General features: G+C 40.2%; 1 protein-coding gene across 1 annotated transcript; it reads left to right on the forward strand.

Moving 5' to 3' along the window:
- The first annotated feature begins 63347 nt into the window (after nt 1–63347).
- Nucleotides 63348–110157, forward strand: LOC146000048 (hemocyanin-like). Its single transcript, XM_083137373.1, has 11 exons — nt 63348–63474; nt 71128–71466; nt 75734–75939; nt 77462–77690; nt 79013–79177; nt 81335–81463; nt 83472–83627; nt 93393–93573; nt 100773–100909; nt 103124–103231; nt 109826–110157. Exons 2-11 carry the CDS (start codon nt 71176–71178, stop codon nt 110012–110014), a joined length of 1791 nt encoding a protein of 596 aa, XP_082993499.1. The 5' UTR covers nt 63348–63474; nt 71128–71175; the 3' UTR covers nt 110015–110157.
- The last annotated feature ends 11739 nt before the right edge of the window (nt 110158–121896 follow it).

Consider the following 121896-nt stretch of genomic DNA (forward strand, 5'->3'; position numbering starts at 1 on the left):
CCCACAGCTCTACAGCACCTTGAAGGGCCTTGGCTTACCTACCGACTGCTGGTCTCCCTCCCACACTGTTCCGCCGTCACCTTGTTGGAGCGTGGAGTTCTTAGACCAGTAAAGGGGGACGGGTGATCAGCCCGACGAACCCCCAGCCGTTTACTGTAGGTCTTCTCGACCGGGTTACGCTCACTCACTCGGAGCTTCCCAATTTCCTCACGATGGTGGGTTGCCACCGGCCCTATACGTAGGCCGAAATAAATTCCGACCAGAGCCGGATTCGAACCTACGCCGTCCCGCAGCGAACGATCTCAAGACGAGTGAACGCCTTAACCCGCTCGACTACGGAGGAGGACTACAGCTACCATTACTTAAAAAATAACATGTCAAAGTTGGCTGGGTTCATTTTACAGGAACGCAACAACAATAAAATTTTAAATGAAATAAATGTTCGACTTGTACCCAAATGTACCACAAAAATTTTCATTTGTACACCCAACGGCAAAAGAAACAGTAGGCGAATTGTCCATCATTATTTTCATTTGATCTGTATTACACAATGTGATGATAATGAATTGATATAATGACGTCAATAAGCAGAGGGCAATGCCTGCTTCGAACCAACATAGTTTCATTCCTTAAAACAACATAGAATGTAGAATAAAAAAGTAATGAAAGTAGCAGTGGACAATTTGCCTATCATTATCTTTGACGTTAACTGTACCAATCTCCGAATGGATTGATTCGTTTGGTTTCTTTCGCTTCGCTTTTCTGGAACTTGTGGCTAATCGTGAAGATGAGGATGCGTGATGATATGATGAAATTGATTTGACCCATTCTCGTATTGTCCCAAACGAGTCCCTTCTCTCGTTCTCGTCCCGAGCCTGTCTCCTGTTCTAAACGCAACTACGTGCCAAAGGGCCAGGGCTTTTTGCTGGGTGACACGAGGTCAGCGCTTCGAGTCCCATCGCCGCTGTTTTCTGGCTTTCGAGACCGGAACCCGCTACTTCTCTCTTCAAGTACCTCCCCTTTAATCCTCACGATGCTGGGTCAACGCAGAAATTTTGGCGACTGCAACTGGGAATCGAACCCGGGACCTCTCGCAGTAAAAGTCTACGAGGGAACCCTGTCTCTTGGTTTCATTCTCGTTCTCGTCTTAGTCTCGAGAGGAAATTCTCGATCTGATCTAGGTAAATAAACGTAAAACATGCTAAAAGAAAAGAAGTTCCTACACAAAAAACAACACAAATGATGTGAGCTCTGCGTTTTGATTTAGGCAAAATTTTCATTCATCCAGCTTTCTAATTTATAGCGAGTCTCTATTTGACAGACGTGTGCCCAGATCTCTGTCACATATCTCCAAGTCTCGAAGAGTTTGGCCTCGTTCTCATCTAAACTTTTAATCAGTGGAATGAAGTCGGAAGTTTGTGACGAGGTTTGAGATTGTTACGTTCCTAGTAACTTTCCTCACCCCTTACTCCTGTAGTCGGGAGCATTGAGGCTCTAAGGGTCTACACGTAAACCTATCTTCAGGGTAGGTGTAGAACAAATCCAACTGAAGTCGTTGAGTTTTAATCAAATGTTTATTTGCCGCTTGAGTATTTACAGCCAGTGGTTAGGCAACTCGTAACTGGAACTTGGAGATCAATTGTTAGTAGATAATTCAAAACTTACTAGAAAGGTCAAACTAGGGTGGCCCAAGCCTAGGTTTTACAGAAGAGCGGCATTCACCTGTTTACTTCTTCCTAGATTAGACCGTTCCTATTTGGCCAGTCTAGGTTTTACAGAAGAGTGGCATACACCTATTCACTTCTTCCTAGACTGACACCAGAACAGACCACCTTATGGACCAAACTACTTCGTATTTATACCCAAAGTTCCAGCCTCCAACACCTGCCTTTAGGTAATTTCTTATTACAATATTCCAAATTATAACAGAAGGATATTTGAAAAATACATAGTTTGACTATTTACAAAGAAAGTTTACATATTCATTTGAGTTAACAATTATTTCTTTAACGTTGATAAAATCTTACAATTAGGAAATATACAAATTTAAATGTTCCGCCATTATTTAATTACAATTAGGTTAGTTCATCAAACATTGATAATCTTTGATTGGCGAATCTATATCTTAATCATAATAAATGCCCGTTGTCTTATGCGAACTGACTTCATTAGATTGCTACAGAAAGGTTAATACATTACTTCAACAACGCCTTGATTGGCGCGTTCATATTTGCGTCACAACCAGAGCTATACAACATGTAGTATCATAGACATTAACAAGAACTCGAGGTAACACTATATCAATTTTTATTTTAACATGGAATTGCAAAGTTACAAAATAAGTAAGGTCGTAACAAGATGAAATCTCGTTTTTACTCGTCGCTACCGGTTGGGTACGGTAACGTGGATGGGATCCCATTATAGAATATATGATTGACTGCAGCAACATATTAAACTGCAAAAACTGCTAACGATGCACTTAGCGCATCAAAATGTACATTGATATGATTCAGATCATACACGATCTTTTCAAGAAACCAAATTAGTTGATGCTACAAAGTGCATCAACTTTAATTATATGCATTTCGAGTTTTGTATGTAGAGAGACATAGAAAGACTGTGAAGAGTGAATGAAGGAGAGAATGATAGAGAGGAGAAGGGAATGAAAACGAAACACACCAAAACTGGAGACGGAGAAAGAGAGCGAGACAGGACAGTGTGAGAAGGAAGAGAGAAAGAGAACAAGATGAAGGCAGGTACAGAGAAGGATGGAATGAGAAAGATCGGGAAAGCGAGAGAGACAGAGAGAAAAGTGGGAAGAGAAAAGAGCGAAATAGAGAAGTGGTAAGAGAGAAGAAGAGAGGCAAGTGGAAGTGAGAAAAACAACAATAAAGAGAGAGAGAGAGGGAGGTGAAAAGCGATAAAAGCAGCGGGAAAGAGAGAGAGAGAGAGAGAGAGAGAGAGGTGGAAATGGAAAAACTGCGAGAAAGGGATACCAGAGAGAGAGAGAGAGAGAGAGAGAGAGAGAAAGTGCGAGAGAGAGATAAATTTAAAGAGAAATACGGCTAGAAAGAGAGAAAGGGAGAGAGAGAGAAACAGAGTGGTTCATGGTTCGCAAACCTAGCCAAAAAGATCTACTTTCAAACGAGTCCCAGAGATACCTTAGAACTAGTTATATTTTAAAATATTGGTGGTCAGATTGACAGAGGATTAATTCATAAATATTATGAAAACATTGTTTAAAAAAAGGAATGTAGCGTATTTAGAACGCTTGATACTCGTTATGCCGGAGAAAATCGGGGTTTTGACAGGGTCATCTTATTATTATTATTAATATTATTTCTATTACTGTAGGATATTTTATGTCGCTTTTCTAGATCTTGGATTAATCGCGACGATGAGGATCAATGATGAACTGCGTCTCACGGAGGATTCGAACCTGGGACCTCTGACTTTGTAGCGCGTCACCACAAATAAATAAAAGGTCCATTATTGCAACATGCCGTGATATGGGGCGGGATGTGGAGCTGATGTCATCAGCACCACGCTCCGGCCCCCTTCATAACAAATAACATAAAATTCGTTTTTCTTACTGTGCATAAAAGCTTGTGGACTTTTCGAAATATATTCTTATTACTTGAGTAGATTGAAAGTTTACGAAATGTTTTCATTACAACGCACGAAGCTTCATGCATTGTACTTCTACTGAATCTGCAGGCAAGAACGTGAGAAATGTTTATTTTATATTTTCATTTTTAATAGTAATCTTGTTAATAATTTATATAATACTTAGTATATTAAGTACATTTGACTTTCAATCTAAAATATTATAAAAGTATAAAGTAAATAATTAGTATAATTAGAGCTTTACGATTTCAAAATTGGGAGTTAAGATTGACAAAAATCGTAATTTTACATGATTTATTCTTAGTACAAGTCTTTTGAAGTTATTGCGTGGGAATTGAAAGTTACATAATGACTCCTCCCTCACATTCTCTCTCGCACGCTTTGACTGCATTGTTCGATTTGTTTCTCGAGATTTTAAATATATACCGAGGAAGATATCTTCTTCAGCGCAACTCAACTGTAGCTGAACTAGCCAACTGAAATAAAGTTTACATTCCAAATTAACATTTCAGGGCAAGATTATGATTGTAAGGTTAGTACTTGCTGCGTCCATCTGTCGACTAAATTCAGGGCTGCCAGTGTTGCTAATCAACATTATATGCCACTAAAATGCCATTTCTTTTGCTCATAAGATCGCTATTCGAAAATCACAGAATAGTATAGCGCCATTTGCAAAACTTGGAATATATGATCCTTCAATAATTTGGTATTAACCTTTCTCTCCAGAAATTGCAATTATGGAGAAAATTACTCCGATTCAAGTCATTCCTTCCTTGTTAGAACACCCTGTATGGCGTAAACTGGTAACCAAAGATATCTTAACAGAACCCAATGGACAAGGCTCCATAGCCAGAAGATCCGACGTAAATATCTCTCCCAGTTTTCATAAACACTATGCGCGCATTATTCAATTAGAGCTAGTTTCGGAACAAGAGGCTAGGGACAGTTTAGTAACTTGGAAAATATACTGTCAAGAGTGAATGACGTCACGCACTTGTCTGGTGTGCAAGCTACGGTAACAGCACTAAACCCAGAGGCGTCTCGTGAACGCATGCGGTGCATGCTGCGCATGCGTCAATTGTGGGGAAAAAGGACAGCTTGCTCTGCGACGACATTAATGAGCATTTCTACATTCTAATTTCTTCATATTGGAGAAGTATTTATTTTACAATTGAGCGCTCAACTAAGCTTATATTACATTTATTCGATCTGATGTGCCGCATGCGTCAATTGTGGGAAAATAATTATTACTTTCTTTCACTTCATCCAAGAAATGTAATATAAGCTTAGTTGAGCGCTCTCGTGTAAAATAAATAATTCTCCTATATGAAGAAATTAGAATGTAGAAATGCTCATTAATGTCGTCGCAGAGCAAGCTTTCCTTTTCCCCACAATTGACAGATGCGCAGCATGCACCACATGCGTTCAGGAGACGCCTCTGACTAAACCTAAGCTGCCTAACCTTCTTGTCTGCTATTACATGTATACTTGATTAGGTTGCTATAGCTGTCGCTAGCAGTCGTAGTCCACAGCTATAGCAACTTGGAGACATATACTCACACCATCACTTCACCTGCCTAACCTAGTGACGTATGCTTTAATAGCAGAAATAAACTCGTCATTAGGTTAGGTAGTGCTTTTAGCATATTTAGCACAGCAGATAATAAATACATGACGTCATAACAGAAACTGCTGACAATATTTAGCTTCAATTTGCTAAAGCTGCCACTAACCGTTCGTATACTCTATCCCCGGTATCTGTGGACCAAGGCTGCGCAAAGCAGCAGAGAAGGGGGGATAGTGGGCGGAGCGAAGCAGTACCGCTTTTCCCCCTCCACTTAACCCCTTTCCTCTCACGTGATAATTCCGTGTCATGTCACTACTTGCGTAGAGACGTGTTTTTGATCTTGCTCCAGACATACCCGAAACAGAGTATAGTTTCGAGTAGCCCAACCTTTCGACAAACGCCCTGTTGACAGTTGAGGTCAGACAAGCTGAAAACCCACGGCAATTTACCCTGTACAAAGCAGCCCACCAAATTTCATATTTGTAGCTGTATTAGTTCCAGATATCTACCGATCAGTTGCCAGCTATACCCTGTCCAACTCATCTCTGGAGCAATGATGCGCATAGCGGCAGAAAATGGGGGTAATCGAATGTGCAGAGCGAAGCAGTACGTGCTGCTGGAAGGCTGGTAACTGCAGTTGCTTCCCCTCCACGCAATCCTGTTCCTCTCACTTGTTCATTGGTGGAGCCGTCTCGCGTCACTGATTGCGCAGAGACTTGTTTCCGTTCGCCTGCTCCCGAGATACTTGGGACAGAGTGTAGTAAGGAAATATATATGAACTCAAATGCATTTTAATGATGTAGCTATTGAATTTGACGCTAAAGAAACGTCCTACGTTCTTTTATGTCTTGAACTGGTTTATGTACACAACTCGTATCAATTTCAAGTCGGAATTACGTATTCACTTTACTCGCAATTCGCGCCAAATGCATTCTGTTTCGATCTCGCCCTGTTAAATGCGTAATGGCAACGAGTTGAAAACCGTATCCCGATCCAGGTGGCGCTGGGTACACGTGTTTTCCTGTTCGGCCAACGACCTCTACCGGGGAGTCACTTTAGAAGCGAATCGATAAGCAAAGAGTTGTCAACATCCTCGCTGTCTGGAGGCCAAAACATGCATCAAAGGCTTTTCTTCCTTTTTAAAAAAGAAATGAAAGTGTGAGAGAGAAAATACAGGAAGTAGAGCTTCCAGAGTCTGCAGTTGCACGTTTTCAGACCCATCTTCCTCAACTGTTTATGTCAAACAGTAGCAAAACTCCTGGTTGCCACGTGGACAGGACATAGACGTGGGTAGGGATTTCTCAAACTTACCAACCCAGGCACGTACTTAGAAATTTATTGCGGGAAGGGTCCGATCCAAGTATCTCAAAAATAATAATAATAATAATATAAACGCTTAAATTAAAATAATTGTTATAATTATATTCAATGAAAATAATATTAATTAAAATATATATATTCATATTGTATTGTTATTATTACATGAATAGGTAAAATAACTGCATAAGAATAGGGATATACAATGATTGTATTCAGTATCTAGCGTACGTGTAGTTAAGATCGCTAAACTTTTATATGAAATGCCAACATAGATAAAAAATTGAAAATTTATTTAACAACAAGAGAGAATGTTATATTCAGTTGACGAAAGTTCAAGTTTCAGATTAATATCTTTGGTACTGCCATTCAAAGATTGGCGGAAATAAATATCCCTTGATTATACAGCAAATGCTAAACAAGTATATTTTCATTATTTAGTACTTGGTAATTCTTTCGGGGGTTAGGGTCCGGACCCCTCCCTAAATACGTCCTTGCAACAACTCCATAAATTGTTCCAACAACTAACGAAGTACTGTTTGTAACTTGAGGGGTGTAAGGGGACCCTTTCCAAACACACTGAAATGTCAACCTCACTTCTACGTAGGACACCCTGGTATCTGCCAATGAAGCTCTGGCATCTGGACCTACAAGGAGCCTATATTCGAGGCTCGAAAGGCTACCTGCGAAGCCTGAAGCCTAGAAAGTAAAATACTGAAGAAAAATCAGTACGAAACTGTGAATTAACCTGATAAAACAAAAAGATAATGGCGATTCTGAAGTTGGCAACCTGAATTCTTTGGAGTTGGCAACCTGATTTCTTTGGAGTTGGCAACCTGAATTCTCTCGAGTTGGCAACCAGAATTCTCTCGAGTTGGCAACCAGAATTCTCTCGAGTTGGCAACCAGAATTCTTTCGAGTTGGCAACCTGAATTCTTTCGAGTTGGCAACCTGAATTCTTTCGAGTTGGCAACCTGAATTCTTTGGAGATGGCATCCTGAATTCTTTGGAGATGGAAACCTGAATTCTCTCGAGTTGGCAAACTGAATTCTTTGGAGTTGGCAACCAGAACTCTTTCGAGTTGGCAACCTGAATTCTTTCGAGTTGACAACTTGAATTCTTTGGAGATGGCAACCTGAATTCTTTGGAGATGGCAACCTGAATTCTTTGGAGATTGCAACCTGAATTCTTTGGAGATGGCAACCTGAATTCTTTGGAGATTGCAACCTGAATTCTTTCGAGTTGGCAACCTGAATTGCTTCGAGTTGGCAACCTGAATTCTTTCCAGTTCGCAACCTGAATTCTTTCCAGTTCGCAACCTGAATTATTTTGTGTTGGCAACCTGAATTCTTTGGAGTTGGCAACCTGAATTCATTGAAGTTGGCAACTTGAATTCTTTGGAGTTGGCAACCTGAATTCTTTGGAGTTGGCAACCTGAATTCTTAGAAGTTGGCAACCTGACTACCGTTGTGATAGCAACGTAACTTCTTTGAAGATGTCAAGAATGAGCCTAGTTTTCTCCCTTCGTTCATAGCCTAGGACCAGGTGTAGTGTCCAGGTCTTTGACTCAGCATAGGCCACTGGGACCTACAGCCAGTATAATCATCAGTAGAGCTGTTTGTGTGTTGTCCTGAGTTTTGTCCTTACATGTGCTGAGTGCCTCAGCCTCAGTTTTTAAATCAGGGATAGTTTCGCCCAAAAACACCTGCTCAATTTAGCTATATAATGTGATGGGTGCAAAATAGCCTAAGTGCTGACGCATCCACATTTTTCAATTCACTCAATCACGTCCTCATCCTCATTTCGCGATTAACCGAAACTGGCAGAAAAGCGAAGTAAAATAAACCAAATCAATCAATCAATATTTTGTAACTTGAGAAGATTCGTGCTGAATAAACACAAGATATTATTAATAAGATTACATTGTGAAATAAAATTCAAATTTTAAATATGCGCAACACAACGATAGAAAGTGTATATTTCGTGCCGCTACGAAAGCTTTAATACTTATCACTAGATAGCAGGGTTCTCATATTTCAATGTTCCTTATTTAATTCAAGGCGAAAATAGGCTCATTTAGGTATTTTTGAACACAATATTCTTGTTTTTGTATATTTTAATAAAATAATAGTTAATATAATGTTAATTAGAACACACGCCAAAGGTAACTATCCTCAATTCAAACTCATTAAATAAATATTTCTTTCAATTAAACTATATATCCCATATTCTACACTTGCTTATATTTATTTTCCTAGCATTCTAATTGCTGTGAGGGCCTCCCCGATGGCGCAGTGGTAGCGTCGTCGCCTTGTAATCAAGGTGTCCCGGGTTCGATACCCGGTGGAGGCACAAGTGGTTCGGATCCCACTTTAAACTGTAGGTCCAGTCCCGATTAGCCTTACTGTGCATAAAGTGGACTTAAAACACCAATTCAACAACATTCAACATTCTAATTGCTGTGACCACAATTCTGTTAAAAACCATCAGACATTTATACAAAAGGGTGATAATATAGCAGGGGAGACATGGTGGCTATTTGTCTAATATTGCCTTATACCGTGCGTCCATTTCGATCTGGAGCCGAGAGATCGGGAGAAGCGTGGCGGGCGGCACCGACGGAGATGCCGACATTTGCGGCCTGAAATGCCCGCTTATTTTTATGGACATATGCAGACATTTATATAAATATTGCAAAACGAGCACTAACCTGTGTTATAAGAGTATGGTTTTAATTTTAGTAGCTTAGTGACTGTATGTGCCGATGATTTTGACACGCCCACCTCTTGTGAAACACGGCGTAGAGGTTTGTTTGGAGAACGTTCTAAAGCTGCACCAATATCATCGAGTTTTGCTTCGGTTAGAATCCGTCGTTTTTGCTTAGGTGTTTTAAAATTTAACGATACAGTTTCTCGTAATTTAAGGACAAGATGTCTAACCGTATCTCTGTGTGGAGTTGAAACGCATGGGAATTTCTGTACAAATTACCTACACACGTCTCGACACGAGTTTGTTTTCACGTAGGTACGTGTCATACATAAAAAAATCTTTGTTCTAACGTGAATCTTGCGGCTGGCATTCCAATCGTCTCACTGACACGTCACACATACACACTACAATAACACAAACAAGTAACTGCAAGTAACCAAGAATAACACTCTTGCGCACAGTACGAAATTAACACGCTCTTGGTTTACATTGCTCGCCACCATATTTACAACTCTGTCTTCATCTAGTCGCGAAGGAACAAAAAACTCGAGCTCGGAGATTTCGGATTGCAAGGAAGCTCACGAACACTATTGACTTTTAACGGTTTCTTCTACAGCGTAATCTTGATACAGTGTTGCACATTCAAAACCTCCAAACGATCCCCATCGGCACAAAACTCTTTCAAGGATATAAACTTAAGCAGGACGTTACTGGTCAAAACTATGATTAAAATGTTTTATTATCTGTGGCTCTTAACATCGTTTCTAAAGCGTATTTTTTTGTGTATATAAGAGCAGAACTTGGATGAATTACAGAAGAACTTTTGCGTGTTATAACACAGGTTAGTGATCGTTTTGCAATAGTAGACCCAAATGGACAGTTCAACGCCCGAAAGTGGGGCTCGGTGGGGCTCGCCTTAATGGTTTGCTCTTGTAAGGCATAAGCCCCATTTTCTCGCAGTGTTGCCAACACCTTACTCGAAAAAGTCACCAAGGTTTTTTTCTTGGTCTAACCTAACCTAAAGCAAGGAGCTGGCAACCTTGCTTGAGGCTTGCCTTACAGTGCATAAAGCAATTTTTGCCAACCTACTGGCACCCTTGCCATAGCCTTTTACAAAAAAGAGAGAGGAGAGAGAGAGAGAGGGGGAAGAGTTAAACAACCGACAATGCTGCCAACACCTACCTACAGCCTTTTTTTTCTTCCTACTTAGCAAAAGCTACTACCTTTTTTTTGAGGCTTAGCCAATTTATATACTGGCGTAACATACACACACTGGGCAAGGAGAGCCGGCAACAAACACATACTGCCGTAAAAGAGAGAGAGATGGATGGATGGCAACACAGTATGTGTGTGCGTGTGTGTGTATAATATGTAGCATTATTAACTAGAGAGTGTTGGCAACCCACCTACAACTAAAAAAAAAGATAGAGATGCCAACGTTGCTGTAAGATGAAGAGAGAGGGAGACCTATAGCTGGCAACAGTGGTGAGCGAATGCACCTTATCGTAAATTTTTTCCAAGTCCCGGGGGCCAATGTTTATATATATCGTGACCTTTGTAAACCTCTCTCGGGGGAACGATGTGCCACACACGCGCACGCGCGTGCCTCTTATTATTTCCGTATTGTGACGCAAACAAACAAATAATAATTGTTGTTTTTTAGGATTCCTGGCCCCTATAACCTCGCCAGGGTGCGTGGTGCCCAACCAAAAAAAAGTAAAAGGTTTTCTAGCGGCTGCGGTTCCGTACGGCCTTCGAACGTAGAATTGATTGACGTGGGGGCGAATCTCTTCCGGAATGTCTTTCAATTCATACATCTGACCATACATGCTGTTCATCATCAATTTAGCCGTATTCTGTTTGGCGTCCATTTCGAGCAGTTTGCCCGGCGGTAAAGTTTTGTTGTTTTTAAATTCTTTGATTTTTTTACGCAAGGCCATGATCTTGCGGATGCACGTGGCGCGTTGAGCGTGTCCCGTGAGAAATACACGTGAAGATCAGCTTCCGTGCATCCTGTTGGATTCGTAACGCCGCGATAAACATCAACTTCCGTGCCGGGCGGAACGGACGTTCCGGTGTGGAATTCGCGCCACTCCCCAAGTTCACGTTGAAAGGGGGGGAGGCCGGCTGCAACTATGTGATGCTCGGGTAGAGTGACGTAAAATCTAGTACCAAAATAATCTCGTCCTCCGTCCTGTTCTTGAGCGCTACGTTCATGTGTGGGTTACGGTATACGTAACCCCCAATTAGCTTGTGATGATACTCGAGATGTTGCCGTGGGAAACACAAACATCGCTTGTTCTGCAACGCTTCGCTGAAATAGTAATGCGAGAGATGCAAGTTGAGTTTGTGCCCTCGAACCTGGTTCGCGAGCAGCACGCTCTGGCAACACGTTGAGACGATCGTTTGCACGAGTCCGTTTTTCAGAAACACGTCCCTCACAAGCATCGAATCCTGTACGTTATACTGCAACAGATCGTCTATCATGTTTTTCTCGTAGAGCGTCTGTACGGTTTCGCCCTCGGGCATCATCTTCTCTCCCAGGTTGAAGTACAACGAGACGTACTTCAGCGTGTACGAGGAGAGGTTCCCGAAAAGGTAACGCACCACTTCGATGCCGTCCAGTTCGAGTTTCGGGCGACCAGAAAATCAGAGGCAACATTGATACGGCCTAGTGAGTTGGCAACATTGACACGACCTAGTTTGCTTATATTGTAATCGCAATCGGATGTGACGACGGGGGTGGGGGAGAGATGACTTTTGTTCTGTGGTGTCGATGTAGGTCAGATCAAACACAGTAATGTGAAAGCTTCTGCACAGAAGAGTAACGTTTTTACAACTGTATGCGATTATACTACCGTTTTGTGTGTGTTAAATTGCTAGCAGCTTTTTTGTAGGTAAGTTTTGTTTCTTGTTATTTTTCTTGCATGTGTGTGTGTTAATAATAATAATTGCGAGTTGTGTTAGTGAACACGAAGTGGTGTTTTGATTAAACAACGAAATTACGCTAAACAAAAAAAAAATAAGCATACATAACGTGCGCTTGAAAAACTATTCTTCATCGCGAATAACATAAAAGCAAGGTAACAATCGGAGGGAGGGGAGGGACGATGATTATGATCATGTTAGTTTACTCATGGTGGATGGTATTGACGCGTGTACTCTGGGTTGGATTTTTTTTTTAAGTCTACTTTATGCACAGTAAGGCTAATCGAAACTGGACCTACAGTGGGATCCAAACCACCTCCGCCGGGTATCGAACTTGGAGTTTAAAATTATACAAGTGTACAGGGGTAACTTTATCTTTTTGAATTTGTTGATACTCTGGGTTGGATTTGTTGTTTTAAATCTACTTTATGCACAGTAAGGCTAATCGAAACTGGACCTACAGTGGGATTCGAATTATACATGTACACAGAGGGAAACTTTATTTTTTTTGTCTGTGAAGGTTCTAAGGTTTTGCGAACATGTTGGAAAAGCACTAGTATATACATAGAGCAAAGTTACAAGGTTCTACGTCCCATAAGAGTCCTATTGGAAACATAATGATTAGTGCTTAAACAAGAACATTTTCATAGTTTCACACCTCTACTAGAATGGAAGAAAAATATACTAGTAGGCAATAAAATCTGAAGAAGATTCGTGTCTAGCAAAAATAAGCTAAATAGAATTACACATGCATACAATATTTATTGTGCTTTTTCTATCTACAATCATATTTTTCTTATATATTTTTTTATTTTTTTATAGGGTTGATTAAAGCACATATTTGAGGAAGACAACACCACCCATATATAAATAAACCCCTCAAACTAACACTAATTAGAATTAGCTTACAAAATTTTTCTCATAAGGCATTTTTTGTTTTGTAAACACACTACCACCAACAGATCACATATAAATAAACATACCCCGAAAAATAAAAAAAAATGCGCTCCATGAAAAGTTGCCATGTTTGCAAAAGAACCATATCAAGCAAACATTTTGCAAGACATTGTCGCACCTGCGTGCCAGGCAAGCATTTGGCTGCCACCGAACTATGTTCCGGATGCAATAAATATATCACAATTGCGTATGCCAAGAAGCATAAGCTTACTTGTCTAAGCGAAAGTACATCTGGGGCTCAGCCTTCGACCTCCACCAAGAGGAAGGCAGAAGCAGCCTCCATCAATGCACCACCCACCAAACGCGTCAAGCCTGCGATGAAAGCAGACCGGTCTGCTTTCGGAGGAATATTAGAAGATTACGTCCGATTGTCGGACGGTTCTTGCGATGTTCGTAGCTTTTTAGAGGAGAAGCGAGCAGAGATAGTTTCTATTCTTAGTAATGCACTGGCTACGCACTCCTCCACTAAATTCTACGGTACGCTATGTTGCACATACAAGAAACCGAACGATGAAAGATACACTTTCTTTCATGCAACGAAAGCAAAAACGCTGCATCTGGCGGATGGTGACAGCATTGGGGAAATTTACGACAAGTTTGCCGAAGAGCTGCTTGTTAAACAAGAGGAGCACGAGGCCACAGGCTCGGGCGGTTCCCTGTGTGGAGAACCCCATAAATTGTGTGTTACTTTTAATCAGTTTGCACCAATGTCCGGGTCTAGTTACGTCCCTCTACCACCAGATGTTGCAGCAAAGAAGGCTGTTCTGAATATTCAGAACAGGGATAACAAGTGCTTCGTCTGGTCGGTGTTGGCAGCATTACACACCGTCGACTGGAAAAATCACCCGCATCGCGTTGGCCACTACGAGCAGTACGAGTCGGAGTTGGAGGATGCAATGGTGGGAATCGACTACCCGGTGGCGCTTTCGAATGTTGGCAAGTTTGAGGCACGTGCTCGCAACTTACAATTAGCCATAAACGTTTACGGTCTCACCGAGAACAAAAATGAGGTCCACCCCATCCGGGTGAGCAACGTGAGCAACAACAACGAGGTACGAGAAATCAACCTCCTGCCCATCAAGGACGAGACACAACACCACTACACCCTCATTCGCTCGCTCTCCCGGTTGGTGTCGAGTCAAAAAAGCAAGCATGATGGTAGCATAGAAATTTGTCGAAGGTGTCTGACCACTTTTGACAACCGACAACAAAAACACCAGAGCTTACAAGGAGAAAACATCGCTGCCGAAAAGCTCGCTCGCCACATGCGTTACTGCATTACCAACAAACCTGCACGAACTATTCTACCCAATCCTGATGCGACAGAAAAATTTAGCATGCACAGCGCCATGGCAAAGCATCCTGCCATCATTGTAGCGGACTTCGAAGCCTTCCTCGAACCCCTCTCCATCTGCTATCCCGATCCCGAAATTTCTTCCACCACCCCTTACCAACTCCACGAGGCCTCGAGTTACGCCTACGTTGTGGTGCGGCGAGACCAACGTGTTGCCCCCGAGCCGTATGTCTATCGCGGTCCCGACCCGGTCAAGCACTTCTTGCAGAGGATGGTAGAGGAGGCCCAAAAGATAGGAAAGGTGTTGCTGTCCCCCAAGCACATGCGACGACTTTCTCCTAAGAATAAGCGTAGGCACGAGGAGGCAACCAACTGCCCTGTTTGCAACTTGGTCTTCACCGACGATAACAGAAAAGTGCACCACCACGACCATTATGGTACTGGTAGCTACATCGGTCCGTGGTGCAACACGTGCAACTTAAAAGCTAGGGACCCGCGCTTTATTTCCATCTTCTTTCACAACGGCTCGGGATACGATTTTCATCACTTGGTACCCCATCTCGGCTACGATGATAGTCGTATCAGGGTCTTAGCACAGAGCGAGGAGCACTACATTAGCGTGAGTAAGTGGGTGTCTATCCCCGAATTGGAAGCAACTATCGAGCTTCGGTTTCTTGACTCGCTGCGTTTCCTCCATGCAAGCCTTGATGCTCTTGCAGGCAAGCTTAGGGACGAGCAGCTGACTATCACTGCAGCTAGTTTTCCAAACCTTGGATGTTTGGGGCTCATCAGACGTAAGGGGGTCTACCCCTACGAGTACGTAACAGACCCCGACAAGTTCGAGGAAACATCGCTCCCTCCACAGGATAAATTCTACAGTCGGCTGAGAGGCTCTAGCATAACAGATGAGGAATACCAGCACGCCCAGTCCATGTGGAAAGAGTTAGGTTGTCGAAATTTTGGAGATTATCACGACGCATATTTAAAGCTTGACGTGACGCTTCTCGCGGACGTTTTGCAGGCGTTTCGCGCGACAGCAATAAACATCTACCACCTAGACCCTGCCTACTTCTACAGCCTCCCCGGACTGGCATGGTCGGCCATGCTGCTCATGACCAGGATTAAACTCCAGCTTCTTAACGATGTGGAAAAGTTACTTTTTTTTGGAACGAGGCATCCGAGGCGGTATGGTCCAGGTGACGCAACGCTATGCACGTGCTAACAATCAATACATGGCCACCGGTTACGATCCCTCTAAAACAACAAGCTACATCCTCCACACAGATGTAAACAACCTGTATGGATTCTCCATGATGCAGAAACTTCCGTACAAGGGATTCGAGTGGGTTAATCCTTCGGATTTCGACGTGAAAAATTTCGAAGATTGTACATACGGATTTTTTGCCGAGGTGGATATTAAATTCCCCGAGAAGCTCCATGATGTATTCAGCGAGTTACCACCTGCTCCAGAATTTAAGCGTTTACCTAACTCGAATCAACCCAAGCTCATCATGGATGTTGAGCCCAAAGAGAGGTATGTGCTACATTACCTGAATCTTGCTTGGTTGATGAGGCAAGGTGTTACAATTGGTAAAATTCATCGCATCCTCAGGTTCGAGCACGGTAACTGGTTAGTACCCTACATCAAAGCCAATACCGAACACCGCATCGCTGCAACCTCGGAGCTTGACAAAAACTTCTTCAAGCTGATGAACAATGCTGTGTTCGGTAAAACGATGGAGAACGTGAGAAATCGCGTGGACGTTAGGCTGGTTACCAATGCGAAGCGATGTCGTAAGCTGATTGCAAGCCCGTTGTTTAAATCGAGGACCATTTATAATGAGCAGTTGGCTCTGGTCCACATGGATAAACCTGTGGTGCACCTGACAAAGCCAATTTATGTTGGTGCCACGATTCTGGACTTGAGCAAGTTGCATATGTTTGAGACACATTATGGTATACTGTCCAAACATTTCGAGCAGTTTGCCCGGCGGTAAAGTTTTGTTGTTTTTAAATTCTTTGATTTTTTTACGCAAGGCCATGATCTTGCGGATGCACGTGGCGCGTTGAGCGTGTCCCGTGAGAAATACACGTGAAGATCAGCTTCCGTGCATCCTGTTGGATTCGTAACGCCGCGATAAACATCAACTTCCGTGCCGGGCGGAACGGACGTTCCGGTGTGGAATTCGCGCCACTCCCCAAGTTCACGTTGAAAGGGGGGGGAGGCCGGCTGCAACTATGTGATGCTCGGGTAGAGTGACGTAAAATCTAGTACCAAAATAATCTCGTCCTCCGTCCTGTTCTTGAGCGCTACGTTCATGTGTGGGTTACGGTATACGTAACCCCCAATTAGCTTGTGATGATACTCGAGATGTTGCCGTGGGAAACACAAACATCGCTTGTTCTGCAACGCTTCGCTGAAATAGTAATGCGAGAGATGCAAGTTGAGTTTGTGCCCTCGAACCTGGTTCGCGAGCAGCACGCTCTGGCAACACGTTGAGACGATCGTTTGCACGAGTCCGTTTTTCAGAAACACGTCCCTCACAAGCATCGAATCCTGTACGTTATACTGCAACAGATCGTCTATCATGTTTTTCTCGTAGAGCGTCTGTACGGTTTCGCCCTCGGGCATCATCTTCTCTCCCAGGTTGAAGTACAACGAGACGTACTTCAGCGTGTACGAGGAGAGGTTCCCGAAAAGGTAACGCACCACTTCGATGCCGTCCAGTTCGAGTTTCGGGCGACCAGAAAATCAGAGGCAACATTGATACGGCCTAGTGAGTTGGCAACATTGACACGACCTAGTTTGCTTATATTGTAATCGCAATCGGATGTGACGACGGGGGTGGGGGAGAGATGACTTTTGTTCTGTGGTGTCGATGTAGGTCAGATCAAACACAGTAATGTGAAAGCTTCTGCACAGAAGAGTAACGTTTTTACAACTGTATGCGATTATACTACCGTTTTGTGTGTGTTAAATTGCTAGCAGCTTTTTTGTAGGTAAGTTTTGTTTCTTGTTATTTTTCTTGCATGTGTGTGTGTTAATAATAATAATTGCGAGTTGTGTTAGTGAACACGAAGTGGTGTTTTGATTAAACAACGAAATTACGCTAAACAAAAAAAAAATAAGCATACATAACGTGCGCTTGAAAAACTATTCTTCATCGCGAATAACATAAAAGCAAGGTAACAATCGGAGGGAGGGGAGGGACGATGATTATGATCATGTTAGTTTACTCATGGTGGATGGTATTGACGCGTGTACTCTGGGTTGGATTTTTTTTTTAAGTCTACTTTATGCACAGTAAGGCTAATCGAAACTGGACCTACAGTGGGATCCAAACCACCTCCGCCGGGTATCGAACTTGGAGTTTAAAATTATACAAGTGTACAGGGGTAACTTTATCTTTTTGAATTTGTTGATACTCTGGGTTGGATTTGTTGTTTTAAATCTACTTTATGCACAGTAAGGCTAATCGAAACTGGACCTACAGTGGGATTCGAATTATACATGTACACAGAGGGAAACTTTATTTTTTTTGTCTGTGAAGGTTCTAAGGTTTTGTGAACATGTTGGAAAAGCACTAGTATATACATAGAGCAAAGTTACAAGGTTCTACGTCCCATAAGAGTCCTATTGGAAACATAATGATTAGTGCTTAAACAAGAACATTTTCATAGTTTCACACCTCTACTAGAATGGAAGAAAAATATACTAGTAGGCAATAAAATCTGAAGAAGATTCGTGTCTAGCAAAAATAAGCTAAATAGAATTACACATGCATACAATATTTATTGTGCTTTTTCTATCTACAATCATATTTTTCTTATATATTTTTTTATTTTTTTATAGGGTTGATTAAAGCACATATTTGAGGAAGACAACACCACCCATATATAAATAAACCCCTCAAACTAACACTAATTAGAATTAGCTTACAAAATTTTTCTCATAAGGCATTTTTTGTTTTGTAAACACACTACCACCAACAGATCACATATAAATAAACATACCCCGAAAAATAAAAAAAAATGCGCTCCATGAAAAGTTGCCATGTTTGCAAAAGAACCATATCAAGCAAACATTTTGCAAGACATTGTCGCACCTGCGTGCCAGGCAAGCATTTGGCTGCCACCGAACTATGTTCCGGATGCAATAAATATATCACAATTGCGTATGCCAAGAAGCATAAGCTTACTTGTCTAAGCGAAAGTACATCTGGGGCTCAGCCTTCGACCTCCACCAAGAGGAAGGCAGAAGCAGCCTCCATCAATGCACCACCCACCAAACGCGTCAAGCCTGCGATGAAAGCAGACCGGTCTGCTTTCGGAGGAATATTAGAAGATTACGTCCGATTGTCGGACGGTTCTTGCGATGTTCGTAGCTTTTTAGAGGAGAAGCGAGCAGAGATAGTTTCTATTCTTAGTAATGCACTGGCTACGCACTCCTCCACTAAATTCTACGGTACGCTATGTTGCACATACAAGAAACCGAACGATGAAAGATACACTTTCTTTCATGCAACGAAAGCAAAAACGCTGCATCTGGCGGATGGTGACAGCATTGGGGAAATTTACGACAAGTTTGCCGAAGAGCTGCTTGTTAAACAAGAGGAGCACGAGGCCACAGGCTCGGGCGGTTCCCTGTGTGGAGAACCCCATAAATTGTGTGTTACTTTTAATCAGTTTGCACCAATGTCCGGGTCTAGTTACGTCCCTCTACCACCAGATGTTGCAGCAAAGAAGGCTGTTCTGAATATTCAGAACAGGGATAACAAGTGCTTCGTCTGGTCGGTGTTGGCAGCATTACACACCGTCGACTGGAAAAATCACCCGCATCGCGTTGGCCACTACGAGCAGTACGAGTCGGAGTTGGAGGATGCAATGGTGGGAATCGACTACCCGGTGGCGCTTTCGAATGTTGGCAAGTTTGAGGCACGTGCTCGCAACTTACAATTAGCCATAAACGTTTACGGTCTCACCGAGAACAAAAATGAGGTCCACCCCATCCGGGTGAGCAACGTGAGCAACAACAACGAGGTACGAGAAATCAACCTCCTGCCCATCAAGGACGAGACACAACACCACTACACCCTCATTCGCTCGCTCTCCCGGTTGGTGTCGAGTCAAAAAAGCAAGCATGATGGTAGCATAGAAATTTGTCGAAGGTGTCTGACCACTTTTGACAACCGACAACAAAAACACCAGAGCTTACAAGGAGAAAACATCGCTGCCGAAAAGCTCGCTCGCCACATGCGTTACTGCAGTACCAACAAACCTGCACGAACTATTCTACCCAATCCTGATGCGACAGAAAAATTTAGCATGCACAGCGCCATGGCAAAGCATCCTGCCATCATTGTAGCGGACTTCGAAGCCTTCCTCGAACCCCTCTCCATCTGCTATCCCGATCCCGAAATTTCTTCCACCACCCCTTACCAACTCCACGAGGCCTCGAGTTACGCCTACGTTGTGGTGCGGCGAGACCAACGTGTTGCCCCCGAGCCGTATGTCTATCGCGGTCCCGACCCGGTCAAGCACTTCTTGCAGAGGATGGTAGAGGAGGCCCAAAAGATAGGAAAGGTGTTGCTGTCCCCCAAGCGCATGCGACGACTTTCTCCTAAGAATAAGCGTAGGCACGAGGAGGCAACCAACTGCCCTGTTTGCAACTTGGTCTTCACCGACGATAACAGAAAAGTGCACCACCACGACCATTATGGTACTGGTAGCTACATCGGTCCGTGGTGCAACACGTGCAACTTAAAAGCTAGGGACCCGCGCTTTATTTCCATCTTCTTTCACAACGGCTCGGGATACGATTTTCATCACTTGGTACCCCATCTCGGCTACGATGATAGTCGTATCAGGGTCTTAGCACAGAGCGAGGAGCACTACATTAGCGTGAGTAAGTGGGTGTCTATCCCCGAATTGGAAGCAACTATCGAGCTTCGGTTTCTTGACTCGCTGCGTTTCCTCCATGCAAGCCTTGATGCTCTTGCAGGCAAGCTTAGGGACGAGCAGCTGACTATCACTGCAGCTAGTTTTCCAAACCTTGGATGTTTGGGGCTCATCAGACGTAAGGGGGTCTACCCCTACGAGTACGTAACAGACCCCGACAAGTTCGAGGAAACATCGCTCCCTCCACAGGATAAATTCTACAGTCGGCTGAGAGGCTCTAGCATAACAGATGAGGAATACCAGCACGCCCAGTCCATGTGGAAAGAGTTAGGTTGTCGAAATTTTGGAGATTATCACGACGCATATTTAAAGCTTGACGTGACGCTTCTCGCGGACGTTTTGCAGGCGTTTCGCGCGACAGCAATAAACATCTACCACCTAGACCCTGCCTACTTCTACAGCCTCCCCGGACTGGCATGGTCGGCCATGCTGCTCATGACCAGGATTAAACTCCAGCTTCTTAACGATGTGGAAAAGTTACTTTTTTTTGGAACGAGGCATCCGAGGCGGTATGGTCCAGGTGACGCAACGCTATGCACGTGCTAACAATCAATACATGGCCACCGGTTACGATCCCTCTAAAACAACAAGCTACATCCTCCACACAGATGTAAACAACCTGTATGGATTCTCCATGATGCAGAAACTTCCGTACAAGGGATTCGAGTGGGTTAATCCTTCGGATTTCGACGTGAAAAATTTCGAAGATTGTACATACGGATTTTTTGCCGAGGTGGATATTAAATTCCCCGAGAAGCTCCATGATGTATTCAGCGAGTTACCACCTGCTCCAGAATTTAAGCGTTTACCTAACTCGAATCAACCCAAGCTCATCATGGATGTTGAGCCCAAAGAGAGGTATGTGCTACATTACCTGAATCTTGCTTGGTTGATGAGGCAAGGTGTTACAATTGGTAAAATTCATCGCATCCTCAGGTTCGAGCACGGTAACTGGTTAGTACCCTACATCAAAGCCAATACCGAACACCGCATCGCTGCAACCTCGGAGCTTGACAAAAACTTCTTCAAGCTGATGAACAATGCTGTGTTCGGTAAAACGATGGAGAACGTGAGAAATCGCGTGGACGTTAGGCTGGTTACCAATGCGAAGCGATGTCGTAAGCTGATTGCAAGCCCGTTGTTTAAATCGAGGACCATTTATAATGAGCAGTTGGCTCTGGTCCACATGGATAAACCTGTGGTGCACCTGACAAAGCCAATTTATGTTGGTGCCACGATTCTGGACTTGAGCAAGTTGCATATGTTTGAGACACATTATGGTATACTGTCCAAACATTATGATCGTGGCATTTCTCTTTTATATACAGATACGGACAGCTTGGTCTACCATGTTCGCACAGTTGATGCATATAAGGATATAGCGACGATTCCAGCTTTCATCGAGCTTTTCGACACATCAGGCTATCCCCAGCCGAACCAGTACGGCATCCTGGCCCGTAACAAGAAGGTGCCCGGTAAACTCAAGGACGAGAAGGACGGGGGTGTTATTCTTGAGTTTGCTGGACTTCGGGCCAAAGCCTATGCAATTCGGGCCGAGGGGTCTGTCACCAAGAAGGCCAAGGGTGTAGGTAGGCAGGTTGTACAAAAGCATCTCGCATTCGAGGATTATGTTGAATGCCTGAAAACTCGCTCACCTGTTCTACGAAAAGAGTATCGAATCCAGAGCGTCAACCATAAATTGACAACCAACATTGTCAGGAAGATTGCTTTGGATGCGCACGATGATAAGAGGTGCATCCTGAAGTGTGGAATTCACACACTGCCGTGGGGGCACTATCGCTTAGCAGAAAGCAAAACCTGCAACATATGCCCATCTTCAACAGAAGATTCATAAAAAAAATAAAAAAAAAAACTTTGACTGTATTCTTAAATAACTAGCATGTCTATGAATTTGTTCGGTTTCAAAAAACAGACTATCATGGAAACTGCACCACCAAATTCCAATAACCTCTTACCTTCCGTGTTATCTAAACTCAACGGTCTGTTGATCATTCACCTCAACAGCATTTGGACAAAATTGGATGATGAAATCGGTAAGATGTTTTACGTCTTCAATAACAATTTACATTTTTACGAAATTCCGATCGACGGGAAACTTCAAATCACCGTGAATCCGGAAAACGTAGGCGAAATCAAAATATCTACCGGCAAGAATATTTTTCGAATCAAGCACGACAAGGTACTTTCTAACATTACGTACGATGTTTCCGCAGGAGATTACCTGTACGTGGAACTCCTCGGAGATTATGACAAACTCATTCCTCTCTTCGTAGAATTACGAATCGTGTATCCTATTATAAATAACCATTAACCAAAATGCCTAACGACATTTTCGGCCACACTAAGCGTGTAGACCACGCAGAAGAGATTCTCATGTTGGATGTCCGAATTAAAAAGTTGAGGAGCGATTTGATCGCTTTGCAGGAGACCTTAAACAAAAGTTTAGAGTCGGAGATCGCTACGCTCCAAACGCAATGTCTCGACCCCATTCTGAAAATCGATTCCGAACTGAAAACGCTCATAAAAAATTATGTTGACGTACCTTCTTACGACAGCGTTCAAAATATACAGTTGAGCGTGGATTCGCTTCAAAATGATTTGGCCAAATTACAGCAATTTCAATCGAAAAATGAAGATTTGGAAAAATTGAAACTCGAAATCGAAGAACGAACTTCCGCAATCGAAAAGAATTTCTCTGAACTTCAAACCGTCGTGAACGATATTGATGCGGAACGCTTGCACGTCGTCGTTTCCAAATTACAAGAAGAATTCACCAGCACGTTGGAAGAAATTAAATCCAAGTTACAGACTTTGGAAGATACAATGACGAACCTACCATCGTCAGATGAACTGCAGGTCATCGGCAAGAGCGTCGCGAACATAAAAATTCAATTGGAGGCTTATCGAGATTTCGAACACATTCAAACCACCATCGCTACGCTTCAGGCGTCTCTGGAGTTGATCAACGAAGAAATTAAAAATATTCACGCTGAAGCGAGCGCGTTGACGAGCATTCAAGACACGTTAAGCACGGTTCAGCAGAAGATCGAATATTTGGAAAATTTGAACGTCGAAACGAATCTTGCTCATTTTCATCACGTGCTGGACAACATACAGGGTGACTTGGAATCGTTACGGACAAGCGTGCCTTCGAGCGAAGATTTGGAAAAATTGAAAACGGCGGTGACGGCACTATCCGAATCGAGCGACATCAAAAGTTCGTTGAGCGATCTCGAGAGTAGGGTGGCCAATCTACCCACCTCCAAAGAATTGCACCTTTTGAAAAGGAACATATCTCGAATGCTGAAACGACTGGAAACGGAAACGGCGAACGTGGAACAGATTCGAGACGAAATCAGTTCGCTGGTGTCGACGTTGCCCACTTCGCAGAGCGTCGCCGATCTTCACACGCAGTTTACAGAGATGCGAAGCATCGTGAACGATCTTACCGAGAAGAGCTCGAAATTGAATCAAGTCGAGAACCTTCAGAGTATTGTCGTCAACATTAGGGATCAAGTTGGAGTGCTGGAATCCACGCAGGAATCGACGCTGGCCTCTTTCGGTGCCAAGTTACAAGAACTCAACGAAAACTACAAGCAGTTGAACGTGGAAGTGAAAATCAAACCGTCATTTTCTACAGTAACGGATACCATAGTCGAATATTTGTTGCCCGTACAAAATACACTGGGACAGCTTCACAGCAACCTCGTTAGCGTCGATACTAAATTCGCCAAACTGCATTCTCTGCAAGCCATCGAAATCAACAGCGTACCCAATCAACAGAGAATCTCCACGTTCGTCGAAGGTAACAAACTGTACATGTTACATCCTTATCATCCGTACTACAAGTTTCTCCTCGATGGCACGATTCAGATAAACGAATTTTCGTACTGGTCTCACGGCAGAAAAGCTAGCGTTCCCACCATGACCTTGATATCGAATCGTGGTGTCCAGAAAGCAGGAAACATTCCTCTGGCACGTTGGAACGAAACGCGCAACGTATATGAAATACACGAAGACGAAGATCTTACCGTTTTCGACGTGAGTGCCGGCGATAAGCTGATCATTCAAAACACAGGTGAGGTGCCACCCTCTTTGAATCCCATCACGCTCGTGCTTCTTTTCAAACGTAATCTCTAAAAAAAAAAATGTCTAGGCAAGCCATCGTCCAAGAATTGCATAAACCTGCACGGCGCAACTACGAACGTTTGGCGGTGGTGACCAAGGGCATCGATGACCTCTGGCAAAGTGACCTCGTGGAGATGAGCAGCGGGAAGTTAAAAAACGTACATAAATTGAACAAGGGCAACAAGTACCTCCTCACCGTCATAGACACGTTTTCGAAATTCGCATGGGCTCTACCTTTGAAAGCCAAAACGGGAACATGCGTCACGGAAGCATTCAAGACAATTTTTCGCGAAAGCAACAGACGACCACGGTTTTTGCAAACAGACAACGATAAAGAATTTTACAACGCCGTATTCCAAAAGTTTATTCAAAAACATGACATTCGACATTATTCGACTTTCAGTCACATCAAAGCCAGCATCGTGGAAAGATTTAATCGAACCTTGAAAACACACATGTGGAAACGATTCACGCTTCGGGGAAATTACAAATGGGTCGACATCCTGCCGGAACTTGTCGACACCTATAATGATACGGTACACAGAACGATAGGCATGAAGCCAGCTGACGTTTCGAAATCTGACGAGCAGCGTTTAATTTCTACAGTTTACTGTCCAAAGTACACTCCCACGACTACCAAGAAATCAAAATTCAAAATTGGAGACCAGGTGAGAATCAGCAAATTCAAACGCACCTTCGAGAAGGGATTCACAAAAAATTGGAGCACGGAACTTTTTACGGTGATTCGAGTTTTACCCGGAAACCGACACACGTATATAATAAAAGATAGTAGCGGCGAGATTTTGAAAGGAAGATTTTACGAAGAGGAACTCTCTAAAACGAAACATCCTGACACATACCTCATCGAGAAAGTATTGCGTAGGAAAGGTGACAAACTGTTTGTCAAATGGCTGGGACTTCCGGAAAAGAGTTGGATCGACGCGAACGAAGTGATCTTGTGAGTACGTGGAACGTGGTGAAGCGTCTACCGGATTCGGAAAGTCAAACAAAAAAAAAGAACGGCGGGTTACTTCCCGACAGCATCCGCTGTCTAATCGTAGGTCCTTCGGGGTGTGGGAAAACAACACTGCTCTTGGACAATTTTCTCCTCGCACCGAATTGGTTAGATTGGAAGAACAGGCACCTGTACGTGTTCTCGAAAAGTTTGGAGCAATCCAAATACCAGCAACTGATGAAACTGTACGATGGTCTGGACATTGCAACGTTCGCATCTGAAATCATTCCACTCGACGATTGCCGTGAAAATTCAGTCGTTGTGTTCGACGACGTCATCCTGGAAAATCAAAATGAAATTCGCAACTTTTTCACGCAAGGTCGTCACAAAGGAATGGATTGCTTTTACCTAGCTCAAACGTTTTCCAAAATTCCAAAACAGTTAGTACGCGACAACGCTAATTTCATATGTTTGTTTCGTCAAGATCACACCAACCTCAAGCACGCGTACGATGACTACGTAGGCGGAGACATGAACTACAATCAATTTTCGGAATGCTGCTCCCACTGTTGGAACAGTGACGATTTCGGATTCGCGACGATCGACATGACGAGGAAACCCAACGACGGAAAATACAGAAACAAAATCAACGACTTTCTAAACGTTGCAACGTTGTGAGAAACGACGTGTATAAATAACGTTATGACGAAACGAAAAATCGAAGACGAAAATCTCAAGCTTCGCGATTACCTCGCGAAACGCTTCAAAGGTTGGAAATCCGAGAATCGCGGATTCTACGAAGAGAAGAAACGTCAAGATCAACCTGTGATCGATGCCATCAGCGATATAGGTAAAGAAATTAAAGGTGTCACGGAACAAAATAAAAATTTGATCAACGAACTCGTACCACTTGCAGCTAAAAGTTACACCGTACCCACGCCCATTTCGAGCATTCCTTCGACGCCGTTCGAACTGAAGGACGTACCACGACGTCGAGCCATAAGCAGCACTTCTTCGGATAAAATCGAGTTGGGACCTTTGGCACGAGACTACCTGAGCACGGGGAAATTCGACAAGGATGAAGTGTTCGGATTGTATCCGAGCATGGAAACCAACGAGGGTGTGGTGTGGAAGATTGGGAAATCGAAGGTGACCTTCGAAGGCAACGACATTAAAGTCAATTTAGGCGATAAGAATAGCTGGAACAGGTATCCGGGTACGGTGGGACTGTGGGAACTCGTTGCCAAAAAGCAGCCGAAGGATTACACCGACGAAGATTACCAGAGTTACAAGGAAATTTTGATCATGACGGATGCCTTGTACCAAAACAACGACGCCTCGCAGAATAGGGTGAAATCGAGCAGCGGCGAGAAGTACAGGAATCTCATCAAACCGATATGGAACCAGGTCAAAACAGGCAGCGGCGTCAAACTCTACAACACGTTACCCAAAGAATTCGTTTGGGTGGACGACGTGCGCAAGCTCATAGACAGGTTGTTGGTTATTGCAGGAGAGGAGAATGCAGGCAATCGTAATTTCTACAACGAGAAGGTTGGCATCGTGGACATGATCAGCACCAAACTTTCCAACTTCATCGTGAACGACGACAAGGGCATAGGTTACCTCATCAAAATTATCAACACGCTGCCTCCGAGATTCTGGAACGTGGCCGAAGGAAAGGGACTCGTGAACGACATCATCAACAAGTTACCTTTCGAGATGCATTTACCTGGCTACCAGTACTGCGGACCGGGTACGAAACTCGAGAAAAGATTGGAGAGAGGAGACAAGGGTGTGAATCCGTTGGACGCCGCATGCAAAGATCACGACATCGCCTACAACACCACGCAGACGGATCTGGATGCACGTCACGAAGCAGACAGAAAGTTAGAGCATGCCGCTTTCGAAAGATTCGTCAGCAGAGACGCATCGTTGGGAGAAAGAGTTGCAGCACTGGGCACCACCATCGCCATGAACACGAAACAAAAATTTGGGTGGGGTGTATAAATAAATAACATACAGTAAAAAAAAAAATAATAACAACAACATGTCTTGTATAACCGACTTACCACCCGAACTGCTATGTAAAATATTCAAACACGCTTGCGAGGTTGTAGGGAAACTTTTACACGTAGCAAGAACAACTCCGAAATTTCGTATCCCTTGTGAAATGCTTATCAAGGACCATCTTCGGGAGATCAGTGGAATGAGGTGTGGTGATCTCGACACTCTTCTTTCGGCTGCAGGGGAAAAATTAAACAAGAGAATGGACGAACTGCACGAGGCGAGGCAGGGAAGAAGACGATATACTGATGATTGGCGTAAGTCCAAACAGGAAACTGAAGAAATCATCACGCACATCATCGCGTTTTCCGAAGCACGAACTTTCTTCCTCTGTTAAAAAAATCTTCGATACAAATCGTGAAAAAAAAAATATATAAATAACACACATCGTGAAAAAAAATAATCTTCGGTATATATAAATAACACACATCGTGAAAAAAAAATTAAATTTCTCTAACACACACACTGAAAATTTCTCTCCTTCGATATGACGACTGAAAAAATGAGTGACCTCCAAGCATTAAAACAAATGCTAAATTTGTCAGTAGAGTATGTAAAAATTCAGGAATTGGAAGTCGGCAAACCTTACACGATAACTTCCGGTTCAATTGTTTCTACCCAGTATGGTCCCAGGGTGCGTCTGTTGCTCAACGCACAATACAGTCTATTTTTACCAGATCGATATGCTAACATGTTATCCGACCAGAAGCTATCTATCTTAATCGAGAACAAAACTCGAATCGTGTACAAGGGGACAAAGGAACTTCTTGGTAAGAAAACGAAGCACGTAATAGAATTTGTGTAACGGCTGTGCGGAGTATATATAAAATAACATCCCTTGAAAAAAAAATTACACGAGAGAGGGAAAAAAAATCTCGGAACATACATATATATAAATAACATACCTTGAAAAAAAAAATTACACAAAACAAAAAAATCTCGGAACATATATATATATAAATAATATACCTTGAAAAAAAAAGTTACACGAGAGGGAAACAAAAAAATCTCGGAACATTTATATATATAAATAACATACCGTGAAAAAAAAATATATAGAGAGCATCAACATGAAGCCCAAGGGTGTCGTGTACCAGATACCATACTCCAATCTAAAAAATCTAGGTGCCCTCGATGGGTTACTCACCAAGAAACAACGCGAGAAGAAACGTTCTTGCTTGACGAAAGGACACGGAATGAAATTGCTTCTCAGCACTCCACAATTGAGACGCTTGCAGCGTTCGCGGAAACAGCAAAAGATCGGAGGTTTCATATTCAGCATCCCGGCCATCCTGGCAGCATTGGGGGCCGTTGGAAGTTTGGCCGGCGGTAGCGCCGCCATCGCGAAAACCGTCATCGACTCGAAGAAGAACAAGGCCGAATTGGAAGAACAGAAACGTCACAACCTGGCCATGGAGAAGAAAGGGAAGGGCGTGATGAAAAAGTTTAAAAAAAAGAAACAACGGCACTCACCAACCGAGACATTGAATCTCTGATCGAGCCGTTACAAATCAAAAACTTCAGAGGAGTTTTCATGTCCGACTCGTTACCTTCAACCGTTAAAGGTAGAGAATGTGGAGTAGTCAACTTGGACAGTCAAGAAAATCCAGGCACGCATTGGATATGTTACCACAAAAACGATGACAATAACAAAGCATTCGTTTTCGATTCTTTCGGAGGCGTTCCACCTACAAATTTAGTCCATTATCTGAAAACGAACAAAACTTCTATATACTACAACGACGAACGCATTCAAAATTTCGGAGACGAGAACTGCGGTCATCTCTGTCTCTCCATGCTCGCGTTTCTCTCTAAAATAAATAAGCCTACGATCGAAGATTTCTAGAAAGCATTGTGGAACCTGAAACACGATGGGCGTGTTCCATCTCACGAGCGAATCTTCGATCTTGAAACTCACGCTGCACGACGACATCGTCTATCCTAAATCCGTAGCTCTGCGTGCATTCTACAGCATGTACCTCATACCTAACGTCACGCAGCACAACAACAAAATTAGCGTCGGAAGCGAACACATCATCGTCACGCCAGGCCAATACAATCTTTCCACTTTGCAAGCTCAGTTACCCAAAGGCATGCACCTTTCTCAAAATTCGGTCACTCACAGAGTGGAAATCGTGTCGGCGACGGAGACCGTGGACCTGGGCACCATGGGAGAACTTTTAGGTTTCGAGAACGACACAAAACTCGAAGCTGGCATCAAGCACGTAGCAACCAACATTCCTAAATTTCTAGCCATAGAGACTCTGAACGTACACTGCAACGTGGCCGAAGGCATGATCACGAAATCCTCGGACGGATTGTTAGGAAGTCACAAGCAGACGGGAATCATAGCCACTTTCAAACCAAGTTCCGAATTCATGGAACCGATCATCTACACACCCTCTTCGCCGATCTATTTTCCAGTATGTCGCAACCGCATAGACGACATAGAGTTGGTGGTGACAAACGAGAAAGGAGAGGTGGTGGATTTCGCAGGTGCAACGACCACTGCCATCGTGGAGATCAACGTATAATAAATAACACGCATAGTGAAAATGGAGCAAATCGAAAGTTACGAATTGCAATCTTTCCCTCCGAACCGTCGCACGTTCGCCAATCTCAACGAAGCGAACAGGGAGATCGAATACGACGTGGACGTAGGGGATGGGTTCGTTCATCCTCACAGAGCGGACCTCTACCTTCAATTCGACGTGGTGAAGAAGGAAAGCGGAGAAGCGTTTCCGCCCAATGCCAATTTGAAACTCGTGGACAACTTCGTGCCTCACCTGTTCTCGCAGGTGGAGGTGAGGAAACACGGTACCGTCATCGACAGAATAGATTATCCAGGCATCACGTCGACGGCAGTGGGAACATTGAAATTATCCAAAACGGACGCGGCATACTATCAGGCGGGAGGATTCGAAGCCGGGACCAAAATATCGACGAGAAGTCACACGGTGCTCTTTCCCATGCGTCTGCTGCCGGGATTCTTCTCGGACTACAAGGAGATCATGTGGAAGGGAGGACTGAGGGTCACGTTTCGAAGAGCGGCCAACGACAACGACGCACTGATGCGATACACCAACTTGAACGCCGACGGCACGCCGATAGCCAACACTTTACCCGAAGCGGCGAAATGCGTCATCCGGAGCATGGAATTGAGAATGCCGATCGTGGAATACGAAACGAACTACGCCCTCAAGTACAAAGCGGAGATCTTGAAAAGTCCGCAGGTGGCGATTCACTTTCACGGTTACCAGTGCGTACAGAAGGTGGCGTCGGGAAGTCACATGGAATTCGACGTGACGACGCAGTTCAACAACATACAGTTCGACATGCCAGATTTCGTCGTAGTGCTCTTTCAGACCGGGCGCGATAAGAATCAGGAAAAAGATTCCAGCAAATTCGACGACTGCAAAATCAAGAACGTTTATCTCAAGAATGGACGCAACGAAGTGTTCCCGCGCGAGAATTACAACCTCGACATGACCAAAGACGATTACCTCAAACTTTACGAAGCTTACACCTCTTTCAAACGCGTGACCGAGGGAAGCGTGGACATGTACTACACGCCCAGCGAATTCAAAATCCGCAGGCCGATGTTCGTCATCAACACATCTAAGAGAAAGCAGGTTGTGGTCAACGATCGCACCAACATCAAGGTCGTCTGCGAGTTCCACGACGCGCTGCCTGCCGATACTCTATGCAGCGTCATCCTGATTGCAGAGAAGTCCTTCGTCCACGACGTGAAGAACGAGAGGGTGACGGAACAGTTTTAACATGTTTAACATCTTTTCTTGCACAAATAAGAAATTTTTTGTACTAGCACAATCAGTTACAATGGCACAATACGAATTTCACTAGTTCAGATCAGTTACAAATGTCAATTTCATTAGTTATCAGTTACATTATCTTTTTTTTGCACTATAGCACGAGATACAAATCAGAAAATTTGCACAAAAAAAATTTGTTGTTGTTTTTACACAAGAAAATTAACAATAAAATTCTTTCTTTTTTTTATCGTTTCAGATGCTGTCGAAACATCAAAAACACATACACACACACTAGAAAAAAAAAGCATGCAACTTTATTTGTAACACACACACATACATTCTCCATCTTCATCAAGAAAATATTATAATAAACATAATTATTTTTATCTATATCTCACAATAAAACTCTATATCCAAAAATATTACAACATCAAAATAACACTAGAGTCGTTAGTACACGTTGCATGCATTACGGAGGTCCTCTGTAGAGTTTCATAGAAGTTTGAGAAAAAAAAAAAACACGTGAAACTCTACAGAGGTGTGGTTATCTAGAACCGCAGCCGTTAGAAAACCTTTTACTTTTTTTGGTTGGGCACCACGCACCCTGGCGAGGTTATAGGGGCCAGGAATCCTAAAAAACAACAATTATTATTTGTTTGTTTGCGTCACAATACGGAAATAATAAGAGGCACGCGCGTGCGCGTGTGTGGCACATCGTTCCCCCGAGAGAGGTTTACAAAGGTCACGATATATATAAACATTGGCCCCCGGGACTTGGAAAAAATTTACGATAAGGTGCATTCGCTCACCACTGTTGCCAGCTATAGGTCTCCCTCTCTCTTCATCTTACAGCAACGTTGGCATCTCTATCTTTTTTTTTTAGTTGTAGGTGGGTTGCCAACACTCTCTAGTTAATAATGCTACATATTATACACACACACGCACACACATACTGTGTTGCCATCCATCCATCTCTCTCTCTTTTACGGCAGTATGTGTTTGTTGCCGGCTCTCCTTGCCCAGTGTGTGTATGTTACGCCAGTATATAAATTGGCTAAGCCTCAAAAAAAAGGTAGTAGCTTTTGCTAAGTAGGAAGAAAAAAAAGGCTGTAGGTAGGTGTTGGCAGCATTGTCGGTTGTTTAACTCTTCCCCCTCTCTCTCTCTCTCCTCTCTCTTTTTTGTAAAAGGCTATGGCAAGGGTGCCAGTAGGTTGGCAAAAATTGCTTTATGCACTGTAAGGCAAGCCTCAAGCAAGGTTGCCAGCTCCTTGCTTTAGGTTAGGTTAGACCAAGAAAAAAACCTTGGTAACTTTTTCGAGTAAGGTGTTGGCAACACTGCGAGAAAATGGGGCTTATGCCTTACAAGAGCAAACCATTAAGGCGAGCCCCACCGAGCCCCACTTTCGGGCGTTGAACTGTCCATTTGGGTCTACTTGCAATATTTATATAAATGTCTGCATATGTCTATAAAAATAAGCGGGCATTACAGGCCGCAAATGTCGGCATCTCCGTCAGCGCCGCCCGCCACGCTTCTCCCGATCTCTCGGCTGCAGATCGAAATGAACGCACGGTATATATAAAATTATTATCGATAATAATTACCATAGCGAGGTGTAAGAATGTCAAAATGTAAAGCATGGAAAAAATGTGTACACCATTCTTTAGGGATGGTGACGGTGGTAAAATTATTCCTGGCAGGAAATGAATTTGTTTCTTTTGTCAAGAATGCTGTCATCTAGTGAGGATAAATCGTTTATTTTCCACTCATTATTTAGTTCCTCGAACTTTAAGATCGCACCTCTACTATGAAAAATGGAATAAGGTAATTCAGCTTGTCTTCAGATAGATAGATAATCTTGCAACAAAAACAAAAAATGCGTGACGCAACTCTAAAAAATCCCGGAAGTTTACTATCCAATCACAAACTGCAATCTGCGTAATTAAAGAAGCTAACTTGGGATTTGCTCCAGATTTTAAGCAACTCCGTCCGTAATCGAATTGTGGACTTCTCCCATTAATTGGCCTCTCTCCTCTTCAGCCTTTCAACACAGATCGCCTACGAGCATTGGATTAGCTCGTCTTTGACAGTGTTGCCAACTTCTACAGGTAAAATGTTGCCAGATCATGGGGGATATGAAAGCCTGAAAAATTGCCTTTGCGTAAGTGAAGTTGACGGCGATAGCGTTACCAAACACTCCATTAAACTTGCACTGAAGAGCAAGGGCGCTGTTATTTTTAAACGCCCCAAAATAGCGGGTACTACAGGGTGATTCATATAAAATAGACACATTTCATTATCATTGTATGCAAACAAGAATAAAGCTAGCAAGAAGTTTTTGCATCTGAAATGTAGCATAGATGTAGGAGTTTAATAACCTTTACATTGCATGCTGACATGTTATTGTATGCTCCTGGCCATTCTTTGGAGTATGATGTCAATACCGGCGATTTTGTTTCAAATGTTCTCCAGTAGTTCGTCCAATGTCCGAGGGAGAGTACTCCCACAGAAAGAAGTATCCTGTACATTCCCAATTATCTCCCATACCGTTCATTTGCGCATCCATGTTTACACACACTTTTATGGTTCTACTAGTGCATACTTTTCACCCTGTCAGGGGCGCAGACTTATCAAAATTATTGGGGGGGGGGCTCTGATCACTGAAATAAATGAATGAATGACTGACTCACTCCCTCCCTTTTTTAAAAATAAAAATTACGTCTTTGTATAGCAATTTTTAAGCAGCTATTATATTCTTCATGCAAATGAAATGTAACATGAAAAACGTGTGTCTGCTCATTTGTTTTTTTTTATATAACAATTAACATTTTTATTTAAATGTAGGCTATGTATTTACATTAAGAGGCCAACATGACAGTTTTATGCCGGGTGGTTTTCTCAACTCGCATTGATCCTGAGGTCTCGGATTCGAGTCCCGGCGAGGGCATGGGTGTGTTTTAATGTCCGCAACAGACTTGTAAAGAAAGGACATGTGACGGGTGCAAAGAACCTTAGTGTTGACGTACCCATAAAAATAGCGAATATTTACAATATTTAACAGTTTTATTTAAATATTTACATAAATACTAACACAAATCGCAGGCAAATAGTTTTACCTTTTTGTTCTTGCTACAATATTTTACTTTTTAAATTTAATTTTGCAATAATAAATAAACACATAGCACGCCGTGCTTTAGCAATTATGCCTTTGATCATAGCCGTTCCCGCTTTCGCAATACAAACTTTTCATAAGCTTTCCTTGCGTACTTTACTGCAAGCCAGTGTTAAATAAACTCAAAGACTTTAGAATTATTTTCCCCTTATTCTTTCGACTAGGGGAAGAGATTTCGAGGATATCTAAATATCGTACATATCAATATTGCCTGAAAGTCGTGTTTACGACCTCAAATTGTTCAGAATTCACTAAACAACATACTGGTACATATCACCTCGTTATTTTGAAACTCTTTAGTAGAAATGTTAACAATACTCATAATTATATACTTAGTATATAGTAATAAGTCATGTGTTTTGCTGTCTCCTTTCATAGCCCCCCAAATTTGATGGTCTAGAACATTTCAAATGTGTACTTAAAGTTAAGATCATGTGGCACAATTCAAAGTAAACTTTACAAGAGAAGCAAAATAATACATTAGATCCTCTTAAGCAAAATTATTTGAGGGGCTCTGCCCCCACATCATTAACATTGGGAGGGGCTCGAGCCCGCCAAGCCTCATGGAGTCGGCGCCTATGCATCCTGTATATTTACTTACACAAAAGCAATAGAAATCAGGATTCCAAAAATAATTTTTCAGTACTGTAGAACTGCAGTTATATTTTACCCCAAGGCAAATGGAAAACGTTTTGCCACAGGGGATATTTAGTAGAAAAAACACTTTCAGGTATTGCAACAATGCCGGTGACGTCAGGTTTCAATTTGCCAAATTAATGTCCGCTGCACTTTCGATGATGAACTCTAGTGATTATGAAAGACATTCCTGCTGCGGTTGTGTGAATTGACAACGTGTGCAGCAGCTTTGGAGCCGGCTCTGTGCGTTCAGTTCTTTTACTTGCGTTTCAAAATTCTGAATGAGCTGACAAAGAGAAGGTGTTTCCGTGTATGTCTCTGAAAACCAGAATATGCCGTAAGCAGGGCTCGACAAGGAAATTTTCACGAAGCAGAACGCTTTATTTTCGTCACCATGGTGTTGTATTTTGTTGTCTCCAATTACTACAGTGACGAGATTAACGACTAGTGTGACGTGCTGTATTGAAATTAATTGGAATATTTACATAAACATTAAATAATAACAAAAATACATTGGGCACAAGTATTCTGGAATTTTCATCCCTTTTTTAAAATGTACGAGGAGCGTTTTAAAAAAAGGCCCGATTGATTATATCAAACAAGAAAATAAGTGTACATATCCACTTCATTTTTCAACATAGTCACCATTATTTTCCAAGCCCTTTTGGGACCGTGGAACAAGTTTTATCATACCCTCTGCATATTAGTTGAGCCAATCCAGCACTGCCGTTTTCAACATTTCAGTTTCTTCAAATCGTTGAGCTGCAGGAAGACGTGATAATCACCAGGAGCAAGGTCCGGACTATACGGAGGGTGATCGGAACCTCTGAATCGTCTGGAGAATGAGGGCAACAGCGTGTGGTCTAGCGTTGTCATGGATAAGAACAGTTTCTGATGCAAGCATTGCACGTCTTAGTTTTGATCTGCAACGTGATCGCTTTCCTTAGTTCTATCAAAATCACGCCTTCCTGGTCGCAGAAAACAGTTTCCCTGACTTTTCGTGCAGATGGAGCTTGCTTGAACTTTTTCGCATTTGCTGGGAGCGGCGATTAGGAGGGGCGACGGGGCACTTGCCCTCTACTTTTCACCACTTTTGCCCCCGCACTACACTAAACCTTATCTAAAAAGGGAAACATACCGTCTTTGCACCCCCAGTTTTAGCACCTTGCCCCCCCCCCCCCCCGGTTTTGGAACCCAATCGCGGCCACTGGCTGGGTGTGAACGAACTACACCATTGCCGGACTTCTCCCTCATCCATTACACTCGGACATGCACTTCACACAATTCTCGATGAAATTCGGTAGCATTATGACTTTTCGCGTTAAGAAATCGAATCACAGACAGTACTTCTCAACTGGGATTGTTTAATTGCGCAGCCATTTTAACACGCCCTAATTCAAATGATAACCAACAGCTGACTATGGCCGCTGGGTTGCCAATAGACCAGTTGATGTTACTGCGCAGGCGCAATTCGAACGCTGTTGCCAGTCACTTTTCATAAACAATCGACCCTTTCTTTAGAAATCCGCAAGTTACGCAATGAGAACTCTGGTGTGGTAGTCAGCTCGCCGAACAGGGAAAACATTTTGAATTAGATGTACAGTCACAGGCAATAAAAATGGGACACCTAGATCCTGAAATACTGCAAGGCGTCATGCGTGTTGCCTAACTTTACGGCAGAGGCGATTCCTCCATGTAGGAAGTGAGGAACTTCCTACAGTTTATTTATACTTATTTCGAGTGCTCTGCTTTTTAGGAGTTTAATGCGCGTTATAACATTATGAGCATATTGTACGTACAATTGACTAGATTAGCTACTGTCAAGAGTTGCCAGCTGTCGCTCGCTCCAGCGAGGACGGAGGAACCAACAAGAGTTTCCTCAATCAGCGATGCCAACCCCAGCAAAATGGTACTAAATCAAGCACAGTTTGATCTTTGTTGGAACTTGGCAGCCTGCTTTTGGCAAAACGGATAAAAATCTAGCATAATCTGCAAACGCCAGTCCCTGGGAGAGAGAAATCGAATTCAAAAGAATATGTTTTCAGGAAATGAAAAAAAAATTATGTCCAAATCTAATTCCTATTATATGGTAGGGAATCGGTAGAAAGTTATTACATAACTATTAAAAATAAGTAACGCATGTTCAAAACTCTAGAAAAGTAGATGCAGAATTATAGTTATCTGAAAAAAATAAATGATTAACAATAAATCCTACCATAATTTAAAAGCATTTACCATAATTTTAGTTTACGTAGCACTTTTTATTGTCGTCAAGTCACGCTACGACAAGGAGGAGAAAGAAAATCGAAATTATGAAATATTGTCAATGTTATTTTCATCGGCGAGGAGCAAGGACCCCTTGCCATACCTTGAGCGTAGCTAACATTCTAAATGCAATGGATAGTACCGTCACTGACACTTCTGGGTTGTAACAATTGTATTGACTTTCAACGGGATCGTTACAACCCAGAAGTGACCGTGACTGTACAAGCAATACGCTTGAATATAATTTAAAACATTTTTCAAATCTTCCTCGGATTATTATAACTTCTTCCTACACTCCGAAAAAGCCACTTGTCGCCACTGCTCTACCCCGATAAGAACAGAGCATTCCCTGAAATTCGCTACGAGACTCGGCGGAAAGCGGCCCGGCAGCAGCGCTTGTCTCTCCCGGTGAACGGGGTCCGCGACAGTCGCTAGAGTCGGCTATTAAAATTACAGTTTTCATATTGTGTACTAATCTTGACTACAGAAGGTGTTGACAATGATGTTCCTCTGCTGCAACATATACGTGCAAGTTCGTCTACTGTAATTCTCCCGATTTCTCGTACAATGCTCTCTCTTTTAACTCACGGATGGTGTGCGGATTGTCTTTGTATATTTTATTTTTTAGATTTCCCCATTTTTCTTTCCACTTTTATTCAGAACTGACCCTGTTACTGTTTTACGAGGTTTAATATAGTGGTCCTATGTGGAACGGGAAAAACGTCGTCGCACTTCTCCACAATGCCTCTTTCCGAAGTAACACTCGACAAGATAAATCCTTTGTTGTAATGTAAACTTTTGTGGTGCCATATTAAGCCACAATCTTCAACACACGGACACAACACAACTTCCGAGGGAGGATTATACTGGCGTCAGTCTGCAACGTCAACAGAAAGGGAAAGAGAGCGAAGGCAGGGAGAGCGAAAAAAAAAACAGTGTAGCGTGCGACTGTCGCGGTCCCGTTCATCGGGAAAGACAATCGCTGACGCCGGGCCGCTTGCCGCCGACTCTCGTAGCGAATGTCAGGGAATGCTCTGTAGATCTTAATAGCAAATTTTCAATGGCAATTCTACCTCCGCCGTATAGTTAGGCAACACACACAACACCTTGCAAGGACGAGAGTATTTCAGGATCTAGGTGTCTCATTTTTATTGACGATCACTGTACATATCCTCAATACTGTGTGTTAATAATATTTAAAAAATCAATTTGTAAATTAAATACACAGCGTGAGCACAAAAACACTCCCTGATTTTGAAAGGGTATAACTTTAATACCAAAAGTAGTATTCTACAGAAATGTTCACAGTAGTTGTAAAAACTCATAAAGTTTTCGTGGTGTTCATTGGAATTACAAATGCTCAATGTGCGTGCCACCTGTTACGCAGGAAACATCGAGACGATAATCAGCTCCAACCACACCTTCTCAAGCGTATCCGGTGTGATGAAGTTGACAGCTGTACTGATGCGTTCCTCAAGATGATTCAAGGTTGTGGGTAGAGGGGGTACATAGACCTGGTCCTTCATGAACTCCCAAAGGAAAAAGTCACAAACTGTCATGTCCGGTGATCGTCGGGGCCACTTGCATAGATTTTGATCATTTGGTCCAGCTCGTCCTATCCAACGGTGTGAGAGGTTGTCATTCAGAAAGCTGCGTACAGATTGATGCCAGTGTGGGGGCGCTCCATCTTGTTGTAGAATGTAGTCAGTCACCTCTCTCTGCAGCAAGTTGAGGAATTAACCAGTCACGTAGCATTGTTAAGTAGATTTCACCTGTGATTGTTGGCCCCTCAAAGAAGAACGGACCGACGCTCTGACACTGCACAAAAAACATTCACCTTGGGTGAGTCACGTTCCACAGCAAGAATGGCATGCGGATGCTCGCTTCCCCAGATCCTAACATTATGCTTGTTCACTTTTCCACTCAAGTGGAAGGTCGCCTCATCACTAAAAATGATCTTTGTCAGAAAGGTTTCATCGTCCTCCATTAAAGTGTGGATAGTCTCGCAAAACTCACGTCGCTTTACCTTATCTTGTGGATATAACTTTTGAACTAATTGCAGCCGGTACCGGTGAAAATGCAAACGCTTCCGTAAAATCTTGCTTACGGTAGTTTGTGGCACCTGCAACTGCCTGCTGACTTGACGTGTTGATTTTCTGGGACTGCGTTCAAAGGCTTCTCGCACAATTTCCTCAGAGATGGACGGTCGGCCAGAATGTTCTTTTCTTTGATCACAAATGCATCCTCTCTCAACAAATGTTTTATGCCACTGCAGAATGGATTTGCGTGTAGGTGGATCAACATTAAACTTCCGTTTAAATGCACGCTGCACTCTCACAACACTGCTTGATTTGGCAAATTCTAACACGCACCAGCTTCTTTGCTGCGGAGTGAACGCCATTTTCGATGTTACTGCCCTCTAGCTACCGAATTCACAACTAGCGATTCTGAAAAGAAAGATATCAAAATATTTTGAGTTAACTGAGCTTTGGATATCAATTTTATCAAAATATTCAAGTAACTATTAATTTTATGACATCTTGAAACCAGGGAGTGTTTTTGTGCTCACGCTTGTAATTTTGCGTTATGATCAAGGACTGGATTTATTGTTTGACTTGAAATGTTACTTTTTGGTTAATCGGGGCAAAGAAGAAAGGACGACAGAAAAGCACCGAAAAAGGGGAAATTCAAGGGGAAAAAAGGAACCCGAATTTGTGTAAATATCTTGTGCAGGAGGATACCTCTGTCAGAAGAATCTGCAAAAGCTCTGATTGTGACAGGCCCGCCATTTTACTTTTATTTGATTGTGTTTGAAACCATGGAAGTCAGAGCGGAGAAGTCAATCATGGTTTCGTGAGTACCTTGTCCTTCATTACTGCATTTCTCAAATAACCTCTACTGATTCTGTGAGTAGAGACTGCTGGCCAGGAGTTCAAGGAGTAAACGAGATGGAATTTGTGTTGTTTTTTTTTATCTAGCGTTGCCTTTCTGCCCCTTTTGGCCAATCGCGGCAACGAGGATAAGTGGTGATTAGACGAAATTAATAAAAGGAGACTCACAAAAATCAGGCTTAGGTCGGAACTCGAACGCGGGAACTTCGATGACGAGATCGAAATCGACCACTTAAAGCGCTCGGGTATTCAACCTACGAACCTATGAAAACAACCAACGAAGACTATGAAGAGTTACATACTTATTTATTTTATATATTTATGTACATATTTCGCAGGTATATAAATATCCAGGCATTAAACACAGCCCTTGAACACAACATGTAACACTACTGTTGGAATAATTATTATTATGCTACTTACAATAATAACTAACTAACTCTCTAGCCTTCTTAAACCCGAAGGTTCATGGCTGCAGCAACACAGGCCTTCCATCTTTCCCTATCTCGAGCAAGATCTATATACTCTTTTCCATCCCTACCGATTTCCCTTAGGTCCGTCCATCTCAACGTTGTCCCTCCATCTTCGTCTTGGCCTTCCTACAGGTCTCTTACCATCAGGTTTCCCAACAAGAATCCTGCAAACTCCTCTTTCCTCTCCCAGTCGTACCACATGGTCTGCCCACCTAAGTCTTCTTGATTTTATCATTCTAATAGTATCTGGACATGAATACAAATTATGTACTTCTAAATTATGTAACCTTCTCCACTCACCTGTCTCCTCATCCCTTTTAGGTCCAAATATTTTTCTAAGGATCTTATTTTCAAATACTCTCAATGTATGTTCCTCTTTCAATGTTAGGGACCAAGTTTCGCATCCATATAATACTACAGGTAAAATTACTGTTTTGTATATTTTAACTTTTAGTTTCTTACATATTAAAGGAGAAGACAAAAGATTATGAAGAGAAAAATAACATGCGAATCTCTGTTTGGGCATGGGTATCAGTATCCCTTCAGCTGTTTCATATCATCACTCATCATCTTCGCGATGAGCCAAAAAGTGGCAGAAAAAGCGAAGTAAAATGAACCAAATCAATCGATAAACTAATACAATATGTTTGTAACTATGTTCTTCATCGTTTTGATACTCTTCAAACTAAGTTTTGCTCAAAAGCCTTCTGAATTTAATTTTTTTTGTGCATCGACGTCTATATTACAACTATTACATGTGAGCAGTGCTATCCCAACGATAATGTCAAGGAGAGTGTTGCCCTCTATTACATAAAATTTAAATAATATCGGTCTTAATGTTGGAGTGATATCCTCATTTATGTGGTGCGTTTGCATGTTCTATGGAGGGTAAAAAGTGATAGAATTTGAGTGAGAAAAATGAGAGAAGTGATAGATAGATAGAGTGATAAAGAACACAAGAAAAAATGAAACAAACAGATGAATAAAAGAAAGGGAGGGGATAAGCAAACAGATGAACTCAGAGAATAAAGAGGAATGAATGAGAGGAAGAAGGAAAGAAAGAGAAAAAACAACAAAAGAAAGAAGTGTACGAGAGAGAAATAGAAGTTAGAAAAGAGTAAAGAACAAAGAGAAAGGTAGAGATAAACAGAGGAAGACAGATTAGGAAGAAATGAAAGAGGGAAATGAGAGATACATGAAGGAAAGACAGAGATAGGCAAAGACGATGAACGAAGAGAATGAAGAAAAGAGAGAGAGAAACAGGAAAGGAAACAGAAAGAAGTGTACGAGAGAGGCAAAGAGTGAAATGCAGGAAAAAAGACAAATAACGAACGATGGAAGAGAAGGGTAGATATAATAAGAGGAAGAACGAGAGGGAAAGAGTAAATGAAAGAAAAGTGGTGAGAGTGAGAAAGGGAGAAACCACCAAAAATATAACTGCCGAAATAAATTAAGGAATTCAGTGCAAATACAATGACAAAATTTGGTCCATCGACAGATTTATTATAAACTAATCTCATTGGTCAGTTAGTTCAAGGATCTGAGAAATAAAATATCCATTAACAGTTGACAGTTGGCACATCTAAAACGCTTCCGGATCTCCGAAACAATTCGAACTAGAAATATGACATTTGGTCGGTTGAAAGAGCTGTGAATTTTCTACAAGATGCAATCTCCATCTTCTCCTTCTGCCTATCTATAGGTCTGTTTTAGACAACAAGAAATACCTATCGATTTTTCAGAAAAAAGTAAAGACAGAAATGTAAAATTCGGTGAACAGAAACATCTACCTAATATGAACCTAATGTGATGTGAATGATCTAATTTCTGTCTGTCAATGGCAATCTCTAACAATTTATATGTGTTTAAATATGTCAGAACTAAATAAAGCTACAAACATTGAATTTGGCGCATCTCAATATACAGGGTGAACATAAAGTCCCAGCCCATTTTGCAGAAATAATTAATGCATGGTTTTTATATTTCAGGTGAATGATACTCCGAGGAGATGCTAACAACAGAAGAACGAATTGTGATTGTAACGGCACGTTTGCTTGGTCAGACATTCGAGGAGGTCAGGGAGACGTTTCGTAGAAAATGTGGACGAGAGGCTCCAACACCAGGTAATATCAGAAAACTGGTGAACAAATTTATGCGCACCGGATCTGTACTCGATGAGCAACGTACAGGTCGACCATCGATGTCGGGTGATACATTAGCACGTATCCGTGAAGCCATTGAGCGTAGTCCCACTGCATCAACTCGTCGCCTCAGTCGAGAACTGGTGATACCTCAATCATCGGTGTGGAAAGTGTTGCACTACACCTTAAAAAGGAAAGCGTACCACGTCCAGGTTGTCCACAAACTGGAACCGGAGGATTACGCTGTACGGAAAGACGTGTGGTACGAACTCTGCGCGGCTGCAGCACAGGATGGATTAATGGAGAACATCCTTTTCAGTGATGAGGCGACATTCCACACCTGTGGAACTGTGAACCGTCATAACTGTCGTATCTGGGCTTCTGAACACCCGAATGTTACTATCGAATGGGGACGGAATACACCCAAGGTGAACGTATGGCTTGGTTTCACAAAACAAAAACTCTATGGGCCATCCATGTTTGCAGAAAACACCATCACAGCAGACACCTATCTCGAAATGTTGCAACTGTCCCTCCAGCCACAGCTACAGGATGATGGGATTCTTGATTCCGTGATCTTCCAACAAGACGGCGCACCACCGCACTTCGCCTTGACTGTGCGGGAATACCTCAACAACATGTTTCCAGACAGATGGATAGGAAGAGGATCCACACGTGTTTGGCCATCGCGGTCCCCCGACCTTACACCATTGGATTTTTTTGCATGGTTTTTTTTCAAGGAACAGGTCTACAAGAGTAAGGTTGCAAATGTGGCAGTCCTCAAACAACGCATAAGGCACGCATGCGAACTCATCACCGGGGCGATGTTGGACACAGTGTTTCGAGCAACACTGACTCGTTGGGAAACGTGTTTTGAAATTGATGGACATCACGTTGAACAGCACTGATATGCTGTATACTAATGTTGTAATATCACATTCATGAGTACATTATTTCTGCAAAATGGGCTGGGACTTTATGTTTATGATGTAAGATATCAACATATTTCTAGAAACTTATTTCCGATTAGTCTGCTCATTTGATATATCGGTATATGTATTTGTTGCTCGGGAACTTTTGCATATACAAAGATGTTCGTGAACTGAAATAATTCAAGGTGCTGGAATAGTGGAATATTTACTATCTCGAACGATCTATCCTGTGTGTCAATGGAGTCAAAATTTCACAACAATCGGCGTTATATCGTCCTTTCAGTAAGAGTAGACATATTTGTGGTTAAAATGCCGAAAAGATATATAAACATTTATATATATTTAAACGTTGGTTATATCGATTTCGCTGTGGAAGAAATTCTAAATGCTGCAAAAGATAAAATTTTGTATAATGAATTCTGATTCAATTCCTAATTTTTATGGTATAAATTATCCTCAATAGGCTAGTTATTCGGTAAATATTTATTAGCAATAAACCGGTACGTATGGCAATGCACTGCTTGCTATACCCATAGAACGTAGTAAATGTTACATCAACTTGTTTTCAATATTAATTTGCATCCTTGTAAATAAAAATAATCGTCTGAACAATTTCCAAAAATAGAAAATGCTTGGTTGATTCAGCCTATTTTCTCTCTTGGTAACTATTTTTAAAACTTTGATTTCTTTTTACATATTCTGCTTGTCTATTTAATAAACATCAATACCTGAACTTCCTGGAATTAATGAATTTAAGCCTCGTTGTGTTAGCTATGTGTTCACTCGTATACTCAAGTTTATTGATAACTGTAAAACATACAAAATTATTTTCGAAGTTGTATAAATAACCAGTTAATAATATTAGATTTTTCTGTACACACAGAAAACTAAATGCATCATATCGATTAATGCACCAGAATGCATCGATCGATGCACTAAAGTGTGTTTTATTACTTCTTCAAAGACTCAGATTCACATTTGATGCATTTGGGTGCATTTTTGTATGTCGTGAAAGAAACACCAATGTGCATAATTTCATTCAAGTGAGGATTTCTTTTTGGATGATGCACTTAAACGTTTGGTCTGAGCTACAGAGTTTATGTAGCTCAGACGAAACGTTTAAGTGCAGCATAAAAAAAGATGCATTCTGGTGCATCAAAACGCATCAGGGTGCATTAAAACGCATCAACTGATGCATTGAAGTGCATTTCGACTGATAGTAATCCTCACTTGAATCAAATGATGCACTTTGGTGTTTCTTTCACGACATACAAATATGCACCCAAATGCATCAACTGTGAATCTGATTATTTGAAGAAGCCATAAAACACACTTCAGTGCATCAATCGATATGATGCATTTAGTTCTCTGAGTGTACTTTGCTGTATGTTTTGCGAAAGTGCCAGCCATAACTAATACCAGTAGTTTTCGTTGGAAAGAAATTAGAGCCGATCTCCGTGGCATAGTGGTTAGAACAGAGAGCTACGACGATGGAAGGCAATTGAATAGCGTGTAAGACGTTGATCATTAATATTATTGTTGTCAATAGAAGTAGTAATTAATATGTTTCCAAGTTTAATTAATTCAATTGCATTAACACAGATGATTACTAAAATTAACTTTTTTTTTAACTTAATTTATTTTTGTCCAAATTATTTTGTTCATAACAATAATTTCGAATTAGAAACGCATCTCTAAACATATACATTAACTGATATTCTTCTGATTTTCCAGTGGAAAGTTTAAGTGAACTGCTGCCATCTATACTTCATTTTGTCAGAGAGGTTTTTCAAATTCTGTTGAGATGCAAATCCAGATAGCGCGGCAAGCAACGACTCTCAACCGCTGCACACGGTTCGTAAGATGGAATAGAAACGTAGGGGAAGCTTGTCTAGGAATGAGGCGTTTCCCGTTCTAACAGTTCGAGTATAAAACCGAATTCCCAGACGCCCCTGCGCTACGATTTGTCGTCCATTCTGTCCGAGTAGCTGCAGCAATGAAGATAGCAGCTTCTTTCCTGACGATCTGCGCATGCGTGGCGCTGGCCACTGCGTCTGAAAAGGGTAAGTTGTAATTCCTCTTCTATTTGGGACGTTTTTTTCGTATTCAAAGGTCGATCGAACGGCCGTAAATGACTCTCATGCTGTTTGTGGGAGAATTAATCGTCCGTGGGAAGTTTAGTCCCTCTTTTACCCTGATAAATAATGAGATCGGAACATCTTTTGACGTGACTTCTGCGTTCTTCGTCGAACTTCGAGGCAGGGATTTGAAGCTGCATAATTATTATTTTGTTTCCAGCTGGAATGCGCCATAGACAATGACGGTTAACTACCATTTCCATAGCTTTGTTCTATTACTGTCATTTAACATAGTCTCTCCGTCTCTTGTATTAATCGCGACGGTGAGGATCAATGATGAACTTATGATCGTCCTGCGCAGAGATATCTATAACTAAACAATAAGTCGTTATTATATAAAACGTAAAGTTCTCCTCTGAACCTTTCACCGTGTAATGAAGGTACATAGAGATGTGGAAGTAGGTTCTCGCCTCACACGTTCTCAATTTCGATCGTAAGTGATGTGAACAGCATCATGCTCCAGCTGGTTTGCACCCCTTTGGTTGGTTGATTTGTTGTTTTAAGTCCACTTTATGTACAGTAAGGCTAATTGGGACTGGGCCTACAGTTTAAAGTGGGATCCGAACCACTTGAGCCTCCACCGGGTATCGAACCCAGGACCCCTTGATTACAAAGAGAAGACGCTACCACTGCGCCATCGGGGAGGCCCTCACCCCTTTGCCACCAACGACTAGAAATCATCTCACAACCAGAGTGTCAAACCTAAGATCACCCAGCCAGGACTCGAATGCGGGTCTCCTGGTGGTTGTAGGACACCCTTAAACTGAACCACCGTTATTATATGGTAATGCGATTTATGAACAGCTGTAAGGAGCTTTAAAATAAGACCAAAATCGCATTTGTAGGACTACCAATGCTGAGAAAAAGTTGTTTCACAACCTTTTTTGGCCGATTAAAAAAAACTTTAAAATTAAGAATTGTAAAACGTTTCTACCTGCACTGTATTTCAATTTCATTACGATCGGACCACAAGTTTTCTATTTATAGAATTTCAAACAGAGCGGCCTTTTGGAAAACAAAATAAAAACAGCAGTTTTTCTGTTCTCGGGACGATAAAACTTTTCTCGGAAAAAAATTGGTTATCATTATCATGTATTAACGCAAAAATTGAATAAGCTAAATTTTGGTGTAACATATTTTTATGTAGGTCTACATACAATTTCTAATTGGAGTCCAAACTCGAGTACCCATAATTCTTAATCCGAATGTAAAGGGCGTTTCATAAAGTGCGCAGGTTTTAAATCGCTTGCCATTTTTTTGTTTGAAGGTTGGCAACACTGTTCTTATCATTTTCGTTATCTCTTATCATTCCCATTATTAATTGAGCAATTGTTGTTTCTCTTCAGATGTTCAGTTGAGTTGCCATGCAGCGGTTCAGTATCGAGCAACGTGTCGTTATTTTGAAAATGCATTACAGAAACTTGCTCAATTAATAAGAACAGTGTTGCTAACCTTCAAACAAAAAAATGACAAGCGATTTAAAACCTGCGCACTTTATGAAACGCTTTATTTCTCCCGCGTTTGTCGACTCATTTCTGTTCTCTCTCTCTCTCTCGGTTTCTTTATTTCTTTTTCCCTCTGTCTCTTGCTTTTAAAACATTTCTATTCAAATACATATTTCTCTTTTATTTGGGCTCCACTTAGATAATAAATGGGCCTCATGGATCGTTCACTCCATTTTTATAAAAGTAAGTGATGAGACATGAAAATAATAAATTGTTAATAAATTTAAGGGTAAATGGCAACCTCCTGACACCTAAAATTGAACGATTCCTACGAGAGACCAGCTCTACCACAAATCATAATCATTGACCCTAGCATGGGACAGCTAATAATAATTAATCCCCTCACCTATACGCCTTCATGGCGTGGTGGTATGCACAGGGGAACACTTTACCTTTTTTTTACCTTTACCATGAGGGGGAATCGTTAATGGGAGTACTCAATGGCTTACCAACGATTAAAACCTAGGACCTCGTATACTGCCTTCGTTGCGCGTTACGCTAACCACTCCGCCACGAAAAGGGCGACTTTTGCACATTAGCCTCGTCGTCTTTAAGTTCACTTTATATTCAGAAAGGCTAATCACGGCTGATCCTACAGTTCAACGAGGATTGTGGACCACTATGTTCCTCCACGGGGTTTCGAACCCGGGACCACTTGATTATAAGTCGACGACGTCACCATTACGTCATCGGGGAAGCCATTTGCACCTTAGCAAAATTTAGTATTGTTCATTAAATAACGTCTATTGATATCGTGTGCCTGAATTGGGTATTGGTTAGTGTTTCTTTCATACAGCGTTAACACTCTGTAACACCCTCTAACTTTGTTTTAAGTTCGCTTTATGCACAGATAGGCCAATCGGGACTGGATTGAACCTGCAATTTCAATTTGGATCCAAAGCACAATTAGAGGGCTGCATAGTCTGGCTTTTGCCTACCCACTGCCCGCTTGCCCGCGAGAACAGGTATACCTGCTCACCTGCCCACGGCAACGAGTCGACTTGCGTCTTTACACGGGTTCTTCGTCTTCAAGGCGCTCTGCGCTTACAAGGTAACTGGGCATTCAACAAGACTCGGGCCTCTGCAAAACCTGCTGGAAGGAAACAGCCCTCCGGCAGCGTGTCGCTCCAGGTGTTTCATCACCACGTGGACAGCTACAGCCAGTGTTGCCTACTTACGTAGCTCCTAAATCCTACGAAGTCCTAGGAGGAGCTCTCTGCTCCAAGGAGAATTTATATACTTAGCGATTTCAGTTCAGCGTAAGCAGTTTTTATCTTATTGCCAGAAAATGCACGCAATATTACAGCTTCATTTAACTAAATGAATGATCGAGCAAACAAAAATCTCCTTACTGAAAACTAATTGTTTTTCATTGCATGGTGCCTTAACCAGGCCGCAGTGGCGCAACCAGAGGGAGGCATGGGGCATTGCTCACAACCTTGGACGGAAATTAAGTCTAGCGGAGGGGCCAGGGTGGGGGTAAAACATTAAAGCACAAGAAAAACCAGGCTAGCAGAATTTAAGAGTAGCAGGGCTAAAGGATACTCAAGATGAAATTAATTTTCATATCGTTCTTGCATTTTCCTTCCAGACGGCCAAGGGCAGCTGCAGAGTGGGAACGGAGGGGCAATTGCAACCCCTTGATTTCAAATTTTATGAAAGTAGAAATATATTATAATATACTATACAGACTCATCAAGTTCAATGCCGTAGCAAGGGGGTAGCGGAAGTCAGCCCTGGGCGCCGAACGATCTAAGTGAGAAAAGTTTAAAAACAGAGAATGCTATGGCGGCCCGTGATATTATTTGCTATTAATGTTGGTTTGTTATGAGTTGGATGAATTGATTATGTAATGTATTTAAATAATATATATGCTTTAATGAAACTTTGAATATGTACACAATTTTGTGTTAGCATATGTATTTCTTATCTTACGTCGTTCCATGTGAAGAGAAAATATTGCAGATGGAAATTTACATGCCATATGTATGTACGTTCGGAATGCATTTATCATGCACTTTCTTTCTTTCAAAAATAGTTTGTGTGCTTGTTTTCCATTATTAGCTAATGTGAAATTGACGCGTTGAAAAAAAATATTTATAACCCTCTGTTTCAACATAAATGCGTGAGAACCGACTTCTACCCCCCTTTTTGCATGATTTATGAGGATAATAATGCCTTTCATGGTACTTTATTACTATTATTGTTGTTGTTGGCACGTTTATCCAGGTACTTGCTCCCCCAAACGAGGGTAACGGCAATGCCCCTGGCCTCTGGCTGGCTATGGCCGTAGTGTTCGCAGTGTGTTGTTCGACTCGCGACCTCAGCGTCGAACGTGACATGTTTCAGTCCTGCCTTATATCCCTATATATATATATATATATATATATATATATATATATATATATATATATATATATATATATATATATATATATATATATATATATATATAGGTTGTTTACGACATATACTTATGGATCCTGTGCCACGGAAAACCTATTTCAATGTGTGTGTGTTAACGGGGGATTAGCAACATTCGTAAATCTCATTTCATTGGCGATGTGGCTTACTAAGCTTCGAGTTCCCTTTTTTAAATAGTGAAAATCTATTGCAGTTGGCAACACTGCAGGCAGGTGTGCGCCCGGTGCAGTTTCTGCTCGAAGCAACTACGTCATGCAGAGGGAGGGGCGTGCAGTTGATTGAATGAACGCACTGAGACCTACTAGGTATCTTACGACTGCGGGTACCCGGCGGGTTTTCAATACCTGCCAAGAACGATCTGGGCAGATGGTCAGGCAAGGTGCTCAAGCGAGGGTGTTGCGCAGGTTGCATGGCATTTCAGGAGCGATGTCTCGCAAACGGGTCTGCTCCAGGTCTTGTGCAGGCCTCTGAGCACAATGTACCTCCACGGGGAATGGAACCCGGGACTGATTACAAGGCGACAGAGTTACCACACGCACGCACCCATACGCAAGAAGAAGCTGCAGTGGTGTAGTCGGTATGGAGTCTGTCACGGGAGACCCGGGTTCGATTCCAGGGTGTGATCCAAGGTGGGAATATTTCGCCTTTGTGCCTGCATAAATCAGCCGTGAGATTCACCCAGCCTGAATAAAGGGGTTCTTTGAGGGCAAAGGCGGCCGGAGTGTGGTGCTCACCACATCCAAAAATGGCCGAGATAGAAAATGCGTGGAACCCTACCTCCACATCTCCCTAATGTGTGTCATAGCACGGTGCAATGTGCGTGGAGAACGTTACCTTACTTTACCTGCACACACACACACACACACGTAGACAGAGCAAAGGCAAAGATAATTTACCGTTGGATATATTCATCTGCAGGGAGAGGGGAGTTATAAAATTTGGGCCCATCTGGTATCCTCTGTTTTGAACCCTGCCGATATTATTATTATATTGTTAACAGTTTTGTTATCATGGTATTTCACATCCACTAATTGCATACTCTGTATTAACACCTAGGTAACACTTGTAAACTTTAAAATGACAACGTCTCAAACTGTGGTTCAAATTTCGGGGTTTCGATCGGCGGACCTGTTACAGTTGAAGCTGAAGGAGGCTACAGAAACAGACGGATTTCCTTTAGACACACTTTCAGAACAGAAAAATGAATTTACTAGTAGATACTTTGTTTAGAATTTCCGAAATATACTTTTCTATTTTCACTTCACGTTTATAAGTGTCATTTACACTATGCATTTCACCACGCAACACTAATACCGCACACGTATCAATGGAAATGAAACCGACACCACATTACGGTAGCCACACTGGCTGGGAAATCTTCGAGCTTCCTTTGCAGGCCACACAGACTTACATTCCAGTTAAAATACAGTACTGAAGTTATGTAATCGCTCGAAATTCCTCTTCTCCACGTTCTCTCCTGAAATAAGTAAGTAAAAGGATTTATCATGTTGTTTTATTTTTTTATTATCACAATATTAAGGAATTTTAATAATCGATTGTAGTTGTCAATTCTGCCACTTCAGCGTCTCATTTTTGGCCCCCCTCCCCCCCACTGGACCTGCGGCATCTAAGCTATAGCCCAGTGGTTCCCAAAGTATGCGCCGTTGCTGGTTTACAGTGGCGCCGCGAAGTGTTTCAATATTTTCACTGAAATTACCCTTTACTAGACCTCGTATTCTAGGTTTTTACCTATTTTTTCCTTTGCAGGTATGTAAGAAATAATAAGTTATGTCAGCGTTTCGTTAAAAAAAAACGCAACGACTGATGAAGTTTTATAGCGCTTAAAAAACACTATTTTGCTCGTTAGAACCTATTTTAGGTTTATGCGCCTAAATCAAGCCTTTTTTTAGGTTTTTATATATTTTTAAAGGTTTTACAGGATTTGTATGTCACACAGAGCCTTTGCTTTGTTTAGGCACGAAAAAGTTCAATGACGAAGTGTTTGGAACATACTCTCTGTCGATTTCCCTTCCTCCAAGTCCATGGTGATCTTTCAAAGCTCCAAACAAAGCAAAATGTCTGGTGCCACTGTTACCTGTACAATCCAAAGTGGTCTCATCTGTGTGGTCTTGCTCACTTTTGCGTCACTTCGGTGCTTTGTGGAATTCACGTCTTGGAAACTAACATTTCAGCATTGAAGTTTGCACCACTGACTATGTTTTTGTTGAAAGATTATTTTCAGCATACAAGATGATCGTCAGAGACATAATTGCGGAGTTTGACTGTGGATAACACGAAAAAAGATTGTTGCCTAGCTATACGGCGAAGAGTGGATTTTAATAGCAAATTTCCTATGTTAAGTTCTGCCATCGCCGTAGGGTTAGGCAACACACATAACGTTATGCAAGATAGTCCGTATTTCAGGATATAGGTGTCCCATTTTCATTGTTCTTTTAGTGTCCCATTTTCAAGTTCTTTTGAATCTACTTCAAGATTTTTCGATCCTAGGTGAAGATTTTTAAGACCTATTTTAGGATTTTTAGGACCTATATTAGTTTTTTCGAACCTATTTTAGGATTTTAGGACCTATTTTAGAATTTTTAGGACCTATTTTAGGATTTTTAGAACCTATTTTAGGATTTTTGAGCCTATTTTAGGATATTTAGAACCTATTTTAGATTTTTTCGAACCTATTTTAGTATTTCTAGGACCTATTTTAGGATTTTTAGGACCTATTTTAGGATTTTTGAGCCTATTTTAGGATTTTTAGGACCTATTTTAGGATTTTTGAGCTTATTTTAGGTTTTTGGAACCTATTTTAGGATTTTTAGGACCTATTTTAGGATTTTTCGAACCTATTTTAGGATTTTTAGGACCTATTTTAGGATTTTTAGAACCTATTTTAGGATTTTTGAACCTATTTTAGGTTTTTCCGAACCTATTTTAGGATTTTTAGGACCTATTTTAGGATTTTTGAGCCTATTTTAGGATTTTAGGACCTATTTTAGGATTTTTGAGCTTATTTTAGGTTTTTCGAAACTATTTTAGGATTTTTGAGCCTATTTTAGGATTTTAGGACCTATTTTAGTTTTTTCGAACCTATTTCAGGATTTTTAGGACCTATTTTAGGATATTTAGATCCTATTTTAGATTTTTTCGAACCTATTTTAGGATATTTAGGACCTATTTTAGGATTTTTAGAACCTATTTGAGGGTTTTACGAACCTATTTAAGGATTTTTAGAGCCTATTTTAGGACCTAAAAATCCGAGGTCTACTTATTGCACACATGTGCTTACTTAGTACTTTTTACATATAAAATGTTTCTGACTTCGAAATATGTTTTTATTTCTTAACATACGGAAGCACCCTAACCACACTAACTGAGCATTTCAAGAGTTAGATAGGCCTCCATTGTAACTTGGGCGCCGCGGAAAAAATCTTGAAACACTAAGGGGGGGGGGTCCGTGAAACGAAAACGTTTGGGAAGCCTATACCCTGTCCCAACTATCTCTGGAGCAAGGACGCGCATAGCGGCAGAAGTGGTGGAAACGAGTGGGCAGAGCGAAGCAGTACACGCTGCTGCGAACTGCAATTGCTTCCCCCTCCACGCAATCCCATTCCCCTCACGTGTTCATTGGTGGACCCTGTTTCGCGTCACTAATTATTTTCGTTCGCTTGCTCCAGAGATATTGAGAGTGTAGTGGCAAATTCTCCGCTGTTCATCGCCACAACGTCATGCCTCTGAACGCAGCTGAATTGAACACAGATCACCGTAAGAGAATTTGGAGAGGAGGCAAGATCGGCATAAACAATACTTTATATATGTAAATAAATATACATAAAATGTGTTGTTTTCCTCTCGCTAGATTCTTCTTTCTCTCTCATTTTTTCTCTTTCGCAAGTTGTTGTTTTGTTTTACTTTACCTATATTTTTTCTTTAAATCTCTCTCTCCCTCTCCTTTTTATCTGTCCTTTTTATCTATCTTAATCTCTATCTCACTCCCATTTTATCGTCTCTCTCTCTCTCTCTATCTATCTTTCACCCTCTTTTATTTCCTCCATCCCTCTTTATTTATCTGTCTTTTCTATCTCATTTAATCTCACATTCCCTTTTCCATCTTCTCTCTCGTCTCTCTCTCTCTCTTTCTTTCTACTTCTTTGTCTCATATGTTTTTCTTCCTTTTTCTCTGTTTCTCTTTTCTTATCTTTCTCTTCTTCTCTTTCATCTCTCTCTCTCCTCTCGCTCTCTTTCTTCTCTCTTCTTTCTTCTCTCTCTCTCTCTTTCCTGTATTCTCTTAAAAAGTCTCATAAACATGAAGTCAGGCGCGGTTGTCACACTTTGGAAGATACCTTTTTGATTTTAACCCCCTCCCCACCTAGAAAATATTCTGGAGCCACAGTGCCCATGTAAATATCGAAACGTGAAACTATCCTCTAGACCAATGGTTCTCAAAGTGTGGTACGCGTACCCCCAGGGATATATGAACGACTTGAAGGGGGTACGCGACCAGCTCAAAAGAGAAATGTCGAGAATAACCACACGGCAACATTTTTGCTGCAGGTGTGTAGAGCAGATTTCATTGTTTCAGACTTAATAAATTTAACGCTCGACAGGAAAATAAGGTTGACTTTGTCACTCACACTCTTTCTTATCATTGTTTCATATTTTCTGAAACAAAATACTGGTTCGAAATAATAGATAACACCATTACGCCTTGTTTCCATGATATGAAAAACTCAATATGCTGACCAAGGCAGAAATTTGTTTTATTATAAAACATAAACTAAACGTAACGTTTTAACCTTCTAGCAAGGTCTTCTTCAGACTCTGCACCAAGTACAAATGTAACAAGGTACAAAACAGGACGATATATTATATACACAAACATTACTACCCTCCAGACTATTAGAAAGTTGTTCTGGAACTTTCTAGCAGGTGGCTTTCCCTTGTCAACTGAACTTTCACCTAAAAGGCTAAACATATTTACTTCCATCTAGAATGTGGTTGCACTCTTTATCTCACACTCTTTTGCCTTCATTCTTCTTCCATCTTCTCTCCTCCTTCTCTCTTGTCCTTTCCACTCTTTCTAACACCTTCTTCCATTCTTTGTTTATCTTCAGTCCTCCATTCCATTTCATTGTGTCTTCTTCACCATTCTTCTCTATTTCCTTGGCCTCCTTCCATTTTCTCACTAGCATTCTCTTCTCCCTTCCTATCTGCTTAGCCTCATCCCACTCTATGTCATGTCCTGTTTCTCTCGTGTGTTTAAATATCGCATTTCTCTCTCTCTTAAGTCGTACATCATCCCTATGTTGTTTCAACCTGTCTTTCAGCCTCTTTTTCGTTTCTCCTATGTACACACTCTGACATTCTTTACATTTCACTTCGTAGATAAAACCCTTCCTCTTCTCTGTTTTCCTTTTTCTTGTTTGCATTCTTCGCTATTCTTAAGATGCTTCTCCCTCCCTTACTCCTGGAGGGGTGTAATGTTTGTGTATATATATCGTCCTGTTTTGTACCTTGTTACATTTGTACTTGGTGCAGAGTCTGAAGAAGATCTTGCTAGAAGGTTGAAACGTTACGTTTAGTTTATATTTTATAATAAAATACATTTCTGCCTTGGTCATCATATTGAGTTTTTATACCTAGGTATAATAGACTAAATTTGGAGCTGAATCTCCGCTTGAAAGTTTTATGTGTACAACCAGACATCAAGAAACTGTGTCAGGCTCTGCGGGCACATCCTTCTTACCAGAAACTCTGAAGATTTAGAATAAAAAACTCCAAAATCGTGCTTGACAGTTTGTTTACAAACTTATTTTTGTTCGTACTTCTTTTGCAATAACTCTGGAAAAATATATGATAATTAAAGTTTGTTACATACTTCTTAGCATATATGTGTTTCACATATTTATTCTTGTAACTAATCACAAAGATTTTAATATACGTAGGATTCGAATGTCTATTTGTTTACCATCTTTCCGCATACAGCCCGAATGCCATTTTGCTCTGTTGCAGATACACGCCTAAAACATATACAAAACACGCCCCAGCAATCAGGCAGCCAAAAACTCCCCCAAAACCCACTATTCGGAGAAAACCTATAGTGGGACTACATTAGACATTTATTTACGACTAAAGGGTACAATGAGAAAAAAGTTTGAGAACAACTGCTCTAGATCAAGGATCTTTTGGACATGTTTTCAGTTGCTAACGTAAATTTTGGTGGAATGTTAAACATACCAAATTGCAATTCGAAGAGACCTTAATGTAGGGTGACCAGACGTCCTTTTTTATCCGGACATGTCCTCCTTTTTAGGTGTCTGTCCGGCGTCCGGGCGTATTTTTTAGAAATCGATAAATGTCCTTCTTTTTTGGAAAGAGTACAGCATCGACCATAGCACATGTGCTACATAGAGAATACTCCCATATCACTTGGGTTAACTAACTAACTAACTCTCTAGCCTTCTTAAACCCGAAGGTTCATGGCTGCAGCAACACAGGCCTTCCATCTTTCCCTATCTTGAGCAAGATCTATGTACTCTTTTCCATCCCTACCGATTTCCTTTAGGTCCATCTCAACGTTGTCCTCCATCTTCGTCTTGGCCTTCCTACAGGTCTCTTACCATCAGGTTTCCCAACAAGAATCCTGTAAACTCCTCTTTCCTCTCCCATTCGTGCCACATGGCCTGCCCACCTAAGTCTTCTTGATTTAATTATTCTAATAATATCTGGACATGAATACAAATTATGTAGTTCTAAATTATGTAACCTTCTCCACTCATCTGTCTCCTCATCCCTTTTAGGTCCAAATATTTTCCTAAGGATCTTATTTTCAAATACTCTCAATTTATGTTCCTCTTTCAATGTAAGGGACCAAGTTTCACATCCATATAATACTACAGGCAAAATTACAGTTTTGTATATTTTAACTTTTAGTTTCTTAGATATTAAACGAGAAGACAAAAGTTTATGAAGAGAGAAGTAACATGCATTTCCTGAATTAAGCCTACTTTTTATTTCCTCTTTAATACAATTTTCATTTGTTAATATTACTCCTAGTATTTGAATTTGGAAACTGGTTCAAACGAGTTGTTATCACTAATTTGATTTTGATTATTACCTAACACTTGGTTTCGGCCTGTAAGCATATATTTAGTTTTCTCTTTGTTAACTTCCAAACCTATCTCTTTAGCAGTTTTGAAAAATATTTTAGCATTATTCTTAATTGTATTCACATCATCCCCCAGTAAGTCTACATCATCTGCATATGCTAACAACCGAGTCACACCATTTAATTTAATCCTTCTTTAGTTTCTTTTACCTTCCTAACAGCAAATTCTAAGACAAAATTAAAGAGCAATGGAGATAATGCATCTCCTTGTTTTAACCCATCATGAATTGTAAATTTGTCAGACATTTTAATACCCACACGAATTTTACTTTCTGTTTCACTGGTGCATATTTTTATGATACTAACAAGCTTCTTAGGTATTCCTAACTCTACTAATATATTATATAATTTATCTCTTTTGACCGAATCATATGCTTTTTTGAAATCAATGAATAGCTGATGGACATTTTGATTATATCCCCTCTTCTTTTCAAGTGTCTGTCTGATGTGAAAATTTGATCTGTAGTTGATCAAATCTATTTGACAGTTTAATTTGGTAGTCTTTCTTAATTCTTTCATCAGTAAACTTACACAAGTTAAGTATTCGAGAAATGCTCACCTAGCATCTGCGAACTGAACACGATCACTTTCCCGGCTGAGTCATTAGTAGGGTGCGGATTTATAGGCACTAAAAACCTCTCAAATAGGCACAAAAATGATGAAAATAGGCACTTAAAAGGATACTATATACTAAAAAAAGCACGAAAATAGACACTAAAATTTTTAAAAAAATTAAAAGGGTAATGAATGTGAACTTATTTCAATTTTATTTTTAAACTATACAGTTATACTGCATTAGCACTTCAGTTTATACATAAAAGTGCGCTAACAATTAACAAACTATTAATACTCTTTTGATCGAAATTCACGTTTGTGGGGAATCGTCGTTAAATTAATTCTCACATAAAGAGTTTGTGCTAACGACTGTGCGGATTTGAACAAATGATGCAAAAAAATTGCATCATTGTGACAAATAAATGTACACAGTGTTCCAATTGATTCCCTCAAATCTGGCGAATACCAGATAACATCTACAAAGCCTTCTTCAATGTAGCGAAAGCCAAAGGCACGTAATAAACACCTGAAGTATGCAAAAATTGCAGAATAGCAATTTTTTGGCACGATTAAGCGAAATAGACTCTAACACTCGAAATAGGCATTTATAGGCACTATAAAAATTCGTTTTCGGACTAGAAACACCATGAAACGAACTTTAAACATTAAAGCCTATGTTTTACTACAAATAAATAAAATAGGCAAAATTCCACACCCTGGTCATTAGTATTATTCTAACTCGTTACTTCGTCCTTTGAGACTGCAGAAACGCACGTAGTCTGTAAAAGTAAAGTGCTCCCCTGTGCTTTGCATCACGCCATGAAGGCGTATAGGGTGTGTGGAGTTAGGGCCCCACACTTCCTTGATCGCGGCCGAAGGTGGTGATGATGTGATCAGCACCAAGCCCCTGGCCGCCTTTACCCCCCAGAGTTTCCTCCAGGTATCCACTGAGCGTCGGAGTCGCTTGAACAGGTAGAAAAAATCCCGGATCTCCCCCGCCGGGGATCGAATCTCTCTCGCATGGTAGTCCGATACCTTAACCACTGACTCTGTTCAGTTCCTTTGCGGTTGATTGATTTGGTTTATTTTACTTCGCTTTTCTGCCACTTTTGGCTAATCGCGAAGATGGGTATGAGCTATGATATGACGATTTTGATGAAGGGACACTCACACAGAACACCCATACCAGGCCCAGGATTAGAAACCGGGACCCCTGGCGTTATGGCGCGGTGCGCTAACCACTCCGCCACAAAGATCCATTTCGAGTTATACATAGACGATACAGAAACATGCAGTGAGAATTTTGATTATTAAGTAATATTTACTCTCATGAAATAACGAAGCGAAAGTGTAAATTCAACAATTATCTTGCAAGAAAATATATGGCTTTTAAAAGGATGGAAGAAACGAATATGAACGTGGCTGTTACTTTCCCCTGCAGTTGAAAGAGTGCTAGAAATGTTCCTGGCATTAAAATCATAATTCTCTACCCAATCCTTTTTATGACTCTGTCCTCTTTTTTGAATGCATGTATCTGGTCACCCTAGGTTAATGTGCTTCTATCGACATATGCAATGGGTAAAAATCTCAAGTATCTAGGTAAAGTTTAAAAATTTTATAAAGATCCTGCGAGTTTAACGCGACACAAGTTGCTTCGATTATCTCGTCATTCCGTCAATTTAAAATAATTCATTTCACTGCATCTTAAAACATTTACGGACCAAATGTTTGTCATAAAAATTCAATCCATTTTTGGTTAAGTTGCCATGAATTCTTATCACTGTATAAGTGGACACTAGCTCCATCTCTTGAAGTGTTTGGCGATCTCAAAGGTTCAATCAGAACCTTTCTGAACCTACTCGAATCTCCGGAATTAGCAAAGGAGTAGAAACAATGGTTCTCCATTATCGCACAACGCTAGGACAACCTTGGGTTCTGACGTCACCAGGGAATTAATTTATTATTAGGCTAAATGCCTAAGTTGTTAGGTTAGGCTAAAAAGTAAACGCCACGAAAACTGTTCAGTCAAGGTTACGCCATCCACGTACAGTGTTGCCAATAAGCAACAATTTCAACTTTCAATAAATATTCCGAAAAAAATGTTAGAAAATAGTACTTAACGTAAAGGACATTATGAGGTATTTTTTACACTAAAATACTTCATTGGCAATTTAGAAAAAATAAAAACATGTTTCCGTGAAATTTACGAGGAAATTATTATTTTTTACTTCAAACTAAAAAATAATGGAAGCAGTGACAGAAGAGGGTTGGAAAAAATAGCGAAGCATTCTTAAGGTTCATAGATGCCTACAGTATATATTTCATACACAAAATGTATAAGCATGTGAAGTAAAAAAGTAAAATGTTCAAAGATTCGCAAAAATTTTTGCGTTATGTAATGTGAAATATTATCGCTGGATAACTGGCGTTCTATTTGATCACGTAAAAACTTTCAGCTAGAAAGTGTGTAATGAAACATTGAAATTAATTTTAAGAACAAATACAGCGTCTTTAGAATGACATGTCAAGTGTATTTTATGTTTTATTTGAACGGATTTTGCCGCGCATCGATCTTGCTCTCTTCTGAGCGCTGCCTGTGACGTGTGCCCTGCTACATTTACTTATTGGGGGAACAAAATATTTCCCGTAAGTCTCCATATATTTGTACTTCGTCCACAGTAAGAATCATCACTATCTCCCTCTATAAGTGTGGCGGCATCAGGGGTGCTGGGGGGAATGCAGAATCAAATTAAGGGGTTGCGATCTTGAAAATTAAAACATGAAACAAACATGTACGGATGTTAACACCAATCAACTTTTAGAAGGTTTCCATAAAAATATGCCATTAAAAGTGAATTCTATCATAGCAATTGTCTTAATTTTTGTGTGTTTGTGTAATTTAGCACCGATTTTCTGTCATCTTTGATTAATCGTGACGATGAGGATGAAGGATTGGATACTTACAAAGAACTCAAGGCAGGGACTCTAACCAGTGAACTTCAGTGGCGAGAGAAAAATTCGGCCACTTATTGAACTGTGCCACCGATGCGGTGTTTCATTCTTGCAAGATTTTAAAATAGCCAACAACCACATGTTTTCTAATTTGAAACGAACAAGGCTTGTTCAAGGAAGGCCAATGGCATACTATATTACGTTTCACTTCAAGAAAGTGGTTGTAATATGTAAACCGAAAAAGACAAACGGGCAGACTGAATAAACAAAAGGGGAAATAATTCTTAACAACAATGCAGGCGAAATAGAGACAGCAGCCTCTGATCTTTGTAGAGACCGCCATTACTGCATCAAAGCAAATGTTAAAATCGTCCATTTGAGCGCTTTTGAGTTCCTGTTTGTAACTCTTTGTTTGTGACTGGAAGACAACGTCCACACCCCGAGTCTGTGCAGATATTAAAGTACTGCTGATACGTTCTACAGACTTTTCAGAAACCCCACAAGCTTCCGCCGTCAGTTTTTGTATTTGCGCTAAGTTGATGTTCTTCTTTGCTTCTTCGTTATAGGCAAGATTTCTGAAAAAGTTGTAAACGTTTCCAATAATTACCTTACTTAATGTCCGTTCGGCAGGCACGTGCAGTACCATCACATCCACCTGCTATTGCACCGCACGTAGGACGCTGCTCCTTAATGTCATTCATAATGAATGCAAAATAAAATAATCCGTACACAATACACCACGCAATCGGCGTACAGAGCGCGAAGTGTCGACCGAGCACCTCAGAAGAAGTGTGGCAACCAGTGATGTGCCGTAGATTATAAGTTTACGTCTACATGCGTTGTCTACACGTAATCTACGCGTAGATTACATTGGGTTGTAGTTTACATAGACTACGTAGACAATCTAAAGTGCATTAAAATTAATTTTCAAGGCTTTCATGAAAGGAAAGTGACATTTTCAACTGTATTGGTTCCTAACGAAATGAAAAGAGTCCTATTTACAACAAAATTTATCTTCTCTTCTGTTATCAACTATGGAAGAAGATAAATAGTATGCAGAAAACAACAACAGATGGCAGTCGTGAGGCAAGAGTGATCTTTTTTCCCATAAAACACTAGAATATTTCCTATATTAGGTTTCTTCCTAGGTGAGAAATTGTTCGAATTTGGAAGAAAGAGTATGAAAAGTTCTTCTCACACATCAGCAACTGATAAGTAATAATTTTCTTTTAATTCCAAGGCGCCCTTTGCTAAGTTATCACCTTTCGACATGTTGTTTACATAGATTACGTAATGTACGTCATGCGCGCCGACTACGTGGGTGCTCCGGGGCTCAAGCACCCACATAAATAATCTTGTGGGTGCGCCGCACTCACAAGATTTTTAGTTTGATAAAAACAAAATAAAATAAATATTTCTCACTTGCCATTATCAAAAAATAATAAGCAATTAAAACATTGAGATGGGACAGACTTTGATAAAGACAAGCTAACATTTCACAGGGACATGTTTCTAGATGTGTGAAGAACGAACAAAGAAAAATTGGCCAACTTGTCAGACATTACAAATATTTTAAGTAGAGAAAACAGTGGTCCCATGCGTGAAATGCTCACAGAATTTGTGAAGTTTGTACGGCTGATTTTAACTATACCTGTTACTTCTTGTACCTCTGAGCGGTCATTTTCAGCACTTAGACGATTGAAAACGTTTTTGCTGTCAACAATGACCCAAAAAAGATTGAATGATTTGGCAATTTTGCATGTTCATAAAGAAATGACTAAAGATATTGACATTACCAAAATTGCAAACAAATTCATAAGTGCAAATGACGTAAGAAGGAATGTGTTTTATATTAACATGTCATGATTATTATTGTTATTATTTGTTACATAACCTTAGTCATTTTGTAGTTTCTGTTCACAACAAAATCCTTGCATAGTTCTCTCTGCAATACAATTAAAATTATATGCATTTATGAAGATTTTTCATTTTAATTTGTATGAATGTGGTATTTTCTTTTAGTAACGTGTTGATAATATCATTCATTGCTTCTTGCAATCATTGTGCATGTAAGTTGTTTAAAGTATACAATACTTGATAATTACAGATCTAACCGCCATTGATGTGCACCCACAGAAATTTTGGAAAGTCGGCGCCCTTGATGTACGTGTATAAAGTAGTCTACGTGTAGAATGGTAGAATGTAGACTATCGTTGTTTACGCGTAGACGCACATCACTGGTGACCCCTGATGAGAGCCAGGGGTGTGAAGGAGGCAAGGGACGCTTCGACCTTGACAGGACAGTTTTCGAGGCGTTTACTTTAGCATAAATAACACATTTACAGTGTATTTGTGCTAAGAGAACCAAACATAACAGACCTAACCTAACAACGTATCCATTCCTCATCTGACGTCAGAACGCAAGGTTGTCCTAGGCTTGTGCGATAAAGGAGACCCAAGAAGCGCAGCGCAAGTAGGACTCAAGAGGGTTTGACCAATGAACGCATGAGAGGGAAAGTGGGTGCATTGAGGGGCAAACGCGGCTACAACTACTAGCACTGCTTTGCTACGCCCACTCGCTTTTCCCCCTTCCCTGCCGTTATGCGCTGTCTTGCTTTTCAGATTCCGGAAACAGGGTGTACTAATGTTCTCAATTTCTATACCATTTTCTATAGTTTTATTTTTGGCAATGTTGTCGCCATGTCCTATCTATATTCAATGATGGCTAATCCAGACGTAAAGTAGTTCCAGAGGTAATTTACAGATGGCACTTCTTTTTGCAGCGGATGAATTATTCCTGAAGAGGCAGTTGCTTGTACTGAAGTTACTCCGTCACCTCCATGAACCTTTGGAGGACCAAGAACTCGTCAGCATCAAGAATTCCTACAGCCCTGAGAACAACTTAGGCTCCTACAAGGTAATGAATCTTCAAACTCCTTTTCTTATATGTGAAAAGTTATAAAATAATAAGTGAGAAAATCTGTGAAAAAACAACATTGCATTTATGTACTCTTTTCTCAGTTTTATCATTGTCTGACTTGTCTGCGAAGAAGGAATATAAATTATAGGAGTTTTATGGCATGTTTTTGTGATTGCTTGATAACGCTTTTTTTCTTCTGATCTTGCATGCAGCCTTTTGAAAATCTGGTTGAATAGTGTCTCTCTATTTCCCTCTCTATCTCTCTACCTCTCTATTTCCTTCTTTCTTCTTTGCTTTTCCTTCTTAGTTTTTCTTCTTTCTACCTTTCTACTTTCTACCTTGGTTCTTTCTATTTTTGCTTTTCTCTTCTATCTTGCTTTTTTCTTTCTATCTTACTTTCTATTTTAATATCTTACTTTTATCTTCTTTCTATCTTACTTTCCTTCTATCTATCTTGCATTATTCCTTTTCTATCTTACTTCCCTTATTTCTATATTACTTTCTTCTTTCTGTCTTACTTTTCTACTTTTTCTATCTTACTTTCCTTCTTTCTATATTGCTTTTACCTTCTCTCTATCTTACTTTTCTCCTTTTCTATCTTCCTTTCCTCCCTTCTTTTTATATTGCTTTGCTTCTATCTTACTTTTCTTTCTTCTATCTTGCATTTCCCTTCTTTCTACCTTGATTTTCTCCTTTTTCTATCTTACTTTTCTTCTTTCTATCTTGTTTTTCTCTCCCTTCTATCTTGGTTTTCTCCTTTTCTATCATACTTTCCTTCTTTCTATCTTCCTATCACTTCTATCCTACTTTTCTCTTCTCTCTAACTTACTTTTCTATCTTGGTTCTCTCTCTTTCTATGTTGATTTTCCTTGTTTCTTTCTCCTTTATCGATCTTCGTCTCTCATTTCTTCCTTTCTACCTTATGTTTCTTTGTTCTACATGTCATCATCTGTTTCTCTTTCTCTCTGTGTTCTTCACTATCGCCAAGTCTTTCTTCCTTCTTATCTTAATTTCTTCCACTGTTCCTGACTCTTTATATACAAATCCCTCTCATTATTTCGATCTCGCAGTTTCTCAATATGTTTCTGTCTATCTATCCCACTGAGTGTACCGTAAACTATTCTGCAATGTACTTACGTGTGCTATTTTGGTGGGCGCCGCTGAATTGAATGCATGACGTGAAGTAATGGCACTCCAGATACAACTCGTCAGTTCTTGATAATATACTCAAAAAACGCGCTTCACACAAAGATATTGAGAAACTTATCATCTCTCAACTGCAAGTGGACCCAATCTGAAGGAAATATTTTGACGTGGGCTGTGCTGCCAATAATTTATTTTTCTCTCTTACTCTGTCAATCCCTTCCTTTGTCCCCTTCTTTCTTTCTTTTCTCCTCTTCTTATGTTTCTCTCCTTTTCCTTCCTTCCTGCCTGTAATCCTTTATCTTTTCTCCCTATTCTTTATCTTTCCTTATTTCCTTGTTTCTCTGTTTATCTCTCTATTTTATTTTAGTTTCTCTTCAACTGCTTCATTCTTTCTTCCTTTGTTTATCTCTTTGTTTCTCCCTCTGTCTTTCTCTTTCCTTCCTCTTTTCCTTTCGTTCTTTGTCTTTCTTTATTCCTATCTCTCTTTATCTCTTTGTTTATCCCTCTGTCCCTCCATTTTCTTCCTCTTTCCCTTTCATTCCATGTCTTCTTTCTTCCTTCCTCTGTTCATCTCTTTGTTTCTCCCTCTGTCCCTCTCTTTCCTTCCTCTTCTCCTTTCGTTCTCTCTCTTTCTTTCTTTCATCCTCTGTTTATCTTTTTGTTTCTCCCTCTGTCCAGCCGTTTCCTTCCTCTTTCCCTTTCGTTTTTGTCTTTATTTCTTACTTCCTCTTTCCCTTTCTTTCATTCTTTGTCTTTACTTCCTTGTTTCTCTGTTTATATCTATGTTTCTCCCTCTGTCCCTTTCTTCTCTCTTTCCCTTTCATTATTTTCCCCCTGTCTTTCTTACCCTTTATCCTTTCTCTTCCGTTGTTTCGTTCTTTTCGACTTGTTTCTCAGTTTCTCTCTCTAATTCTTTTTTTCTCTCATTCTTTCCGTTCTTTCTTCCCCTATCTCTGTATCTCTATCACTCACTAATAGTAATGCCTTATCAACGGGATCCGCGTTTATTCCTGGTGGAGCATTGGGCAGTATATTGGTTTGGATCCCATTTCGAATTTTAGGGCAGTAAACTGTTAGTTCTCGCGTATCTGCGGGACACAATGGCCACCGCATTTGGCAGTGGCGTATCCTGAATTTTCATAAAGGGCATGCTGTACACAATTTTTTAAAAACATTATACGTATTCAATAGAAACCAATAGTACGTTTAAATTGCTAAATCCATCCTTAGTCCACACACTTGTTCTATCAACACCAAACAATAGACAAGGCCAACAGAACAACCTCTCTGTAACATCACAACCTAACCAGCTAGTTTTCTTGTATTTCGCAGTTTGAAAATGTCTTACATACTCCTGTTTCTTATCGTTATGATTACTACACAGGCGGGTTAAAGAAGGGCAAGGTGTATCATTTTTAACTATTTCTTGTTTTTCCGAGAAAGAGCGAAAGTTGAATGGTTTTCTAAGTAAGTCCTGTATCACACCCTCTATTTTATTTTCCCTCATTTTTAATAATATTTCGGGGAAAATACTGCACTAAGCCACGTGGAACTTTGAAAGAGGCCCAGAAATAAAAATAAACCAAACTTTAAACTAAATGTGCATTGCACTGTACCTCCAAGGAGAAAAAACAATCGCTGGCACTGCTCTTTGTTCAACGAAACAACAAGCACACTCTTCTCTGTAGCTGTCACCTCACCGCATGCAGCCAACGCGATATTCACCCATTGTGAAGGGGAAGAAGCGGAGAGGGGAGGGAAGAAGCACTCGAGCAGCGCTTGCCCACGTTAAAATCTTCCTTCGCTGATGCGGTCCATCCGACAGCTTGCTCTGCGACGACATTAATGAGCATCTCTACATTCTAATTTCTTCATACAGGAGCCTCCCCGATGGCGTCGTCGCCTTGTAGTCAAGGGGTCCCGGGTTCGATACCCGGTGGAGGCACATGGCACAGTGGTTCGGATCCCACTTTAAACCGTAGGTCCAGTCCCGATTAGCCTTACTGTGCATAAAGTGGACTTAAAACACCAACTCAAACCAACTCAACTCTTCATACAGGATTTGATTTGATTTGATTTAGTTTTATTTTACTTCGCGTTTTGTGCCTCTTGGCTAATTTGCGAAGATGGGGATGAGTGATGAAATGATGAAATTGATGAATGGACATTCACAAACAACCAAGCCCGACCGGGATTCGAACCCGGGACCCTTGGCGTCGCAGCGCGATGTGCTAACCACTTGGCCACAGGGTCAGGCTTTCATACAGGAGAAGTATTTATTTGACACGAGAGCGCTCAACTAAGCTTATATTACATTCCTTGGATCTGAAGTGAAAGAAAGTAATAATTCTTTCCCCACAATTGACGCATAGGTTTATGACGTCGGGCCTCAGCGAAAACCGAAATAAACATAATTTTTCTGAGCCAACAGATATGGCTTATACTTTTCGTCTATCAGACATTCTTTCTACATCACGTTCCTTATATTTTTTCTCTTTTTTCTGAGGTAGAGGATGTTTCAGGAAGGGGAAAGGCTGTAAAGCCCATCTTCACCCTCCCGCTGGCAGCGTCTCTGATCCTCTGTAGCAACATTAATCCCTCAACTCACTCCTTTGAAAGCCTGATGGTAACTAATTTCTAGCATTTCTGCTCTAATGGTAAGAACATGAATAATGGAATACCCTCGCGCTTGACAAAGAGATGAATTTCTCTCGCGTGAGGCATTCGTTTACTTCTCTGGAGAGAGAGAGAGAGACATCACAAATATCCAGCAATATCCGTGTCACTCCGATACCGAGACGAGACTCCTCGTGTCTGACTTGTGATCTCTCGTCGAGTTTTCAAATATCTATCTTGAATGTATCCTCAGAGCGAGGAAGTTTGGAAACCAAAACATGCTTCGATTCCCAGCATGCACCAGCTTGTCTAGATTGACATTCTTTGGCTAATCGCGAAGATGAGGATACGTGATGGATGATGTGCTCTAATGGTAAGAACATGAATAATACTCGCAAAGAACATCCATGTCCCACACTGGCGTACACAGAGGAGGGCTGATGGGGCTACAGCGCCTCCCGAAATTTTGAGAAAATCAAAATATTCGAGTGAAAACAGTAAAGAACTCGTGCAAAACCAAAGTGGAAATTGGAAACACTCATTAAAATTACCTACAATTACATTTTTCTTTGAACAACTTGTAAAACGACGGTTGAAAAATGGTACTTACGATTTGTTTTTGTGTATTCTCCAACTCCTTCATAACAAAGCTGTATAATATTCATTCACCTTTACAATTCCAGCCCCCCCCCCCCCCCCCCCAGAAACAAAAATCCTGCGTACGTCAGTGCATGCCGAGACCGGGATTTCAACCCGGGACTTGCTTGTCTAGAAAGACACATGTGGGAAGGTCAAGGTGAAGATAAAATTGGCAAGAATGTTGGAGAGTGGATACGTGATTAGTCCCAAATTTTTCACAGACCTTGTGTCCATTAAAATGGACGAAATCAATATATGAAACTAGTATTTTCACGACAGGCTACAATACAGCATTTTGCATTTTTGTTTTTTGTTGATATAGCTTTGTGAATTATTGGTTTGTAAACTGATAATAACTTGAATAATAGCACTAATCACACTAAAAATGAAAAACTTGGAAAGACAAGCAATCTTTGCAGGAAATAGAAGCAAGAATATTATTGAGACTTTCACATGGAACTCATATACTTTGAAATCTCAAGTCATGTTGAGTCAAAGAAAACTTCTACAACTTGATAACTAAAGGCATATAACTAAAGACTTGCACAAACAGACGTAACTAAACTATCACCGGTTCTGTTAAAATAACTGCACACATTTTTACAAAGTGGTTAGCAGTCAAATGATGGCTATACAATCATGTATTCTTATGTTCCCGATCACGTTAAACCAGAGGTATTTGACCCTAATAAGCTCATTGTATAATGGACAAATTACTCGACTACAGCCCTGGAGTTCATGTTCCTGCAACAATGAGCCCTTCGGGTTTAGGAACCCCCGAGAGTAGTTGGTTATGACTAGAGCCCGAATTTGTATGTAATAAACATAATAGAATGTGTTACATATTTTATTCCCTTCTAGATACATACCTTGTATAGGAAAATGCCAACTGACATTGACACGGTCGTGCCAGGTTCAACCGTAGGATATTAACAGCCATAAGAATATATTTATATCAATACAAATTGAGAATGAGCAACATGAGACTGTATATTGGTATACGCGTGATACCTCCCAGGGCACGGGAAAACATTAAGATTTGCAGTAAATAGACACAAAAACACAGAACTTACGTTTTAACATATGAATTCAGAATCTATTTATCTTGATTATGGAATTTAAAAAGAACCAAAGTTGTACATCATAATGAAACTAAAAAAAATCACAGTAACAGCACGATTTTTCTCTCATGCACTTCCATTAATCTCGTAACTTTCCTTAACTTCCAGCCACAAGATTCATATCTATCAGGCGGGATGGTGTACTTCAACAGTCTGTTCATACGTCCGGGAAGGACATGTCAACGTGATTTTGCATAAGTTTCATGTAACATATTTTTTACATATTTGCGAGGATATGACATGTTTTACATATTTGCTAATTTACTTTACATAAAACATCATATTTCGGTATTTTTTTCCTATCTTCATCCTTTTTTCTTTGCCGATCTCTGAAACATGAAGAAAATTTGTAGCTTACGTGATGTCATGTATTTTCTAATCAATTAAATGCTTAGTGCTTACGGTCGGTCACTTAAAATTGACCGCCAAGTCGAAAGACAGGTTGAAGACAGGAAAAAATACGGGAATTGTTATTTATCGAAAGATGCAGGAGTTTCTCTACCCCTACCCCTACCCCCACTTTCTGGTTATATATTTTCGTTTCGCTTTTATGTTTAGGCAAAGCACCTACAAACATGGCATCGGTGGACAAGAAAGCTACTTTCCTGTACAGTGGGATTCATGAGTATTACCGTGCAAATTGTCCATGACTATTTTCATTAATTTTTCTCTTACACCCTATGTGTTCTTAAGCGATGAATTTTTATGTATGCTGGTGCAGAAGTAGTCAACAGCTTGTTTTGAGTTTTATTTTAATTCTTGAAGCTCTTATTGGGTCAGATAAGGTGCACGAACATGGTGATGGACAATTTGCAGGGTAATACTCATGGATCCCACTGTACGTAGTGAGTTATACAATAACTACTTTTGTACAAAAAGTACAAAAGTACAAAAGTAGCTGTATTTTTTTATTCGATTGTTCATTCTGTAGATGCTTCTTTTTACAATTTGTTTCGAAAGTTAGGAAGAGCTCTCTTACATATTTACATATCATACAATAATTTGCGATGTGAAAAGTAATTAATAGTTGACAAAATTGGTTGCTGTGCTTTTTTGAATTTTATAAATTTGATACAAATTTTATTTGAACGACTTATATAAAATAAATTTCTGCCTAGGTCAGCATATTGGATTTTTGGTTATCATGGAAACAAGTCTTAATGGTGTTCCATATTTAGCTACGTATCCCTTGGATAATACATATTTAGGTACATATTTTATCAATTGATACATATTTTGTATCCGGGGTCCAATTATGACAAAGTTATTATCGATATTTCACGACCCACAAACTAAACAGATACACACTGCTCTATATTCTGTGACATTTATAAATGTTCTCTCCCGTGTGTGTTACGTCAGATATTTCTGAACCCAAAGGTCAATATTGATTTTTATCCCATTGGAGGGCAACGGGGGAAAACTGTTGGTTCGGACATTGCATTTAAATTCTGCTCCCTAGAGGGCAGGGTGTTGCTTTATATTGAACAGACGCTTAATCTCTCGTTAGTTTAATATTACAAATAAAAGAGAATAAAGCTAAGTGAATAATAACACGTTGTATAGTACTAGTTTACAAAAACTGTGTAAATGAAAGAAAACAGGGCTGATATTTTGTTTACAATACTCTCTTGTAGAAATACATTCTTCTAGTTGCTATTTATAGAAGGAAATGTGCTTGAAAAACGTGAGTGAAATGTCCAATATTTGCTTTCTTCTGATTGTAACAAGTTGTGAGCTAACCAGTGCGAAATTTCGGTAGACATTCAATGCTGTGTGTAGAAATTTCAATCCCAATCAAGAGAAGGGGAGTGTGGGTGATGCAAACAGCTGCTTGCCCTCTAATTCTGCCCCTATCTTGCCAAAATGCACGGGTCATCTTCTCTAGCCATGACGTCACGAGCGAATAATGAAATAGATTATCGTGGGCTGAAACAACCATGGCAGATATTTTACATATACGTATGTGTCTACGATTATTCTCGGACGTAGAACTCTCGAGGGTGAGAGACTCGAAAGATTAAGAGCGAGCGAAAGTGGTCTCTAGTCAGTAATAAAGTCCAGCTTATTTTGGTTTCAAAACGAGTGTGAATTTAATTAATTAACTCTCTTTTCATTGGTCAAATAGGATGCCCACCTAGTCCACAAAGTGGTCCAGAAGCTGGAGAGAGGCCAGATGCTGAACAGGGATAACATCTTCGTCCTGTTCAACCCTGCTCATCGTCGTCAGATGATAGACGTCTTCGAGATCCTGTTCTTCGCAAAGGACTACGACACCTTCTTCAAGACGGCCGTCTGGCTGAGGGACAGGATGAACCCTCGACAGTTCCTCTACTCCTTCAGCGTCGCCTTGCTCCACAGGAAGGACTGCAGGGGCCTCACCCTCCCCCCTGCCTACGAGATCACGCCGCACATGTTCCTCACAACGGATGTCGTTAGGCAAGCGTACCAGGCCAAAATGACACGGGTGAGTTACTAAGTTAATATCATAGTAACTTCTGAAGTATCTTAAAATTAGTAAAAATAATGCCCTGAAATTTAAGAAAAAAGAGCTATGACGTTACTTTTTATTCAAATTTGAACTTGAATTATAAAATAGTTACTTGAGTTTTGAACTTGAATTACAAATTGCTACTTGAGTTTTTAACTTGAATTACAAAATAGTTACTTGAGTTTCGAACTTGAATTACAAAATAGTTACTTGAGTTTTGAACTTGAATTACAAAAGAGTTACTTGAGTTTTGAACTTGAGTTACAAAACAAGCACTTGAGTTTTGAACGTGAATTACAAAAGAGTTACTTGAGTTTTGAACTTCAATTACAAAATAAGCACTTGAGTGTCCACAACCGTGTGGTTGGTGTCTTTAGCCATAGTTTGCGTGTAACGTAATACGAGTCAAGGGTTACGTTTTGGTATTTGTGTTAATGGCATGTTACTTTCTCAGTAATTGGGCTAGCAATATGTTATCAAATTTTCATGAGTAATTGTAACAGTATTTCGTCACTTTGTGTTACTTTAATAAATTCAGAAGTGGACAGTTTATTTGCCACGGTGAAACATGCTTTGCTGTGTTGTAGAAAGAGAGAGAGAGAGAGAGAGAGAAATGAAGGGTAAGAAGCGAAACAGAGAACAACTATCCCTCTCTTTCATGCTTGGAAAAGTATAGGTGTCTGTCTCCGTTTCGTCGAGAGGACCCATACAATTGTTTAAGAATCGAGACGAATGCTAGATATCGATCGTTCGAGACCTGTCGATACGAGACCAAAAATATACCTGTGGATGAGACAAGGCCGAGAACAAAGAGATCTATATAAAGGCAAAACAAGACCGAAAACGAGGCAGACAATTGCGAAATGGAGACAACTGAAAAAGCGCATATAGCTGTAGACTTGGGACAGATCCAGGGTTCCACAAACCTGAAGGACCAAGAAATCTTAGGAAATTTGAAGAAAAAAAACAAAGTTATCATGGAAATCTCAGCAAAAATCACGTAAATGATGAATGAGTCCCAATGAAGTACATCTGAAGGACTGGAATATGCACTGCCAGTTGATAATAAAAATTACAACTAATGGACACGAATAAAAACTTCAGTAACTTGCTTTACACAAGCTGCTTTGAAGAGACAGGCTTTAGATTATATGTTTTTTTTTTGCATTACAAGTTAATTACTATCCTATCCGTTTGTAAACTAAGGTGTTCAACTCCCACAAAAACATGTAACGTTAGTCCTTCATTACACACAGAGATGTCACTTTTTCTTTAAATAGTTTGCTATAAGAATCAGAAAGTGAACTGATACGAAAATTCTGCCAATACCGATGAAAATTTACTAATTCCGATAACTGAAAACGTACTGATTTAATATAAAATTACAAATTTTTCTTGCAAAACAACCTCTTCAATTAACAAATATAACAAAGTGATTTCAATGAGTTTTGCCTTTGATAGAGAATTGCATATTTAGACATTTACTTAAAAAAATATGACGATTTTTTTATTTTAAAAAAATAGTGCACTACATTTAGGATATTTATAAATATATCATATATCAGATAAAAACAGCGATACCTGTAAAGTACCAATTAATATATCAGGCCGTTGAAAATTATATTAGAAATACAGAGCATTCGAAAAGATCTCGCATTCAAAGTTTAAGAATTTTATGCTTATAGTTTATTAAACTAGTCAACGTAATGAATACATATATTTGTTGACTACAATATTAAAATAAATAAAATATAATTTGTAAACTATACGCGAGTAATACTGCAATCTCTGAGGTCAATAACGCACTGTCAAGACGGTAAACCACTTTTCGCTCGTTGAAATAAATGAAAAGAGAATATTGAAACTAAATTTGAGACAATCACTGCGCTTTAACCTGGTGCCGGATCATCTGAAAATAGACTTCTCCATTTCTCCACACATCGTTCAGATGACAAACTCAAAATATGCTTCCAACAAAGCGATTCCCGTAAAAGGCATTGTCGACAAACAGTGATTGTGTCTTTTTTTGTATAAAAATATATTTATTTTTAGTTTTGGACTTTTAACCACTGTGTTAGTTTTAAAATTACCAACGTTTCCGAGGATTATTCTGCCTCCGTCTTCAGGGTAGTGTGTGATCTACTAAATCACATTGCAATCCCTGGACACATGGTGTGTTTGGGGATGGTGTCTATAGAGAGAATAAATTGTTGCCTTGTAGGATTAATCTCGGTGGCCCAGACTCCACCTCGTCTGTCGGTCACAAGGACCTCTTGTACATGACGTTGCCAGGGCTCCACTTCGTCTGGTGGTCACGTCGAGACTGTTTATCTATATAGGTTGCCACGGAGGATTAATTTGCGGTGGCCAAAGCTCCACCTTGTCAAAAATTTGATACCGTTGGGAATCAACCCCAAAAAATGTAATGTTCCTTCAGTATCGCTGACGTGCAACTGTCACACCCTGAATGGTTGTGGACATACAGTTCTCCCAGTGGGTGTGCTACACTGATTCTCGTTTGAATGCTGACTGGCCAAAGCAGGGTAAGCGGCACTGAAGAAGCATTACATTTTTGGGGGTTGATTCCCAACGGTATCAATCCTTTGTCAAGGTGGAGGCTGGGCCACCTATATAGAAAAACAGTCTTGACGTGACCACTTGACGAAGTGGAGCTTGGGCCTCTCATAACTCTCCCTGGCAACTTCATGTACAAGATGTCCTTGTAACCGACAGACGAGTTGGAGCCTTACCCACCGAGAATAATCCTACAAGGCAACAATTTATTCTCTCTATAGACACCATCCTTAAACACACCATGTGTGCAATGTGATTTACTAGATTACACACTACCACGAAGACGGAGGCAGAATCAGTCTCTGAAACGTTGGTATTTTCTAAAAAAAATTAACACAGTGGTTAAAAGTCCAAAACTAAGAATGTATAAATCACCACTGATCAGTTACAAAGAAGAAATATATATTTGGTTTTAGCTTTTCAACTATGCACCAGTTACATTTGTTTTACATTTCATAATTTTACAATTTCATAATTTTATAATACAATATTTTCTATCACAATATATTATTTTCTTAGTTGGGTTCCTCAAAAGTGTTGACAAGGCGTATGCGCCATTATATCCTGCTTCTTTTAGATCTCTTAAGAAATAATCACGCGTAGTTATATTAAGACGACATTCAAATATAATATGATCAGGTGTTCCTTCAGTTGCACCACACTGACAGATTGGGGATTGAACAATCTTCCTAGTATACAGGTCTTTAGGTGTTAGGGTGTAATGTAGCCGACATCTAAGAAGGCTTGGTAAGGAGTTTCTTGAAAGGTTAATAATTTAATACCAAGGTTCTTTGGTATGAGTGGTTGAATTGTCTTCCCTGTAATTGTCCACTGTTTCTGCCAGCTTTCCAAAAGTTCTGTGACTCTAGCGCTTTTGCAGAAAATTTAATCCGAAGCAATCGGTGACTTGATTCTTCAGCTGCGTACTTGGCTAATGCGTCTGCTATGTGGTTCCCTTCTATGGATGTATGCCCAGGAGTCCAGACAAAGGAAATACTGTAACCTGAGTTGGTTAGTTTGTGATACAATTTATTTATGTTAATAATGTACCAGTCTACATAGTAATCAGCTGTTATCGACCCCAGGGAGTGTAAGACTGACAATGGCGATCACTACCCTCTTGAGGTTTTTCTCCTCTATATACAACAACGCTTGATTGTAAGTCTCACACCGAGGACTGTAACAGCGACACAAAACATAAACTCGTTCTTGAAGGTCATATCAATCCCCACTGACTGGCTTGCCAACGTATCCAGATGAATTCCTTTCTTTAAAGTCTGAGTGCAGACACTTTTCGAACGCTCTGTAGTATTGCACTCTGCACTCAGTACTCTTGGGGGAAATATATTGAGATTCTGGAAATCTCGGGGAGAATATATTAGAATTCACGTGGGAACCTCGAGATTGAAAACGACGCCGACCCGTTTGAAATGGAGACAAAACCGAGACTGAACAGATGTGTGTAAAGTCGAGACGAGAACGAGAACGAGACAGAGCCATGAGAAATTATGAGGCAAGACGAGACAGTGACGTGTCTCGTATCGCCTCGATACCGTCGTCTCGTACTACATTTGTGTGCGAGAAGCGAAACCATGATGTTGCTTTGGATCTTTACTGAAACCAGTCTGAGCTTTCTTGCATGTTAATCTGCTTCCTCTTCCTCTTTCAGATGCCGAAGGTGATCCCGATGAAGTTCACAGGATCCGTCAAGAACCAGGAGCAACGAGTGGCGTACTTCGGGGAGGACATCGGGATGAACTCCCACCACAGCCATTGGCACATGGATTTCCCCTTCTGGTGGAAGGAGGAGTATGGCGTGGAGAAGGACCGCAAGGGGGAGCTGTTCTACTACATGCATCATCAGCTCATAGCAAGGTAATGTCGTTAGAATGCTGATTGTTAAGTGGCATTATGAATAATTATCGCATAACGAACTGTGACTCCCCACATTGTTTTGAAAATTGTGACTACAACAATAACTTTCCTTCAAGAGGTCAAAGGTCAAAAGTGATGATATGGCTGAAATTGTAGTTTACGCCGAGAATAGAAAACTTAAATTAGAAGTTTTAAATAATAATGCATGAGGGGTTGTTGTTCTTGCTGGTTCATGGTACTGCAACAATAAATTTGGTAGTTAAAAAATCATAACATTCCACGTCCGGTAGCGAATAAAAAACCTGTCAGGACTTGCTCCTAGAATATTGTTGAATAAAGAGTTTTACTCAGGAAACGACAAGGACGTCTACCTTTAGAGAGTAAGTGAAGGTCGGCGGAAAGGAACAAAACCAGGTGAAGAGAGCAGCAAGGGGTATTTTGTTGGAAATCATCTGGAGGAGCAACAGCTGGAGCTATAGAGATATTCGTTACCGAACGGGGCAAGTTACTCCATCACCCTAATCTGCCATTCTCATTACTCAGTCAGAAGTGTTTAAATCTAAAACATGGGTTTTACATTAATTGGTAAATGCTAAGTTAGGTATTCACACCTGGCCCTTTCAGGGCCGTCTCTACCATCTAGTGCTACAATTGGTGGGGGTGAGTTACATACCTTGGTTCGATTCCCGCGTTCTACAGGGTGGAACGCTACGATATAGCTTATTAAAAATGTAATTTAGTAAATTAAAAGTCTTGTGTTATTTCCATGCATGTATGTAGTTTCCTCAAAATATATCTGAAAACATTTTGTTTTAAAATATGGCGATTCGTCGTGTAATAGGTAGATGAATTCCATTTTTGATGATTGATAATAATATCGGCTTCATTTATTCGTGACACATACAGGGTGTTTCTGTGACCTTGTTCCAAACTTGCAGGGCGGATGGAGGCTGACTCAAGTACCAATGTGAGATAAGGAACCCAGGTCCAGAAACACATCATTAGAAAGTGATAGTTGGGGTTGCATATGACCGTGGAATAAGACAACTGAGTGATACAGCTTGTACAAACAATATCAGGGAGCACTGTGCGTCAGTGTTGACGATTGGGTGCCGAACCGAGGGATACACTTTGCATCCCCTCCTGGCAAAAATCCTTGCTGCCATTGTCAGAACGAACCCAAGGATTTTATAGCAGATGTGACAGAGTTTCTTGCGACGCTGGGGACCGTAATTCTGAACAACTATTGTAACGTTTTCGTCGTAGAGTGCTACGATACATTGTGCTAATGTCTCTCTATTAATTCTGCAAGCGGCATCTTCCAGTCTTCTTATTCTACTGTTACAGGCAGTTACTGCATCTCTAACTCAGTTACTTAGAAAGTAACTCTCCGAACACTGCAAAACACCACCCTAAATAGGCCGGCGGTGAAATTCCTGATTCTCTCTCCTTCTCTATCCTATCATCACGGAAAACATCCAATGAATGATAACACTCAAATCCGCTATTGTTGTGGTTCCAGGTTCGACGCCGAGCGTCTGTCCAACTACCTACCCAAGGTGGAGCCCCTGGACTGGGAGAAACCGATCGTGCAGGGATTCGCACCCGGAGCCATGTACGAGAACGGCAAGGAGTTCCCTGCTAGACCAGACAACGTCTACTTCCATGATCTTCCTTGGCTCGCCATCGAAGAGATGAAACAGTACGAAGACCGAATCAGGGATGCCATTGCATTAGGATTTGTCACAGCGGTACGCCAGCCTCATTTCTTAAGTCTGTGGAATTCAAATAGTATTTTTATGTCGTCAGAGTAATTGCGATGGCGCGAAATATTCTTAATATTTGTATATTTATTACAAATAATATTCTCATATTGAAATATATGACGAATTAAATTTAATGGAAATTATTATTAGCTATACATGATCACTAGTGTTAAGAAACAGCTTGTTTAAAGTTCTTGCATCACGTTCTACGAGTTATAGCTCAGTTAGAACAAAGTAACAGTAGAAGAAATTTCACAGTTACTTGTAAAGTAACAGTAACCCAGTTAATTTTCAGAAGTTTGAAATTTCAAAATTTTGATTACATGTCGTTCTCATAGTAAACTGTAAACGTTTGAGGGCAACACACTCTAAGCCAATCAAAATGCCTTCATGGAAGTATCTGGTGCTTTGTAGAAGTATCTAGTGCCTCATATAAGTATCTGGTGCTTTATGGAAGTATCTGGTGCTTTATGGAAGTATCTGGTGGTTCATGGAAGTATCTGGTGGTTCATGTAAGTTATGGGCGTCGCCAGAATTTTTCCTATGGGGGGTCGAATCGAAGATGTCAAGGACACCCCCTCCCCTCAAAAATATTGTGATACAGACCAGTGGTAGGTATATGCAGAAGTTTGTCAACGGAGGGTTCATTTTTAGAATTATTGCATTATCGGTATTTTAAATTGTTATTATTATTATATTATTATTATTATTACTAGTAATAATAGTAGTAGTAGCAGCAGCAGCAGTTGTAGTTTAGTTTATTTTAGCATACAATAAGTTTATTATATGAATAATATAGTACTTGTTACAACCATGTTTACATAATAGTTACTTCTAACATTAGTAGCAATAGCAGCAGCATACGCAGTAGTATAAGAAGCTTCGGAACGTGTGAAAGTTACAAATTACCAGAGTATCAGTGTTGCAAATTATGAAAGTTTCGTACCAAATTCGATATCTCAAGACCATATTTAAACAATGACACAAAATGAGGTGAAATAAAGTGCTTCGTTTATAAATTGTCCCAAATTAAAAAAAAGAAGAGGGAAATTTTGTAGGGGGTCGACCCCGACCGGTTCAACCCCCTCCTCTGCCGACGCACGCCCACGATGGAAGTATCTGGTGCTTTCTGGAAGTATATGGTGCTTTTTGGAAGTATCTGGTGCTTTTTGGAAGTATCTGGTGCTTCCTGAAAAAATTTGGTGCTTCAGGGAAGTACTCATGGAGTGAAAGTATCTGTGCTTCATGGAAGTATATAGGGCTTCGTGGATGTATTTAGTGCCTCATGGATATATCTGGTGTTGCAGGAAGACCGTTCCCTGGTGTACCTGAACGACAGCAAAGGCATCGACGTCCTTGGAGCCGTTGTGGAATCTTCCGAGTACAGCAAGAACAAGGATCTCTACGGATCTCTGCACAACGACGCCCACGTACTTCTTGGAAAGGTCACAGACTACAGCCTCAAGTATGGGGTAGGTATTTTTGACTAACCCTGTTGCTAACTATCCTTTAGTGGTTCAATGTGCACTGGAAATTCTTTCTGCCACTCGTGCTTCGTGGCTCAATCCGTGGAAGAAAAATCTATCTTGATTGATTTTCATGTCATTTTATTTGAATAATTTTGGAAGTGGCTTGACTCTGTCTCGTCCTGACTTCTAAGATTGCTAAGGTTAATTACGGAGAAATTGCGCTCGGGGAGATCAGTTAAAACACTAAAATAACAGGTGTGGAAGTGCAAGGGAGGCTTTTTTCGCTTCATTTATCGCTTCAACTCTGTCGCTGTCTTCGCACATTAAGAATGCACGAAATCTTTGCGACCAGGATCTTAGAGAGTCAGTGTACTACAGTTCAGACTGCTTTATACGTAACTCAGTTCTGCATAATTCTGTTTTATACGTACATTCAGTGGCGTGCCCAAGGGGGGTTTGGTGGGGGTATAACCACCACCCCCCTTTGGCCCAGTATTCCTAAAAAGAAATAACGTCAAAATGTGAAAAGATGGCAAAATGAGAGCTGACTACTAGAAAAAGTGTACGTAACCCCTCCCTTTTGAAAATCCTGGGTACGCCACTCCCGGTAAAATATAATTTAAAACCATGTCAATTAATCCTTATTTATACGTAATTTGGTGTTATACGTACTAATTTTCATAAAATACAGTTGATTTGTACGTAAGCTACAAAAGTGACAATTTTTAGTTGCTACTGGTCGGCTATGGAGAACAGAAAGAGAAAAAGTTATATGCTTGACCAGAAAGTAACATTTATACGGGAAGTGGACGCTAATCCACATGAAAGTAAAACTGAAATAGCTGGAGATTTAGGCATCGCTTATACCACCCTTTGCACAGTCAGTAAAATAAATGCAATTTTAGACGATTTTTTTAAAAATTGGGTAGTAAAATTATAAAACTATAGCGTTTACTGTAGTATTTCAGTATCAAAGTGTTCACTAATAATGTGCCCAATGTAATGTATTTAAAAATCAAACTTTTAGATTCGTTAATTTACCACTTTATGACAGAAATAACCTATATTTCGTATATCTTATGCCTCAAAATACATACAATTACAGTATTTTCATAATTAAATGGCATCTAAATCTGATTTGTAAGTAATTCTCAGTTGTACGTATTATTTTCTCTTCACCTTCACATACGTATAACTCAGGTACAACTGTAATTTCATCGTCACCTCAAAACGCGTTGTCCACGAAATCAGAAAGTTTCCGTCTATTATCAATGAATGATAATTATTTCTCTTGTTAAATTACGTCATAATATTTTATTTGCCCAATTGAGAAGCCTGGAGCTTAAAAATAAATTTTAGGGGGAGCTCAAGCCTCCTAAACCCCCTCCTGGATACATGCATGTCCAAGACTATATCTGAAGGTGAAATCACACGACACGCATAAAATCAACCACGGTTAAAAATAACACTGTCGTACACAACTTTACAAAAAAAAAAAAAGAAATGCAACTTCTATACCCTGTCTCAACTATCTCTGGAGTAAGGCCTCGCAGAGAAGGGAAGGAAATCGAGTGGGCAGAGTGTAGGAGTACACTCTGCTGCGAAGGCTGGAAACTGCAGTCGCTTTACCCCCTCCACGCAATTCCGTTCCCTCTCATTAGTGGAGCCGTCTCGCGTCACTGCTTGCGCAGAGACTTGTTTTCGTTCGCCTGCTCCAAAGATAGGTGGGACAGGGTATAGATTTTTCATAAATATGAGAAATCTCTACTTTTATTTATGTTTTTCAATAATATTCAAAGAATAAGATACTTAACAATGAAATATAGTTTGTTTTTGTTTAACGCAGAGCTTTAAATTTCAAGCGTTGTGAAGTTTCCTAGCGAAGTGTGGCGATTAGTAATAAAAACCTTAACAGCAGTATGTAGTCTAGAGCTAGTATTGATTTTAAGTGCAAGAAATAGATGTTGTGTTTAACAGAATTGTAGGTATAGCTGCTTCAAATGATTTTAAAAAGACTAAACGTGAAGAAAGAATCTTGTGAAGTATAACGCCATCTATACTTCTCAAACTCAAATAATAATTACCGCTATTAGCAATTACATTTCCTGATGCACAAAATTTGGCATGTTATTGAAAGAGATTTACTTCTTCATTGAACAGCTTCCGCCTGGCGTGATGGAACACTTCGAAACAGCCACGAGAGACCCGGCTTTCTTCAGGTTGCACAAACTGGTGGACAATTTGTTCAAGGAGCACAAGGACCATCTTAAGCCTTACACCAAGGACGAGGTACGACCATTAAACTGTTTATGTCTTAATATAGGACTGATAAAGCTAAAGTTATATCGAGGGTTCGATTCCAGGGGTGTGAGATATCAGATGGGAATTTTTCCAGCAACGTTTCTTCATGTGTGGGGCTCACTCACCCTCTAATAGAAGGGCACCTGGGGCCAACCCGGGAAGTTTACGGCGACCGGAGTGTGGTGTTGATCATAACACGTCCATAAGTGGCCGAAATTGTAAATGTTGCAGTGTGTAGGGGTAGCTTTACTTTAGCATGTATGTATAGTCACCCGGCAATAAAAATGGGACACCCATATCCTAAAATACTCACTTCCCTGCAAGATGGCATGTGTGTTGACGTCGGTGGTAGAATTTGCCATTGGAAATTTGATATCCACTTATTGGTCGCTTAGGCAATATAATACTTTGCAGGGAATCTAGTATTTCAAGATCTAATATGTTTCCAAGTTTTTTTTTGCCGATGACCGTACGTATATTATATAGGAAGTTGGTAGGTAGGACCCTAGATTTATCGCAAACGCGATAACACCGAAATAAAAGTGCAATTGTTGCAATGATATGTTCTAGTCACGTTTCTGATGCCTATGAAAAGGCAAAATGGCGCAAATATATTATTACACTATTTCTGTAGGTTTCTCAGAATTTCGATATAATTTTCAAGCGAAAAATACACTAAACAGTCAGGGTTTATTGAAATTAAAACCAGAACAAATTAAAAGATTTCAGAAGGGACGCTATGTTGACTTGCGTTGTCGCTAACATAGACGAAACTGCGCATGCGCCTACTGAGACGAGTCCAGTGGCACAAGTAGTGGTGACCGTGACGGGTGTAAATTTATCGTAAAAACTGCCTTTGTTCACATAGAAATGGTTTGTTGGGAGTCGTAGCAAGCATCACGAATCACAATCACAAAGAATCGAGTGATGATAAACAATCTATACAAGAGAAATGTTTATTGAAAACCGACAGCGTCGTTTCGTGCATATTTCTACCTACCTCCCCTCTTGCGATTGGACCCTTCCAATTCAAGCAAATATCGTCTTCCTTAGTGTAATAATGAAGCGTATTGAGTAACTACTGTCTTAGCAATGAAAATATGCCTACATATGCAATCACAGCTCCTGACAAAGCTTTCACGTTTCAACATTCGTAAGAATATTTTGTTTATGGCAGCGAAATGACGGAAGTACGTTGTTTAATACATAAAAAGGTTGGAAATGTTTGCACTGGAGAAGCTGCAATTTGCGTATGTAAGTTTATACCTATTTCTAACGTAATTTTATTTGTGCATTACTATAACGCAAAATAAACTAATTTTGTGTGAATTACCTATTAAAAACAGAATTTGTAAATACAAGTTTCACAAAGTTACCATGAACAACATTAAATGAATTTAGAAGCAATACTTTCTTTTCACTTTTAATCTCTGTCAGCAAATACATGTTTCTTATTTATAATTATGGAAAACGTATAAATTACTATCATTTCAGTAATTTCTTTAAAGTTCACTGCAAAATAGAATATAAAATAGTTCCAATTTCCTTTTGATGAAATTTCACTCGGGGAAATGTTTACTTTTAATTACTTGCAATATATTTATATTATTCTTTATCTAAATTGAATTTGAACCTAGTTCTCCTTTCAGTAATTTCACAAAAAAAAATTCAATGTCTGAGCTGCCATCTGTATTTCGTAAACTCGTTAATCACAAATTCTTCTTCTTTTTCCTCTTGTTAGTGTTTGCCACGAAATCGAAACACATACTGAATATCCTGTATTCTGTGGCTTAACCCTGTGGCGAGCAAGGTCCAAGTTCGCTCAGCAAGCAAGTGAACGGCGCTCACCGAGCAACGCTTATTTGGCGTCAAGTAGCCGAGCGATCACGTCGCTCGCTGAGCGCTCTGATACTTGACGCTCCCCAGGGAGGCGAGAGGTTCTGCGGAACCAGCAACACTATTATGTATCCGTTGACCTGATATTTTCTTGTTCCAGCTCCTGTTCCCAGGGGTGAGCATCGAGGCTGTGAAGGTGGTAGGTACATGCAAGGCGAGCACACCCAATCAGCTGATCACGTACTTCGACGAGTTCAACATTGATTTGGCCAATGCTGTGGAGGGACATTACAAGGAAGGAGATGTTGAGATTAAGGTGAGTTATTTCTTCAAACGTGGCCACTCTAGGACCATGATAAAATTCAAGTATAATTTCCGGTTATCAAGGAGAACTTTCTAATAATTCAAGTGTACAAGCAGGTGTTTTATCTTTCCCTATATCAACCTTACGTATTACCGCCTCTCAGCACCCACACAAATATATTAACGATATAAAGTGTATGTTTAATTCCAATGTGTTGAGAAATCAGTTCAATTGAATTAAACGGTATATATAAATTTAAATATTTAATCTAGGGAACGGAGTTTGCATTTTCAATTTCACATACTCAGAATCGAAATATATCTACAATCACAAGTCACAAATGTTACGGGATATACTAATCTACGAAAAATTATTGATTGTACAAGAATTTCAAACTCAAATTTAACTAATCAAAAACTCAATATGCCGTGCAAGGCAGAAATTTATTTTATTATAAAACAAACTAAACGTAAAGTTTCAACCTTCTAGCAAGGTCTTCTTCAGACTCTGCACCAAGTACAAATGTAACAAGGTACAAAATGTAAAGAATGTCAGAGTGTGTACATAGGAGAAACGAAAAAAGAGGCTGAAAGACAGGTTGAAACAACATGGGGATGATGTACGACTTAAGAGAGAGAGGAATGCGATATTTAAACACACGAGAGAAACAGGACATGACATAGAGTGGGATGAGGCTAAGCAGATAGGAAGGGAGAAGAGAGTACTAGTGAGAAAATGGAAGAAGACCAAGGAAATAGAGAAGAAAGGGGAAGAAGAGACAATGAACTGGAATTGGGGGACTGAAGATAAACAAAGAATGGAAGAAGGTGTTAGAAAGAGTGGAAATGACAAGAGAGAAAGAGGAGAGAAGAAGGAAGAAGAATGAAGGAAAAAGAGCGTGAGATAAAGAGTCCAACCACATTCTAGATGGAAGTAAATATGTTTAGCCTTTTAGGTGAAAGTACAGTTGACAAGGGAAAGCCACCTGCTAGAAAGTTCCAGAACAACTTTCTAATAATCGGGAGGGGAGTATTTTTGTGTATATACCTTTTGTACCTTGTTACATTTGTAGTTGGTGCAGAGTCTGAAGAAGACCTTGCTAGAAGGTTGAAACGTTACGTTTAGTTTATGTTTTATAATAAAATAAATTTCTGCCTTGGTCAGCATATTGAATTTTTCATATCATGGAAACTAGGCTTAATGGTGTTATGTTTTAACTAATCAACTTCAAGATATCTTATCTTGCTATAATCTTCCGCCTATCAGATAGATTGTTCTGCAAAAGACACCAAGTAAACGAATTGAGAGAATTCTGTTTCATTTTCCGCGAAGCTTTCTTTTCCTTCCTCGATAAAAATTAAAGCTGAACTGTGAAAAGCTTGCCTCAAAGCATTTATAAATAAGCATAAATTCAATGGGATTTGGGTTAATAAAAGTTGCAATATTTCACGTCTACGGAGAAAACTGCACGCATAATTCCCGGAATTCAATGAATTCCCGGCGAGTAGAACCCTGGTTCTATCTCCTCTTTGTATTAATCGTGGTCATTAATAATAGTTCCAGGGCGATTTTGGTCCTGCTGTGGGGTTCCGAGGGGGATAATTTCGTGCTTGCCTCCTGTCGAAAGCATAAGTGTTTTCATTTATCATTTAGTGTTGGCTAATCGCGAAGACTAGGATGACTGATGATATGATGAAGGGACACTTACAAAGGACACCCATGTCCAGGCTAGGATTTGAACCCGGGAGTAAGCCTATTTTTCATCGCACATATCTATATAACAGCGAAAGGAAGCCCCACGTGAATGCACTACAAGGGATTCTAAGAAAATTATGTTTTCAGGTTTGGAACACCACAGCTGTTTTTCAAGAGCACACAAATTTTCAAAAAAAACTTTACCGAGACAGGTGGGATCCCGGCCTGGGCGAGGGTTGTTCTCTGTGACTGTTTCTTCATCAAATTCATCACATCATCTCTCATCCTCATCTTCGCGATTAGCCAAAGTGACAGAAAAGCGACGCAATCGGGATTGGAGCCAAAGACCTCTGGCTTCCAAGCGCTTTACTTCCAAACAATTCTCAACAGAGCTGTGCCAACAGTGGCGTGCCCAAGAGCGGGGGGTTTGGTGTGGTCGTAACCCCTTCCCCTTTCGCCAACTATTCCTAAAAAAAGAGTGAAAGGCAGGAAGTAATGGCAAAATAAGGACTGACTATTAAAAAAAAAGTGCATGTAGTCCCAACCCCTTTTCGAAAATACTGGGCACGCTATTGTGTGTCAAGTAAATTATGAAGACACTTCACACTCCAGCTCTCACTTGAACGGACCGAAAGACGAACCCACCGCAAAGGCCCAAACGCGGAAGATCTCGAGTGTGTTGATCGGAGACACGGGAGCCGCCTGACCTCAAAGAGCGATTCCCGGTCGCCATGGCAACCGCCTCCCACACATTGTTTGAAGAAGCAAGCATATTACACGCATATTACCATCCTCCTTCCAGAAAGCTTCCTGCCTTCTCGCTCCTTTGACCATCCGGGTGTCACGTGATCAGCGGAGCCGGAATGAGTTACCGGATAAATTATGAGCTGGTCGCTCCTTATCTTCTTGCTAAGGGATCGAATTTCTCTTCCGAGCTTCCTAATCATTACCTAGGGTACAGATCCCTTACGGGGGATAGCTCTGCTAAGAGGCTTGAACCAGTGGCGTATACTGATTCTAAGATCTGGGCTATGTCACGTGGTCCTAGGCTATGAATAGAAATAAGTTTGCCAACTCCCAAGAAATCAGGTTGCCAACTCATAAGAAATCAGGTTGCCAACTCGTAGGAAATCAGGTTGCCAACTCGTAGGAAATCAGGTCGCCAACTCGTAGGAAATCAGGTTGCCAACTCGTAGGAAAGCAGGTTACCAACTCGTAGGCAATCAGGTTGCCAACTCGTAGGAAATAAGGTTGCCAACTCGTAGGAAATCAGGTTGCCAACTCGTAGGAAAGCAGGTTACCAACTCGTAGGCAATCAGGTAGCCAACTCGTAGGCAATCAGGTTGCCAACTCGTAGGAAAGCAGGTTACCAACTCGTAGGCAATCAGGTTGCCAACTCGTAGGAAATCAGCTTGCCAACTCGTAGGAAATCAGGTTGCCTACTCGCAGGAAATCAGCTTGCCAACTCGCAGGAAATCAGCTTGCCAACTCGCGGGAAATCAGCTTGCCAACTCGTAGGAAATCAGGTTGCCAACTCGCAGGAAATCAGGTTGCCAACTCGTAGGAAAGCAGGTTGCCAACTCGTAGGAAAGCAGGTTACCAACTCATAAGAAATCAGCTTGCCAACCCGTAGGAAATCGGGTTGCCAACTCGTAGGAAATCAGGTTGCCAATTCGTAGGAAATTTGGTTGCCAACTCATAGGAAATCAGGTTGCCAACTCCACCATCATCATTTAAATGTTCGTGGACCGTATTAAATTGATCCGTAAAAAAAAAGGTTCCTGGACCGTATTTAAATTGATCCGTATTTAAATTCACCCGGAAAAGAGGTTCCCTGACAGAATTGAAATACTTTGCGGTCCAGAACCCATTTACGCTTGCTGATTCACTCACCTGGACCGGAATTGAATTTATTTAATATTCCAAGATCTTTAACAACCCTGATGTTATGTAAGATTTTTGTGATAGGATCATCATCCATTGTCTAGTGTTGCTACTACTCATGCCCAGGCCTCTAGTTGAGGGTATACGGTGATATATGCCGTAGACCCTCTGGTTAAACCTACTCTATAGAGTACACTATAAGAGTTATTGAACTGGTAACGTTTCGTTCATATTTATTTATGTAACCAACATGCTGCCCATTACGCTTATTTGAGAGTTTGTGCAAAACGTTGTTGTGACGTTTTCATCTTTAGTGTTACAAGAAGCATTATTAGAGTCATTATGCTTCATTGATTGCTTGATTTCGAGTTTTAAGTCCACTTTGTGCACAGTAAGGCTAATTGGGACTGGACCTACCGAACCACTATGTGCCTCCACCGGGTATTGCACCCGGGACCCCTTGATCACAATGCGCCATCGGGGAGACCCCATTAACGGTATGCAAACTGGCAATTAACAAAAGCAATATCAACAAGAAAATAATATGCAATAACATGCTGTACTGTTACGTTCAAATGCAATCATTAAAATAAAATTTTCATATCATAAAAATGCCTCATTTATGCCAATTATGGGTACTATATCATCATCATCATCATCAGTATTTTACCAATCGAACCTACGACCGATCCATTATCCTTCCACTTACTCAAATAAAAGTTAATACAGTAAAACCTCGTTAATTCGGACTAATGAGGGGATAAGTTGACCGGTTTAACTGAAATAACCTAAAACAACAGTAGAAAGTTCATCAAAACTCCGTTTATAGCAACAAGACACGCTTATTATGGTGTATTTAAAGGGCATAGGCCTAAATACACTATACAGTACAAAGTCTGCGGGAAACAAAATTTTATCAGTGGTTGACTATTTGACTTATTGCTGTTGCCATGACGATTTATAAAGAATAAGGCTTAGTCAAAAAAAATTACAATTGTGTACGTGGTCGGAAATACTCAGATAATACTTAATTAGTGCAAAATATTTTCACATGCTGCAGATTTTCAATTTGAAATATGGCCGAGGGTGATGGAAATGCTTCAAGAACAACTCTTGAGTTTGATGTCCGATCACTGCCTGGTGAAGCAAGTAGAAGCCTAGAATAAGAAACCATAGGTAGTGATCGCGATGGGAGACAGATTGATGTATGTCTGGAATGATCGAGTTACGTCAACTGCGAGATTTGGCATGTAGGAACACACTGCGGATTAGCGAGAAAGGCATATTATCGAAAACTATGTCGTAAATATGTAATTTAGTTTTGTACACACTTTCTGCGTATTGCAACACTAGCGCATAGATTTGGATTTCGTTTCAATGGCTAAATTCACCTCTTACCGTCGTTTCGTCATCACGGGGACACGCAACCTCTATATTTCTATTAACCTTGCAAAACACCATAAAGAGAAACGAGTATTTCAAGATCTGGGCGACATTTTTATTGCACGCAACTGTACATGCAAAAAAAAAAGTTCTGAAAATGTGAAACGGAACCAAATCCAAGGAATAGCAGTGCGAATATAAAGGAAGGCAACGACGACATGCTACAGATACACTTGAACAGTTCTATGGCAGCCATGTTGAGAATTTCAACCAATCAAATCGCTTTCCCAGCATGATGCACGAGAACGCCTGGAGCGCCGACTACAGCGCTCTAACGGAGCGTTGCTTAAGAAGAGGTTAACTAAACCTTCCCGAAACTAGTAAAGTTTAACGGCCCATTAAATCGTGATCGGAGCGTTAATTAACGAACAACCTTAACGAAGCTCTACATTAGGGTAATTTAAAATCCGCAGTTTCTCAGCGTTGGGAAGTTATTGAAACTCTGTCTCCTGGCGACGAAAATATTCAGAGAGTTTACCGCGTGTTAGTTAACTGGATAGAATTTCTAGCCACAGGAATATAAGTAATGAGTACTTTTTTTTGGCTTGTAGTTTTTTTGTTAGTGATTGAATGCATGCTACATTTGTGTTCATAAGCTGACATGGACTTTCCTATTATGCTGTAGAATTATAAAAGGGTTAATACCAGGTGGTTATAATTAAAGTGACGGTGTTCAGAGTGGTACAGCACGGGCTGTAATGAGAGTAGCAGTCTGAAACTTCGTAGATATGCTAATGAAGAAATGCGCTCGAGAATTATGAAAAAAAAAAAAAGTTCCAATTCTCGCCACCAGGGTAAAAAATGGCGCTGTAAGCAGTCGAAACTTGGTATAGTTACAGGAAAAACACTATAAATCGCAGAAAACAATACTCTTTGTAATAAAATATCGCTACAATTTCACTATTCGAATTACATGAACGTTACTAAAGGAAAAAGCAACAAGCGTCACCAACAACAACCAGGGAGCTCACACAATGGTTAGGCAATGTCACCGACTTTGACGTCAGAGTTACGGAAAATTCCACGTTTTGACTACTTACAGCGCCATTTTTTACCCTGGTGGCGAGAATTGGAACTATTATTTCTTTTGCATAATTCGTGAGCGCATTGCTTCATTAGCATATCTACGAAGTTTCAGACTGCTACTCTCATTACAGCCCGTGCTGTACCACTCTGAACACCGTCACTTTAATTATAACCACCTGGTATATATGAAACAGTCGTCTGGCCTATAGTTTCACGTGACTTTTTACACAGACCCGGTTTAATATGTGTGAGGCTAACAATATCGCGAGGACCGATCTTACATACAAATTGATTGATTCATGTACTTTATTATACTTAGATTTTCTGCCACTTTTGGCTAATCGCGAAGATGAGATAGAATAATGATATGATGAAATTGATGGCATTCACAAGAACACCCATGCCCTGGCCGGGATTTGAACTCGATACCTCTGGCGTCGTAGCGTGCTGTTCTAACCACTCCGCTACTTAGGTCGGCACAGCCTACATATAAATTAGGTTATAATTTAGACCAAGTAATGCTCAATATTTAGTTATATATTTTTAATATTTTCACCTCATTTCAAATATCTATTTTCTTCATCATGTTGCCATTTTGAAAGCATTTCCCTCTCCAGTGGAAGCCCTCTTTGCAGGGGGGGGGGCTTTGACTGTAGCAGCTCATATTATTTCAGCCTTATTTTTATAACTAAATTTTTATTAATAACATGAACTAAAATCTAGGAAATGATACCGAAATGCATAATCATTATTCACCTCCCAATATTGATAGAATATTTACAGCGACACCTTGCATACACACTCCAAAACACAATCACACACACACTACAATACGGTGGCTTATTATAGGTTTGTTGTAGTGGCCCCTAAGTTTGGTAACACCTGTATAAGACAAATACTGACGAGGTGACACGAAGGAAACGAGCTAATATGTGATATAGGATATTTAACCAACATGGCAGCGTCCGCCATCTTGAAGTAAACTTCATTTTCTGAAAATGCCATGTGGCATTTCAAAGTGAATTTCGCCAGGAACACGTTGGTATGCACAATTTCAACATGACGTTAACCTCTATTCTGCAACAGCCGCCATAAGTGTGAAAAGAGCTGTGCAAAACAAAATATTAATTGCGAAACGCGAATTAAACGTCTTGATACGCAATGTTGACAAGGTGAAACTTATAGGATACGATGGATGATTATGTTAACTACACCCATTTCTGGAAATTTCTTAATCAACTTGACAAGCTGCCTGTTCAACGTTCGTTTATTCAGTAACACGACACAACCAAAATTATCGTCACCAGTTATTCTTGGCTTCATATCATTGCTACTAAAACAGTAATTTATCCACAAACACCCAACACCCCAACTACAAATATTCCCAAAAGGCTTCATTTCTTATAATTTTGGCTCTAAATCTACTTTTAACCCCTTAAAAAGACGTTACATACTACCAAACAAAAAATATTGATAAACTGCAATCAAGTCACCTAGAATGAGAAACATTTTGGGTTTAAACAGCATAATTGTAAGAGTAACGTTGAAAATAAGGACATATTCGTATTTCTCGCGAAATTCTGGCCCATTTTGATATGTCACATGACCACCTTTCCATTTTAGAAACTAAGGTCAAGGACTGCTGCCATGTTGGTAACATATCCTAAAAAAGTCCCCCCCCCCTTTTCTTCATCATGGATAAACGGATGTACTTATGTACCACCCTGTGTTTAGTTCCCAAACTGCTGTAATTTATTCTATTTGCGCTTCACAGAAATTAGGTAATGAACTTAAAATGTATAAACAAAGGAAACGTTTGCCTGTTAAAAATTAATACTAACAGAGTTATTCTAGCATGAACATTTGAACACTTGTCAGTTCTTAAAAAGAAGTACTTTGAAGGAGTTAAATATTGCCATACACTGAATTCTCAATGCAATTACAGTGCAGTTTTGTTCAGTTAGAAATATTGCAATGTTGCCATAGCTGTTTTCCAAATAGAGCTATACTAATTCTCGTGACCATGCGCCATCTACTGTTTCTTACAACAGTGGAAGGGAGCTTTGATAATGTTCCAAGGTCATTGTTTATCAAGCAGCTTCGTTGGGTTTTTCTTTTATGTTCTCTGTTAATTTGTTTTGTGAAAAATTAATTACGAAGGTTAATACGGGAAGGTGATGGAAAATAAGTAAAGAAGTAAAGCTCTTGAATATATCTGTGCATAAAGTGAGCTTGAAACAAAAACTAAAAAAAAAATAGCCATGAACAAAATCGAAAAGTCATGTACTTTCACGTCGTGTTGACGACATCGTAAAAAAAGAAAGAAACCATTTCAATGAAGAGATGTGAAAGAAGCGTTATTAGAATAGGAATAGAGTAAAAAAAAAACATCCAGAAACACACGGACAGAGAGATATTTTGTGATTTGATTTCATGTATTTTACTTCGTTTTTTGTGCCACTTGTGTCACAAGATGGCGATGAATAATGAGCGTAGGAATACGCATGCGTTAAAGCCATATCATTCGATTAAACTGCTGCATAAACGTTGCGAGACCTTATATTATGAACTGTATAGATACGGATACAACCACGGAAGAAATAATACCGCAAGTAACACAAAACAAAGGAACTACATCTAAGAAGTCACGTGGTATTGTTTACCTTAACTTCGGTCTTGCCTTGGACGGAAGATTTAGATTTACATTTAAAGCGAAATGCTTAGATGAAGGACGCACACAGAGATTGAAAACGGTTACGAAGTAAACTGTCATTCTGCTCTGGCGACTGCCGGCTCAGTGGTAGAGTGGGATTCGCCACCGAAGTTCAGGGTTCGAATCAGGTCTGGGCGTTCTTTGCAAGTACCCCTTCATCAATACCATCTAATCATCACTCATCCATCATCACACTTTAATTATTATTAATTATTGATTTATTTTGCAAACCGTCACTAAAAAAAATTCTAAAATTCAGCTACAAAGACTTTAAAAAGTATTTTAAGTTACAATTATAGAGTGTATCCAGAATGTTTTATTTTTACTGGAATAAAACTTACTGAAATTATTACAGTTTCATTAACACACTCAACAAACATTTCAATAAATTTTAAGCTTGTTTTTTTAAACAAAAAAATCCGATTAAAATAAAAAAAATCATAAAAAATCATTTTTTAAATAAAAATCATGATGATTATCCAGCCTGGGAGCCAATGACGAATATTGATTGATTGATTTTCCTTATTTTACTTCGATTTTTCTGCCACTTTTGGCTAATTTGCGAAGATGGGGATGAGTGATGATGATATGATGAAATTGATGAATGAGGAGTCACAAACATCCTTGCTCAGGCCAGGATTCGAACCCGGGACCCCTGGCGTCGTAGCGCGATGTGCTAACCACTCCGCCACGGGGTCCGGCCCAACGACGAATATGTTTTGTTGTTCTTGTTAAACATGTATTAATAAATTGTCAATAATTAATACAAACCGAAACCGAGAATAGAAGTATGTATCACTCACTATTCAATGATACTTCAAATATACCTATTGAATTTGATTTTCTTATTCCATGTGTCAAAAGTCGCAGAAAACAGACCCTAAAAATAACACACATAGAAAATACATGCTCTGGAAACTCCTAAATGTGTTTCCGTTTGTTAACACCAGAGAGCGTGAAGTGTCGTAGTCCTGTTTTTTTATTTTTTTATTCTCATTCAACCCTTCGCTTTGCAGGCACGAGTGAACCGCCTGAACCACGAGCCGTTCAAGTACGTCATCACCGCCCACTCCGACAAAGTGGCTGAGGCTGTTGTAAGGATCTTCATCGCTCCCAAGTACGACTGGTTCAACGAGATGGTTTCCCTCGACAAGCTCCGATGGTCCATGATAGAACTGGACAGGTTCCCTGTTAAACGTAAGTGTTCTCCAGATAATTCTAAATTTAGCTAAATTTAGAGCTAGGGTTTATTGTTCAAAGTAGGTTTGCTAAACCACTATCAATTTAGAGCTGTGTTCAACACAAATTTGATAAACCGCTGTAAATTTAGAACTAGAAAGATTCATCGTTAAATGCAAGTTTGCTAAACCACTGTAAATTTAGAGCTGGACAGATTCATTATTAACTACAAGCCGTCTAAACTGCTGTAAATTTAGAGCTGGACAGATTCATTATTAACTACAAGCCGTCTAAACTGCTGTAAATTTAGAACTGGAGGGCTCTATTGTTCAAGACAAGATTGCTGAACCGCTGTAAATTTAGAGCTAGACAGATTCATTGTTAAATGCAAGCTCGCTAAACTACTGTGAATTTAGAACTGAAGAGGTTTATTGTGCACCACAAGTTTGCTAAACCACTGTAAATTTAGAGCTAGAAAGATTCATTGTTAAATGCAAGTTCGCTAAACTACTGTGAATTTAGAACTGAAGTGGTTTATTGTGCACCACAAGTTTGCTAAACCACTGTAAATTTAGAGCTAGAATGATCCATTGTTAAATGCAAGCTCGCTAAACCACTGTAAATTTTGAGCTGGACAGATTCATTATTAACTACAAGCTGTCTAAACTGCTGTAAATTTAGAACTGGAGGGGTCTATTGTTCAACACAAGATTGCTAAAACGCAGTAAATTTAGAACTAGAAAGATTCATTGTTAAATGCAAGATCGCTAAACTACTGTAAATTTAGAACTGTAGAGGTTTATTGTGCACCACAAGTTTGCTAAACCACTGTAAATTTAGAGCTAGAGAGATTCATTGTTAAATGCAAGTTCGCTAAACTACTGTGAATTTAGAACTGAAGTGGTTTATTGTGCACCACAAGTTTGCTAAACCACTGTAAATTTAGAGCTAGAATGATCCATTGTTAAATGCAAGCTCGCTAAACCACTGTAAATTTTGAGCTGGACATTCATTATTAACTACAAGCTGTCTAAACTGCTGTAAATTTAGAACTGGAGGGGTCTATTGTTCAACACAAGATTGCTAAAACGCAGTAAATTTAGAACTAGAAAGATTCATTGTTAAATGCAAGATCGCTAAACTACTGTAAATTTAGAACTGAAGAGGTTTATTGTGCACCACAAGTTTGCTAATCCACTGTAAATTTAGAGCTAGAAAGATTCATTGTTAAATGCAAGTTCGCTAAACTACTGTGAATTTAGAACTGAAGTGGTTTATTGTGCACCACAAGTTTGCTAAACCACTGTAAATTTAGAGCTAGAAAGATCCACTGTTAAATGCAAGCTCGCTAAACCACTGTAAATTTAGAGCTGGACAGATTCATTATTAACTACAAGCTGTCTAAACTGCTGTAAATTTAGAACTGGAGGGGTCTATTGTTCAAAACAAGATTGCTAAAACGCAGTAAATTTAGAGGTAGACAGATTCATTGTTAAATGGAAGATCGCTAAACTATTGTAAATTTAGAACTGAAGAGGTTTATTGTGCACCACAAGTTTGCTAAACCGCTGAAAATTTAGAGCTGGACAGATTCATTATTAACTGCAAGCTGTCTAAACTGCTGTAAATTTAGAACTAGAGAGGTCTAATGTTCAACACAAGTTTACTTAAATTTTACTGCTATCTTTCAAAAATTTTTAGCCGGACGTGATTATTATTGAGCGCAAAGTCGCACATTTAGAAGTAGATACGTTTATTAAAACGCAAACTAAATCAATCAATCAATGATTGATTGATTAAATTATGTTATTTTACATCGCTTTCTGCTGCTTTTGACTAATCGCGACGATGAGGATGATATGATGAAATTGATGAAGACACACACACACACACAAAGAACATCCATGCCCAACCAGGATTCGAACCAGGCAGTCTTGGCTCCACTCCGCCACGGAGATCGGTCTTACAGTTTTGGTAACGTCACGACACTGAATACAGTACAGAAACATGTTAATAGTTAATGGTGTCATTTTTTTAAAGTACAACAAATGTTCATCCTAGAATATTTCGTTGAAACACGAAGCCGTTGAATGGGGCTACGTAATCGCCTTACGTGACGTCAAATGCACCTATAATCAGCTTAAAACGAACTGAAGCTGATAAGGCAACCTCGATCCCCTAATCTCGCCCTAATAAGGGCTAAAGCAATAAGGGCTTTTTGCACTCAGTGGTACGTTTTAATACCTATCAGATCGTTTACTGTCTCTTGTACAACTGGGTCGCCTAGCGACGCGATTTGGTGCATGAGAGAAAACGGCCAGTTTGTGGAAGGAGTTGGCTAAACGAGGGCAGTGGTCTGGAGTCGATGTGTGGTCACATCTGGATCGCGATTGAAATCTTTTGTGGAGGGAACGTTGGCTGGAAGCTTCACGCTTCCTTTGATGTGAAAGGGTTAAAGATTTAGATCTGTTGTGCTCCAAAGTAGGGCGGTGAAATCGTGATTGTGTGTAAACAAACACACGCTATACTTGAAGTCCTGATTCGAACGCCAGTTTGAGCCAGAGCCTGTTTTTTCTGAGAAGTGCTGTTGTCACTCTTAACTGCAGTGTTTAGAGTCATCCTACACGAACTGCGAACGACATTACAGTCCCAAGATATCCACGTTTTATATATGTACAAAAAAATAGCAAGTCACAATAACACAAACTAGCAAAGATAACCATACGTTATGAAATCTCTAAATAAACTAAATTGGCAACATCTAATTTTCTCCACGTGGACTTGACAAGTACTGTTAGTTCCTAAAACAGACGCTATTGGTGGAAAGGCTTGAGGGGAGGATATACAGGGATGCACGTGGACTTGACATATGGTTGTCAGAAGGATACTGATCTTTCTGGAATTCTTTGAAGTAAGTGGTGTTCAAATCAGGACTTCAACTTTACACACACACACACACACACACACACACACACACACACACACAATCACACACACACACACACACACACACACCCACACACACACACACACACACACACACACACACACACACACACACACACACACACATATATATATATATATATATATATATATATATATATATATATATATATATATATATTGAATAGCATTCTTTCACTTATTAAACACGTATTTTGCCGTTTTCCGATTCAATGTGTATTTCTCACGATCGTCCCGGGACATTTGGACAACCCGACACATACAGGGTGTCCGAAAAATCATGCAACAGATATTTCGAACGTACGTAACTTTTGTACAAAAAGTGATAGACATATTAAACTTACACTGGGTGTGAACTTTGTCTATGTGGATATTTTTTAAACATTAAACAAGAAAATCATGCTCTACATGCACGTTCAGTATGGGGTCATTCCATGCCAAACGACCAATGGTCGTTGCATGACCATTTTAGAAAAAAATATCATTTTTAGTACATACGTTTATGTTTGTAGATATCAAAATTTATTATCTTCAGTTCTCCTGGGGCAGCCATTTTTCCAACATGGCGCATGTTTTTTTTTTTTTTTTTTTTTGCTCATTTAGCACTTTTCAGAAACCTAAATATCTCAGAAACCATTAGAGCTAAGGACCTGAAACGAAACTCATTTTGTAGCTATTGAAGTATACTTTCTATGATATTCAAGTATGTTTTGCTTAAAATTGCATCGTAAGTACGAAAAGTATGGTGAAAATTGTGGTAACGATAGTTAAAAAATTGGATTTTTAAGCCCGATTTTTTCAATGAAGGGGTTTAGTCTAAGGCTTGATTTTTTTCATGTGTAGACCTACCTGCAGGGTGTCTGTAAATAAAATATCAGCGTTTAGAAATTCAACACTTTTTTACAGCATGGGCTTAAACATGGCCGTTCATTAAATTTTGACAGTTTTCGGGGTTAAATATCTCAGATGGGTCCTCTTGAAAAATTCTGAAATTTGGCTCAAAGGAAACCCTGCATGAACCTAACTCACAGTAAAAATCTCAACTTTTAGATTGAATTAGATTGTTTTAGAATAAAACAATTTATTCAGTGGGTAAGGACAAACTCTCTTACATATTATCTGTTCATATGTCAATTTCGAGCTCGAGAGCCGCACTGATTTAATACGATTTTTCTTCATTTAGTAACAACAATATTAGCTCTAGAGGACAAACATATAAATGAAATATAAACAGACATAGCAACGAATGCAATGTGGGCGGTCACATGTGCAAACATAAAGAGAGTGGAGAAGATATTTTTTTTTTATGTTTTGTTATTTTACGTCGATTTCCAACCAGTTTTGGATTGATGATTAGATGAAATTGATGAAGCAACACTCGTAGAGAATACCTATGCCTAATCCAGGACTCGAATCCAGACCCTTCAGTGGCGAAATCATTCTTTCGCATACTCAATGCACTTGAGAGATACAAATGAAGTGGAGAGGAGGTGAAGAATAATAATCACTTCCCTCTACAACTTACTCAAATAAAAGTTAATACAGTAAAACCTCGCTAATCTGGACTAATGGGGGGATAAGTTGACCGGTTTAACGAAATCCCGGATTAACTGAAATAACCTAAAAGAACAGTAGAAAGTGCATTAAAACTAGGTTTATAGCAACAAAACACGTTTATTATGGTGTATTTACACTATACAGTACAATATAAAGTCTGCGAGAAACAGAATCTCATCAGTGGTTGACTGCCTTTTCTTTGGGAAGTTCTCTTGTTTACTTCTAGTCACATTTAAAACCTTCCATTCGGCTTTTTTTCCCCTTTTTGCCTGTCCGAATTAAGCGAAGTCCGGCTTATCGAGGTTTTACTGTAGTTATTTTTAGTATCAAAATATTTCTTCATTGATGATGTAGAAATCGTTTTAAAGATTGAGACAAGAGGAGGCTTCTTGGTCTCCATCTCGTCTCAAATGTTAATAAGTACAAAATATGAAGCTTAAAAAAGAAACAAACTACTGTTCACATAATGAAATGTATGTATCTGTAAGATAAAGAGTGGTATCACGTAGCCTTCTGGTCAGCCCTCCACCTCTGGTGCGTTGGCCACGCGTCATCCAACGAGAAGTCTCTTGAACGAACTATTAGCGCCACGTCGTCATTTTGTTTATATTTGTGAAGAAAAAAACCACCAGCCCTTCTCGTTGTCGCACCGACGTCGCCTGAAAGCAAACCTTAGAAAAGCGAGTGCAGTCCTTCTCAACAGATGTCACTACTCGCACAGTTCGTCGCGCATGCGCAGTGAATGCTTTTCCCGACTGATGAGGAAACGGTCTACTTAGTTGGGTGCAGTTTGTGGTGAAGTGTCCCTTGCAACTTTAGTGTGTAGTTTGTGGTGAAGTGTCAATTGTCATTTCGTTGTGAAATAGGTCTAAGTGACATGCCCATTCAAGAGCACAAATTCACTGTCGTATAAAAACAATCCATTGGAATTAAAACACTATTGATGGAAGAAACTTACGTTAACGCCAAGATTCACCTTCCTTGGTAATAGATTCTTGTGATTTCATGCAGTCAGGTATCTGCAAAAGAGATATATCAACATGATAGTCGTTCCACCAACAGAATATTAACTAAAATAAATGTGTTTTCTTATATATAGAATGTTTAATTAAAGAAATTAATGACAGAAAATAATTGCCACAACACGCATTTTTATAACTGACAGTAAGTGGTATTTTAGAAGACAGAACTATAACAAATACTAGAGATGTTAGAAAAGTAAACCGCTGTATACAAGAATATAATATAAGTACCTCTGAACAATTCAAATATGAGAGGAAAGAATGACCGTGTAGGATAAATGGAAGGTTTTCAGTTCAGTTCAGCCGCTTGGCGGCGCTAGCGTATGGGAGACAAACATGGCAGTCACGCTGCAACAGAAAGCACAGAAACTTTGTCTTACATAGGTACGAACAGTGGCGATCAAGTTCAGTGTTAGAGTGTGTATAACTAAGTGTGATAATTTTATGTAAGTTACAATTATTATTATTATCTTACTGCCTCCTGTAACTTGATGGCCTTTCTTGGAGATAATAAACAACTATTCTCTGAAAAAAATAGGAATCGTTTGTACTAAGTTCATGTGAATCAAACTTTGTTATTCCTAATATTAAGCTTCTTTCCAAACTTTAAATTCACTTTGTACATTCCTACTTTGATTTTATAATATAGTGTTTGTTGTAAAAGTCAAGGTTTAAAATCACTAGGTACTTTCTAGCTGGGTTTTAAAATTTTATTGTTTCTTGCAAAATCTAAGTTTGAAATAACAAGGTATTCTCTAGCTGTGTTTTAAACTTTTTTGGGTAAATGTCTGTTATATCGGAGACACATTTCTATCGGATGTTTTCAGTTTTAAATGGTTCGTACTCACCAATTGTGTATTGCGGAACATAGTTGAAGGTGCCATTATGCTTTTTACACGAAAATAACTTCGATTTTTCACATTACGAGTAATTCTTTTGAGTCCTTTCTTCCGTTGCGGAACACACAATATGGCGCGCACAGCTGTGGATCATCGCGGGTCGTGCTTGTGTTTTGTCGATTTGGAGTGGGGTATGCAGTGTTTCAACCTTCTTAACCGAAAAATACCTAGTTTCGTGTTCATTATGTCATCACAAACCATTGACGGATAGCCCCAAAAACCATTCCCGATAGCCCCAAAAAACATTCACGATAGCCCCACAAACCATTGACGGATAGCCACAAAACATTCACGATAGCCCCAAAAACCATTCACGATAGCCCCAAAAACCATTCACGATAGCCCCACGAACCATTTTCGGCAAGGTTAGGTTAGGTTGGTTACGTTAGGTAAGCATAGTTAAAAAAATATTTAAAAAAGGCACGTTTGGAAACACTGGCGAGACCGCGTGACTTTCGATGCTTGCGCCATCTGCAGGTACATAATGGAAACAACGGCATAATGTTGTCGCTTTGCACAAAAAGCAAGTTTATTATATCAAAAGTGCTTATTTCTTGTTGTGCAGCATTCTACGGTGAGAAAATACCTCCATGAACTTTCAAAATACTACAGAAACTAATTTCCGTAAGTAGTTTCTTCTGTAAAAATGAAGAAATGTGTCTCCGATATAACAGACATTTACCCTTTTTTGTTTCTTGAAAATTATAAGGTATTTTCTAGCTCTATTTTTTAACATGTTTGCCATAAAATTGTTATTTGACGTTCTTTGCAGTAAACCAGGGTGATAATGTGATCGTGAGGTCATCAGAAGAATCGACAGTAACAATCCCGGAACCTCGAAGCTACCCTGACCTCATCAAGGAGGTGGAAGAAGCACTGAATGGACAGGAAGACTATTCAATAGATAAGGTAGAGGGATAAAATAAATGATGTTTCAGGTACTTTTACTCGCAGATGGAAACATTGTGTTCACTTCTAATTTTGCAGAGACTGTCGCATTAATAAATGCAAGAAGGAATTTTGAAAAGTAACAGAAATGTTCCATCCTAAAAGATGGTACTAGAAATAAATATGTTTTTTTTGTTTTTTTCTTGTTCTTTTTTAAAATTGAATTCGTGAATTCTGATGAATCTTGTCTTGGTTTCGTAACGAGACTCAGGCTTGTCATCTCGCGATACCACCCCTAACAAAGTGCCTCCATCAGGAATCGAACCCGGAACTGCAGTATTCCTTGTTTGGAGATAGTTATACAAAATTTGCATATTTTATGGAACATCTATTACATGACAGTAGATATATGACAATAGGAAAATGGCCTTGGTAACGTTGTCACCTTGTAATCACGGAATCCTGGGTTCGATAAGCGGTGGAGACACATAGTTATTCGGATCTCACTTTAAAATGTAGGTTCGGTTCCGATTAGCCTTACTGTGCATAAAGTGGACTTGAAAAACTCCAACTCAACTGAAAAACAACAGGACAAAAAAATCATGCTCCTGAAATAGCAACATTATTTTAAAGATGTGCACTGGTAATGTATTTATAAAACACTTGGATATCTTGAAAAAATCAGAGAATTAATTTTTCACAAAATAAGTATAAAACCACATCAGTTTATATACTTTCAGTATTATTTTTTACGTACTTTTGTAATCACTTGCTTTATACTTAGTTTATAGTTAATTTACTTCCACTAACCCCATCTATTGCTCAACTTTTAACGTTTCACTGTTTGGTTCACTTGCGATAAATAGCTGTTAGTCTTTTGTTCTTGGGTCTTCTTGCTTCCAAATAAATATAAAAATGCAAGGGAGGATAACGGATACAGCAATAAATCTGTACTTTTTGTTATCCCTCTGATCTAAATTAAATCCACCTAAAGTGCTTAGCGTGTGCAATTCAGCGTTAGACTGTAATTTAGTTGTCGGACAAGGCCATTATTCCAGGCGAGAGTAGGCGAAAAGAATGGGGATAAATGAACTACCAGCCAGTTGTAATGCATATTTGATTTCTCAAACGGGTCACATGACCAGTGATTCACTCCTGCTGCTCGCTGCAGAAGCAAAGCCGTTCACCGTTGCACAGAAAGGACGTCCTATGCTAACTAACTAACTCTCTAGCTTTCTTAAACCCGAAGGTTTATGGGTGCAGCAACACAAACCTTCCATCTGTCCCTATCCTGGGCAAGACCAATCCAATCTCCACGGACGCCGCCATCTTGCAAGATCTTCTGCAGACGAAACAAGTCAACTTTTCCCTAACTTGCAAGATTGCTGTAAGCCGTCTGAATGCCCGGACGCTTTCACTCTATTCGTCTGGCCCGCCGAACAGGGCTATTTTAGAGATGACGTGATAAGCTCCACGCTGCGACAGCCTTTAAACGATATGGATCGGACATATCTTCAGAGAAAAAAAGTATTTTCATATTCATACTGCTATCACGTAGCCTAAACAATGAATACGAATATAGAATAAGAAAAATATACAAATTTAAATGTTAAACTGAAAGTGTATTATGTTAGGTCCAGACTTCCGCGATGTAGTGGCCTCCGAAACTGGAAATCATTCCATCGTGTTCAACATTATCTCCATATCTTCATGTTATTTTTATCATGAAACTTACCCATTATATTTGGACAGGGTTGGCCAGGCTGATTTTGGGTGGATCATGCCCCCCCCCCCCTGATCTCGATACCGAAGTTTCCGACCTGGACTTACGTGTTTCTTGTGAGAAACACTACAAGGCACACCTACGCCATTAGCCAACAGTGGCAGAAAAGCGAAGTAAAATAACCTAATCTAAGCTAGGACACGGCATAACACTTTACTTTGATTGCTTTATCATTATTATTTTTTTAAGAAAAACTCAAATTGTCTAGAGGAGGAGGAGGATACGAATTATTTTTATCTGTTCTCTGTACATTGTTCTCCAGCTTTTGCATAGCGAACTATTTCATTTAGACATTTAATTAACTGTATAGTTACGTCCTCTTTTGACTTTCGATAGAGTTTACAGCGTGAAAGTTCACCTGACTGTACTGAGGTCTGTAAACTTAGAAACATATTTCATTATAATTTAATGCTCCATAATAATAATTAAAACAATGAGTTTTTCTTTTGCAGTACCTCCGCCACTGCGGCTACCCACACAGGCTCCTTCTTCCGAAAGGAAGGAAGGAAGGAATGACATTCAACTTGTACGTCACCCTCACCGACTACCAGGAGGATAAGGTAAGCAAAATTATTACTCCCAAATCTGGCTTATTTGTGGAAACTTTTGGGTCAATTTTTTCCTGAAATTTTCGCTGAATTTTTGGTTACCGGGATCACACACTTGTCGATTAGAAAGTAGCTGAAAGATAGAACAATTTTTAACTTGTACTTCTTCACATGGGGAAGGCTTCAAGGGGAAGATTGGAGCTTCTTGCCAGTGCCGGATCTACAAATCTTTGCCCCCCCCCCCCCCCCCCCGCAAAATATTCCTACCTACATTTTCACACACACACACACACACATACATATATACAAATATACACAAATAGATACGTACACATATATTATGTAGGTGCGTGTGTGTAATTCTTGATCTCATGTTGGCAAAGTCACATATAATGGCCTAGAGGGTGATTCAAAAAGTCCCTTAACACTCCCTAAAAAAGTAAAGGAGTTAGGTTGGGTACAATTGCTCATGATAGAAAGAGGTTGGACTTAGGGAGAAGCACATTTGTGTGTTCCAAGTGGACGCCGCCTAATATTGAACTCAACTCAACATTTTAAAATGGGGAGGGGGTGATGTGATGTATATGTGACACTGTTTTCTCACACCTGGAAAATGATGCATTTGTTACAATCATGCAGTCGTAACGTTTTCCAGATTAATGATAGATTGAAGAAACCTTCACCACTGCATTTCTCGTGAAATTCTTGCCTGATTTGATTCTAGTCTGACTGCCACACGGGAAATCCGGGGTGGGTGATCTAAGATCGAAATTTTTCCGGCTTTGTCCCCACATAAGGAGGTTCTAGGGCCCACCCAGCCTAAAATCAAATGGTACCCGAGGAAGGTGGGTAAAGTCGGCCTCAGCGTGGTGCTGATCACATCACCTCCAATATGGTCGACATCGAAAATATGTGACGCCCATGTGCCTTCATTTCACATTACATTCACAGGTGCACAGGGAACTTTAACTTTACCTGTATATATTGTATTCGTTTCTGCACCCCTGAGTAACTACGTTTATTTTTTACATACGCATATACGAACCCTCTACTATGTCAATGGCTGAGGGCCCCATAAAGGCTTACTTGTCTCCGCCCCCCCCCCCCCCCCCCCCGCACTGCGGGGTTTTGCGGCTTGTAGATCCGGCACTGCTTCTTGCATTAAATCCGCGCGCAAGAAAACGGACCTGATAAACAGTTACTGGAACATCGTTTGTAAACCCTAAATGTTCAGTTCCTTTAAGCAATGCTCTAAAATTATTACTGAATTTGTTACACCATTTATAAGTAAATTCACAGTCTCAAGTTACTTGTGGTAACCTCATTAAGGGAGTAAGAAAGGATTATAGAGTCATTGTGAGGTTTTTACAATTGAAATTGTTATTTATCATAACAATGAGTTTAAATAAACCTCGGAAGCAACTTTAAAATGAACACCAAAGTGCCATTCGAATTTAATTTTAATGTATTGCAAAAAATATATTAATTTGTAACTGGAATGAAGAAGTTAAAAGGTAAATGCTTTATCAGACATGCCTAATCGAAGAAAATAAATATCACAATGTTTAAGTTGATCCGAGTACTACTGTTGAACCACGGTAGACCGGTAGACTAGCCTTATTACAGTGGACGAGTCCAAACCAGAAGCGGGAAGTTAGGTAGGCACGTGTGTGAAATTACGCTTTGGGCATCAGATTGGTAATTCTAGGCATTTTACTGTTATTTATTACTCGTAACATTTTATGTATATTTACATATATAAAGTATGTTTATGTCTAATTTGCCCCCGCTCCCCCCCCCCCAAATATCTTAAGTATATTCTGCACGTGGAAATGTTGCAAACCAGGTGTGTAGTGGATACATGAAACATACCAAGTGATCAATTCGGTCACCATTACCACAATGGAAATGAATTCCATAGCTATAGTTCACCTTTCACCCCTAGGTTATTCGAGTTTCGTGAACCAATGGATGATATGCAGCGAATAACTTACCCCACAGTTCATTGGTCCACATTTCGGCCAAACAGATCAGATCTGCGTTGAAACATGCCAGGTTAGCATTGTGCGAATGATTCAAGGTAAGATTATCGTGATCATATTAGGAATGTGTTATTTTTACCTTTTCCGTAGCCATTGAGAAACCGTGAAAAGTGCGTAAAGTGGTGAGACGTAAATTTTCTCGCTTGAAGAAGGCTTTGCTTTCGTTAACACACGTGAATTAGTTTGTCCGATTTCTTCCTAGAGTACACCGCGGGTAGCCAATGAGAAAGGTCTTTATCGTTGGCTACGTACACTGGAAGATGACGTCAAGTTGAATATCGTCCATTGAAAAACTTATTTGTTCGCTAGGAATATACCGTTATTGACGTTTAAAATAAACAGGCCTGCATTTAGTGAACTACCACAGTATACACATATCTATTACATTTACTATCTTCTTTCTCAAAGGAAAGCCGTACATGTTTAGAAATCTTGTAACATATCTTCAGTACCTTACAAAACAAATATGTACTTAGTTAACAGTGGATTAAAAAAATAATTGAGCAAATACTGCGTAAAGGAGTTCAGAAACAAGATGGGACACTTTAGTTTTTTCCACAAACAAAATACATGCAGATCGTCCTGCCATCTATCGTCCACTTTGAGCGTCCTTGTCGCCAGGGAGAATTTGATGAAGAATAATGAAGTTGCATAACGACAGGCGATGAATAGATTCGAACCCAGAAGCAATTTGTCATTCTGCGCTCCCACGCAAGATGCAAACGACGTGCGTTATCCTTCGCCTTTGAAGATGCCGACTGCATAATTCAGTTATGTCCGTCCCTGCATTATTCAGGGAGACATCGTGATTTTACCTTCAGGAAAATACATGGTGAGTAAGTGCAGGGAGACCAGGAGATGGAAAGGAAAGAAAGTTCCGACTCCCTTGTTACTTAAGTCCTTTATTTTGCAAAATGTGCGATATTAACAAAGGGGACTCACAACAACTTGTTGTTAGAACCAGTGGCGTAGCAACGGGTGGGCAGAGTGGGCAACCGCCCGGGGCCTCGCACCTGAATCGGCCTCGCATTCCCTGGGCTTGATACAATAAATGCAATAATAGAAATCAGAAATAATGAAAAAGGCTACTTGTGGTGGGCAATAAAATTAAAACATGTTTTCTTGTATTCTAGTTACACGTTATAATTTGAACGAATACCTCAAATCAGGGGCGTGACGTACAGGTGGGCGGGCCCTAAGCCTAAGAGGACCGAAAAAATGTAAAAAATATTGTCGTATTTCTCATGTGAAACATTTACGCAAAAGTTCACTACAACTTGCTTGGAGATTTTTACCAATTTATTCTCTTTTCTTGAATGAAAGTGCTTTGTCTTGTCTTTTCTTCTCTCTCTTCCCTTGCATTGTCGATTTTAATATGTTAACAACAAAGCATCTCCAACTGCTACGAAGCAAGTGTGAGGCATTTAAATGCTTATTACAACTCAGCATGGATAATATTAGTTCATCCTTCTTTCCTACAACTTCAGATATGAGCTTTGATTGATTGATTGATTTAGTTTATTTTACTTCGCGTTTTGTGCCTCTTGGCTAATTTGCGAAGATGGGGATGAGTGATGAAATGATGAAATTGATGAATGGACATTCACAAACAACCAAGCCCGACCAGGATTCGAACCCGGGACCCTTGGCGTCGCAGCGCGATGTGCTAACCACTCCGCCACAGGGTCGGGCTTCAGATATGAGCTGCCGGAAAACAGAGAAAGACATCTTTCGGGGTGAATAAATCAATTAATATCATTTTCGTGAGCAATTTCTTAGTATTATTTAAATATGATAATTTGCTGACGTATTCCTGAAGATTTTCTATTGATTCACATTGAGATTTCAAATTTAAAAACGGATGGGGGACTCTCATTCTAATCTCTCTCAAGGCCTCGCGATATGTTGCTACGCCACTGGTTAAAACAGCATGCTACGATGACGCAAGCACTGACGTCACTAAGATACACACTGGTCTTGAGTTGATGAGGACCGAACTTATGGTGTCAAATTTATGAGTCCTTAGGTCTGGACATTGGCCTGAATCTCGTCATGTTAAGACCTCTGGAGTTTCATTCTCAGTTAGGGGGAAAGGGCGCTCTGATTTCGCTTTAAAAGCAATTTTTAAAGGTGCAAGAGAGGTGCACAGAGGTGACTGAATGAAAGGAAACGAGCGATCAGTGGTTGACGAAATGACGTCACTTTGGAGATACGTCCAGTTCGTTGCACTTTGTGACACTAGGTGTCAGGCTGGTGCAAGGAAATGACGTTCAACCAAGTAGACGAATAGCGGTGTTCAAGATTCAACAAATGCTTGTCTGCTGCTTTAAATGTTCACTTTATTAGTTGACACGCACCACGTGATCATACACCACACACCACACCGCTCCAGAACGTAGTCCCAACGGTGCAGACTACTTGACGAAGTAGACGAGTCGGTGTTGCACCATGTAACCAACTAGATGCGCCAGTGCAGAGAGAGAGAGAAAGTCAAAACGGGCAGCGAAATAGACGGAGATATTAACTTTCAAGCGCATATTAATGAAAGTATTAATTTATTTCCCGACCTTTTGTACACCGTTGTTCCACGGCTTCGGAAAGAACATTTTCAAACTATCCGCTTGGCGGCGCTAGTAACATCTGCATTAATTTACGAAGTAGTGAGATGAGTGAGCACTACGTGTTAAGCCATAGAGGTGGACATATTGCACCAAGTAATAATGCCTATAATATACATTATAATTGTTTGGTTCGGGTATGCACACCATTGAATTTATTTGAGTAAGTATTTTATCTCAAGTTAATTAAATAATGTGAGTTTAGATGAATTTTCGGAAGATTGGTAAACATACTTCCTCCAAACTTACTGCAAAGTCATTCAGAGTCAATGAAGAAACACATTTCGTATGTTTTTACTCTTTCATACGTTGTATAGAAATGTGCTACGTAGAATTTGAAAACTTCATTTTCTTGATGTCATGTTTTTTCTAAAGTCTTTTCACAACGTTATCCAAGTTTTGATGTCGGTTTTGGTAGGTAACGACGTGGAGAAAGGTGTGTTGTTGTCGCCTTTTTTCTGGTCTTGTTGTTTCTTTTCTTTTTCATTTCTTTTTTCACGTTTTGCGAGGAGTTTTGTCATCCTGGCACCTACGCCCACCCGCTCAGCACGGGTGAATCAATAACAGCCTAAAACCTCAGGAAAAAGTCTTCTTCAACCCCCAGCTCTTCATTTGGCGGATTTAGTTTGCGGAATATACGAGGGGCTTTCAAAAAGTTCCCCAATTCTCTTAGCGTGTCCAGTTTCTCAGCACTCATTCGAGCTTTTGTAATGCAAACGTATTGTATTATCATAAAGAACTGCCATTTGTTTCTAACCAATCTGCAGATTTCAGTAATACCAAAATGTGTCGCAGGTTCATTAAATTAATTGAATGAATTGCGTATAAACGTATGGATTGATACTAGAAACTGATTTTCTTCGGTCTTCCTGCTCTTTTGAGTGAATCAAATTGTGTTGTCTTGACGAAAAAAGTATACAAGTGATAATTGAATATTTTAAAGCTCTTAAAGTGACTTTTCCACCATCTCATACTCCGTGGCGGAGTGGTTAGTGGGCTCGGGGTCGAATCTCGGCCTGTGCATGGATGTTCTTTGTTGAGTGTCCCTTCATGAATTTTATCATATGATTACTCATCCTTGTCGTCGCAAATTAGTCAAAACTAGCATAAAAAAGCGAAGCTAAATAACAAAAATCAAATTCGCCATTCAATATATTTTTTAAATTTAATTAATGCATTTCAATTATTCTCTCCTGTCGCGATATGCCTGCGAGCGTATGTATAACGCTGTATTTTCAATATTTCTCACAACCCTGTAGTGCATCGCCGATGGCGAAGTGGTAACGTCGTCGCCTTGTAATTAAGGGGTCACGGGTTCGATTCCGGTCGAAGCTTATAGTGGTTCAGATCACACTTTAAACTGTACGTCCAACCCCATTTAAACTATGTTTGCATAAAGTGAACTAAAAAAAACCTTTTACCTGTCATTGCTCAAAGAGTGCCGAAAATGAAATTGATTGATTGATTGATTTGTTGTTTTAAGTTCACTTTATATACAGATAGCCTAATCGGGACTGGACCTACAGTTTAAAGTACAGGGTGGCCCAAAAAATAGGTAACCGAACACATAACACAACGGTTCTACATTTCGGTTACCTTTTTTGGGGAGCACCCTATAGGATCCGAACCACTATCCGAAAATCAATGCCGCAGTGGTAGCGTCCATGCCTTGTAATCAAGGGGTACCGGGTTCGATACCCGGTGGAGGCATATAGTGGTTCGAATCTCACTTTAAACTGTAGGTCCAGTCCCGATTAGCGTTACTGTGCACAAAGTGAACTTAAAACACCAATTCAATAAATCAATCACTGTCCGAAAATGAAATTATGCACTGAAGTGCAGTGCACTAACTTCATAACAAAGCTATGACTCTACAACTCAAAGCACTTTGAGAATAGTGAATATTTGTAAAATCCGTAACTAATCCACTTTCCTGTCTCCTCCAGGTGCACCCTGGAGTTCCAGTGGAGGAGGTGGAGAACTTGACATCTCTAGGCTACTGCGGAGTCATGGAGGGAGTCATCCCAGATGGAAAGCCCATGGGGTACCCATTCGACAGGCCCATTCCCGACAAGGAGGTGTTCAATGTGCCCAACTCCAAGGTCATCGACGTCATAATCAAGAACGCCAAGTAACCAACCGGATGAAGCCGTCAACACGACCCTCGAGAATCAAGGACAATGACTGGTGGTTAAGAAATGCTTTGGAAATGTAAATTTTCTAGATTCTTCCTTTGTGAAATCCGTAATTGTTTGGAGAGAGATTTATTTTTAATAAAGGCTGCCCACTTTTTTGTAACAACAATTGCATGTTATTTATATCTACATCGATGCCATATATCTACATATGTTGTGTGCATAAGGTTGGCATTAGCTTATAGAGTAGAGAAGGCATAATCTAGACCTAGTGTATATTGAAGGTTTGTTGAAAGTCTAGGAACCTATAAATTCTAATGGGTTCTATTGGGTTCCGCTGCAGGACCGGAACCAATTTAAATTCGGTCAAAGTTGCTTATTGTTAAATTGAAAAAAGGTTCCTGGACCGTATTTAAATTCATTCTGGAAAAAAGGTTCCTGGACCGAATTTAAATTCATTCTGGAAAAAAAGTTCCTGGACCGAATTTAAATTCATTCTGGAAAAAAAGTTCCTGGACCGAATTTAAATTCATTCCGGAAAAAAGGTTCCTGGACCGAATTTAAATTCATTCTGGAAAAAAGTTCCTGGACCGAATTTAAATTCTTCCGCAAAAAAGGTTCCTGGACCGAATTTAAATTCATTCTGGAAAAAAGGTTCCTGGACCGAATTTAAATTCATTCCGGAAAAAAGTTCCTGGACCGAATTTAAATTCTTCCGCAAAAAAGGTTCCTGGACCGAATTTAAATTCATTCTGGAAAAAAGGTTCCTGGACCGAATTTAAATTCATTCTGGAAAAAAGTTCCTGGATCGAATTTAAATTCTTCCGCAAAAAAGGTTCCTGGAGCGAATTTAAATTCATTCTGGAAAAAAGGTTCCTGGACCGAATTTAAATTCATTCTGGAAAAAAGGAAATTCTTCCGGAAAAAAGGTTCCTGGACCGAATTGAAACTTCACGATTGTCTACCATCGCACTTTCTATCATTGTCGCCGAATACATAAAATCAAGTATGTGCCTTGTATTTGCAACACAAGCTTAAACCTAATTCACTGTTATTTCACTCTATTAACATGCATGAAAGAATGTGATTAGAATGTATGGCTGCGCATGGTTAAACACTTCCTTGAAATAATTGTGTCCATCAGAGACAAAGCGAAAGGAAATGGAACAAGATGCGACAATAGATTAGAAAAGAATAAGGAGGAAAACAAGAAAAGGAAAAGAAGTAAGAGGGAAATCGGGAGTGTAAGGGAGAGGGGGATACATACGTCTTACATACACATATATACTATATATCAGTGGCGTGCGGTGATAAATCAGGCAGGGGAACAGGTCACCTGCACTTGCTCCCCATCGCATGGGTGTCTTAATATAATACAATAGATCAAGTAAAATTCAACCCTTATTGAAATGTCAGAAGGGACAAACATGAGGCACTTTAAAATTATATGACAATAATAATTTTAAAGCAAATGTGATATAATATAAAGAAAACATTAAAAATAAAATTGTTGATGCGCAACAAAGAAAAATTTGATAATATAAATTTATGAGTCATCAGAGAAAGAAAATAATATTTTGTCGTGACCTGTTTCATCTCTTTATTCGTAGATTAAGTTGACGTTTTTTCGTAGAGTTGAGTATTCTTGTAATTCAAACTTTCTCAATCCAATAATTGCACACAGATGGTTGAGTTTTTCATGACGTTCGCTAGATTAGTCAGGGTGGCTACTGTAGGACCATAATAAAATTCAAGTATAATTCCCGGTTTTCAAAGCGAACTTTACAAAAATTCAAGCGGATGTTTTCTCTATTTCAAACTAAGGTTTTACAGTCTCTCACCACCCACACACATACACACAAACAAATACTTATATTAACAATATATGGTTTGTGCGATTCCAATGAATCCAATAATTCTAATTCACTTGGACGGTACATATATATAATTTAAGGCGCGGATTTTACATTTGTCATTTCACATAGCTACTCGGCAGTGGCGTGCCCAAGGGGGGTTGGTAGGGGTTATACCCCCCTTTGGCCCAATATTCCTGAAAAAGGAACGTCAATGTTAGGAAAATATGACAAAATGAGGGCGGACTACCGAGAAAAAGTATAGGTAACCCCTTCCTTACAAAAATCCTGGGCACGCCACTGCTACTCGGGACTATAAATACATCTACAAACACATGTCACATATGTTACGGGAAATAGTAATCTACGAAAAATTGTTAATTCTATAAGAATTTTAAATTTACCTAATCAACTTCAAGATATTTTATCTTGCAATAATCTTCAGTCTATCAGATGGATTGTTCTTCAAAGAACACTAACAAAGCAAATGGATTGAGAGAATTCTGTTTTATTTTCCACGCAGCTTTATTTACCTTCCTCAATAAAAATAAAACCTAAACTGTGAAAAACTTGTTTCAGGTCATTAATAAATATGTATAAATTCAATGGAATTGGGATTTTAAAAAGTTGCAATTTTTCATGTCTACAGAGAAAATTTCAAGCAGAATTCACGCACAATTCCCGGAGCCAATAATTCACGCATAATTCCCGGAATTCAAGAAATTCCCGGTGAGTAGCCACCCTGTTAGTAGAAGTTGTTAATGTGACAAAACCCGACCTGTTCCAGACTCCCTTCTCAGGATTAAACAAGGACAACAATATAATTTGCCACTGGAAGAATATTCAGTTAATAATTTACAGAGTTGTAGTAACTCGTTTGAAAATGCTCTGTGTATGATTTCGTTTTAGTTTTTAATTCAGTTAGAATATGTGTTGGTTTGTTGTATTTTCTGCAAAGTTGAATGAACTAAAGGCTTTCGTCCTCAGCCGGTCGATCATACAACACTCGCAACATTCGCTTCTTGTCCTGCCACTGCATGCCTTGAAACTTTGGTCTTGGGGTTGGTGGAACAGGTGGATGTGAGCTGTTCCCTCGGAAGCTATTTCCCAGCGTTTAGCCAAGGCATTTAGCAGACGCTTAGACTGTAGAAGATTTTTCCAGTTCGTTATGAATGTCAGACGCAAGTTCTCAACGAGATTAGGAAGTTATAGACTTTCTACACTCAAATGTATCACTTGTGACGCGATTAAACTTCAGCACATAGCAAAAACTGGAAGAAAAGCGAATCCGCAATATCTCTCTGAGGGAACAGCTAGAGTGTTCAGCTTCCGTGGTGCCGTGGGGATCGTTTACGTTCGGGCGTGGTCGGAAATACTCGGCTTCAGACAGTAGAGGTCATGATACTAAGAGACCATGGTAGAGCATGGGGTGAGAACCATGATGCATTGGGGGTAGATGACGTCAACAAACGTCCAGCCACGGTCAAAGATTTTCTTCAGTGTTACTTTTGGAAACGTTGATTTCGAGAGAAAAGTGTTCTTATTATGTTAATATAAATAATTTAAATAGCCCAAAAGCGCAGTAAGTAGGAGGGAACAGCCTGTTTCCTCTGTTCCATGGAGGGACCGCCACTGCTATATATGGTCTTACATTTATACTGCCCACCCTAATCTATCAATACGGAGCCTCTGCCCACCCTATCCAAAATTCCTGGCGCCGCCCCTGATCCTCCGGAGCAATATTGGACAGAAACCACTCACAAAACTGCACGCGAGCTGCCTTGTCCACATCCCGCACCTGATGCACCACGGTAACTTTGAATTCGTGCAAGTTCAAGTCCTGCTTCAGGATCCGCATAGCGGTTGACTGGGACACCTGCAACTGTTGTGCCAAACGCCGAGATGATTTTCGTGGACTGCGTATCATTAGCTGCGCTGCGTCGCCCACCTTTGCCTCAGTGCGGACAGTCTTTTGGCGCGCTTTTGGCTTATTCAGCACCCTCTGGTGTCCCGCCATTTTGCAATCAGTTTTTGCATTACTGATTTGGTTGGGGCCTTTGCTTGAACTCCATTCACCGCGAACTCCGTCGTAAACAAATCTGCACACTCTTTCCAAGAACCGAGGCGTGTAGGGTAAAACGAGGAGAGACGCCGCAGGCGGAGAGATGCCGCACATGCTGTAGCTTGCCTAGTACACATCAGATGGTAGCATTATTCTGCAAGGATGTGTAACTGTCGTTCATTCCACCACGCCAGTGAAGTAGAGACCAGTTAAGTGAAGTGGAAAGGAGTGGGGCGCCTTCATCTGAAAATTTCCTGGTGAATTGACCGTCGAAATTTTATGAAAGGTAAGTGTGATAGATCGTAATAGAGCGCACGCTAGTTTCTACGTGACAAATATTTTATAGAATACTTTTTAGAGTATTGCAATTACCTTTCGCACGATTTTGCACCGAAACTACAAAACCAGTAAAAAGCAACTGGTGCGGCATCTCTCCTCGAGAAAAAGGATTGTTGCCGCAGTTACACGAAGGAGAGATGCCGCACATTTTTCTGTTAGGAGAGATGCCGCACTTTTCTCACCCTCATATTATAAGGTGTACAGTGTCATTTATTTCACCTTTTGACACATTGAATATTTTGAACACAGTGTTACATGTATTTTAACAAAGAATGCAATACAAACACAACATTATACACATGTTATTTGTGCTTCTATATAAGTTATGTAAAATAGAGTGTACTTAAATATTAAATTGTCTAAAAGTTTCTAAGCACTCGTTTCTTATTCTTTTCAGAAAACACATACAGAAGAAGATCTGCTAGAGCTTCGTGGTCTGATGAGACCCTGAAAGAGGCATGTACCAGAGTGCAAGCCGGGGAAAAGAGAAGCTGAACGATATTACGGCATTCCAGCAAGAACCATATGTCGAAGGATTGAAAAAGACGATTTCTCCAAGAAGAGTGTTGGACCTGAAGGGGTTTTCGGTGCACATAATGAAAATAAATTAGTTTCCCATATTCAACGTCTAGGTGCAGCAGGTTTCGCTCCAGACAGACAAGCAGTTAGGGTGTTGGCGTACAAATTTGCTGAAAAATTAAATACTAAACACACGTTCTCGCATGAATCGCAGATGGCAGGAAACGTATGGTTAAATTCCTTCCTGAGGAGAAATCCTGAACTTTCTTTGCGACACGCACAAGGCCTCTCTATCAACAGAGCTTAAGGAATGATTCATGAAGATGTGAACAACTATTTTACGTTGCTACAAAAGGTTATGGAAGAACATGATCTAATGAATAAACCAGGTAACATTTTTGACGTCGATGAAACAGGATTCCCACTTATTAACAGACCTGGAAAGGTTGTGACCTCCAAAGGTTCAAATACTGTGCACACATTGACTCCAAAAGAAAGGGGAGAAAATGTAACGATGATATGGTGTTGCAGTGCAGAAGGAACATTTCTTCCTCCTGTTATTATGAAAGGTGTGAATAAAAAACCTGAACTCGTTGATGGACTTCCTGCAGGATACGATGTCTATATGAACCCTAAATTGTTGTACATCAGTGCTGATCTGTTCATGAAATGGTTCAAAGAACACTTAGTTCCCAGGAAACATCCAGGTAAAACGCTTCTACTCCTAGATGGCCATTCATCACATGTCTATGCATTAGAGCTTCTGGAGTATGCGGCTGAAGTTGGTGTTATCGTTTTGTGTTTGCCAAGTCCCACTACACAAGCCCTTCAACCCTTGGACCGATCTGTATTTGGTCCAGTACAATCATATTACAACAAGGAAGCAAAATCATGGATGAGAACCCATAAAGACAGGAATATCACAAGATACCAAGCAGGCTCTCTCATTGGTGCGGCGTGGAATAAAGTTGCTTCTGTTGGAAATGCCGTTTCAGGTTTCCGGGCCTGTGGCATTTACCATTTTAATTCAAATGCTATTCCCGGCTACTTCTTTTCCATTTCTGATGCTTGTCAGTCAGGTTCTAGTCCACTTTCATCCATCCGCACCAAAATATCTGACCATATTGATTCGCAGGATCTAGAGTCACCTCCATCGAGTACCTCAGGAAGTCTCTCACATGTCACAGTTAAACCAACAACCTCGCAAGCAACACAACTGACACCAAAAGTAACTCAACAATCTCCTTTTGTGCCCCAAAATCAATTACCAGGAATAAATTCAAACCCTTCGACATCTAGGCTACCTGTAGTTCCATACCCACGTAAAGCCCCAGTAAGTACCTCCGCCAGCTGAGTCCCATTCCAGAAGTTCATCGCCAAGGTAAAAGGTTCAAACAGTCAGCCGAAGTGCTCAATTCCGCTTCCAGACTTGTAAATATGAAACCAAAAAACTCGCAATCAACTTCCAGGATCAAGACAGGATAGAAAGAAAAAAACAACCGGCACAAAGCAACCTGCGCCAGATGCTACAGCGGGTTGATCTGAGCAAGACATCAACAATTGTGTGGAATGCTTGGAGAATTACTTCCTCGCGGCATCCAAATCTGACTGGATCCAGTGTGTTACGTGTTCGAAATGGTTACACGAAACCTGCACTGTGTATGGAACAATGTGTGTGGACTGTGGAAGAAAGAATTTTCGTGAGAAGAACTTATAGAGGCAGAAGTGAGTCAGTGCGGCATCTCTCCTCGTGTTTTTCATGACACTCAAAATTCAATGCTTTTGTAATTTGAAAAAATATCCATTTAAATTCTTCCTAATGGATGCCAATTATTTTTTTTCTTTAAGTGCAAGGACTGTAGTTCAGTTTTCATGTCAATAAATTTCCACAAAAGCAGAGATGTTGTTTTTCTATTCAGTTATGAAAATGTGCGGCGTCTCTCCTCGTTTTACCCTATAGGTCTCGACAACAAAGATACGCTGCTGCACCGTTAACACCATGCTGACCCCCACCGAACCACACTCACAACTTTCCTCACCGCTCAACTGCACTCAACTGACCTGCTCGCTGCCTGCCTTAAGATCACTACCGGACACTTTCTTCTCAATCCCCCTCTGTCAAGTTGTCGAAACTGCTTGGCACCGATATCCTGGACTGTTCTCTACCCCGCTCTTCTCTTCGGTGTACCAGGTTTGCCTACATGCAAGGAGCACATTTTCCACGGGGCCTCTTTTAACAGACTTACCCAGTACTTACTACCAAAATTAGAAATGTGGCATGTGATTCTTCCTTTACAATGTTTCAAAATACATTATAACCAGTGACGGCGATTTGGTTGGGGAGCAGTGCCCCCCCCCGCCCCCCCCGGTTTTGGAACCCAATAGCCGCCACTGATTATAATGTACAAAATGTCCAGTTTCCTGTACAAAGTAAAAGTTGCAATATGGCTGCCAAGAGTAGGGCTACAACGAGTTGAAGCGTGAACTTGTCCTTCCTCCACCTCTTCCCTCCAACTTCACCTATGTTACGAATTCGGACTACAGGGATTCCGTGGGTGGAATGTTGCCAATTCGGACATGGCCCTATTATTTATACACACTGTCAATGTTCGTTAGTATGCTACTGTTTTATTCCATCTTCTCAGGGAATTTTGGTAACGATAATTTAAATCTGCTTCGCAATTATTTTGAAAGCAAATTCTAGGAAAGAAATAGTAAGAAACCAGCGCCATGTGTTTTCTATTTTTAATTTATCATAGTAATGCAGCATAGATTATAGTGTTTCTCAGACGTAAATTTTCCAAAATTGTAGAAAGACTACGTAATTCACTTTTCATCTCTTGACAATAAGAAATATATAATAACTTTAGTCTAACTCTGCAGCGCCCTCTGATGAGCATGTTCTGAAATCCGACGTTGTTTATAGAGATTTCTTCACCACGCAGATTTACAATTTATTTGGCCATCACATGGATAAAATATTTGTATAAATGGTTCCGCCACGGTTTTGTTGTCCTTATTAGTAATAAAAGCCTGCAGGTTCGACTTGCACTTTAAACGATGTTTGAATTTTGCGGGGGAAGATATAAAGTTGGCGCTACTGTTTCCATTAAGTTGGCGCTACTGTTTCCAAATATATTCTACATTTTGAATACGTTATATGTGGGTGAAAGCCCGAATCTACCGCGCACTGTGTTACCTACTTGTACTAGAATTTACTCTACTTGCTATCACTGACGCCGCTATTTATTATTATTGTCATTATACAGCGTGTCTCAAAAATGGTAACTGAACAGGGTATGTTTTGGATACTTTGTAACCTTTTTATTGAAACACCCTGTATATACAGTTGCTGTGACACAGGGGTTGACATAAGACGAACTTTCATGCTCCGTGGAGGACATAAAGGTGAATGTTTATATAACGCTTCATTTGTTTGTCATAAGAATCTTTTTCTCTCTGCGTGCGTGTAACTAAGTGATGTGCTTTCATTGTTGACATTGATATCCAGGTTTTCTTTCAAACTCTTCAGATATTAGCAATACAGAGTCTGCCGTGCATTAAGTTCAAGATAAATAGGCGTCTGTGATGGCGTTGCGGTAACGTTGTACCCTTGTAATCAGAAGATCCCGGGTTCGATACTCGGTGGAGGTATTAGTGGTTCGGACCAAACTTTAAACTGTAGGTCCAGTCCCAATTAGCCTATCTGTACATAACAGTGAACTTAAAGCAAATACTCAAGAGAAAGGTAAGAGGTTACCGTTTATGAAGGCACTTACGTGACGACCGTTCTTTCTGTAGTGCACACTTGGAACTGCAGGCTAAAGATGCTCTGGAGGCACGAACGCACAAGGATAATTAACTGTTATGTTTTGTGCTGCGGGCTGTTTTGTCCAGACATTGTAAATTTTACGTCTGTCTTACTATACTTTAATGTTAAGTCTTTAGAAATTTTCACCTGGGCAAAAAAGTCTTTAATTTATTTGAACGAGCGTTGACGTTCCCATAGCCTACTTTAATTATAGTCAGTCAAATTTTCACAAGTGTACGGGGTACTTGACAACATGAACATTTACTTCTTCCGCGAATTGATTATTACAAAATAAACCAATAATACCATGTTGGAACAGAACAATGCTTTAATGTGCTCCTGCAACAATGGCGCATTGTTGTGTGAGGTAGCCTGTTGCATCTCTCCCGCAGCGGTAATGGAATAATTTACAGTAGGATCACGCGCGGCCGCACACATGCACAGGTGGTGCACCGCGAGCAAACTAACCTAAAGGGGACGCCATTAAGAATGCAAGGAGCGGAGTATTCAACCCAGACCGCATTGACAATGGTGGAAGTCTGTCTATTCTCGTCCCGAGTAGGGGAACAGGTGGGGCAAACATAGAAAGAGTGCCAAAGGAAAAAGGGATAGAAGGATACAGCCACCGATCTTATGCAGTCATGAATACTCGACTGTAATGCATGTTGCCTATGTGCAAAGGACGTAGATTGAATTTTCGCATGAACACTTTTGTTGGCCAGTCATATTTTGATTATGAGTCCAACCATATTTGTAGCACCGTCAGGTCCTCCCAGATGGCGTTGAAATCAGGGATTCCCGTGTGCAAAGAGGCACATTGCACAATGGTTCGGATAGCATAGGTCCAGTCTCAGTTAGCCTTCATCTCACCATAAAGTTCACTCAGAGCGAACTTTCAAAAACTTTCGCATTCAGTGCCAAACAGAAATGCATTTTTGGGCTAAATGAGCATTTTCCCACTTTTTTTCTTGTTTGTTGGAGGTGATGCATAAGGTTCGACCTGTGAGAGGGTTCCGCCCCTTTACCCCCCCCCTCCCCCGCCCTCATCTCTGCTCCCATCAATGATCAGAATACAGTCAGATTATTTATGGCGAGCTTCCACAACACACGATCATAAATACCTTACAGGGAGTGTCTCGCTACCGTGTTCGAGTCCCGGATATGGTTTCCTTTGTTGAGTGTCCCTTGAACAGTTTCATGTAACAAACATTCATCCTCATTGTTGCAATTAGTCAACTATGAAAGAAAAGAGACGCAAAACAAATTAGATCTAAGGACAGTGTTAGAACTAAAGAGGTTGATACCCTGGAATCCACTTTTCTAAGCATTTTCATCATCAGGGCTTTCTTGTACTCCTGGCAGTGGCGTAGGGAAGATTTCTTATCAAGTTGGTTCCAACCTTCGACAAGTAACCATCGCGTTGAATTCTGACTGGTAACTTGCTATGTATATGCCACAACAGCTCAACTGTTATTCATAAGGACTTTCACAAAAATTGAAAAAGATGTCATCAAAATGCAGAAATATTCCCAGTAAAGCCAAAAATATGCACAACGTTACTTTCGAATTTCTCATTATACGGCAAGTCGGTATCTTCCAGGGAAGATCAACTTGGGTGTTTTCTTGATTGAGTTGGTGTTTTAAGTCCCCTTTATGCACAGTAAGGCTAATCGGGACTGAACCTACAGTGTAAAGTGGGATCCGAACCACTATGTGCCTCCACCGGGAATGGAACCCGGGACCCCTTGGTTACAAGCCGACGACGCTACCACTGCGCCATCTGGGAGGCATCGACTAGGGTGGAATGGTTATTAAATGAAGTTAGGTTCCCTTAACCGAAGACTTGGATTGGATTGATTTGGTGTTTTAAGTCCACTTTATGCACAGTAAGGCTAATTGGGACTGGACCTACAGTTTAAAGTGGGATCCGAACCACTATGTGCCTCCACCGGGTATCGAACCCGGGACCCCTTGATTACAAGGCAACGACGCTAGCACTGCGCCATCGGGAAGGCCCTTAACCGAAGACTGTAGAAGGAAAATACTGAAAATATCGTGAGGTTCCTTTACTATTCTGTCAGTTTTACACCTTTGTGGAAACTAAAGCATTATTGGTAGCTCGCTCAGCTCTGGTAAATCTAGATAATCAATAGACAAACACAACGTTTTTAGGCAGATTTAAACTACATAGAATCTGAAAAAAAAAAGCCTAAAATTTTTTTTTGGGCAGAATCACAACATGTAACTCTCAATATTATTTCAGTTCCACAATGCACATATCATCTTGTGGCAGCTATCAATATACAAGCACATTTTAGGGGGATTTTAAGTATAGAGAATTTGAAAACGACCTACAAAATTATTGTCAGAACAGGTTACACTAAATCAAACTTAGGACTTAACTTGGGGTGCAGAATCAAACGTATGACTTAATTTGGGGAGGTAGAATCAAACTTAGGACTTAATTTGGGGGGCAGAATCAAACTTATGACTTAACTTGGGGGGCAGAATCAAATTTAGGACTCAATTTGGGGGCAGAATCAAACTTAGGACTTAACTTGGGTGGGGCAGAATCAAACTTATGACTTACCTTGGGGGGGTAGGGAGAATCAAACTTAGGACTTAACTTGGGGTGGGGCAGAATCAAACTTAGGACTTAACTTCGGGGCAGAATCAAACTTAGGACTTCACTTGGGGGGCAGAATCAAACTTATGACAACTTGGGGTGGGGCAGAATCAAACTTAGGACTTAACTTGGGGGCAGAATCAAACTTATGACTTAACTTTGGGGAGAATCAAATTGAAGACTTAATTTGGGGGCAGAATCAAACTTAGGACTTATCTTCGGGGCAGAATCAAACTTAGGACTTAATTTGGGGGGCAGAATCAAACTTAGGACTTAACTTAGGGGGCAGAATCAAACTTAGGACTTCACTTGGGGGGATCAGAATCAAACTTAGGACTTCACTTGGGGGGCAGAATCAAACTTATGACAACTTGGGGTGGGGCAGAATCAAACTTAGGACTTAACTTGGGGGCAGAATCAAACTTATGACTTAACTTTGGGGAGAATCAAATTGAAGACTTAATTTGGGGGCAGAATCAAACTTAGGACTTATCTTCGGGGCAGAATCAAACTTAGGACTTAATTTGGGGGGCAGAATCAAACTTAGGACTTAACTTAGGGGGCAGAATCAAACTTAGGACTTCACTTGGGGGGATCAGAATCAAACTTAGGACTTAACTTAGGGGACAGAATCAAACTTAGGACTTCCCTTGGGGGGCAGAATCAAACTTA

The sequence above is a fragment of the Lepisma saccharinum genome, chromosome 16 (assembly GCF_977018435.1).
Source record: "Lepisma saccharinum chromosome 16, izLepSacc3.1, whole genome shotgun sequence".
NCBI classification, from domain to species: domain Eukaryota; kingdom Metazoa; phylum Arthropoda; class Insecta; order Zygentoma; family Lepismatidae; genus Lepisma; species Lepisma saccharinum.

Bases quoted from the DNA above. Each gene is read 5' to 3' on its own strand.
- LOC146000048 (XM_083137373.1), top strand. From the start codon at position 71,176: ATGCTGAACAGGGATAACATCTTCGTCCTGTTCAACCCTGCTCATCGT. The intron at 81,464-83,471 runs GTACGACCATTA...TTCTTGTTCCAG, and splicing joins AGCCTTACACCAAGGACGAG to CTCCTGTTCCCAGGGGTGAG. The intron at 83,628-93,392 runs GTGAGTTATTTC...TTCGCTTTGCAG, and splicing joins AAGGAGATGTTGAGATTAAG to GCACGAGTGAACCGCCTGAA.